Genomic DNA, 144,179 nt, shown 5'->3' on the forward strand with positions numbered 1-144,179 from the left:
AAGGAGGGGAAGGTTTGGCTCCCACTGGACAGGGCCTCCCGGCTCCAGTCGCTCTTGAAGGATCTCTTACGCAGAGACTGAGCTCTGGTCAGGGAACTTTTGTGTCTCCATGGTCACATGGCTTCCTGTGTCTTTGTGGTCCCCTGGGCACGGACGCATTTCAGACAGTTGGTGCATCACTTGCTGTCCAATTAGCGCCCATCGTCCCTTCAGTGCGACTCTTTGATCCTGGTCACCTCTCCCCTCTAGGAGTCCCTTCACTGGTGGTTAGTCAGGTCCCATCTCCGCAGGGGTGAGCCCTTGTCCCCGACCTTGCTGGTCATTCTTATCAATGATGCCAGCGGAATGGGCTGGGGGGAAACTCTCCAGGACATGTCTCATCAGGTGAGGTGGTCTGTTCAAGATGAGGGGAGGTCTCGAGTTGGCTGCTGTACTGAGGGCTCTGGTTGTCTTCTGGCCTTCGATCGTGGAAAAGGATGTTCTGGTTCAGATGGACAATACTGCTGATCTGGTTTATATTAAACATCCGGGGGGCACAGGGTCCAGCTCCCTGGAGGATCTGGCATTGTCAATCGGGGCCTGGGCCAAGGCTCACCTGGTCCCTGTGCGGGCAGTCCACCTCTGGTGGGGTGGATAATGTGACTGCGGACTGGCTCAGCAGGATGTGTCTGGTCTCAGGAAAGCTGTCCCTTTGCCCGCAGGTTTTTCAGGCAGTGTGTCGGTGGTTCGTGCATCCCTGGTGGGACCTCTTTGCCTCCCCCTGCAATGCTCAGCTTGCGCGGTTTTGTTCACAGACTCCGTCCCCAGGGGCCTGAGGGGTGGATGCTCTTTCCTTAGCTTCTTTATTCCTTTCCACCAGTCCCCTGATTCCAAGGGTTATCAGCAGGATCTGTGTGTCTCCAGGGGTATTTCTCCTGATGGTCCCTTACTGGCGTCGGAAGGTGTGGTTCCCGAGTCTTCTGGAGATGCAGTTGGCTCCTACATGGGTGTTGCCCAGTTGGCCGTCTCCATTGTGGGGGCAGTCCCCCCTTCTCCTCTCTCATCCATTGGGGGGTCTGGAAACTAAGAGGATGGGGTCTGCAAACGTTAGGCCTTTCGGCCGCCGTGGCTGGGACAGTCCTATGGGCGCTGTGAAGGGCTTGGCAGTCTCTACTCTCCATTCTCAGTGGGTGTCAATTCAGGCCTTTTGGGTTTCCTGGTCCTCTCCTGTGGGGGAGGAGGAAAACTCTGGTCTCGAGGTTGCTGAAAGGGGTGTCGGATTCTCATCCTTTGGGCCCAGTTGGGGATTCCCCTTGGGACCTTCTTTTGGTCCTGTCTATGAAGCAGAGGCCTCCCTTTGAGCCCCTGGAAGGTGTGGTGCTAAAGTGGTTGACGACGAAGACTACCTTTTTGATTGTGTTTACTTCAGCTCCGCGTTTGGGGGAAATCGGGGCCTTCCTGTGTCGGCCTCCATTTCTGGTGGTCCGGGAGGAGGCTCTGGTCCTGCCCTGTGACCCTTCCTTTGTACCTTATGTCTCCTCTCAGTTCCATCGATCTCAGGAGGAGGTTCTTCCGCCTTTCTTTCCTGCTCCGTCCTCTCCTGAGGAGGAGGCTTGGCATTGACCAGTCTTCCTCCCCAGCCCTATCTACCGGCAATTGCCCTCAGGCACCCTTCCCTGACTAGCCTTCTGAGGCTGGTCCACCCCTGTCCTCGCACTATTTACCACCATTACCCTTGGTTTCCCCTTGCACTTGCCCTCCTGGGCACCACGTAGCACTTGCCCAGAGTCTTGGGCCCCCTCCCTCCAGCACTTCTCCCTCCTCACCCTCTCCCTGCCTCATGATCCAAATATAACAAGGCCTAGTAGGACCATTATTGTTGTTTTTTCCCCTGCCCGCGCCCCCTTTTGTCTTGTGGCACCTGTAACACTTTTTGATGTATAGACTCCATACAAAGGTTCAATAAATAAATACAAATAAAATTGTCTGGATGTCAAGCGGGTGGTCTTACAGTAGCTTTTCCTTCCGTCTCACTGATCATCTCTTGGTCACCTTTAGGGCGGGGGCTGTGGCTGCCGGGCCTCCACTCCTACTATCAGTCGGTGGATTAGGTCTTTGATTCTGCAGGCTTATGAGTCTGCGGGCGGGTTCAGAGTTGGTCCACTAGAAGGGTGGCCGCCTCCTGGGCTAGCTTGGGGAGGGTGGGGTTGCCTTCGCTGGTGTCATGCCCTCGGAGACTCACCCGATCACGATCACACGGTGTGCAGGAGGCGGAGCGAAGTGCAGACCCTTCCCGCGGCCACCTCCGCTCGGCTTTCGGGAAGACGCTGTGCTCCGGGACATCCCTGGTGCCGCTTTCCGCTCCTGCCTTGGGGCTTGCCCTGGAGATTGCAGGCGCGGAGGGGGTGCCATTCCACATTGCGGTCCTCCGCTCGGCACGGCATGTCACGAAGGAGGGTCACGTGACATGATCGGATGCCTCCAGGAAGCTGGCGTCAGATGAACCAGGAGGTCACGTGATCAAGGGAACGATCACGTGACCAGAAAATCGTCTGCAATTGGCCAGCAGACCAGGAAGACTGCAATAAAAGGGGATTAGCCCTTTCATGCATTGCTTCTCAACTGGTTAGACAGCGTTTAGCGATTCCTGCACTCTGTACTTCATGGTTTTCGACCCTTTGGATTTTGAACCTCGTTTTTTTCCTTCTGGATTGCTCTTGGTTTTTGACACCTGAATTATTACTGGACTGCCTACCTGTTTACTTGGACTTTGGACTGATTCTTGGATTGCTTATGGATTAACCTTTGGACTTGGTGTATGGTAAACCTCTCAGTGTATTGTTCAAGACTCTTGGAACTGTTTCAAGTACTGCCTACCTTCTATCAAGACCCACTCCTCTCCACATAGATTACATGGTCCCATCCTTCCTTCTGCATCACCCACCTGACCCCAGGGGGAAGCATTTAGGTGCAAAGCATTCATCAGTCATCCCAAGGGTAGGTGCCTTTACCTTATACTTGTTGATGCTTGTTGTGAATACCTTGTAGCCACTGGCTAACCTGGTATTTTTTTTGCAGCCACCTGGGACCTGGTGTTTCCTGTTTACCCCCACCAGTGGCTCCAATAACCAGTCAGCGAGTATTTCATGCTCCTCTCTGACTGGTGCTTGGGGACGGAGGTATACTAATCCACGTGGACCTCAGAGCTTGATAGACTGAGAAGCCTTCTCACCACTGGGTTATGGATACCTCCGCCGGGGACCCGGTGGCTGCCCTTGTACAAGCAATCACAGTCTTAAGGGCTGATATGACGGCCACTACTACGGCTATTCATCAGCGGTTAGATGCCATACAAAGTGAAAGACACGCCTTGCCACCAGATGAGGAGTTTGGAAATGTGCCCGAACAGGCTCAACCTCCTGCAGGGGCCATGGCACCAGCCCCAGTCTATGTCCCCACTCCGTTTCCCTAGGCAGCCCCCGAGAAATTCCAGTGTGACCCACGCAAATTCCGCACTTTCCTGAATCAGTGTAAACTACACTTCTTATGTCGGCCACAGGCATTCCCTGATTCTACCACTAAGGCGTCCTTCACTCTATCTCATTTAAGCGGCATTGCTGCTACGTGGGCTAATCCCTTGTTGGAAAACGATAGCCCCGTTTTGTACGATTTTGATAGGTTGGTGGCAAAAATGACCAAGGTTTTTGACACACGACATAAAGCACAAACAAGGGACCTAGAATTTCTAGACTTCACCCAAGGGAAAACCACCTTGATAGACTACATAACCCGCTTCAACCAATTGTCTGTCGAAACTGCCTGGCCAGAAGAGAAAAAAGCAGTTGTATTCTATAAAGGTCTCAGCGAATGTATGAAGCATGCCCTGTCCGTTGTACCTACATTGCCTACCCAATACCCTGAATTGGTTGACTTGGCCCTTCAAGTCGATGCCTGATATAATGAGAGAAACACTGAACCTAAAAGAACAAACCCGGTATTTTCCTTGGGCTCGTCCTCCACAGAGCAAACTAGCGAACCCATGCAAATAGGGGGGATACGTAGTCCTATATCGCCCACAGAAAGAGAACGACGCAGACAGGCCAATGCTTGTTTTTACTGCGGAATCTCAGGTCATTTTGTCAAGGAATGCCCCCGAAGACCCAAACAATGACCAACAGGTTTTCCGAAGGCTCGTCCCTAGATCAGGGGGCACGGACGAGCCTTTCAGTACAACCGTACGTACCCCCTTCATTACTGGATCCAACCCGGCCCTTGTTCCTTCCGGCTCTTTTGTTCTCCGCTGACAAGGTCAAACGCCAGGTACACTTAGTCATCGATTCAGGGGCGACAGGCAACTACGTCGACAGTACTTTGGCTGCTTCCCTGAACCTCCCATTACAGAATAAGAAACACCCAGAGCCTGTACAAGCGGTAGATGGTTCTCCACTGATTTCGGGTCCTATCAGACAACAGACAGCCCCAGTAACTCTCGTAGTACAGGACACACACCAGGAAATCCTTAGCTTTCAATTGATAACTACTCCTCAATATGGTATTATCCTTGGCATCCCCTGGCTACGCACACATAACCCGGTCATCAATTGGTCCTTGGGTTCCATCTCCTTCGAATCTTTGTTCTGTCAGGAACATTGTTTGGTACCCCCAGAACAGGTGACGACACCGGCACAAGCTTTTGGGGCATTAGCTTGCTTGTCGATACATGAACCTCAGCAAATGGAGGTTGACACCCCTAGGCATGTGGTCGGCCTTGTTTCAGCCCAGATACCCTCGCAATATCATGACTTTTTGGAAGTATTTGACAAAAAATCCTCTGAACACTTACCCCTGCATCGTCCATATGATTGTCCCATAGATCTGGAACCAGGGTCTCTCGTACCCCGCGGGCGTATCTATTCTCTTTCAGCATCTGAAGATCTGATTTTTAAAGAGTACATACAACATTCCTTACATTTAGGCCACATTAGACCTTCACAGTCCCCTGCAGCCAGTCCTATCTTCTTTGTACCCAAGAGGGAAGGCGATCTTCGCCCCTGTATTGACTACCGTCGTCTCAACAATATTACGATCAAGAATCGATACCCCATACCGCTTATCACACCGCTGCTAGATCGTCTCACACATGCTACTATCTTCACCAAGCTCGTTTTACGAGGGGCGTACAATCTTATACGCATCCGAAAAGGGGATGAATGGAAGACAGCTTTTTGTACTAAATACGGCCTCTTCGGATATACCGTCATGCCCTTTTGGGCTCTGTAATGCACCCGCAACCTTTCAAAGATTCATGAACGAAATTTTCCATGATATCATAGATAATTACGTGGTGGTATATTTGGATGATATTTTGGTGTTTTCTCAATCACAACAAGAACACGTCACTCATGTACGAGAAGTCTTGAGCCGGCTGCGCACTCACTCCCTTTACGCTAAACCTGAAAAATGCTTGTTTCACGCCAAGTAGACTTCCTGGGTTTCCACATCACCCCCGGCGGTCTGGCTATGATTTCAACCAAGGTCCGTACAGTCGCAGACTGGCCTGTTCCACAAACTGTCAAGGAAGTGCAGTCGTTCCTTGGCTTCGCTAATTTCTACAGGCGTTTTATTGCGGGGTTTTCGGCCCTGGCTGCCCCATTAACTCAACTCACAAGTCCTCGTATCCCGTTTGTTTGGTCCTCTTCTCAACAAAATGCTTTCTCAGCTCTTAAGACAGCTTTCACCACAGCCCCTATCCTACAGCATCCTAATCCAGACTTCCCCTTTATTCTTGAAACCGATGCCTCCTCCTATGCTTTGGGAGCTGTCTTATCTCAATCATGTCCATCCACGGGCCTCTTACATCCGGTTGCCTTTCATTCCCGGAAGTTCACACCAGCTGAAACCCATTACACGGTCACAGAGAAAGAACTCCTCTCAATTAAAGATGCCTTCCAGGTTTGGTGTCACCATCTACTTGGGAAATAGGTGCAAAACATTCATCAGTCATCCCAAGGGTAGGTGCCTTTACCTCATACCTGTTGATGCTTGTTGTGAATACCTTGTAGCCACTAGCTAACCTGGTATTTTCTTTGCAGCCACCTGGGACCTGGTGTTTCCTGTTTACCCCCACCTGTAGCTCCAATAACCGGTCAACGAGTATTTCATGCTCCTCTCTGACTGGTGCTTGGGGACGGAGGTATACTAATCCAAGTGGACCTCAGAGCTTGACAGCTGGACATTTGCCAGGCTGCCACCTGTGCTATTCTTAACACCTTCATTAGACATTATAGCTCAACGTGGAGGGGCCCCGGTCCACTTCTTTTGGCATGGAAGTTTTGGGGGCTGTGTCTGGTTGAGTTGTTGGCAGGGGTCTTGGACTGCCTGCCTCCTTTCTTCTGCACCTTGAATAAATTGGTGTTGGGTTGGTTTTGCATTAACCTTTGTGTCTGTGTCTTTTATGGTGGGCATGGGCCTCCTTCCTGTTTCTGCTTTGGTACAACTCAAACGTAAGTACTGGGGCAAGGAAAAGGGATGTGGAGGTAATGCTCAGATTACTTACCGTTAATCTTAATTACTTTGAGCCCTTCTCTTACTCGTCCCAGTATGGACATCCCTTCCCTCCTGCCTGTGGGCAGAGACGAATGCCCATGAATTGGCTTTAGATTTACTGCTGTGTGTTGGGTATCTGGGAGGTTATACCTCCTGGAAGGGTGGGGGGCCGTAGGAAGAAAACTATACCGTTAACTGATTCATAACAGACAGACGATGTAAATCCTGGAGCAAACCTGACTTCCATCTTCACTCACCCCTCCCAACCCGCCTGCCATCAAAACCTAGTGTAACAACACGTAACCCGACTCCTTGGTGACGTTCTGTGCAGATCAACGCCTAATTCGTGTTACATTCATGAGCGTTAAAATGTACAACCTCTCCTCACGGTACACCCCGGTCTGACGCATGACGATTCGGTGTAGCCAGTTCGGCGCTGGGGTGTTTTGGCGCTGGGATGTTTTGGCGCACCGTGGGATTCTCTGTTTTTGTGCTAATCGGATGGTGTAATGAATACTGTTAAAAAACATTAACAACCCTTCCAAACGTGTTGCCGATGCACGAAGAGCGCTTAGATACTTAGATACTGGTCTCGGCAATTGCCGTGAAATTGACCAGTAGTCAAACAATGTACTAAAATAAATACATTCACTTTAAAAAATGCAATGAATATAGGTCAAGGCAGAGTTCATTCCCTGTGGGCTAGCTCAGGGCATTAAAGGGCCAGCTGCGGAGATAGCCGTTAGCCCTGCAGGTCACAATTTCCCATCTAAGTAGCTGACGAAGTAAATGCACCTGCTGCAGTTATCCCTATATCTACATCAGAAGAACCTTGGAAATATGGAACAGGGAAGTGAAGAGAGGGCGCCGCTGCCGTCTGTTGTACATATGCAGAGGTCCTCAACATGCACAAGAATGGTTTCCAAGCTCAGCAATAACCGAACAGACACTATTTCCGAATGGCCACACGTATATTGTATGTGATACTGGCTTCGAAAATTAAGGCTACTGTTTAATTTCTAAACTAGAATGCACGCTAAGCCACTGCAACCAGAGGACCCCAGCCTACAACATGGGCAAAGTGCCCCCTTGCTAGCTGCTCTCGCCGAGGTCTCCATTTCGGAGCAGAACATGACTGTGCGGACCGGCCGCGCCGAAATGTCCTGCTTCGTCTCCTCAGACCCATCTCACAAAAGCCATTCCTCCAATTACTATGATTTTTTTTGTAGTCCGAAACCTAGCACAGGAGCAGCGGAGCACTGTACAGAGAAAAACAATGGTAGCAAGAATGTAACAGGTCATCAAGCAAACCTTGCTAAATATTCCAGGGCAACATGGGGCCGTGGGGGTGGGGGGAGGTGTGCCAAAGATAGCCAGAATCTAGAATGCATCAATGATTTACCTAACTAGGAAGATCCCTTCAAAATAAACATTCATGGGAGGGTGAGCGTGAGCCATCCCCTGGCAAATAGAATACTCTGCGCCAGCAAGGTCTCTATGCCCTCCTCCCTTTCCTCCTTTCCCCATGTCATACTTACAAGCAGGTGCACCTGACGCCAACTGCATCCTTTCCACGTTTTTGGTGGGGAAAGGGGTTGCAAATGGTGGTTCTTTGCAGGCTTTGCCACTTCCCCCACGGGTCCCCCTTTTGATCTGGCAGGGTAGTGTTAGAAAGCCAGACTTTCGAGGAGCACACACTATACATTTTCTCTTTTTCACAGGCATACGCCCAGTCGCCTGTCTTTTACATCTTTTGCTACATTACAATATTCCTGCCTTAAGCCAAAGATCACAATAGGCGCAAGGTTTCGACCAGGCACAATACCTAGAGATATCAGCTGGGTGGACACAGTGACAAACACATGTTCTTATCATGCAGATACCTTTGATTCCAGGTTTCTGCCCGCCCACGACTGCGCGAGCTTTTGTGCTTATAGTTCACTGATGTGCTGTGGGCAGACCTTCTGTAACATGGTGCTCTGTTTCCTGGCATGGGTCGCTAGGTAACCAGCTGCTAACAATTACATCCTGGGGAACAGATGCAATTGGTATCATGTGTTCCATTGTTAACTTTATCACCTGGCTCTTCACTGTTTGTCCATGTTCTCCTTTCGACATTAAATATAAAATTGCAGTAAGTAATGGCTGAAAATCATTCAGTAGGCCTAGGAGGGCACTCCTGAAGGTGAAGGGGCAAGTGCATAAAATGTAGGGAATGAATGACTGAGTGGGCACATGTATATAGCACATGGAGTTATTCACTGACATCTTCTAGGGCTCTAGGCATTACGATTATGTGTAGAGATACGAATTAAAAAGGGGCCGCACAAACCCACAAGGTGTGTCCATGCACGGCTGGAGAACCCCTAATCTAGCAGGAACTGTCCAACATTGGCAGGATCTGAACCCCAGCCGAAGTGTCAGCCCTCAAGAGCACCCCCCAGTCAATTAGGTGCCACTGCAGCCTGCAAGGAGCTGTGCCCGCTGGTCAGGAATGGCACCATCACAGAGGATACAATGCCACCTGCAAGGAGATGCGCCAGCCTACGGGTATGTCCCCAGCCTGCAAGGAACAACATCCAGCCTCGCAAGAGCCAAACCACTGAAGTATAGACCATCCTACATTATAAGGACTTTGCTACAGCCTGTCACGAAACCGCCCCCCCCCCGGCCCCCACCACCACCACCACCTCAACAGAGCAGTGGTTCCTCGTTCCACTTTCCAATATCTAAACAAGAACAGCCTGGTATCAGGGTGCTCACCTCCCCTTACTGTCAGTATTATTTAGGTTACTGCTCATCCTCTTCATAGACTGCAAAGTTTCACCCCAGCTCAGGAGGCGTAGTGTGCAGAGAGTTCATGTCAATCCTACACCGGCAGTGCACAACCCTCTATGGAGAAACATCTACATACAGTCCTCACTGTCAAAGGTGCTATAGAGTATTCTCACAGACACGTTTTTAATTTCAGTACCTGGGATTTATGTTATCTTGGATTAAAAATGTGTTACCTCTGCCACATTAGGTCTATTTACAGAGAGCTGAACCCTCACCTGTGTGGTAGGTGAGCATTAGTCACCACAGGCATGTGCTCAGCATTGAAGCTACGGCAAGAGATGTATTTCTGGGGATTCTTGCTTGCAAGGTGGGCATGAGGGTGTTTGACAGTCATTAAAATCGGGGCTAAAGTCGACGCGGGTGGGCGGAGTCTCCCCACTTATTTTCAGAGGGTGGACTCAGTCTGTCCCCCTTAGCTGAAATGAGAAACATTGAGTTCTTCCTTGAAGCCGACCTCGGGGATCAAACTTCAGTCGTCTGGTTTTCCGACTGGACACGTCACCACTGTACTATATAACCTGGTGGAGAATAATGAACAACAAAAGGTGAAATGTACCATTTCGGTATTGTATGTTCCAGGAAAAACATTTGGTTCTTGGAATTTAAAATATGCACATCTTCTAAGGCTTTCAAAAACATTATTAGAAGGAAAAATCATCTCTCAGTTTTGTGTGTGTGGGTTGATTTTATGAAAGGCAAATTACATTCTTTCTTTGCAATTTAGGTGGTTATGCAAAGTCAATTTAACGAAATGTGCATATATCACCGTGATATGCTAATTTCTGGCGACGTCACATCCCATTACGTTTATTGATGAGTTCCTCCACTTTTATTTTTAGGACTTGACCCCTAATTCATCATAAAACAACAAAGATGGCCGGCAGACAGCGAGGGAACCGTCATGACATGAACCACGAATACATACTCACTGGGAAAGCATCCGACTGTGCCAAGGAAAAAGATAGAACAGATTTACTGGGCCTGCGAGAAACCACTCACATTTCGAGTAGTTTGACGTCTTGAAAAGTTCTGAACTTCCCTGGAAATTCGTGTGGAAACGTGCGTATTTCATCCATTGGCCCACAATTCGAACCCTGGGAGTGTAGGCATGCAGCTACCACCAACCACAGGCCCCCTCTGCATGGCCCCACTGGGATCTGACAGGCCTGCACAGAAACGTCCGGCATGTTAAAGCTGTTTCGATTTCAGTTCTTTTGCGGTAGAAATTAAACGCCAGACGTTTCAATTCTTGGAGTGCTGTGTGCAGTGAAGTAAGCCAAGGGGTCCAGAGAGGGAAGAGGGCAGAATAATGGTGCAGAGGGTTGGTGGCTGTTCCGTCCCCCTAAAAGTGACCCGTGATATTCACAGGTCACCGAATCTTTGAAGTGGTGACGGGCGAATATTTCATTGGTTACTTTCTTGGGTGTTCGCTCAAGCCTTGTATTTACTGAGCATGGCTTCTTGTATGGACACTATTGACCCTGTATGTCACTACTAAGGTATGGAGCATTTAAGGCAAGCACCACAGAAGAGTTGTGCCCTCCAACATGAATAGCTCTGGAAGTCCTTTTCAACCACAAAAAAGATTTCGACGTGTACCCCCTGAACATAACGTCACGCTACCCCCGCACCCTCCCCCCTGTGAGTTCTTCTATGTTGCATGCCAGCAGTGGTCTCTTCAGATCAATGCTGTACTTACATGACTCCCCACCCTTCCATGGTATGGACCCTTTCCTGGCAATCCCCATTCTCTCAGCCATCACCCATCCCGCAGGAATGGCCTTTATTCTCTAATTCGTTCAGGGTCACTGATAACGCTGTTCTGGGCAACAACAATGTCCAGGAGTGTTGCCCGCCTGCCTGCCTGCCTACCATTGATGCTTCCGCTAACTTTATGGTCCTCGCTGCCATGAAGACGCCTTCAGCTGCATGGGCAGTGGTGGCTGCGCTGGGAACTGTGATTCAGCAGACATCTGAGTAAGCTCTTAAAGGTAGCACAGTGTGTGCTTTGAGGGATGGGGCATCATGACAGCATCGTGAGCAGGCGCAGGCAACGGTTGAACGTGCCCAGGGGCAATTAGCTGCTGAATCGGCAGCAGGGACAGCATGGTGGGTTGGGTCCATAACAGAAGACTGAGGTGTGTCAGCTTGGCGAGCAGGTGCACCATGAGGAGGCAGGGCAGTGTGGGGTGCCCCCCTAAAGTCAAACATTAAACAAAGAAAATGTAATCCGATGCAAGACTCTGAGGTACAGCCCGTATAAGCCTATTGGGGAAGGAGCTCTGTTACCACATGCCAATATCAGAAGGAAAGTGGGGTTTTAAAGACTCCCCATGTCTGATCCACACTGTCAAGCTGGAGAGAGCACTGGCGCATGCCTGATCTCAAGGTCTGTTTACGGGGTTCCGCCACGATGTTCTTTGATACCAGAACCGTAGAGGGGTAGCGTGGAAGCTCCACTCTGTAACTACCTACCCAGACAAATACCTAGGTGGCAGGATACATGACACGTCTTCTTGCACCACAGAATGGAGTCCCCAATATTAATGTGGTGCAAAAATAGTGCAAAGCACTGAAACAGGGAATCCAGATATAAATCCACAAGGTGCTGGCCAAAATACCAATAGAGGTAACCAAGGAGGCAGCAAGATCAGGGCAAGATGAGGAAAGAAGGCAATGCAAACCAAACTAGGCAAGGATAGAGCAGACAAGGAACAGAGGACAAGAACTGGTAGCAAGCAAGGAAACACCCAGAACGGATGCATGAAGAAAATGAATGCAGAAAAACAGGAGCCGGACAACAAGGCTGTTGAGACACACTGGGTTGAATTTCACTTCCTGCTTTTATGCCCGTGGAAACAAGGTTGTTAGTAGTTGCTTAGCAACACAGTGCACAACGTATGCATGCATGTGCCTGACTTGTCCATGACGTGTTGACGACGTCCAGGCAAACATGGCTGCAGCCATTCTCTCCCAAGGATCGGGTGGTCCGTGGCACCAGCAAGAAACAGGAAGAAATAGCTGCAGCACGAACAGGAGCCAACCCGCAGTGATCCAGGTAAGAGTCGCGATACCTGGAAAACTGACAGTGCATGCGCCAGCAGGGATATAACCACTAGGCTCCTGCGCCTCGACCGAGGACCTGGGAATTACGTGGAGGCATAACACACATGCAGCCAAAGGGCAGGAAACTAATTACCAAACGATATATGCCACAAAGGTTTGGCCATTTGAAGTAGATGGAAAGTTTCACACATATCTAAAACCTCCTACTAGTTTTGGTTACACCAGGCAGCATGTTTCTTGCTTCTTACACCGAATTTGTGCTCCAAATCCAGTGAGACGCCACTATGTAAAGAGACAAAAGAACAATTAACTACCCACTAAAGAACAATAACCCATTTGCCCAAAAGATGCACTTTGTCAAGAAGGGTTCCTGAGAAGATTAATTCTAAACCTTCCAGCCATAACCCATTTTATTTTGCTATAGTCACCCCTTGTGGGAAGGGAATGCCCAGGCGTGGGTCCCCTGCCTGCTGGGCCTAGAGGCTCAAGCTAATACTCACTGATGAGGTCCAAAGAGTCTGAAACATGTTTGGGGATGCTTGCACTCTCGTGCAGAAGGGTGGTGACCAAGCAGTTCAGGCTGATCCCCCCCTTTTGGGGAGGGACTAAAACGGATCTACATATGATATAATATGATATGATTGTTTATTTATATAGCGCCTATACACAATGTGTTTCAAAGTGCTTCAAGGCAAGGGAGGGAACAAGGGAAAATACAATGACTTTCTTACAGGCCATGAAGCGTAAGGATGTGAAATTAACATTTGCATCCTCGGCCTGACTACATTTCAGAGAGTGCAAGAGCTAAGACATAGATAAGGAAGGGAGGGGGAGAGTGGGAAGGAAATTGAAACAGACAGCCGTACTAGGCCTGACTCTAGTAGAGCCGGAGAAAAACAAAAGGTGTGGGAGAGGAGTGCAGAAAGGGAGGGGAGGAACAAAACAAGCGACTATCGTACTAGGCCTGACGACATTTTAGATAGTGCTGGGGGAGGGAGGAGGAAAAAAACCAAGTAAGGGGAGGGGGGAGGAGACAGGCGAAGTTGCTATCATACTAGGTCCAGGGACAATTCTGATAGAGTAAGTGCATAGAACAAAGTAAGGGGAGGAGGGGAGGAGATAGGAAAAGGGAGAAAGGGAGAGGAGGAGAGAACAGAGAGTAAGCAGTCAAAAAGAGTGGAGAAGCAAGAGAGGAGAGCGAATACAATTGCAGAAGTCAGTAGTAAAACATAATGTTGCAAGCCTGGATACAAGAAGAAGATGGGAACAGCATGATTCAGGGCCACCATGAGAAAGGGTGATGCACCGTGAATCAATGAAGTCCATAAAAGTCAAATCCAGCATTGGCCAAAAGACGGTGATGTTGACACCAGAATGTATCAGGACAGACTTCTGTCGAAGTAGGCTGGAGGGAAGGGAGTGGGGGGGAGCAGGCTAAAAGAATCCATTCCTAAATATTAAAAAATACAATCCCCGAGTTGTTGTTTATTTCACAGAACTTCAACCTCAAAAGGGAAGCACTTACAAATATATCATATGCAGATGCCAACCTTGAAGCTGTTTTTCTGTGAGGTTCCAATACATCTGAAATTCAAAATTACAAAGTTCAGCCAGTGGGTCAGCATCACTGTTCTCATCTGACCATTAAGTAGCTCCTCCCACATTTTCCCCGCTCTTTTCTGAGGTTGTCCAATGAAGATTTTGAAAGATAGTTTTCTGTCATTGAGTTATTGCAACATTTGCTGACCTAACATGAAAACAGTTACTAACCAAAGAAAAATAGAAAGAACTCCTGTTAGGTGAACACCTGATGCTCAACTGCAATAAATCCCTAAATATGGTCTTTCCCCTTTTGTAATGGCTTGGCAGGCGAAGAGCAATGGTCTGGAGGGTTGACCAGAGCAATGCCAGATTTTAAGATTAATTCTAAACCTTCCAGCCATCACCCCTTTTGTTTTGCTAGAGTTCCTGAGAAGGGATGGGGATCCCATTACATCTAATGCCCCAATATCATGTGGATTTCAAATACTAAAGGGTTGTAGCTTAGTAATGACTCTAATACCTCCCCTAAAATAACATGGTATATTGTATCACTCACAGCCAGAGCATCTCTATAGTTCAAAGTTCAGGCATAGTAGGGCAATTTTTAAAGTGTGATCTCTGTTCAGCAATTTGACAATATAGCAACAGTGTGACACTCTCAAGAGAGCCATGTCAGCAAAAAAAGATGCAGCAGGCACATAAGTGAAATTACATTATAAGGCAATCTCATTGTAAAAGAGAGGGGTTGGTGCCCTTATTACTTAAAAGTTCAAAGTGACCAGTGCCTAGCTCTCAAGTCCAGCTGCTCATAGTCTTCAGAAGACACACTCTGTATGCAGGGGGTGGGTGGGTAACTCTAGACAAGAGCGAAATATGTACTTGTGCAGGGTAGATGTTCCTTAACTCATTCATACATCAAACCACACAGAATAGAGCTAATTAAAAAGCTAAAAGTTCAATAGACAGGCACAGCTGGACACGATAGCTGCATTTGCAGAAAAATGCCTCAAGAAAACAGGAAGGCTACCAAAAAAGGGACTTTATTAGTCCACCCTCTGTGTAAAGTGCAATACAAAAAACGGACATTTCACTGTTTCTATAGCTTGTTCTTGGTCACGACAAACAAGGTAGGACTACTTAATATAGCCCAGCTACACAGAACTACACCTCCATATTTCCAAGCATAGAATTGTAGCACAACTAGAATAAGGAAAACAGACTAACAATACAAAGTGACAATGTAAAAAAAGTGCAGTGAAATAAAGTGCATAGTTATAATTACATGCACTTTAGATAGATGTAAAGTGCATAGCGCATTTAAAATGAACAAATTAAAAAGCTAATTACAAAAAAGTAGCCATAAGCAGATAATTCAGATTCTAAAACGACATTACAGTGATGAGTAGTTAATAAAACAGATTGTCAAAGCATGATACTTACATGCAGACTACCACACAAAATAGCGAGCACTAATTATTATTTCATAATTTGAAATAAATAAAGCAATAATTCTAAATAGTCTTCTAAGTAGCCAGCTGAGGGAATTATAGGTGTGTAAAAAGCACTATAACGAAGCTCACATCATACAAATACTCAGATGGAATGCACTGGGGGTTCTCCCAGCTCTTTAAGATGGGTTATCAATACCTTAGAGATGAACGGTGGATGCAGCGTTTACCCAGACATCAATAATAGAGACAACTCAGGTAGTTGGCAAAAGATACTGTTTTAATATCAATTATCTAACACAGGGAGAACAACGGACATCAACAGACATCCCGCCAGACTTCTCAAAGCATTTCATTAAAAAATTACATTCTTATAATAAAAAAATCGTCATAGGTGACGTTTAACCTGCGTATTACTAACATCATCCTATGTGGCAAACTACAAAAACCTAATGGTGAGTGTGATAAGCTCTACAAGGATCGTCCAAGTATTCGATCCATACTCGTTTAGGGCAGTGGAAAAATGTGATAGGCTTCTTAACATCAGGTGGGGCAACTAAGCCCTTCCCCAAAAATGTGTCACTATGAATGTCACTAAATATACGACGTCTAATTGGCCACACAACTATAGGACCCTTGATCATGTGGTCCTCTATCATTGGTTACTTTCTAACCTCCATCAGTACCTTCCCAACCTACGTTAGCAGCACGCAGGCTGAGAGTCCAGATGCAGATGAGCTAGTCTTAACGAAAGCTTCCCACAAATTAACATATCCATCCATCATCACCTCAGTGGTCCACTGTCAATTAGGTCTTTGAACTCGGCCTGGAAAATGTTCTTTGCTCTGGGGAATTCAGGGGAGTGAAGGCACGCTCTGCCCTCATGCGTGACTAAAGACCACGAAATTGAGCTTTCAGTGTATTAAAATACTATTCTTTACTAGACCTTGGATGTATTCTTGTTTTCGTCCATGTCTTCTGAACAGGAGCTTTGTTCTTTCACATGATTTATATCCAATGTCAGCTCACCCCAGTCTGATAAGACCATTGCTTCTTGGCTCATCCAACCTCGTCTTTCTGAGTTTTCGTCTGTAATTCACTTGTTTTCCAACTGCGCCACACTTGCAACTGGAAAAAACAGCCTTTCTTCTTTTGCTCAGCACTGCTATTGTACGTAGTGGGAACATCCATCCTTTACTGACTTTAATATATATATATGTATATGTATATGTTCATGTTGGCGCATGCAGATCTCTATTCACTATAAAGCTAGCCTTTATGAATGCTTCATCTGATAGCATTTCTTTGCATGTATACACGTGTGAAATAGCTTAATATCTTAATCACTTCTGTAGCATAAGTTTCTTCATCTTGATCCCAAGATGTCATTTATCTCGATACTTTCTTGATGCCTTATAGAATTTTCTGTATTCTCTCGGCCCTGCATCTCTTCTCTACACATCAACTTTCTTCTGTATGATGTCACCATTCTCTTCACCATTTATTTGTTCTGTTTCTTCCGGGATTTCATTCAGACAACCATCATATTGTCTCATATGCAAGTATGGTTTCCTCAATGGGAACCTTGCCTCCTAGATTCTCCTAGGTATCCGTATTTTCACTGGTACTGCACGTGTCTCACACTCTGGCATCCAACATACAGGTGTTGTGGGTGAGATGACTGAGGTGGGGGTACTTTGCTCCTTCTCTACACTCCCCCCTCTGGGCGATTCATCACCACTCTCCCCTCAGTCTTCCTATCTAGAGATCCTTTTCTGAAGAACTGTTTCTTTGGGACCCATATGTTCAGGTCTCCTTTCAGGCATCCAGCTGATTTCACATGCTCATCTTTGTTCCAATTCATCAGCATGCACTGTCCACTTGGACTGCAATAGATCCATCTTCCTCCATACTTCTTATGGTTCTTGGGATACAGGAACTTCGTTCCGTCAGGTGCATGGATACTGGCTTTCACAAAGTCTCTGATCTCATCATCTGTTAGATCTTTGTCCTTCCATCCTGATTCAACATCGAACATGATCTTCACCCCTATGGCTTTCTTTGCTGTCTTCTTGCATTGTGTGATTATTATCCTGATCGTACAGAATCCTAGCAACACTAACATGATCAGGGCTCCAAGGAACTTGAACATGACTGCCATCCATTGTGGAACCCAAGAAAAAAGTGCTCCAAACCAATTATCATCAGCACTGTCTTCTCGACCGTCTATCATCTGGACGTGTAGCTTCGTTAACATCCTTAAGGCCCCAGTCAAGGTGCCATTCTCGTCATCATGAGAAGGTATGAATGTGCAACATGATTCTCTGATTTTTGCACAAACACCTCCATCCATAGCTGTGATTGTGTCCAAGACGTTTCTTTTCTGAAGAATCACCAGTCTTATGGCTCTCAGCTCCTCCTTGATAGCATTGAATCCGTTTATGGTAGTTTTGATCGTCTCCAGCAATTCCCATCTTGTTAACTGTACCCATTTAGTATTTGCTCTAACCTGGATACTCAGCATGAAAATTATCGTGAACACCAATGAAGTCTGGCTGAACAGTCTCTGTTCATACGGAATAGAGTCGAAAGCTTCTATGGACTTGGCAGAGAAATAATTCTCTCTCTTCATTCGATAAATCAGCTCTACAGATCTCTTCTTCCTCAGATGAGCATCTGCTTTCGGGAAACTGTCAATGTTCAGGTCACGTTTAGAAATCACCAACACTGGAACATGAACATTCACCAAGGTGCATATTCCTCCCCAATCTTTAGGCAGCTTCATATATGCTCTGGATCCGCAAGCCCAGTAGTGATCCATGATCGCTGCTGGTCCAAGTTTTATTCCTGGTACATCAAAAATTCGCCCACAGTTATAGTTTTTTCAGACTTTGCTTGTGCCATTGTTTTTGAAACATGTCTTTGAACTTTCCAAAGGCACATCTTCATCTTGTATCCTGGCTTGCAACATTATGTGTTACTACTGACTTCTGCAATTGCATTCGCTCTCCCCTCTTGCTTCTCCAGTCTTTTTGACTGCTTACTCTCTGTTCTCTCCTCCTCTCCCTTTCTTCCTTTTCCTGTTTCCTCTTCTTACTTTCCTCTATGCACTTACTCTATCAGAATTGTCCCTGGACCTAGTATGATAGCAACCTCGTCTGTCTCCCCCCAACCCCTTGCTGTTTTTTTCCTCCCCACCGCCCCCACCATCAGGCCCAGTATGATAGTCGCTCGTTTTGTTCCTCGCCTACCTTTCTGCACCCCTCTCCCTCACCTCTTGTTTTTCTCCGGCTCTACCAGAAATGTCATCAGGCCTAGTACGGTAGTTGCCTGTCTGTTTCCATTTCCTTCCCACTCTCCCCCTCCCTTCCTTATCTATGTCTTAGCTCTTGCACTATCTGAAATGTCGTCAGGCCGAGTACGATAGTTAATTTCACATCCTTACTGTTCATGGCCAGTAAGAATGTCATTGTATTTTCCTTTGTTCCCTCCCTTGCCTTGAAGCGCTTTGAAACACATTGTGTATAGGCGCGATATAAATAAACTATCATATCAAACTATCATATCACTATCTGCAAGGGTCTTTAGCAACTCTTGGCCATAGTGGCTTGCAGCCATTCTGCACTATGTCAATAGTTGGTTGATAACGACAAATGACCAGCCAGGCTCTGCAGATAACCACTCCTTCTTCCCATCCATCTGTTGATAGCACTGATGCCCAAATCTGCATTTTGCCTCTGTTCTTCCATTTATGCATTTCTTCTGCAGATTTCCCTGTAACCTCAAGTTTTCTGTTTGCTTCTCGTCTGATTTCTGCTCCTTTCACTCCAGATTTTCCATATCTGATCACAAGGGTCTTCGTCTGTGCCTTAATTCTTGTCTTCGTATCTTGTACATAGTCATCTTCATCTGGATCTGTCTTTTTAGTTGCCCATTTGAGATATGCATCTCGGCCCATGAACTGGCCTTTTGTTCTGCAGAGTGCTATGTGTGATAAACAATGGGCTGTCTGGACATCAATTTCAATAGCTATATAGATCTAGACTTCCCCATGTTATAAGGCAGGAGAGCACATACAAATCATTCCTCATTCGAGGTCCTCCTTCCCACTTCTTGCATATGCTGATACCATAGATTATTTCCCAAATGTGCTGTATGGTTCAGGTAATCATTTAGCTCATGGTCATTCTCTCTGGTATTTCTTTTGTGCCTCATTTTCCTTTTATGAGCCTCTGTAATCATGCCATGGATTATGTCAGCATAGGGTCTTCTTACTGAACCAATCATAGGACTATTCATCAGTGGACTAGGCATATTCACAGCCTTTGTGTACTTCGATGCCATTTCTTAGCAGCAGCATGTGAGGGCCATAGAGAGTCTCCTAAAACCTCCATATGTGACCTCTCTTCAAAAGGTAACTCAGGTTTATCTATTACAGGGACAGGTGCTTTCATATGTACCTTTAAAGTAGGGATAATAACCTTAGGTCTCGGCTGCCTAGTAGTTGTCACATTTGTACCCTTCTCTTGCACAAGAGGATACACGGGAATCTTTACTTCATGCGTCTATACAAAAATTGCAGTGCATATTGTAAGTGAAAGCAATACCCCTATGAATATAATGCAGGTATAGATAGCACACATGTACGAAAACATGCACCGTGAACTTCGTGCACAACGTGGGCATCTCTCGTGATCCGTCATGATGAAGTTTCTACTGGTCCTGCCCATGTTACGTTTAAGGAAGTAAAAAGTAGCTTTAATGCAATCATGCAATATTCTGGTAATATCTTAATCTTCTCATTACATTCTTCAAGCAGCTGGCTGATCTCAGGACGATTAACAGGGTTCCTGATGTATAGAAAAAAGTTGTCCTTTCGCCAGACGAAATGTGGATGCCTCTCCAACAAGAAGATGAATAGTACAGCAAGTAGGCTCTGGATATCTTCCTCAAAAAGTCTCATTCAGGATGGCCTCAGTCTACTTCAGCTGGCAGGATTATTTCAATGACATACACCAATTACCAATCAATGCCACAAATCTGCTTTAGACCAGATGGCATGAAGATTTTTCTTTCAGCATGAAACAAAAAGTTTCTCAATTAGTGAACCTTTTAATCTTCTTCCGCAACAGTCTCATTCATTCCTTAAGGTTGCCTCGGAACACTCATTCACTTGGTGTATGATGTCTCTCAATATTCGATTGAGCTCTGCATTCTTTCTCGGGTCTCTATGGAAGGTTCTGACATCAGTTTGTCTCCCTACAAGATGTGGCAATTCTTCAATCAAGTAATAGAAAGCTAGGCTGATCAGTCTATGTGCATTATTGTCACGACCCGTGACCCAGAACCCCACTGGCATGGTCACATGCCAGGTAGGGTTAGGTCTCGGGGTTCATTTGGGGCCTCAAGGGCCTTGCATTGTCACCGGAGACTCTTCTGGAGTCAGTCCTGGCGCCTTTGGCGCCAGGCTCATATTTGGAATGGGACTCGAAGGGACTATTTTACAGGGTAGGCTATATATACCACACCCAAGCTAAAGAACGTGCTTCACGTTATTCTGCAGCCAGCAGCGTAACGCTCACCGTGTTCAGAGACCAGCACCCGGCGTTCCTGGAATCGCTGACCTGCAGAGGAGACAAAAGAACATTATTAGCAGTTCCAGCTTACCTGCAGTTTTCCATCCTTCGATCCCAGCTGCTCGCGGTTTTCTTTCCCGTTGGCAGCATCTTCAGGACATCACTCTTGCACCTGAACAAAGCACCTGGGGAGGAGAGAAAAAGGGACAACGTTAAACAGGTTACTCACGGCAAGCTCAGCAGTAACCAAAATCTCCTCACCTGGCTGGGCATATCTTGGTTGGTTCCACTCCGGAAAACACTGCACGCCCAGAAAGACCATCGTAACCTGAAAAGGAATAAAGAATACAGGTTAGCCCAAAACGACATTAGCGCGCCGCACTTCGCGCTGAACTTACCTTTCTTCATACGCTCCGTGTCCATAAATCCCGGCGGGAGCCGAACCCAAGCAGCGCACCCAGGGAACCTCTGCATTCCTAAGGGGGAAACAATCAGGGAAAGACATTAATAGCCCGCAAGAAAGCAAAGGCCCTCAAAGACTACTATAATCGAACTTACCTCTTTAAAGACACTTGAATGGGTTGGCATCAGTGAAGTTAACTCGTTCGCTTCAACCTGCAGAAACTACGCGCCCCTGCGCAGAAAGCAAGACGGAGAGTACGCCAGACATCATAACAGGGCCCACCTGCCATAGAAGACATCATCCCGAATTGAGTGCACCTGGGGGAAATCCGGCAACCAGGGCATACAGGTGTCCCCGTGGATATCAGGTGAGCGTAACAGAACGTGAAGCCTCATAACAAAATCCACCTGGGCGCCATGGAGACCTCTGAAATGGACCAACTTGCTCAGTTATTAGGGCAATTACGCGCCGAAGTGCATTCGGCTAGGCAAGAGACTAATGCCCTGCGAAGGGATCTTGTCATCACCAAGGATCGCACTGAAGAACTCAGCAGGCAAATACTGCAATCACAGGCTGGGCAAGCTCCATTACCAGAAACAACTACACCGGCACAGGCAACCACGTTGTCTACCGCTCCAGTACAAATAAATTTACCCAGAACAATACCCTTAGCACCGCCAGAAAAGTTTTCAGGAGATCCAAGAAAATATGCAGCTTTCATGAATCAATGTCGCCTTCATTTCCTCTGCAGACCGGCTGCATTCCCTAACGATCAAGCACGTGTAGCATTTATTTTATCATATCTAAGTGGTAGTGCAGCAGACTGGTCAGTGCCGCTTGTAAGCTAAGATGATCCGTTACTACGTGACTTTGGGGGCTTCCAAAGGGAAATGGAAAAACTCTTTGCCTGACACACCCATGAACAAACTGTAGACAATGAACACTTGTCACTCCAGCAGGGGAATCAGGACTTGCTAACATACATAGCAACCTTCAATAGGTTGGTGGCCGAAACCAGGTGGCCTGAAGACAAGAGAACCACATTGTTTCACCGAGGCCTTCGAGGGGAATTAAAGGACGTCTTGGCTCAGGTAGTTGATCCACCTAGAGACTGTGGTGAATTCATCAATCTGGTGGTGCAATTAGATCATCGATTACAAGATCGGAAAGCGGATCGGTCCAAATCCGACACATGGGCTGTGTATCTACGAACCAAAGATGCTACTCCACGCGCGTCAGAGAATACCACAGAGCCAATGCAAATTGGAGGCATACGACAACCGTGAACAAAAGCCGAAAGAGACAAGAGAAGGCAACAGCAGTTATGTTTGTACTGCGGACAATCGGGGCACTTCTTAAAAGACTGTCCAATAAAACCTCCCAAGCGAATTGTAGGAGCTACAGAAAAGGATGAGAGTAAGGAATCGGAAAACTGCCTAGCTCGACAAAAGTAGAGGTCAGTTTGTCGAGTGAGAAGAATGAGCAACGAACCTCACATTTTGCAATACCAGTAATCCTAATCAATCACCAACAACCTTCAAAGATGCATTCCGTTGAAGCTTACATAGACAGCGGGGAAATTGGGAATTATATTGATCAAGATCTGGCCGCACGGATGGGGCTTCCCTTAAGTTTTAAGCCAAACACAGCAAAGGTGACCACAGTAGATGGGACTGAAATTGCTTCTGGACCAGTAACCCGATGTACGGCAGGAATAACCCTGCTGTGCCAGGATGGACACCGGGAATCGATTTTCTTCGATCTCATCAAGGCGCCTCAGTTTCAGATAATTTTAGGGATGCCATGGTTAGTTGCTCATAACCCTCGGATAGATTGGCGTGCAAGAAAACTGACTTTTCCTCATGATTGCGCCTCGACCTGCTATCTCCAAGAAAACAAGTCCAGTTTCAAGGTTTCTATGAGTCCAAGAGTCGGTATAGTTACACTTGGCGCAACCAGTACTCTCCCTGAAGAATATCAAGATTTACAGGATGTCCTCCAGAAGGAACAAGCTAATACGCTACCACCGCACAGGTCCTACGACTGTCAAATTGACCTCATTCCTGGTGCGGTAGAATCTGCGAGCTCACCAAATCAGAAAACCAGCATCTAAAGTCCTATCTGTACCAGTACTTGGCAAATGGGTTCATTCGCCCATCCAAATCTCCGGCAGCCAGTCCCCTGTTCTTCGTACCAAAAAAGGAAGGGGACTTAAGAACCTGTATTGACTATCGCGCCCTGATCTAGATCACCATGAAAAACGGTTACCCATTCCCCCTTTTTCCCGAGATGCTAGATCACAGATTTATACGAAGTTAGACCTCAGAGGAGCGTACCACCTGGCCCGAGTCAAAAAGGGAGATGAATGGAAAATGGCCTTTCGTACTAAATATGGGTTGTTTGAGTACCAGGTAATGCCTTTCGGGCTGTGCAATGCCCCGGCGGCGTCCTAGTGTATTCAACCTCAGAACAAGACCATGTTAAGCATGTCCGTGCTGTCCTTGCTAAACTGTGCCAACATCGACTATATGCAAAACTTGAAAAATGTTCTTTCCATGTAACCGAAGTTGAATTTCCTGGTTTCATTCTTACTCCGAAGGGCATTCGAATGGATGCACACAAGGTGGATGCACCTCAGTAAAAGGGATCCAGAGTATGCTGGATTGCAAATTTCTACCGTCGATTCATCCCAGACTTTTCTCAGATTGTGCATCCAATCACGTTACTTCTACGAAAAAACAATAAAAAATTCATATGGTCAGAAGATGCTGAAAAGGCCTTCCAAAAACTAAAGGAAAAATTCACCTCAGCCCCGATCCTACGACATCCTCGTCCAGATTTACCTTACATCGTGGAAACAGATGCTTCCAGTATGGCGATGGGCCGGTTATTTCTCAAAAAGACCCTGAAACTGGCCAGTTGCACCCTGTGGCCTTCTGGTCACGAAAATGTACACCTCCTGAACTCAATTATGCCATTACCGATAAGGAACTGCTTGCTATAAAATCTGCCTTCAGGGCATGGCACATTATCTCTTAGGGGCCAGGCATAGGGTCACTGTAATTACGGACCATCGGAACTTACAATATTTAAAAACAGCAAAGGCGCAATCCTCGTGCCAATTACGATGGGCCCTTTTCTTCGCGGAATATGTCTATATAATCACTTAACGGCCAGGCATAAGAAATGGGAAAGCTGATGCACTATCTCGCATGGGCATCGATGAAAAAGAATATGCAACTCCAGATCCAGTGGCCATTATACCTGAGGACAAGCTTTTAGGCCTCATCACAGCTTTGACACATACTGAACTTAGAAATGCGATCCAACAGGAAATAACCCCAAGGGACTTACTGGAATGGCATACCAAAGTAAAACAATATGTTGTCGAAAATCAACTGCCATATTTTGGTGAACGCCTGTACGTGCCTAAGGCCGAGCTACAACAACAAATCATTTCAAAATATCACAACTCTTTGATGGAAGGTCATCCCGGAATCGCCAAAACCTTAGCCAAAGTAAAATGCAATTATTGGTGACCCACTTGGCGTCAAGACGTCATCCAATACGTTCAGCCACGTGGAGTGTGTGCACAAAACAAGTCATTGAAGCAAAGACCAGCTGGCCTCCTGCAACCAAAAGAAATACCTCTGGCACCATGGCACACACTCTCTCTCGATTTCATGACTGATTTACCTCCCAGCCAAGGGTTCAATACCATTTTAGTTGTAGTGGACCTTTTTTCTAAAATGGCACACTTTATCCCTTTCAAAGGCCTTCCAGATGCTTCCCAGCTAGCAAAGGTGTTTTTAGAAAACATTATCAAACTGCATGGATTCCCTTCAGTCCTGGTCTCTGATCGAGGGAGCCAATTTGTATCAAACTTCTGGGAAAAAAATGCTACGCTATAGCTCACATCGACATACGGCTATCCACTAGCCATCACCCCCAAACGGATGGTCAAACAGAGAGGACCAACCAGACTCTCGAACAAAACCTGTGATGCATGCTGCATCAAGTTGAGGGAACCTGGAGAGATCTATTATGGATAGCCGACTATGCTTATAACAATTCTGTACATTCCAGTACTGGGCAAACACCCTTTTTCACCCTCTACGGCAGACATCCACATACTTCCGAACTTGACAGCCCTCCCAGCCTTGAAATGCCAGCTGTAAAGACGCTTCATGCAAACATCACTCAGGCCTTTAAAAGGGCAACAGAACAATTAATCCAAGCCAAAAGTAAGCAAAAAAGGTTTGCAGACCAACATCGAAAAAAGGCTCCTGACTATCAGATAGGAGACAAAGTTTGGCTAGCAACAAAGTACATACCACTAAAGGGAACCCAAACTTTTTGTCCTCGCTATTTGGGGCCACATCCTGTTCAAGCCATCATCAACCCGGCAGCAGTTAAACTAACATTGCCAGCTAACATGCAAATTCATCCAGTGTTCCACGTCTCACTCCTAAAACCAGTACAACCCGGAACATGAGGTAAACCACCACCTGAACCCATCATGATCGATGGAGAACCCGAATACGAAATGAAAGAAATCCTAGACTCCAAATATACCAGATCCAAACTATACTATCTAGTTGATTGGAAAGGTTATGGCCCTCAAGACAGATCATGGGAACCTAGTAAGAACATTCATGCACCACGTCTAATTACAACGTTTCATCGGAACTTTCCAGACAAGCCTGGACCAGGCAGGAGAAACACCTTAGGAAGGGCCTTGGTGGGGAGTGCTGTCACGACCCGTGACCCAGAACCCCACTCGAATGGTCACATGTCAGGTAGGGTTAGAGCTTGGGGGTCATTTGGGGCCCCAAGGGCCTTGCATTGTCACCGGAGACTCTCCTGGAGTCAGTCCTGGCGCCTTAGGCGCCAGGCTCATATTTGGAATGGGACTTGGAGGGACTACTTTACAGGGTAGGCTATATAAACCACACCCAAGATAAAGAACGTGCTTCGCGTTATTCTGCTGCCAGCAGCGTAATGCTCACCGTGTTCAGAGACAAGCACCCGGCGTTCCTGGAATCGCAGACCTGCAGAGGAGACAAAAGAACATTATTAGCAGTTCCAGCTTACCTGCAGTCTTCCATCCTTCGATCCCAGCTGCTCACGGTCTTCCATCCCGTTGGCAGCATCTTCAGGACATCGCGCTCGCACCGGAACGAAGCACCTGGGGAGGAGAGAAAAAGGGACAACGTTAAACAGGTTACTCATGGCAAGCTCAGCAGTAACCAAAATCTCCTCACCTGGCTGGGCATATCTTGGCCGGTTCCGCTCCGGAAAACACTGCACGCCCAGAAAGACCATCGTAACCTGAAAAGGAATAAAGAATACAGGTTAGCCCAAAAAGACATTAGCGCGCCGCAGTTCGCGCTGAACCTACCTTTCTTCATATGATCCGCGTCCATAAATCCCAGCAGGAGCCGAACCCAAGCAGCGCACCCAGCGAACCTCTGTATACCGAAGGGGGAAACAATCAGGGAAAGACATTAATAGCCCGCAAGAAAGCAAAGGCCCTCAAAGACTACTATAATCGAACTTACCTCTTTAAAGACACTTGAATGGGTTGGCATCAGTGAAGTTAACTCGGTCGCTTCAACCCGCAGAAACTACGCGCCCCTGCGCAGAAAGCAGGCGTAGAGCACGCCAGACATCATAACAAGGCCCACCTGCCACAGAAGACATCATCCCGAATTGAGTACATCTGGCGGAATCCGGCAACCAGGGCATACAGGCGTCCCCGTGGATATCAGGTGAGCGTAACAATTACCCGGTGACAGGGACATCTGTATTTCCCCCACTGTACTCAGGAAGCTGAAGGATTTGTTCAGTGATAACTGTAAGCAATCTTCTCACAATTGGGTTATTCTTAGGATCTTGCAAGAAAATAGGAATGCTAGTAGTTCTCCCCACCAGCGCCGGATATGCACGCAGTACAAACTCGAAAAATGCAAGAACGATCTGTGAAACGTTGTCATTGGGCACTACCATAGGCACCTTCAAAGAGAAAGTCAGTAAGACAAAAATTGGGATACTGCTCTCTTTTCCAATCGCTGAACAAGAATTCCAATTCTGGCATACTTTTCTGTTTTCTCAAGGCTTAAGTGTGCCTCAGTACAATGTCAACAAGCTCCTGTGGCTCATGAACCAATATCTTCCCTTCACGCACTTATTTTCAGTAACTAAAAGCCACAGTTCAATTAACTCTTTGCCTTTACTTAACTGCTTCTGCATCCTTCTTCCTCACCATAGATTTAGCCTGCATGTGCTGTGGTTCTTCCCCAATGCTTGCTTCAGATGCTTGCTTCCGAAGGGTGTGGGTGTGCTGTGGATTCTTCAGCCTGGATCTTTACATTTATCAAGGAATGTTCCAAGCACATCTGCCTTACACCATGACTGCAGACGGTATAATGTCTTTAACTATAAAGGGGCTACTGGAACGATCATGCCACCTTTTCAACAAAGTTTGTGAGTCTATGATCTGATTTCCATGAAAAAGTTTGGAAACACAAAGTTCTGCTTCTCTGGTTGTTGTAACATCTCCTTCTGTGTTCTGCGCTGCCCCACACCCTTGTCGCTTGAGTGGAGCTGAAATGACAAATATACTTGAATTAATACACATAAAAGACACACGTAGCTCCTTTCCTAACAATTCTACTGTTCGCTAGGCATCACTCCTAGTTCTATATGGAGGTGTGAGAAGTATCCTCATTCACATCCTTGTCACTCTTATTTGAACCAAGATGGTTTTTCTAAATCTGTCAAATTTCTTAAAGCATGTATTGCCAGAGATAGGCAATGCAACCATCCTTTCATCAGGGTCTGTTTAATTTCTCTTTTCTCTTCTTTAAGCAAGCTACTAAGTCTTCTTACAGACCTTATTCGCCCACTGGTGACCTGTCCATGAAAACGTGTGTCTTTTCTTAAGTATCGATCTTACATATCCGCAGACTTTTTTCTTTAAATATGATCATAAGGGCCATACTTCAATCTTAATAATTCCCATATTCTCCATCTAGGAAACACCTTTTGTGCTACGATTCTTGACTATGATAACTTAATCTACCTTAAAAGGAAAGGGACATACCTTTGTGATCATATATCTGAGTCTATATACAAATACCAAAAGAATCATTAAGTCGCGATATAACTCTTTAAATGTGCATAACATGTGCTCAATAGTAATCTTTTTACTCACGAAACATTTTACTATACAAAATGCAACGTATTCTACTATATGCAAAACCAAACCAATCCTTTGCACTCGTTGTGTTGAGGTTCTCTCTAATAACGTGCGCAGGGTAGTGTAGCTATTCCAATACCACCCTTAATAAGGCTACAGACATCACTGGTTTACCAATACTGTCTTGTCGCCACAATGCCTTAGAGGGGTTTAAAGAACACCTCTCCGCGTCCACAAGTCTTTCCTATCTTGAGGCACTTCTCCTTAAGTCCTTAAAATCTAAACATTTATCACAATAATTCAACATACTCATGATCATCATACGTTCATCTACTTTTAAATATTTCAACTACCATATATACTTCTATACATACAACACATTCCATTTTCTTCTCTATTTATTTAATTTTCATGTGAACTAAAATCTACCCTTTTTTATACAAGCTGCGCACTTTACAACTGTGATGGCTGCTGGGAGTTTTAGTGCTCCTATAAGTTTGTCCAATAAGACTGCGTACCGAACCGGAGAACCGTCCTCTTAGAAGTAGCCCCTCCCTTTTTCCGACGTGCTATCCCTGAGTGCACCATTGACTTCACAAAGACAGAGTCATTGTACACCGTTACTTCCTGGTCTGCATAATTCTCAAGCGCGACAATCAGCGCCACTAATTCTGCAGCCTATGCCAAAAAGTGAGACGACAGTTATACACTTGACACTACTTCAAAACTCTCCATTGGCCATGTCTGCCACCACAGCGGATCCCCTATATCCTTGCCCTTTTATTGATTCTAAAAAACCCTTCAAAAAGAAGTTCCTTGTCGATCAATACATTTCCCTTCACCCTTGAGATAAAGCTCCCAACTCAATTATATGTGTGCTCACCCTTTGCCAGTGATTTCAATACAAATATGGCAGGGTTCATTACTCTTCACCAGATCCTATTAATCACTATATTCAATATGACAAGCCCATAAGCAAAAAGCCTTCTGAGACGTCAACGTGCTTTTAGGCTCTTCCTACGTAGCAAACAATACATATTCAATAAAAAACGTCAGAACATTCCATTACTATACTAACATCCCCGTCAATGGCGAAGGCGGTGGTCGTCAAAGATTGTTCATGCCAAACATGACCCCATACACTGAATCTAAACTCCTTTTTAAAATATACAAAAAACAATATACACTCTTTATAATAAACCTTTTTAATTCTATTAATACATCCCTGTTATACATGCCATAATACATTCATTCTCATTAAAACAATGCATTCTTAATACAAAACATTCTATCCTATTATCTAATAACAAATACAAATTATCATACTTAATTTTGTCATTTAATCTTACCCCAATATATGAACCTGTGTCTGTTTGAAATACAACAAAAATGACCCAAACATGTCTTTTCTCATATACATGGGCATATTAAACCCGCGTTTATGCTCTTTCATGTCTACATAAGTGACTACTGCATATGAAAGATTTGCTGCACTCTCGGCGCTTGTCTGCTGCACCGTCTGATTCTGGGCAAACCCATCTTTTTTTATACTGCTAATATGCTGGCAGGTTTTCAGTCACTCTTTCTAAAGCTGGTTATTCTGTATGAATCCTTAACCTCGTCATCTACCAAAGAAGTGTTCTGTCATACCACGTGTCCACCCTAAAGGTGGAAATCTTTTCATTTGCCTTTTCTTCATACCTCGAGTACTCCATAAGTTTCCTTAATCATTTTGGTAGTTCCTACCTTGAAAGTTTCCTTTGTCCCATGTTATACATCCAATTTTTACCTCTATTTAGTCACCCGTGACATGTTCATTAATTGCTATAGACCTGACCCCTTATCCTTTCTTAACAAAAGATCTGTGAAATCCCAAAAGCTCACATTCATCACCTATCATTTGCCTGATCGTGGCAGGGACAATGGTCCCTATTTGCCTTCTGTCTGGCAATGACATTAACCTGCTCATATATAATGGCGAATCCCCCCTCTGACCGTGGGACTGCTATTTTAAGATCGATTTAGCCGCTTCACTAAGTTTTGACACCCAAGATATTGGGAGGTCTAAATACGACTGCCTTACTTTCTTACTCCTTGAAAACTTTCTTCAAGGCTTCATGTATTACCTTTCTCCTCATAAATATGTTCTCTCTTCCCTCTTGAGTAGCTGAAAGGCGCAAGGAAACCCTACGCTCTGGACCAGGGTATTACCGTACCAGAGAATACTGAAAAGTTGTCCAGAGGACGTTATTTCTTAATAAAGTATCAAAATGTATTTAACATGATACATAATTTATAAGAAATGAATTAATCATATATTAATTAACATTTGTTAAACATCACAATGATTGTAAAACATGTGGTCCACAAATGGGGTGGATCGAATCAATGTAGTCCAAATAATCTCATCCCCAACTTTCTTCGACCGGTTTCGATGTTAAGTCAATGGGCCTCATTACACGGTAGGCGGTAACCATGGCGCTATTAGCGCTATGGTTGCCGCCGGTATTTTACCGTGTCCGCCTTGGTGGATGGCGGAATTATCGCCCTAGTCCAAGGTGAGCGTGGGCGGTAATTCCCCATTCACCAAGGCCCTTCCCCATTCCCATTTTTGCCCCCTGCTAAAAGCAGGCGTTAAAGTACCAACCCGCAAAGGGACCGCGTAATAAGGTGGTAAGGGTTGACGGTCACCGGTACCCTTACCAGTGACCGTTAACCTTTACCGCCTACCGTGTAATGAGGCCCAATGTCTTCATCAGGAACACCATATTCTTTACTTGCATCTATGGTCATGTATTTACATGGCACGGAACAAAAGCATACTGGCTGGAGCCAAAAGGTGGCATCAAGATCTCATTAATTTTTTTCTTGCATATGCAGCATGCAAATATGTCATCATACACTGCAGAACTGCATTCACTGGCGATCCCTCTTGTGGTTATAAGTTACATTTTTTGTCTGCGGTTCCTTTACCCCATTCCTCATTGTATTCTCTAAGCTTAGCTGTGTGTTTTCAGCAATGTATAATCAGAGTAATATCCTCCATTATTGACACGTCACTCTTTGACCGTCAATACTCACCATTTACTCTTTGCAAAATTCAACATTACTTATTCAATGAAAAACAACATAATATGAGCATGCACCAACAGTCGCAGGCTTCAAACCCTCTATTTATCACATTTTTTATTTTAATCTGCTAAAAAAATCATCAGGCCAAGCAATTAAGAAATATCGTGAGGAGGAGCCATGATAAAGAGTATGCCCATTACCTGTGTTTTAAAGAACATAACAGAAGGAACACCACCTAAAATCCCATAGCGGAAGACGTAGGAGACAGGTTAGATTAAAGGCAAACCTAAGGAGAGCTGTTCACACTCCGTACAAAGTATTTGTAGGGGCAGATTGAGTCTTATGAGAGAAGACAAAGTATATGTGGCTGGCCGAGTATGTCTGTTTGTCTGTTATTTGATTGTGTCATGATGACAAAATAGCAGATGAAGTCGATAACTATAAAGAGGAGAAACACAAGAGTTTGAGGAACTAAGCGTGTATTTAACATGACTGTATTGATTGCAGCCCACACACACGCAGGGGATTCCCATGCTCCCACTTGTGAGATCTGCACCAAATCAGTGAGATTGTGCTCCATGGTAGGAGGCACACACACAGTCTTTGCTCTGAGGATTGACACACTCACAGGATGGACTGACATTTCGTTCTCCCATCCTAGTTGTGTTGCTCTGCCTTTTGAGGGCTACTACAACCTGCATGATTATAGAGGGGTGGGGTGGGTGCAGTGATGGCCTACTGGAATGCAACTGAAAGGCTTAAACCTCCTTCTTACTTGACTTGAGTATTGTCATGATGCCTACCTCCAAGGAGCCAAGTCCGACCCAGCAACCCCAGAGGCAGGCATCATTCCCCCCAGGGAAGTGCCAGCGGGCCCAAGCTGGGGCCCTTTGGACACAGTCCTGGCGCCTTAGGCGCCAGGCTCATGTTGGACCCCTGTCCTGGCGCCTTAGGCGCCAGGCTCATAAAGCTAGCCATGTGTTCAAGTGTTTTAATGTGCACTTACCAGATGCAGACCATGCTGCTACATCCAGGCCCTCTTGAGGCCTGAATGGAACTACTTTAGCTGTGGGACAACTTTCCACCTGGGTGTGGTCGGGGAAGGATACATACCTGATCGTTGGAAGGATACATGCCTGGAACTTCTCCCAAAGCTATTTAAACCACGCCCGATCAGCAACTCACGCTTCGCGTTGTTCTGCTCCTCGCAGCTGGACGCTCACCGTGTCAGCTCCTGCATCTGGACTTCAGCCACGCCTGTCAGCATCCTGGGTTGCCTGCAAAGGGAAATAAGAGAGAATTGGAGAGAAAGAAGACCTTACCTGCTAAAGCTGCGTCAGAGGGACATCACACCGACGATCCTGAAAGGGAAGACATCATTTTAAAAGCATTTCGCTTCGATCGCTGCAGCGCTGCATTTCACTCACCTTTCCTGGGCACCTCCATCTTCAGCAGCGATCATCCGGATCCGCACCCACTTTCCAGAGCCTAGAGAGAAAAGACAAGAAAAACAAGGTGAGAGAAGGAAGGGAAATAGGAAAAGCTCAGTTTCCTTCTAAGACTTACCTGTTGGGTCATTCCCATTTCATTTCGGGTCCTGCCGCTTCATGGCATTCCGGACCCCGGCCCCAATGGGGAAAAAAGACAAAGACATTGAATGAGCAAATGCAAAGACATTACCTGAACGCTCATCCAGAACTTACACTTCGGGTCGGCGCCATATCTCCGGCATTCCGAACCCTGACCCCTAAGGGGAAAAAGACATAAGCATTAGCGCTTGCTGCAATAAGACAATGAACATTATTATTAAGCTTGAACTTTTGAACTTGCAACAGAACTCTTACAGCGCCTCACCTGAATAGTCAAGCTTATTTTGAACTCCCATCAAACCTCAATCCAGTGAAGTAACTGGGTTTCAACGCGCCCCTGCATCAGAAGCAGGATGGAGAACTCATCCTTCCAGACCCTAAGGTGAGACTTCACGGGGAATCGTGGAAGGGTATTGAGGAGGGTTGGAAGGGAGTGGGAGGCTTGAGCATTATTCCTTCAGTAGGTAATACTCCCTTTTCACGCACAGGGGAATATTCCTGCGAGCCAGAAAAGCCAGAGTAGAGGGGCCCTTCCTGTCCATCATCAGAGTCCTGCGCTTCATCATTGAAGAAGCATCAGCACTCGAAGCCAGACCTGCGCCTCCGTGGGAATCAGGTGAGCGTGACAAGTATATGCAGTACATGCTAGCCAATGTTTCCACTGTTCTGCGCCCTCCCACCCCCGTTGCACCAAGTTGGCGACTACGCGCAAACGTAGTCAAATAACTGCCGGTGACGTCACTTCCTATATTTGGGCATCCCCCGGGAAATTCATAAGTTGGCTCCCCTGGCTTACCCAAGCTTTTTACGTCACTTCCTATATTTGGGCATCCCCCGGGAAATTCATAAGTTGGCTCACCTGCCTTACCCAAGCTTTTTACACTTCAGATCTCCCTTCAGTCAGGGTCAGTCAGGGTCAGACCGCTTTTCAGATGTCAAAGACTTTCGAATGTGCGTGACTGCTTTACAGACCACTGCAGGACCACTTCGACTGAGAATTCAATGTTCAGCTTTTCCTCTCACCCTTTGCTCGGGGTTAACTTTGTTCATTCTTACTTTACAGTTCATTCCCTTCTATCGCCTCAAACAATGCACCTTTCACAGAGACTTTCAAGTGGGCTATTCCTTTTTGCTGGACCACTCCGCTACTCAGAATCGCTGATTCCACAGGTGTCTTTATCTTAAAGTTCATTCACAGGTCTGCCATTCTGCGTATCTCATCCACATGCGTGCAGCCTTCACTTGTGATATATTGTTGCAAACTTCAATCTTTCTTAGCACACACCAGTCTCTTGGATCGCTTGCCAACTCACCGGCTGTGTGCGTCTTCCTTCTTGTTTCTGCAGTTTTCCTCGAGTCAAGGTTAACACCACAGGCTTGGCCTCGCCTCCCCAACTCTGCTGTTCACTCGGGAGGGTCGCTGGCATCCTTGAACCCCAAATTCAGTTTCCTTGTTTTCTCCAGGGATATCCTTCAATCGGGCTCAGACCCCTTTAAAAGTTTGCAGATGGCTCTCCCTCAGCCGGGTCTCGGACCCCTCTTAAAGTTCCCAAAATAAATGTCCTTGGACTCCCCTATGAGAATCCTTCATTCTGATTTTGCTCCCACTTCGATAGCTCCCTGTTTCGGCACTCTGGCGATTTTGGGAGCTGTTGGAGTTTATGAGGATTCTTGTTGAGGTCAGGGTCTCGCCACCTGCCCCTCAAAGGCCTGGGCTTACCTGTTTATTCCCAGGGGAGGAGACCTGGTGTGGGCACCGCCAGGTAACTCCAGCTTATCCTGGTTTGGCTCCCTGGAGGTGCAGTTCCCTTTCCACACTATGGCCTCTCCTGAACTCATAGGCCCAACAATTAGGTAGTCCTTCTTCTTCCAGGTCTTCCAGGGTCTCTCCAGCTTGAGTTTTCTCCCTCTGTCTTCCGTGCAGCATCCACAGCTCGCTCTGAGTGTGCCTGTGTGCTCTGCCTTTTCTAATGTGGGGAGGCTTAATAGGTCTCAGGTGAGACTGATTGTCAAGGGAGGCCTGACCTTGCCTGTCCTTGTTAAGGGGACAGTCTGTTGTTAAAAGGGAAGAGTCTTTCTTCTGTGTCTGAGTTTGTTTCTTCTCAGTGGTCTTCATTCTCTCAATCCCTCTCCTCTTCGTCTCAGTGTTTGGATAGGAAAGGGGAGGGGGGTTGGGAAGTCATAGTGTTTTCTGGTAATTATGGGAAAATTGGGTTTAACATATCCCATCTATACTGAGGGGGTATCAGGTAGGGGGGTGTCAGAATGGGGGAATACAGTATTTATTACGAGGGCATTCCTCCTGCAGTCCCCAAACGCCCGCTGTTCAGGTGATCCTCCCGCGCTAGTCTACTCCCAAGGTCTGGTTCCAAAGGTGATGGCTGTGCCCTAGCCACCTGAACAAAAGATCCTCTGGGTCTATCCGTGAGAACACCCTTGGGTTTCTGCCAGCTGTCGTTTTAGAATTCTATCATGTGACCATGTATTTGTGTAATTGCAATTGTGCATAATTCAACCTATGTTTTTATCTTAACTGTAGAGAAGGAGCTAAGGTGGGTGGGAGGTACCCCCGCCTCAACCATCTTGCACAGCACTTGTATGTTGGATGCCAGAGTGTGAGACACGTGCAGTACCAGTGAAAATACTGACACTTAGCAGAATCTGGGAGGCAAGATCACAGTTGAGGAAACCATACTTGCATATGAGACAATACTACGGTTGTCTGAATGAAATCCCGGAAGAAACAGGACAAATAAATGGCAAAGATGAATGGTGACCTCATACAGAGCAAAGTTGACGTGTAGAGAGGAGATGCAGATACGAGGGAATGCAGACAATTCTATAAAACATCAAGAAAGTATCGAGATAAGTGACATTTTGGGATTAAGATGAAGAAACTTATGCTACAGAAGTGATGAAGATATTAAGCTATTTCATACATTTATACATGCAAAGAAACACAAGCAGATGAGGTATTCTTAAAGGCTAGCTTTATAGTGATTAGAATGCGGCATGCGCCAGCATGAACATATACATATATTGAAGCCAGTAAAGGATGGATGTTCCCACTACGTACAATAGCAGTGCTGAGCAAAAGAAGAAAGGCTGCTTTTTTCAGTTTCAAGTGTGGCGCAGTTAGAAACAAGTGAATTACAGGCGAAAACTCAGAAAGACGAGGTTGGATGAGCCAAGAAGCCAAGGTCTTATCAGATTGGATACAAATCGGGTGAAAGAACGAAGCTCCTGTTCAGAAGGCATGGACGAAAACAATAAGAAGTAAGAGCTCTATTAAAGAATAGTATTTTAATACACTGTAAGCTCAATTTCGTGGTCTTTAGTCACATGGAGAGAAGAAGTTGGACGAGCATGATGGTCACACCTACGCACGAGGGCAGAGCGTGCCTTCACTCCTCTGAATTCCCCGGAGCAAAGAATATGTTCAAAGCCGAGTTCAAAGACCTAATTGACAGTGGACCACTGAGGTGATGATGGATGGATAGGCTAATTGGTGGGAAGCTGTGGTTAAGACTAGCTCATCTGTACTCAGACTCTCAGCCTGCTTGCTGCTAACGTAGGTTGGGACGGTAATGATGGAGCTTATAAAGTAACCAATGATAGAGGAACACATGATCAAGGGTCCTATAGTTGTGTAGCCAATTAGACGTTGTATATTTAGTGACATTCTTAGTAACACATTTTTGGGGAAGGGCTTAGTTGCCCCACCTGATGTTTAGAGGCCTATCACATTGTTCCATGGCCCTAAACAAGTATGGATCGTATACCTAGATGATCCTAGTAGATCCTATCACACTCACCATTAGGTTTTTGTAGTTTGCCACGTAGGATGACGTTAGTAATATGGAGGTTAAACGTCACCTATGACGATTTCTTATTATAAGAATGTAATTTTTGATGAAATGCTTTGAGAAGTCTTGAGAGAGATCATTATGAGGGATGTTTGTTGATGTCCGTTGTACTCCCTGTTTTAGATAATTGAAATTAAAACAGTATCTTTTGCCAACTACCTGAGTTGTCTCTATTATTGATGTCTGAGTAAACTCTGCATCCACCATCCATCTCTAAGGTATTGATAACCCATCTTAAAGAGCTGGGAGAATTCCCATCCAGTTCATGTGGCAGCAGAGATAGGATGGTTGGATATACCCATCGAGACAAGTAAGCTTTGGGGTCCCGGCAATATCACACGACCCCTGCCATTCGGCTGAAAGGACGTGAAGCTCCCTGTAGATAGTGGGTTTTAGAGTAAAGTAAGACCTGTACAAGCTAGTCTAAGACAGGTTCCCCGGTTTACACGGAAAAACCCTCCCGGCATCTAAAGGAAGCTGAACGAACAGAAGGTTGAAAGAGTCCACTGAAAAGGCATGTAATTCCGAGAGTCGGAAGTTGAAAAAGCACGAATGGTGTGAAAAAATTGAAAGAGGTGGAAAAAGAGTGAATGGGCAGTGGGTAAAGAGAATGATAAGGGGAAAATATGTAACGGAGGGAGGTAGGGATGATGTAATTTGAGAAATGATGAGCGTTAAATATGAGTAAGAATTGACTTTAGGAGATCGTATGCTCACTTCTTCAGTGTGAGACTCTGGCCAAGGAGTTTTGAGCAAGCATTCAGGATGGGTCTCACACCTTTAAACAGTGTGATATATTGAGTGGGCACCTCACTCCTTGGAGCATAGTATCACCTGTTGCTGGTAATCTCACAATTGGACGTACAGTTTCACTCTTGGTCATCTCAGTGTCCACATGTATATTAATGAAGTCAGTCTCCCACCTGGGAAGACAATTATATTTCTGTTAAAACACTCTGAATTCTCACTCCAGTTTTCTTGATCTATAGATCCATACCATATTCATTCAATGTGTGTGCAGGGGTGATAACTTGTGTCTGAGAGAGCTCATTCTTTCATTCAGGAGAGATAAAGGGGTAACAGCCCCCTCTATGTGGGATCAGGCTCATTTTGCCCCATGGCCCTTCACGCCAGAATGAGTGAGCAGGTTTTAAGACCCTGCTGATTCTGATATCTTACAGGCTCGAGCCTTCTACCCCTTGCCCCATGACGGCTTCCAACATCCTGAGTGGCAGCCTATGGACAGCAGGTAGATCGGGACATGCTTATTGCCAATTGAATGTAGCCAGATCTACTATTTAGACACTGGGAGAGTGCCATGAATCCACATTGGTGGTGAAGAAGCACTCAACATACAGAACACAATGGTATAGTGTTGCAGTCCTGCTGAGAAATGACAATTCGGTCTGTTTAAATGTATAGCAGAGTGGATGGGAAGCACACAAAAATAAAGCAGCTGTGGTGGGTGGAAGTGCTGCTTCGGTGGCATCAAGAGTATGCAATACCATGCGGGGTAGTGTTGGTCATTTCCTATTGAAGTATAGCAGCCCTATTGAGAAGTGCCATTAAAAGTGAAGCTGTCCAGTAGGCTGGATCAGTGCTGCCCCATAAAAGGTGTAGAAGCCTCTGTGAGAAGTGGCAGTACTGTCCCAATGCTGATGAGTGTAGTATTTTCACATTTACTATGCTTAAGCGCTTTGGGTTATTGAATAGTGCTGTTACATTCTGAGTAATTCCATCCCTTTAAATATATTAGCTCCTGTATAACCACAATGGTGTTGAGTTATTCTGATGATGATGAAGAGGATATCAGACTTGCTCAATAGTTCTGGTTATGTATCATTAAATGTACTTCAGATCTTCAGAGTCTCGGGAGGACAGTTCAGGGGCAACATGCTCACCTTGGAAGCAAGACGACAAAGAGCAACACAGGTTCGATCACTCAGTTCACGCAACACAGATTCGATCTCTTGGTATGTGCAACACAGGTTCGATCCCTTGGTCTGCGCAACACGGGTTCGATCTCTCGGTCTGCGCTTAGAAACCTATGGGTATTACGTGCATTATAAATAACCAATAAAAATAAAAATAAATAAATCTGCTGAGAAGTGCTGGGCCTTGTCAATAACAGTATAGCGGCTCAACTGAGAAGTGCTGATGTTGTTCCATCAAAAGTATAGCAGCCCCACTAAGATGAACTAGCATTGCCTCAACAAAAGCATAGTATTATCACTGAGAAGATTCAACAATTATAGAAGCCCTGTTGGGAAACAGCAGAACTACTCCATCAAGAGTATAGCGAGCTAACTGAGGAGTACCAGCATTGCCCCATTCCAAATATGGCAGCTCTACTAGAAAGTGCCGGCCCTTTATAGATTACACAGCTCTGCTGAGAAGTGCTGTTACTGTCTCTTTAAGAATAGAGAAGCCCAATAGCTCTGCACCATTGAGTTACAGCAGCCCTGCAAGTATTGTCCCATTGAATGGTATTACACTGAACAAGGTCAACAGTATGTCATGGTCCAGACTGGGTTTTCTGTGATAATCCCACATTTTGAAGAACAAATACAAAAAAGACCGATTTATTTAGGCCAATTTGTGTGGTCTTCAAACTGCCCAATTATCACATTCTACTGCCCCCCACCCCTGATGAACCCCCAAGAAAGTGATCCCACCTCACCCTCCCCCCCTCCCGTGCTGTTTCTTTCCTTAGAACTCAGGGGAGTTCCCTCCCTCAACGTCTCCGTTCCCCGCCCATAGCATTCACCCTCACCATGTGTACACTCAGAGACATGCAAACAGTCTCATTTGCCCTCTCCTTGCCCCCTCCCACGGCAGATGCAATGGATGCAATGCAAGAGGGGTGCACAGATGTAGCGGTACACCCAATACAAAACGATTTTTAGAAATTGAGGGACAGACTTGCTTTGCATCAATTTCTAAACATCGTTTTTTACCCAGATTTTACCCGGGCCAGAGAGAGACACAGTATGGATGGAACAAAGGGCCATCCATACTGCGTCTTTTCTCTCCGGCCCGGGGGTGGGGGCCTCTGCCCTGACTTCATGCTGCCAGCAGGTGCCCGGGCCCCACAACACCTGCGTACTCAGCGCCCCTTGCACCGGCAAGTGTTGTTGAACTGTGATAGGCCTGAGCCCGGCAGAGTGGGGCCAATGTTGAACGTTTGGTTTTGCAGGGTCCTGAGCCTGACAGAGGGGGACCTACATGAAGTCTGAGCCCAAAAGAGGAGGATCCACGTGAACTCTGAATGGTCCGAGCCCGACTGAGGGAGACCTACCTGAACTTTATGTTTTGGAAACGGTCCGAGTCTGACTGAGGTAGACCAGCGTGAACTTTGTGTTTTGGAAATGGTCCGAGCCTGACTGAGGGAGACCGATGGGAACCTTTTGTGGATCTATATATTGAAGCCGTAAAAAGAGAGACTTTAGCGTAGAAGGCCAGGCGGGCCTCAATCCACGTTATGAACTGCCTTTAATTTTGAAGAACCTGAGCCAGAGTGTGTCGTCCTGTCTATGGGGGCCACCTTTCCCTGTGCTGTCCAAAGTATGGAGGAGAGCTGACACAGCCACAACGATTCTTTATAGTTTTGCACATTATTCCTTTTGCATACACATTTTTTTCCCACACACATTTTGTTACATTAGAGTAAGGCATTAGGTTTTGGTAGCATAGGCCATCTTGTTTTGACCGACTCCACTAGGACCGTGTTATTTATTATTTGATGGTCAAGCGTGCTCCCATTCTAGAGGTAGGGCAAGACAGGCATTCTTCCAACCCATTTTTCAAGAACAATCATGTTTTTCCAATCGTATCTTTTGTGTCTGTCTTGCTTTTGATACAATGCTTCCCTTAAACAGTGCAGAAATCAAAATTTCAAAGTTTGCAACAATACATCACTGCTTCTCACTGAAAGTGAGGTCCTGTTTCCACCCTCCTGGCCATCTGTTTTTCTCCTGCACATGTGGAGTTTGTGCCTGGCTGCTGACCATTCCATTAGATAGGTGCACTTTCTGTGCATTACTGCACCTCCAGGGGAATTATTGAACCTGAAAAATCGAAATTGGAAGAAAAAAGAAGAAAAAGAAAAAAAAAGAAATGTGCATATAATTGCTGCACTCCCATTGGTTGCTGAGTGTGTTCTTCCATCCAACTAGGGACCGGCAGGCAAGCTTCAGCCGGCCCTCGCAGCAAAGGCCCACTTCTGAGGCCCCTGTCTGCTCCATGTCCACTTCCAGAACGCTAATTGGGGTCCTCCCTGCACCTTAACTACAATGATGCTGCCACCTCACTCCTGGACTGCCTTGACTTTGCCTCCTCCAGAACTATGGGTTAGTTCCCTCCTTATGCACTCACTCCTACCGCCCTTGACTATCACTGTTCTTTCTGCTTGTTACTCCCATGTTGTCATCCTGATGTGCAGTGCTTCCTAAAACCCTTTGCTAACATCTGATTCCAAGATTGAAAAGTCAAATCTTGCTGTTTTTGCTTTGTTCCAAAAAGCCAATCTTGCTGTTTTTGCTTTGCTCTAAATATTCAAATCTTGCTGCCCATTCCGAATTTCTCTGTATTTTCCTTGTATACTGTTTCTTTGCAACTTGCCAGCCCAATGACCTCACCACTCTCTTCTGTCCCACACCTACCTGCCTTAGCCCCCCCAGTATCTCCATCCTCTCCTTGCTTCCACCCCAATGGCGCTTTCTGTTTCTCCTATCTTTTCCAACTGCTTCTCCATTGACTACCCTTTCCTTCTCACTAAGTCTGGTAGGAAGAAGTTCAAAAAGGATATCTTGGCCTCTAACCCTGGTCTTCCTATTGCCGACACCTACTCCAATGCTTCTGCCAGACAGACCCTCGCCGACACCCTCTTTGTCGTTCCTTCGCCAGATCTATGGACTCCTCATATGGTCTCTGTGCTCTGCCCTATCTCCTCCTCTCCCATTAATGGTGGCACTCGCTGGGAAGTTCTCATGGCATCCTTTGACTCCTCTAAAGTCATCATGAATGTCTACTTAAATGGCACTGTCATGGTCCAAGGCCCTCAGGCCAATCTCCTCCTCTTTGATAGGCGCTTTCCTCGCCTCATCAATTTCCTCTCATCTCCTGCTGTCCCCTCCTCTCCCCCCTTGGCTACCTTGCCCTCTCTCTCTCCTCCTCCTCCTCTGCCCCTCCTAGGGCTCTTTCTCCTCCGCAGGGCGTACCTCTGATCTGTACCCCTCCCCGGAAGGTCTTTAAGGCTGGCAACCTTCTTCATATTGCCACTCTCAATTCTTGCTCTGCTGTCAAACACTCCTCTAACATCTGCCACCTCCTTTAAGAACTAGACCTTGATGTCCTTGGTGTTATTGAGACATGGGTCACGGCCAGCTTTCTCACAAGCTTTGGCACTCTCCTCCCTGATGGCTACAAGATCCTCTCAGCACCCAGATCCTCCCGGTCCGGTGAGGAGGTAGCCCTGATCTTTCCTGAGTGGATTCCTGCCTCTATCATTCCCACTCAGACCTACTCCTCTTTTGAATGCCTTGTCTGTAGGCTTTCTCTCTCGCCTACCTATTCTCTTACTGTGGTTACCATCTACCGGCCTCCTGGTCAAATCACCTAATTTCTCTCTGAATGGGCAGACCTCTCCTCCTCCCTCCTGGCCTCTACCACTCAACTCCTCCTCCTCGGTGACCTCAATATACATTTAGACTCTCCTTGCTCCTCCTCTGTACTCTTCCGTGACCTCTGCGACTCCCTCTCCCTGTCCATCCTCCCCTCTGGCCTGACTCACTCTGCAGGGCACACACTCGATGTCTTGATCTCCTCTGACCTCCCCCTCTCCATCCCTCTGACCACTCCTCTCTCCTGGTGATCACTCCCTCCTCTCCTCTCATCTCTCCCTCTCTTCCCCCCAAGCCAAGCCTACCCCAACACTGCCACCTACCTTCTCGGACTTCCGGCCCATGAAGCGTGTGTCAGTTGAGGCTTTTGCCGCCACTTTCTCTCCCCCCCTTCACCTTTGGCTGTCTCACATCCTGACACAGCCCTGTCTCTGCTCTACTCTTCAATTTCTAATACGCTTGATGCTCTTGCCCCTGTCATGAGGATCCGTTTGAAGTCCAAAGCCAAGTGCAATTCCTGGTATAACTCTGACCTAGATACACTTAAACGTGAGTGTAGGGCGGCTGAGAGGAAATGGAGGACTTCCTGTTCATCTTCTGACAAACTGGCCTGTCGCCTGCTACAAAGGCAATACCGACTCTCTGTCCTCACCAAGAGGAGAGTCCACATTCAAGCTCGTGTCTCTGCGGCATCTAACAACTCGGCCGAACTCTTTAAAATCTGCAAGGAGCTGGCCAACCCTGCTACCCTGCTGCGGTATCTACCCCTCCTGTTGCCTCCCAGGCTCTTTGCAATGCCCTTGCCTCTCACTTCATTTAAAAAACCCAGGACCTCCTGTCCACGCTCTCCAACCACACCCCTTCTTTCCCCTCTCCATCTGTGCTTGCTGACCCTCCTTTAGCCATCCCCCCACCATCCTTCTCGTCCTTTCCTCTTTTCTCCCCTGACAAGGTTGCTATACAAGTCAGATCTATGAAAGCCTCATCAAAACAGGTTCATCCCTGTTCCTCTAAAACCATCAAGGACAACATTGACACCCTCGCTCCGGCCCTTGCTGATTTTGCATCCACTCCTTTGCCTCGGGATCCTTCCCCTCCACTCTGAAGCACTCCTTTGTGCATCCTCTTCTCAAGAAACCCACAGCTGATCCTTCTGGTCCAGCTAACTATCGCCCAATTTCCATTACTCCCTTTCTGGACAAAATCCTGTAAAAGTTGGCCATCTCTCAGCTTAACCTTCATTCCAATTCTGTTGGCTGTCTCCATGACCACCAGTCTGGCTTCAGAGCTGCCAGAAGCACAGAAACTGCTCTCCTGAACATATGTGAAGATCTGCTCTCCAACATTGACTCTAACATTCCCTCTGTCCCCATCCTCCTCGATCTCTCTTCTGCCTTCGACACGGTCAACCATACCATCCTGCTCAACCGTCTCTGTGAAAACCTTGGTATCACTGATCAGGCTCTGGACTGGCTGACCCCTTTCCTCTCAGATCGACCCTCCCAGGTCCAACTTGGTTCCTTCCTTTCATCCATCTTCCTCTCTACCTGTGGTGTTCGCCAGAGGTCTAACCTCTCGCCCTGGCTTTTCAACCAATACCTGGCAACTCTCGCCCACTTCATTGCCACTTTCTGCTCAGATTTCCAGTGCTATGCTGATGACATTCAACTCATTTTCAGGCTGCCCTCTGCCACCCCCTATCACTCTCTCATCTCTGATTGCCTAACTGCCATTCAAGATTGGTGTGCTGCCAATGATCTTTGTCTGAATGCCAGCAAGACGGATATCCTCCTCATCGGCACACCTTCACCATCCTTTCCCCTCACTCTCTGGCCAGCCTCCCTTGGCCCTCCTCCTACCCCCACCTGCGAGGCTAAGAACATCGGGTTACCTTTGACTCCACCCTTTCCTTCTCTGCCCACATCTCCGAGGTCTCTAAAAAGTCAAATTTCCTACTGCACCTCCTCAGAGGTACTCTGCCTTTCCCCCAGAAGCTCATGGTATCCCAAGCTCAGGTTCTCTCTAGCTTGGACTATTGTAACAGCCTCTTTCTAAATCTACCTGCCTCTACACTCCACCCTCTGCAACTAATCCAGAACAGGACTGCAAGACTTGTCCTTGGCCTCAAGCTCTGGGATCGTATCTCTCCAGCTCTGAAATCTCTCCATTGGCTCCCAGTGGATGCAAGGATTAAATCCAAAACCCTCTGCATTGTCCACAAGGATTTCTGGGGCCTGGGTACAAAATACCTTCAGCTATCCCTCCGCAAATACCTCCCCTCTCAAGCTCTTTGCTCCTCTACCTCCAACTCCCTCAGGGTCAGTCGTTTTTCAAAGAAACGAGCTGGGGGTAGATCTCTGTCTTTGGCTGGGGCCTCCCTCTGGAACAGCCTCCCTGCCACTTTAAAACTTGAGGAGAACCATCTCCGGTTCCGGAAGCACCTCAAGACCTTTCTCTTTTCTTCTGCCCTCGCTCCCCCTCTCCCATGCTGATCTGTTCTTTCTTGGCACCGTGCACCTGGCCACCCTCTGTCCTCCGGGCTTAGGTACCTGCTCACCCTGCCACCCTCCCGCACTGCCTCCAGGCCACCCCTTGCACTGGGGTCTGTATCTGTACCCATACAGCCCCCCCTTTTTCTTCCTGCACTTATCAGACCTACCCTGTCTGCTGCCTTAAACCTAGCACTTGCAAATTGCTGGCTGCACTACCACTGTTTGTTGCCTTTATTATTTATTTATTGTTATTTATCTGTTTCTCCTCTGCTTCACACTTTCCACTTCTCCCCCCTTCCATGCACTTTTCCCCTGCCCCTCTCCCATGCACTTGCGCATTCTCAATGTCACTGGGCCTAGTAAGATCGCTGAGTGTTCTCCCCTGTTCCCCTCCCTTGCCTTGTCGCGCTCTGAAACACTTGTGTACGAGCGCGATAGAAATAAAAGATCAATATCAATATCAAAGACCAAATTTCAGTACATAGTGTAAATTGTGCAAAATAGCGCAACCCCAAAGAAATTTGTAATATTCTCACCAGTTTTCATTCATAAATTAAATGTGTTGCCACACATACAGGGCCCTACAATATCCATCAGCAAGCAACGAGGATGCTTTACTTGTAAACAGAAAAAGGGTGGCATTCCAAATAAATTTGCGTTGGGCACATTTTACCATAGACAACAACTTTGCATCAACAAAGCAACTCACATTATTCAAATCTCTTATTAATTCTTCTGTGTGACCATCTGCTTGTTGACAAACTCTAAAGTTAATATCAAATAACTCTAAAGCTAATATCAAAAAACTAGGTCAGGCATTTTCCTCATTCAACATAGACGGGAATATCATCCAAGTGTCCAAGGGCGTAAAAACCCTGGGATTCTATCTTGATTCTACCCTATCCCTTGATAAACAGCTAAAATCCCTTGCCTCCTCCACGGCTTACACGTGCAAATTGATAAGAGCCAGTAAACCGTTTCTTTCCAATAAGAGCTGCTTAATCCTGGCTAGAGCCTTAATACTCTCTAGAATTGACTACTGCAACGCTCTTTACTCCGGAGCGAATAAAACTATAACTCAAACACTGCAAATATTAAAAAATAATGCCCTGAGAGCAACACTAGGCATAAACAAAAGATCCCATATCTCTGCCTCCAGACGCTATCACAACTGGTTGACCACTGAGAACAAAATAACACTCAAGATGTTATCCCTGACCCTCAAAGTCCTTAATAGTTCCGCCCCCAGATATCTGATTGACAAATTCCACAGGAGAACATCCCTCAGACCGACCAGAGCTGTCAATTCTAATTGCCTGACAATACTGAACTTTAGACTCAAAACGATCGGAGGAAATAGCTTTCCGGTAAAGGCCGCAAAAATCTGGAACTCACTACCACAAGACATGAGAGTGGACCTGCCCTACCCTCGCTTTAGAAAAAATGTCATCCAATTCCTCACCTCGACTGACCTCAACTGACCTTAGTTGAACAATGTCACCTACAACCATGATTGTCCTCACTTTGAACTCTGTATATTTTGTAATTATCTGTGTTCCATGACCTTACGGTTTTTTCTACTGTACATTTTGCCATGATGTAACCTGTAAGTTGATTTACCTTTCTTGAATTTTGTATATTTTGAAATTCTCTGTTTTCCAGGGAACTTATTGTACTTTATAATGTATGTTATGCTATGATGTAACCTGTAAGCTTTGCATTCTCTTGCCACTGCGCCCTGCTACCCTTGGGTCTGGCGCGCATAAAAAAATTAATAAACAAACAAACAAACAAACAAACAAAGTACAGGGGGTACATTTTGTCCCATGAATATTCATGAATACTTTAGGTAATTACATGGTTGATGAAATCTCACAAAAGAAGCAGGTTGGAAAGGTTAAGGCGACTCTGGGGGGCAGCAGGAGCTGCATGTTCTACAATGTGATTGCTTGAGGCGGTACATGGCGGATGCCCCAGAGTGTGACTTTCCCCCCAACATTTTATATGTCAGGTAATGCCGCAAACACTTAGGCATCAAGAACAGGGACAACATGAGAATGTTAGACTCTGCTGAGGCCCAAACATGAGCAGCAGAGGCAGGGGTGCAAGGTGGACAGAGTGCGTGCAGCAGATGAAATTATCGGTTCCCTAGCTCGCTCAGAATCAAAAACCAATGCTTACCAACAGTGCAGGATCATTCTGATGCCCGGGGACTCATGAACCACTCCCATAACAGGTGTCTGCAAATCATCAGAGAAGGGGGGCGAGGTGCAGTCATACAGTTGCCAGATGGTTCCGCCTGACTGTAGGATGATGTAGATGCTATTGAAGTACTCAGCCTATGTCCTGATAGATAATCAAGCAATTAGGATGCGCTGAGAGGTGAGTCCTTAAACACATGGAGGTTATAAATAGAAAAGGTGAAACACCAGTTGGGAGGTGGGGCAAAGTAACTCCAGCCAATCCTGAGACCTACATGTGATGGAGGAATGGCCTTACCAATCCAGTATATTATCCAGGCCATTAAGACAAGTTGAAGCATATAAAAGAGCACAGAACAAACTAAAGGGTGAGAGGGTTGGTATGATGGTCCAGAGAGATGGGCAATTTGGACCGGAAGTGAAGCTGGAAGCAGGGAGGCAGAGCTTACTAAGAGCAATAACTCAGCCCTTGACAGAAAATTCAGAAGCATGCTGCAAAGAGTCTCATGGAGACTGTAGCCTAGCTCCTGCCAGAGCCATAGACCATCAACAAAAAGGGTATTTTACCACCAACCTGCTATGGGCTATTGTCCACAACTGGCCTTAGGCCTGTGATTGCCAGGAGAAGGAAAGAGTTGTTGATAGCCAGCTGTGGACACTAACTATTACCCTGGCAGGAGCCAAGGATTCAGAGAAAAACAAAGAAAACAACCATGCCAGTAACGGGTTCCAGCACTAGAAGGCGACCTTCGGCAGTTGATTTCACACCCGGGCGATGGAGAAAGATTCCTGCTGGCAATAGTCTTGGGTATGCACTAAGGTAAGGTGGAATAATAAACTCCTGCTGATAAGCATGAGACAGGACAACATTGAGAGCCTGGGAAGGTGACCTCCAATTAGAAGGTCAAGAAGCAACCGAAAGGAATCACAAAGGAGTGCAAGAATCTCAGTGCAAAGTTCTTTTGAGACTGAGATGTGGGAGATAGACACATTGGGGCATGAACCTTAGAGAAGTAGAACTTGAACACTAGGTCCTGTGGCAAAAACCCTTGTTTTTGCATGTTACGTTATGCCTCCATCCTGGCACTATTTTGGCTAGTGATCCTTGAATGTGTTTATCCCTGCTCAGTAGGCTTTCCTCCCACCTCTTCTTGGGCGTATTCCATAGGTTAGACAAGTGTGATGCTGGAAATGCATCGGAGGGACAGGGCCTCCGTATTCTTGTCCTTTACTGTTTTTTATCATGTGTTCTGTTGTGATTCACGCGCAGGAGTTCATGTGGGACTCCTGGCAGTGCTGCTCTCTTTCCTTCGGTTTGGTGAACGCACCCGTGGAATACCCTTATGGCACCCATGGGTAGGGGCACAACCATGTGCCCCTAGGGTATGTTTTTCGGGCACCTGTGTGTGACCCACAGAGCAGGGTACGGGCTGGTGCCAGCTCCGTGCTGAAATGACTGGTGCCCTGAGCGTCCTCCATTTTGGGATGCACAGGCCCTGTCATTGGAATCAGTAGATTCCTGATGGAGACAAAATGGCCCCAATGGCCTCTTGCCTTCCATCACCTGTTACCCTGATCTTCCCGAAGTCCCGGGAAGCCCTGCCTCTGTCCCTTCCCCCTGACTGGCTGTTGGGTGAAGTTCCGTATATGGTAGTGTGGGGAAGTGCCGACCAGACTGGCTGGAGCCTTCTCAACGACCGTATGTTGTGGGTACGCCTGTGGGTGGGACCTGGGTGAATGGAGTGTGTGACAAATATACATTCTATGTTGTGGCTGTCTAGTATCTGGTGTTTGACACAATGGTTGAGACAGCCCTGCCCGTAACCGGTATGAATGCGGCTCATAGTGTTGAATGGCTCGGTACTTGTCCCAATACACATAACTTGTTGTTAGTGTCTGGAGAGAAGTGAATGGCCTGAATACCTTGTGTGCCTGATTGGCTGCCTGCCTGCATGAATGCCCGTAGTCATGATTGAATGCTTGAGTATGACCCAGCGGAATGAATGGGAGATCAACGGTATATCTGGGGACCTCTCACTGCTAGGAATCGTGTTCAGAAGCTGATGTCCACTATGACGAGTAACTGGAGTGAAGCTTAACCTTGAGCCCTGCTGGACGAGAAGAATTGCTGTTGCTCTCCTTTGCAATCGGAAATCTGCTGTGCTTCAAGAACTGACCCAGAGAGGACCTGGTAAGGCGCCCTCTTCCCGAGCTACGAGGGACCATTGTGCACAGCTGATCTTTGCCTAAACTCCCCGGTAGACAGACCTTCGACATGCTGCCGACCCGATACGGGGACTGCTGCGGAACTCCAAGGAGAAGCGCCCGAACTGTTGTCCGCCACTGTCGACGACCGCCGTCACCAACTGGAGACGCCGTGCCTCCATTGCCTAAGAACTTAATTGATCCAAGGACGCTCTCATCCGCATCATCGCTGCCGTATCCTGCTGGAGAAGGCCTGACCGTCGACGCACGGAGGAGCATCAACCGGTGGGTTACCTGCCACCGAAAGACCACAGAGACGCCGACGATTCGACGCTCTTGCTGGGCCACAGTTCTTCAACTCTTTGGGGTCCAGAACTATTGACACTGAGGTGCCCCACACACCTCGTCCTTGCAGGACGTTTACGCTTCCCCGTCAACGACCACCACTAGGAACGACGTGGCCACTTCACCATCGTAGCTCGGCCTGTTCTCCGTCGGGCGTTCAACAACCCGTGACTCCTGCCTGAAAGGGAGAACACTCCAGAAGGGTTGTCGATTTCCCCGACGAGGAACGCTACAACGCTAAGGTACTTTAGGGTTGCTGAACTCTTGGACAGTCTAGTGGGAAGAATATATGGACTGGGCTTGTATCTTTCTTCCACAGGTTGCCCAGGTTGGGGGATCTCCACACAGAGCTGTGTTTAACGGTATTTACCAGAATTCTGCCTATTGCTCAACCATCTTGCTTTCCTTCTTCTCTCTACTGCTGGTTTTCCTCTTTATTTTGATCGGTGTGTCATTCTGACCGTATGCACTTTAATAAGATCTAATAACGTTAGTGGTATGACTTTAGAATGATTTTCGGAGCACAATGTGAGTTATCGTGATTGTGTATATGATTTTGAATATTAATTATATAAAGACTGTGTTTTAACCGATACAGTGTGTGGACATTCCTTCGTGGGTGCTCGGGGACTACACTGTACTTAAGAACCAACTCGCATCACCTCCCGAGAAGCTAGGCCTTGATTGCTGGACTACGTTACCATAATAGAGAATCTTGGCAGGGGTCTCTGTGCCTGCCCTCTACCATATAGAGAGCGGAAGTGCAGACCCACCTCCAGTCTTTACAGCTGGTGGCAGCGGTGGGATGCTTATGGTTTTAAGACTCAGTGTATAACCGTGCCACTTACGCAGGATATATGCACTTTGTTAAATTAAGGTTTAGTTGTGTACAAGATAACTGCATTACAAGCAATGGAATCTATTGCGAATGGTAAATTGACTCGGATGAGCTTAGAGGCTCTCCAGAGTGCATGTGAAGCCAGGGAATTAGACTTTGTGGATAAGTCTACGGCTGAGCTCATAGCTGCCCTGGTGGACTACCAGATCGATTGTGAAACTCTTGAAGGGGGGGGGGTGCAACCAATGAGGACTCTACCCCGGGGGTTGTCACCGAAACTGATTCTGGGAATGCCACCATTCCTGCTGCCTCTATTCTGAACCCCAGCAATTCTTTAGAGTTTGAGTTATTGAGGATGAAGTTAGCCTTTGAATATCGCAAGTTGGAACTAGATGCTGAGCATAAGAAAGAGGAGTTGGCAGAAGTAGAGCTCAAGAACCGGGATCTTAAGTTAAAAGATAGGGATCTTGAACTCAAAGATAAGGACCTTGAACTCAAGAACCGGGACACTGAATGTCAGCGAATCCAGCTAGAGAAAGCTCGAGTGGAGACTTCAGCGAAACCAGTTGAGAGTGTCAGGTCCCCAGCAACCAAGTTTATGAAAAGATTTGGTTGGTGTGTATGCAGAGGGTTCTGATATCCTCCAATGGATTGAAGCGTTTGAAATGGCTTGTGCAATTCACAATGTTGATCGGAGAGATTGGGCTAAGTGTTTGTTAAGCAGAGTGCCCCAAACTGGATATGACTGTATTCTGAAACTGAGTGTGGACGAAAGGGGTCAGTATGAGTGCATGAAGTCTGTCTTAATCGCCAAGTTTGGCAAAATGCCTATCCAATATCTTAAACGGTTCAGGGATTTTAAGAAACGAGAGAATGTGTCTTGGGTTGACTGGGTGAGTGCTGTGCACATGAACATGATGGGGTGGATTGATGGTTACAAAGTGAAAACGTTTGTTGAATTGTCTCACCTCCTGTTTTTTTAGCATTTTTCAGAAGCCTGTTCACCAGAGCTGTGTCAGTATGTTGCATTTTGGACCCCTTTAATCTGGCTAGGTTGGCTGACAAGTGGGTCTCCCACCGGGTTTCTCCTAAGGACTCCAGTGGGAAGCACAAGGACAAAGAAAAGGGGGCCTCTCAGAAAGCTGAGGAGTCTCAAAAGCAATCATAGTCAGGTAAACCAAAACCTTACTCTCCGAAGACCCAAAAACCTAGTGGGGATAAGTCTGTTGTGGGTGGGAGTAAGAGTAGTGGTCTGCCTGCTACAAAGCAGGGTCCCAGTGGTTCCAGTACCGTACCCCGCACACCTGGCACATGCTGGGATTGTGGGGCTCTGGATCACCGAAGGGGTGACCCCAAGTGTAAGGGTAAGGCACTTGGAGACCTGGCTGTCAGCCTGACGTATCCCTACTCCGTACCTGAGGTGGAGGCCACCGTCCTCCCCTCCTTTACTGGGATCACCTTCGGGGCTCCGGTAGAGATTTCCTTGGTGTCCCTTGGGGCCTGGGACCAGTACGCAGAGGTACTGGCGACTATCCCGCAAAACACTCGTAGGTTTTTTGAGAAGTGTCCTCTTGAATGGCCAGCCTTCTACTGGTTTGAGAGACACTGGGGCAAGCATGACAGTGGTGGACAGGACCCTGCTCAAGCCAGAGGACTATGTAGGTGCTCCTCTGAGAACCACCAGGTTAGCTGGTGGGCCTCCCAAATTATCGCCTGTAGCCTTAGTCAACATTTCGATTGGAGACAAGACAGCAAAGCTTCCGGTCCTGGTTCAGGACAACGTGCCTGCGAATATTTTGTTGGGAAACGATTTGGTCGAATTGGGGATGATCAAGGATGGTCTACCCATGGCTGCTGTGGAAGTCACCCGATCGCAGGTCACCCAGGGTCCGGCTGCGAGCCCGGTATCCTTTCCGACGGGGAAACCCAAGGCACGAAAGAAACGGAGGAGTAAGAAGGCCGCCTCTGTGGAGGGAGCCCCTACTCCTCCCGCTGTTCCGACAGCACCCATTGGGATCCATGCTCCGGACGGGCTGGGTCCAGTGGTAAATCCCGTCTCAACTCCTGTGGGAGACGAGCCAGAAGACTTTCATGTGGGAGAGGCTCTTAACCCGGAGGATCATCCAGACCTTCAATGCTTGTTGGCTGAAGGGGGACCCTGCCGGGCGGACTTCTGTAAGGGACAGAGAGAGTGCCACTCTCTCCAGGGTCTGAGGACACAGGCCCTGTTCCAGGCACAGGGAGAAGTGCCTAGGACATTTCGGATTTATTGGGAGGGTGAGCTCCTTGTTAGTGAGCCCACTAAGCCTGAACCTGGTGCCCTCAAGAGGTTGGTGGTACCCCAGGTTTACCGGCCCTTCCTGCAGCAGTTGGTGCATGAGGTTCCCTTGGCTGGTCATCTTGGTTCCAAGAAGCATAAGTAGAGCCTCTCTGCCCATTTCTACTGGCCACAGATGGGAGTAGAAGTGGAGTCCCACTGCAGGACCTGCCCCACTTGTCATTTGTCTGGCAAGACTGGAGGCAGAGTCATCGCCCCACTGCAACCGTTGCCAGTGGTAGACACACTGTTTGAGAGGGTTGGCATCGACATCGTCGGTCCCCTTGACCCTCCCACGTCGGGTGGACATCGGTTCATCCTAGTTCTGGTAGATCATGCCGCCAGGTACCCTGAGGCTATACCCCTTCGGACGGTTACGGCCAAGGTGGTTGCCAGGGCTCTCCTGGGCATTTTCACCCGTGTTGGATTCCCTAAGGAGGTTGCCTCTGATAGAGGATCCAACTTCATGTCAAGTTACATGAAAACCATGTGGAAAGAATGCGGAGTAACTTACAAATTCTCCACCTCTTACCACCCCCAGACCAATGGTTTGGTGGAGAGATTTAACAAAACTCTCAAGGGCATGTTAGGCGCTTTGGAAGAGCCCCTCAGGAAGAAGTGGGATCTTCTCCTGCCATGCCTGCTGTTTGCTTACAGAGAGGTACCTCAAGAGGGTGTTGGTTTCAGCCCCTTTGAGTTACTCTTTGGACATCCCTGTCATGATGCCTACCCCCGGAGCACCAGGCCAGGCCCAGCACCCCCGGAAGCAGGCATCATGCCCTCGGGTAAAAGCCCAGCGTCCCCTTATAGGGGCTCTTGGACTCAGTCCTGGCGCCTTTGGCACCAGGCTCATGTTGGATATCAGTCCTGGCGCCATAGGCACCAGGCTCATAAAGGGAGGTGTTTTGTGCACTTACCTGATGCAGACCATGCTGCACGCTTCAGGCCTCCCTGAGACCTGAAAGGGACTATTTTTTCATAGGGACTATTTTTTCACTCGGGCGTGGCCAGGGAAGGATACATACCTAGTTGGGGAAGGATACATACCTGGGACTTCTTTGAAGGCTATTTAAGCCACGCCCAGACAGCAGCTCATGCTTCGCGTTGTTCTGCTTCCTGCAGCTTAACGCTCACCGTTTCTGCTCCTGGACTCCAGCCACGCCCGCCTCGAACCTGGAAGACCTGCAAGGAAGGAAGAGAAGAGAAAGGTGAAAACCAAGGACTATTTCAAACTTCTTACCTGCATCCGGAATCTTCTCGCCAGCATCCCTGAAGAAAGACTTCCATTTAAAAGCATTGCGTTGCTCGCTGCAGCGCCACGCTTCACTCACCTGTCCTCGAGACATCTCCCGGCTCCATCGCGGCTGTCAGCATCGGACGCCACATCTCTGCACCTAGGGGAGAGAGGAAGAAACAAAAGGTGAGCAGAAGGAACACAGAAGGAAAGCCTGATTAACAGCCATAATACTTACCGGCTTTTCTTCCACATTTCGGGTCGGCGCCGCACCGTTGGCAGGTACCGTACCCCGGCCCCTATGGGGAAAGGACAAGAGACATTTCTGGGGAATGATAAGGACAATTAGAGAGATCGCCCTCATCACTACTCACCTCGGCAGTTTAACCCCTCGACGCATCGCCTTCATTCTGCACCTGAAATAAAGGACAGATCACAGGTTAGAAAGACAATATAAAGGGGGCCTCACTTGAACTTTGAACTTTCATACTTACGGCGCATCACTCAGGAAAGTCAAGTGGATTTTGCCAGCGCCATTCTGAAAACCAGTGAAGTAACTGGACGAACGCGCGCCCCTGCACCAGAAGCAGGATGGAGAGTTCATCCTTCCAAACCATAAGGTGAGCTTAAACTGGGGTTTGGAGGAAGTTAGAGAGGAACGAAGGGGGAAAGGAGGGAGCTAGCACACTATTCTGCAGACTGTTAATCCCCTTTCTCATCTGCAGAAGGATATTCCTACGGGCCAGGCAAGCACGATTTGGAGGTCCTGTCCAATTGGTGTTCCGGGTCCTGCGCATCACGCTAGAAGAGGCCACAGCAATCCAGACTAGACCAGCGCCCCCGTGGGAACCAGGTGAGCGTTACAGAACGCGAAGCCTTCCTACAAATTCCCACCCAGGCCCTATGGAAACTTCCGAAACTGACCAGTTGGCCCAATTACTGGGGGAACCCCGCTCCTGTGGTTTCCAGTAACCCGGTGCAGATTAATCTACCTGGAAACATGCCGCTGGCCCCACCTGAACGCTTTGCTGGGGACCCCAAACGATTCGCCGTATTCATGAATCAGTGTCGTTTGCACTTCCTATGCAGACATGGGGCCTTCTCTAATGATCAGACCAAGGTAGCCTTTGTATTGTCATATCTCAGCGGCTGTGCTGCCGATTGGTCAGTCCCACTGGTAACTCAAGATGACCCGATTCTTCGTGATTTTCAAGGATTTCAAACAAGCATGGAAAGGTTATTTGCTCGACACTCCCAGGGACAGGCTCTGGATGACGAAGTTCTATCTCTGCGACAGGGAAATCAAGACCTTCTATCCTACATTGCAACCTTCAATAGACTAATTGTGGAAACTGGTTGGCCAGAGGATAAAAGAATCACGTTATTCTATCGAGGTCTACGCGGAGAATTTAAAGATGTCCTGGCACAAGTTGTAAATCCGTCCCAAGAATGCACTGAATATATAGACTTAGTGGTCCAATTGGATCACAGGCTGCAAAACAGAAAAGCAGATCGGTCGAAGTTTGAAACCCGGGTGTTGGCCAAGACCCACGCTAACCCCAAGGGGGCTGATGGCTCGGAGCCTATGCAAATCGGAGGGGTTAAAGGACCCCTAACTCAAAAAGAACAGGAAAGAAGACGACAGATGCAATTATGCCTTTATTGTGGGTCCTCTGGACACTTTCTACGAGATTGCCCGGTTAAGCCGCCCAAAAAGGTGGTAGGAGCCGCTGATAAAATCCATGGAAACTCTGTATCGGGAAACAATCACGCCCGGCAAGCGTAGGGGTCCGCTTGCCGAGCTTGAAAACTAACTCTCAGACCTCGCATTTCATTGTGCCAATGGTCCTCGTAGATCCGGAACAGCCTAAACGGTTGCATGCTATAAAGGCATACATCGATAGCGGGGCTATAGGAAACTATGTGGATCGAGAAATGGTCTCTAGGATAAACCTCCCTCTGCGTCCTAAAACCAACAAAGATGTCATCACCACAGTAGATGGAACCGAAATTGCCTCTGGACCGGTAACACATTCCACAGCTGAGGTGACACTTGTAGGTCCGGATGGCCATCGGGAGGCAGTTGTGTTTGATGTAATCAAGGCTCCACAGTTTCAGCTTATTCTCGGAATCCCTTGGTTAGAGACACATAATCCTCAAATTGATTGGCGAGCGAAGAGAATAACCTTCCCGATTGTGCACAAACCTGCTACCCAGAAAATCCAAAGATTAATCTAGCATCAGTAACCTATGTCCCCGTGCAACTACCTCCAGATTACCAAGACTTTCAGGACGTCTTCCAAAAGGAACAGGCCAACACGTTACCTCCCCACAGATCGTACGATTGCCAAATCGATCTGGTGCCCGGTGCACAACCCTCTTGTAGCAGGATTTACGCCCTTACTGAACCAGAGAATCTGCATTTGAGACAATATTTAGATCAATACCTCGGCAATGGTTTCATTCGCCCGTCAAAGTCCCCAGCATCCTCAGCTTTGTTCTTCGTGCCTAAAAAAGAAGGCGACCTTAGAACTTGTATCGATTACCGCGCATTGAACCAGATAACTGTTAAAAATCGTTACCCTCTGCCTCTGATCCCTGAACTCCTTGACCAGGTGAAGGACGCTTGCGTATACACCAAGTTAGATCTCCGGGGGGCTTATCATCTGGTACGAGTAAAAGAAGGCGACGAATGGAAAACGGCCTTCCGTACAAAATATGGACTATTCGAATACCAGGTGATGCCTTTCGGGTTGTGCAACGTGCCTGCAGCCTTCCAATTCTTCATGAACGATGTCCTTCGGGAACTCATCGATGTCTGTGTTGTCGTGTATATCGATGACATTCTTGTGTACTCCTCTTCGGAATCTGATCACAGAAAGCATGTCAGGGCCGTCCTAGAGAAACTGCGCCAGCACAAACTGTTTGCCAAGCTGGAAAAATGTGTTTTCCATACCATCGAGGTTGAGTTTCTTGGATTCATCCTGACACGTAAAGGGGTCCGAATGGATTCACGGAAAGTGGATGCCATCCTCAAATGGCCATCACCTAGTTCGGTGAAATGTGTCCAAAGCATGCTTGATTTTGCCAACTTTTATCGCAGGTTTATCCCGGAGTTTTCACGTGTGGTGCAACCCATCACTGCACTCTTGCGAAAAAATAAACATTTTGAATGGACCGAGGAAGCTGAACAGGCCTTTCAGGAGTTGAAAGCTAAGTTCACGTCCGCACCTATTTTGAAGCACCCGCGTCCCGATCTCCCATATATAGTCGAAACCGACGCGTCCAGCTTAACCATGGGAGCTGTCCTGTCTCAGAGAGACCCTGAAACCAACCAACTGCACCCCGTAGCATTTTGGTCCAGAAAGTTCTCGCCGCCGGAGATAAATTATGCGATCACCGATAAGGAACTATTAGCCATTAAGTCCGCCTTTAAGGCTTGGCGGCATTATCTCCTCGGCACCCGGCATACCATCACTGTGATCACTGATCACCGAAATTTACAATATTTAAAAACTGCCAAGGCTCAATCGTCTCGACAGCTCCGATGGGCTTTGTTCTTTGATGAGTTCGATTTTGTAATCACCTACCGCCCCGGCTATAAGAATGGTAAGGCGGACGCTCTATCCCGAATTGGAATGGAAGAAATAGACACAAACTCAGAACCTGTGCCGATAATTCCCGAACAAAGAATTTTGGGGATAACCACTTTACAAACCCTTGAAGACATTCAAGCACGAGTGAAACAATTCCTGGACTCTTCAGCCTTGCAGGATTGGATCAAAAGAGGGTCTAACTTTTCAGTCAAGGATGGCTTAGCTTACTTCCAAGGACGCTTATTTTTGCCAGAAAAGGAATTGCAAGAACTGGTTATTTCCCGTCATCATGATACCCTGATGGAAGGACATCCTGGCATTGCCAAAACAGAGGAAAAGGTTAAACGACAATTCTGGTGGCCTTCCTGGCAAAAAGATATTAAATCTTTCGTGATGTCCTGTGGAGTTTGTGCCCAAAACAAAGGTCAAAAGACAAGACCCGCCGGTCTTCTTCAGCCCTTAGACATTCCACCAGCACCTTGGCACACCCTGTCACTAGATTTTATCAAGGACCTGCCCTCTTGTAATGGTTACAATACTATTCTGGTCGTGGTGGATTTATTTTCCAAAATGGCCCATTTTATTCCGTTGAAAGGATTACCTTCAGCCTTTGTTCTTGCCAAGGAATTCCTCGAAAATATCATCCGTTTGCATGGATTCCCGTCCATTCTAGTCTCCGATCGGGGAAGCCAGTTTATTTCTGATTTTTGGAAAAAGTGTTGTCAACTGGCACAAATCGACGTAAGACTCTCGACCAGCCACCACCCACAGACCGATGGTCAGACGGAGAGAACGAACCAGACCCTTGAACAATATCTACGATGTATGTTGCACCAATGGGAGGGTAATTGGAAGGACATTTTATAGGTGGCTGAATATGCATACAATAACTCGATACACTCTGGAACTGGTCAGAGCCCCTTTTATACCCTATATGGACATCACCCTCGTACTTCAGACTTGGACTCACCTCTGAGCCTTGAAATGCCCGCAGTGGACCATTTGCATTCTACGATTACTCAAGCCTTCAAGGATGCAACTGCACATTTGCAACATGCGAAAGGGAAATACAAAAAGAATGCGGATCTGCATCGAAGAGAGGCTCCTCCATACCAAATAGGGGATCAAGTATGGTTGGCTACCAAACACCTATCACTCAAGGGGCCTCGAACTTTTAATCCAAGGTATTTAGGCCCTTACTCGATCAAAGCTATAATCAACCCAGTGGCAGTCAAGCTCGATCTACCAGCTAACATGCGGATTCACCCCGTTTTTCATGTGTCACTTTTGAAATCAGTGCACCCAGGAACCAGATTAACAAAGCCAACAGAACCGATTCAGATAGATGGGGAGCCTGAATTCGAGGTGAAGAACATTTTGGATTCTAAGATCTCAAAATCAAAACTTTTCTATCTAATTGATTGGAAAGGGTACGGGCCTCAGGAAAGGTCTTGGGAACCCAGTGATCACGTACATGCACCTCGGCTGGTAAAAAGGTTCCATCGTAATTTCCCAAACAAACCGAAACCTCCAGAAGGAACGACCTTGGGAGGGGCCTTGGGGGGGAGTGCTGTCATGATGCCTACCCCCGGAGCACCAGGCCAGGCCCAGCACCCCCGGAAGCAGGCATCATGCCCTCGGGTAAAAGCCCAGCGGCCCCTTATAGGGGCTCTTTGGACTCAGTCCTTGCGCCTTTGGCGCCAGGCTCATGTTGGACATCAGGCCTGGCGCCATAGGCGCCAGCCTCATAAAGGGAGGTGTTTTATGCACTTACCTGATGCAGACCATGCTGCACGCTTCAGGCCTCCCTGAGACCTGAAAGGGACTATTTTTTCATAGGGACTATTTTTTCACTCGGGCGCGGCCAGGGAAGGATACATACCTAGTTGGGGAAGGATACATACCTGGGACTTATTTGGAGGCTATTTAAGCCACGCCCAGACAGCAGCTCATGCTTCGCGTTGTTCTGCTTCCTGCAGCTTAACGCTCACCGTGTCTGCTCCTGCTCCTGGACTCCAGCCACGCCCGCCTCGAACCTGGAAGACCTGCAAGGAAGGAAGAGAAGAGAAAGGTGAAAACCAAGGACTATTTCAAACTTCTTACCTGCATCCGGGATCTTCTCGCCAGCATCCCTGAAGAAAGACTTCCATTTAAAAGCATCGCGTTTCTCGCTGCAGCGCCACGCTTCACTCACCTGTCCTCGAGACATCTCCCGGCTCCATCGCGGCTGTCAGCATCGGACGCCACATCTCTGCACCTAGGGGAGAGAGGAAGAAATAAAAGGTGAGCAGAAGGAACACAGAAGGAAAGCCTGATTAACAGCCATGATACTTACTGGCTTTTCTTCCACATTTGGCGCCGCCACGTTGGCAGGTACCGTACCCCGGCCCCTATGGGGAAAGGACAAGAGACATTTCTGGGGAATGATAAGGACAATTAGAGAGATCGCCCTCATCACTACTCACCTCGGCAGTTTAACCCCTCGACGCATCGCCTTCATTCTGCACCTGAAATAAAGGACAGATCACAGGTTAGAAAGATAACATAAAGGGGGCCTCACTTGAACTTTGAACTTTCATACTTACGGCGCAACGCTCAGGAAAGTCAAGTGGATTTTGCCAGCGCCATTCTGAAAACCAGTGAAGTAACTGGACGAACGCGCGCCCCTGCACCAGAAGCAGGATGGAGAGTTCATCCTTCCAAACCATAAGGTGAGCTTAAACCGGGGTTTGGAGGAAGTTAGAGAGGAACAATGGGGGAAAGGGGGAGCTAGCACACTATTCTGCAGACTGTTAATCCCCTTTCTCATCTGCAGAAGGATATTCCTACGGGCCAGGCAAGCACGATTTGGAGGTCCTGTCCAATCGGTGTTCCGGGTCCTGCGCATCACGCTAGAAGAGGCCACAGCAATCCAGACTAGACCAGCGCCCCCGTGGGAACCAGGTGAGCGTTACAATCCCGTGAAGGGGCCCCTCGCCTTGATCCGAGAAGATTGGGAGGCCACCCCTCCAGGTCCCGCCAAGCAAGTGGAGGACTATGTGTTAGGCCTCGGAAGGAGGATGACACAAATGATGGGTCAGGCAACAGCGAATCTTAAGGTCAGCCAGGAATTGAATAAGTACTGGCATGACCTTAAAGCATCGCAAGTGGATTGGACTCCGGGACAGGAGGTCCTCGTGATGGAGCCTACCAAGCCTCGGGCTTTGGCGGATAAATAGACTGGACCCTTCAGGATAATCTCCAAGATGGGCGAGGTCAATTATCTGGTTGACATGGGAGCCTCTGGGGTAGCCCCTCAGATATTCCATGTTAACAGGCTCAAGTCTTTCCATAGGCGGGCCAAAGTCTCATGCCTATCGCAATTTCATGGCAGACTATAGAACCATAGCTGCACCCCTGACAGCGTTGACTTCGCCCAAACACCCTAGGAGGGTTAATTGGACTGAAGACTGTCAGAGGGCTTTTGATGGCTTGAAAGGAAGTCTGTGTCGGGCACCCGTGCTGTGTGCAAGCCCTTTATCGTTCAAACTGACGCCTGCGACACCGGAATTGAAGCTGTCTTGTCCCAGTTAGATGACAAAGGAAGAGAACATCCGATCATATTCATCAGTAGACAACTTAAGGGTAGGGAACTTAGGTGGGCTACTGTTGAAAAGGAATGTTTTAGTATTGTTTGGCGCCTTAGGCGTTTTATCCCCTACCTTACCGGGTCTACCTTCAAGGTCCAAACCGATCATAAGCCCCTGAAGTGGCTTATGCAGATGAAGGGTGAAAACCCAAAACTGCTCAGGTGGTCCATTAGTCTGCGAGGACTAGACTTTACCATTGAGCACAGACCAGGGAAGAGTCACGATAATGCAGATGGCCTTTCCAGAAGGTATGTTGACCGTTTGGATGAGGTTGCCTATCCCGTGGGAGATTAGGCACCCTCCAACTCAGTCGGGGGGGCGACTGTGATGCTGGAAATGCATCGGAGGGACAGGGCCTCAGTATCCTTGTCCTTTACTGTTTTTTATCATGTGTTCTGTCGTGTTTCCCGCGCAGGAGTTCATGTGGGACTCCTGGCGGTGCTGCTCTCTTTCCTTTGGTTTGGTGAATGCACCCGTGGGATACCCTTATGGCACCCATGGGTAGGGGCACAACCCTGTGCCCCTAGTGTATGTTTTTTGGGCACCTGTGTGTGGCCCACAGAGCAGGGTACGGGCTGGTGGCAGCTCTGTGCTGAAATGACTGGTGTCCTGAGCGTCCTCCATTTTGGGATGCCCAGGCCCTGTCATTGGAATCGGTAGATTCCTGATGGAGACAAAATGGCCCCCATGGCCTCTTACCTTCCATCACCCGTTACCCTGATCTTCCCGAAGTCCCGGGAAGCCCTGCCTCTGTCCCTTCCCCCTGACTGGCTGTTGGGTGGAAGATCTGTATATGGTAGTGTGGGGAAGTGCCGACCAGACTGGCTGGAGCCTTCTCAATGACCGTATGTTGTGGGTACGCCTGTGGGTGGGACCTGGGTGAATGGAATGTGTGACGAATATACATTCTATGTTGTGGCTGTCTAGTATCTGGTGTTTGACACAATGGTTGAGACAGCCCTGCCCGAAACCGGTATGAATGCAGCTTGGAGTGTTGAATGGCTCGGTACTTGTCCCAATACACATAACTTGTTGTGAGTGTGTGGAGAGAAGTGAATGTCCTCAATACCTTGTGTGCATGATTGGCTGCCTGCCTGCATGAATGCCCGTAGTCGTGATTGGATGCTTGAGTATCACCCAGCGGAATTAATGGGAGATCAACGGTATACCTGGGGACCTCTCACTGCTAGGAATCGTGTTCAGAAGCTGAAGTGCACTACGACGAGTAACTGGAGTGAAGCTTAACCTTGAGCCCTTCTGGACGAGAAGAATTGCTGTTGCTCTCCTTTGCAATCGGAAAGCCTCTGTGCTTCAAGAACTGACCCAGAGAAGACCTGATAAGGCGCCCTCTCCCCGAGCTACGAGGGACCATCGTGTACAGCTGATCTTTGCCTAAGCTCCCTGGTAGACAGACCTTCGACAGGCTGCCAACCCGATACGGGGACTGCTGCGGAACTCGTAGCACCCAGACTGTTGTCCGCCACTGTCGACGACCGCCAACGCCAACTGGAGCTGCCGTGCCTAAGAACTTAATTGATCCAATGACGTTCTCGTCCGCATCTTCTCTGCCGTATCCTGCTGGAGAAGGCCTGACCGTCGACGTGCCGAGGAGCATCCACCGGTGGGTTTCCCGCCACCCAAAGACCACAGAGACGCCGACAACTCGATGCCCTTGCTTGGTCACAGTTCTTCAACTCTTTGGGGTCCAGAACTATCGACACTGAGGTGCCCCGCACGCCTCGTCCTTGCAGGACGTTTACGCTTCCCCGTCAACAAGCACCGCTAGGAACGACGCGGCTGTTAGGAAAGCTTTCTTAATTGTGGGTAATTTTCCTTCCATGTGGCAACCCCTAAAAGTTTTGCTGTTGTTTTCACCATGATCTAGACTTTGCCAGAGAAGTGCAGCCTTCTGCCGCACTCCTCTGGGCTTTCGCTCCATTCTTACGGGGAAACTGACATGCCCTTAAGACAGTCAGTACGGGGGAACGTTGTTTTCCGTAGTTTCTTTATCATGTTGCAGCTTTCGTGCAACATGACACAAGAGGGCACTGTAAGCTAAGTTACTGCTCTCTTGGGTCTCTAGTCTTCTACAGGCCCTAGATACTCTTTTTGGATTGTAAATGATCGGTGCAAGTGAATCACGGACGGGACTGATGGCAGCGATCGTTTCTTGTGTTTTTGAGCTCCTTTTGGCATTTTAAGCGCGTTCCTCGCGCTTAGCCCAAAATGGTGGCCTGGCTCCCAAAATGGCCAGACCACAAGGCTCTTTGTCCTGTCCACTGACCGGCTTGCCCCCTTCACCTTCCCCAGGTCGAGCCGACCCGGGGCCTTCCTTATTTGGGCATGTACTTTCCCGCGAAACACAGATGCTTTCGCGGGCTTCTACAGGCCTTGTGTGTGCCTCCAGGATGTGGGCTGGGATGTCTGGTCCCAATACACATCCTGGGTGCCAGAGAGTCTAGTGTGGTATGAATGCCTGGGACCACCGTGGTCCGTGATAGGTCCACGTATGGTGTGAGTGTTTTGTGAGCAGATCTCCCATTGGGTCCTCTCGGTTTTGGCGCGAAGGGAACCGTGGATAAGAGGAGGCTGGAAACACCACTACCAGGTCGATCTCCTAAGTTCTCACGAACAAAGGAATACAGGAGCCAAGTATCCTGCAACCACGAGGCTGAACCGAGGAATCGCTGGTGACCCGCTGAAGGACTGCACCTTTGCACTGCTGTCGCTCTGTGAAACCCTTTCTACCTCGGATCGGACAAGAAGGGCTGTACTGGTACTTCGACCCTTGGAATAGCGGGGACAGCTATTCTCGGCGCCTTCACCATCTCCTGCACGTAAGCCTTCGGAAGTGTCTCTGGGCCATCCAGGAGACTGACCAGCCTACCCAGGAGTCTTGCTCTATAAACGCCGTCAGGTTGTGTTGTATTCCGAGTCCTTGTCACTCTCACACGATTCGTACACTTGGCATTCCCAGGTCTGAAGTGAGGAGTGTACATTTGGGTGGAATACACACGGCCGCTCCGTTGCCCTGCTGTGGTAACAAACTGTGTGGGTTCACTGCGTTTGGGACGCCCTCAACTCAACTCTGCTGCTGCGGAATCTACACGATGACGAGATGTCCCCTGCTCCTATCTGAACCTGCCAGCACTGAAACTGACGCGGAGAAGCCTGGGTCTGCCTGCATCAGGGACCGGTGAGTAGCATAGCTAGGAACTGGTCGCCCTCCTGCAGTAGCCCATAGCTTTTCCCCGCTGTGTCAAACAGCACGCCTTTCCGTACACGCGCTCTGCTTCTGCCCCCAGTGGAGGCTGCGCTTGAGTCGCGGAGCTCTGTTCATCTTCATTTGTTCACCAAACTGAACTGCCCGATTCCCTCGAAGAGACTCCCCTTTTTGCCCGCTGGCACCAGCATGTGCAGGTACTTTTGAGCACAAGGCTCCACTCTTGGTACGGCTTGGACTTCCTTTTAGTTAGGTGCCTCTGAAGGCGGACTGGGTCTGATTATTATTCGCACTGCCTGTTTTCCTCCCCCTCTAGGTGGTCTACACATTTCGTGCGTCTAACACGTTAGACTCTTTTGTATTTGTATATATATTGAATTGGTGTGGTACGTGTTGGTTTACTTGAGTTTTATTGTGATTTCTCGCTACGGTCATTGTTGCAAAGGCCTTGGAATAAATGTATTTATATTTTTAATATAACACCTGTTTGGAGTAATTTGTAAGTGTCCTTGCTTTGTGTGCTCATTGCGGGCTTTCAGTCACCCTCACCCCTCTTGAGACCTAGTCTTGACCGCCGCGATCTCTACCCTGATTGGTCTGGCTTGTCCAGAGGTTACCCTGTTCCAAGAAACTAGGCTGGCCTTCTGAACCTCTGCGCCTCCCGGACAGAGTTCAGAAATCTGTCTTAACAGCGGCCACTTCACCGTCGTAGCTCGACCTGTTCTCTGTCGGGCGTTCGATGACCCATGACCCCTGCCTGAAAGGGAGGACACTCCAGAAGGGTTGTCGATTTCCCCGACGAGGAACGCTACAACGCCAAGGTACTTTGGGGTTGCTGAACTATTGGAAAGTCTAGTGGGAACAATATATGGACTGGGCTTGTATCTTTCTTCTACAGGTTGCCCAGGTGGGGGGATCTCCACACAGAGCTGTGTTTAACGGTAGCTACCAGAATTCTATTGCTCAACCATCTTGCTTTCCTTCTTCTCTCTACTGCTGGGTTTCCTCTTTAATTTGATCGGTGTGTCATTCTGACCGTATGCACTTTAACAAGATCTAATAATGTTAGTGGTACCACTTTTACCATATTACCATTATTAATTTACAGGGCACAAAGTGTGTTATCGTGATCGTGTATATGACTTTGAATATTAATTATATAAAGACTGTGTTTTAACCGATACAGTGGCCCTCATTACGACCCTGGCGGAATTCGGAAAACGATGGCGGAAATGCAATACCGCCATCGAATAGCGCTCGGTGCGACTATGACCCGTCACCGCAAAGTACGAAGCCACTAGCGACACCGTAGTGAACGCCAACGCCAACTGCACCAAGCACGCGCGCGCGCGCCATGCCAAACCGTAAACACCACCATGGCGCAAGGGTACGCCAATTCCGACCCTAGCGGACATGTACCTAACGCCATCAAGCATGGCGGAATGTACCATTCCGCCATGGTGAGAAGTACGGCATCGCGAATCAACCGTAAACGGCCCCACTGAGTGCCTGTACACCGCTCCCTGCCCACAAAGTACAACTCCCCGTAGGTGCAATGAAGCCACAATGCAACCAGTGAAATGTACAAGTCACCCATGCATGCCAACGAACAAAAAAACACAACAGGGGCCAATGGGAGCTGCAGGGCACAGATGGCACGAATACAGAAGCCATCCCAATGGACATGACCACAGTCCCCCACCAAGAAACGCACGCAAACACAGGCACCTGTGACCAGCAATATTCCGAAAATCACATCATTCCACCAGTCCACCTGGCTGACCGGCATCTGTCACACAAAACCCAATCCCCCGCCCCTGAGCATGACAACATTCAAACAGTCATATTGGCAGCCCCCATCCCTGACCTCACGGGCTTCGTAGGCAAACGCGCCCAGTACAGTACCACACAACTAAACTCCGAAGCTGGAACCCAATGCAGATCTCCTCACAATACATCGCTCCCCAAATAGGCATATGCCACATCACTTGCAAAGAAGAACGCTACACGGGCCAAATCAGAATAGAAATTTAATGCACAACAAAATCACCAAGCCCATACAGCCATCAGGCCATGAACTCCAAAACACATTTCACCATTGTGGGCTGCATCCGCAAGAAATGACCAGCCACTACTTGTGTGACGCCCTGTTCCATCATGGTACACAGAGCCACATTCACGTACGAAAAGGCAACATGGAAGCGCACAGAACCGCAGGGCCGTCCCAATGGGGAGGCACTAGTCCAGCTGAAAGGCCGAAATGTTGCTCCGAGCCACCAGTACTGCGTAAGGGCATGTGGCCCATTGGCGATCGTCCCATAAGATCGTAATGCTGCTCCACTGATTAACACGAAGCAGCAGGTGTCGGGAGTAAAACCCATCTGCAGGAGTGGCATACAGATGGCAGTGGCAAAAGGGGAGGAGATACCTGTCAACCAAAAGAAAAGAAAAAGAACAGAATGGCCATCAGAACTACATTCCAACAACTCACTTCAATGATCACACTAAATCCACAGCCATATGCATGCTAGCCCACTCCAAAGGTCCATCACCACCCAAAAACCACTTGCGACTCATAACTATCTATATCGAGGTGTAAACACCATCACAAACGAGTGTACCTGTGCATGCGTCTGTCAAAACAGAATCCATCAGATGGGATTGGTAACGTGCATGGACACAAGTGTCTGAGGGCGCGTCGAGACAGGGAGGGCTCAACAAGGCCAGATAGACGATGGTCCCACTATGGCAGCCCTGCATCACATAGCGTAGGGGAGGCGGATAGATCCCAAGAAGCCCTGTACATGGCAAACTCTGTATCAAATCACCTGCCCATGCATCCATTCATCATTCCCTCATCCCGGGATCAAAACGCCTGAATATTTACTCACATAACATTAGAAATATCCATTGAGTCTGTGCGTTATGCAGCCTGCAAAATCCACAGTGCCCCAGCCCGTAATTCCAGTGTAGTGAAGTAACATGTATTTGGGAACGTCCGGCCTCATCGCCCACGTCGCTATTGCGCATCCCATACTATTCATATCAATCATTGCATCCTCGCCATGGCCCCTGTCCCAAGGACATTGAACAATAGTACGTTATATTTGCAGTCAGACCTGTGGGCATTTCCTCGCCGCCAGCTGAAAACCGAAAGCGCCGCCCTTCGAATTCCTCATTTGCAACATCACGTCGAAGAGGCATCTGTGGCCGTTTGAAATCACTAATTAATCCATCGAGTGCGGCTGTGTGTGAAAATGGCAACTGCCTTCACCCACAAATGGGACGCCCCGCCCGTCGTTGCAACTCGGTACAGTGATGCATGAGGGCCCACCGTTACTCGAGTACTACGTTCCACTGACCCTTCACAAGTCTGTTCGCGACTGCACAGATAGTATGTGAAACAATGGGACCACAGCAGAATGAACATATCAACCAATGTTACACGGCCATCGGGTACAAATACATGATTGCAATAGCAAGATGCCATTCCCCGATTTGCAGCGTTGTGCGCGGGACGTGCTCGGCCAAAGGGGAGAGCAGTTTGCACAGGTGGAATGAATCACCACAGGTGGAGGCCATACAGCCTGATAACACATAAATTGCACAGCCAGTCTCCTCCCACAACCACACCGAAATGCTACCGGCAGGACTCGCGATGTTGGCCCTGGGGGACATGATAGCACTGCAAGTACTCCAACTCCAAGAAGAAGACGAACACCAACTACAACCGGCCGCACGGAGGAGACGCAGGAGGAGGAGGAGGGCAAGGCAGGGCCAGCAAGGGCCGCCAGCACAGCCACTACCACCACGCAGGCAGCCCGCAATCCCACGCCTCCGAGCACATCCGTTCAACCTCACTGATGAGCAGATCCACACCCTCTACCGTCTGGACCGGGACACCATAGCCGCCATTGTGGACATGACACAGGCTGACCTTGTCAGCATGATAGATAGCCCAACCGCCATCCCACCCCTACTGAAGGTGGTGTCTGTACTACACTTCCTGGCCACAGGCACCTACCAGCACACAGTCGGACAGTTGCATGGCATTTCTCAGCCACTGTTCTCACGGACACTATTGCAAGTGCTCGATGCCCTCCTGCAGCACGCAGACGACTACATCTCCCTACCACGCTCGGAGCAGGAAATTACCTACACAAAAGTGGGATTCCATGCACTTGGCGGCATACCGGGTTGCATTGGTGCCATCGACTGCACCCATGTGGAATTGGTCGTCCCACATGCCATGGAGGCCCAGTACCGCAACCGAAAACAATTTCATTCTCTGAATGTACAAATGGTGTGTGACTCCAACAGGATCATTACACATTGTTGTGCCCGATTCCCTGGATCAACCCATGATTCTATGGTCTTGAGGAACTCTACAATACCACGCTACATGGAGCGACACGCAGGGAACAGATCCTGGCTACTCGGTGAGTCTCATTACATGCATGATAATGTGGGGTATGTGATTCGGCAATGACCTGGCAGGAAGGGGGGGGGGTGTGCGTACGTAGCAATGGCATTCCACATCATACGTTTGTCGTCCACATACAGGTGATGCTGGATATCCACTGAAGAGATGGCTCCTCACACCAGTCCGGAACCCACGGGACCAGCATGAGGAGGACTACAACCATGCCCACTCACGTACCCGTGTAGTCATTGAACAGGCATTCGGCCTACTGAAGGGTCGTTTCCGCTGCCTCAGCAGGTCTGGCGGGGCACTCCTGTACCGCCATGAGAAGGTTGCAAAGATGGTGATGGCATGTGTCATGCTCCACAACATGTGCGTACGTAGAAATGTGCCCATGCCCCTTGACGCAGAACTGCAAGCACCTGATGATGGTCATGATGAGGGTGGGGATGTGGCAGCACCTCAAGGAGTCTGCGAGGCACCGGAGGGCCGTGACATTCGTCAGCATCTCATTGATGTATGCTTCTAGCACTCACGCCTGGTGGCTGATACATGGACACGGGACTCGTGGCACTGTGTGTGTCTGGGACATGCACAATATGGACTGTACGCCTATGATGGCCTAGTACACAAAGATCAATGTCCACACATCTCATTGGTTGATCGTGCACTGTTTATGGCATATGTGATATCATGTAGTACACCCTATCGACCCGCCACCCAAGTGAGCCCAACACACCCCCTCCACCCTCCTACCTCCCCCCCGAACACCAGTGTCCAAAGATGCTCATTGTCAGTGGGCTGTCGCTATTGCAAGCCCCCTCTGCGGGTATCAGGGGCACCCCTGCCTGTGGAGCGCAGGTTCCTCCCAGATCTACGTTGGGGGCTGCCCTGGACGGAACTTGCAACGGATGATGTCTCTGCCTGCTCACGTCCATGCATGTCCCTAAGGGTTTGCGAGAGCTCAGTGAGCACACGGCGCACTGCGGCAAGTTCGGCACATACGTCCTTGGACGTCGCATGCAGTTCCCCCCTCAGGCTCTCGGTGCTACTCTCCATTTGTGCCCTTAGTGTCTCTGTACCTCTCTCCATTTCTGCCCTAAGTGTCTCAGTTGATGTTTCTATGTCTGCCTTAGTGCCCCCACATTCATCGGCATGGTCCTTGAGGAGCGTGGCCAGTTACTGCTGTTGCACGATTAACTGGTCGAGGGACTGTTGCCTCTGCTGGGCCATGGCCATTTGCGGGGGTGTCACAGAGGGGCTGTTGTCCTCATGTTGCCTTGCCACAGGGCTTGTGGGGGATGGCCAGTCGTCGTCTTGTGGGTGCCCCTGCGTGGTATCCTCATGTTGTACGGGATGGGACAGACAGGGGGATTGGGACAGGTCATGGATGGATCTGACTTCGACATCCCCGTCTTCTGTGTCGGAGCATGCTGCCATCAATGGGGTGTCACCTATGGTGCTGCTGCCACCAGAGGCAGTGCCTTCTGTGGCATCCGTTGGGGGGACCTGTGGTGGTGGTGTTGTGGGCATGCTGGCTGCTGGGGTGCCTGTTTATGTTCCCTCCTCTGTGCTGCCACCTGATTTGTGCTGCTGCCGTGTCTTGATGCATGCAGCTGAGGTGGAGGGTCTTTGGCCGTTGGTCTTGGCCCTCTTTGCAGGTGTGCTGGTAGGGGTGTCCTGATGCTCGTCGTTTGGATCGGACCCTGTGGTGGAGTAAAGGAGGGCGAGGGTTATTAATGGGTCTGTGGGTATTGGAATGGCATTGTATCACATGCATTGGGGTGGTACCTGAGGGTGATTTGGGTCGGGGCCTTGGAGGTGCTTTCATTTGTGTGTGGGGTGAGGGTGCAGTTGTTTGGCAGCCTGCAGTTAGGGTGTGCCTGCTGCACGTGTAGTGCGTGTTTTAGGGGTTTTTAATTATTTATGTATTTATTGTGGGTTTTAACGTGCGCTATCAGGCCGATGTGTGTGGACGATCTCCTGGACATGTGTTTCTGTTGCACTATGTGGACACATGGTACTTCACATGGATGGACTTTGTGGATTTGGCATTGTTTTATTTGGCCCACCTACCTGACTCTTCGGATGTCTGCACTCCTTTCTCCATCCCTCCGACTCCCTCTATGCTCTCCATTCCGATGGTGGAGGCACAGATTTCTTCCCAGGGGGTCAACTTGATGGGTGATTCAGGACCTCCCCCGGTGGCTGTGGCAATGTTGCGGTTGGCAGAGAGTATGCTGCGGACGCGTATCCGCAGGTCGTCCCATCGCTTTCGGCATTGCTGTGGGTTGCGGGGTGCGGTCCCCACCGCACTTACCCGCTGTGCCACCAGAGCCCATATGGCCTTCTTGTTTGCAAGTGCCGTCCTGGTCATTTGCGTGCAGAAGACGACGGCAGCATTCTCCTGGAGGGTCTCTGTAAGCACGGTGAGTTCCTCACGGGAGAAGTGGACCTGCCGCTTGCGGTCGCACGCTTTCTTCGCTACTTTTCCCATTTTTCTTGGTTTCGCTAGGGTGGATGTCGGGTTGGGGTGTGTCTCAGGGTAGTGTTTTTAGTGGTTGTGTGGTTTTAGTGGTTTTATAGGTGTACGGCGGGATGTTTCCCGTTCCGGGCCCATGTTTTAACTTCCGTTTCCGTATATTTCCGGTCACCGTACTTTCCGGTAGGCGCACACTGCGGTGTCCGCTGTGATGGGTGGCGGTATTGCACCTAGGGCGCCGTACGGCTGCGGTGTGGGCCGTTTTGGGGTCATTTCCGCCATCGCGGACTTTGCACTTCCGCCATGCCGTGGTGCTCGTGCCCGATGGGTCGGAATGGGCCGCACTTTGCTCCTTCGTGCAATGGCGGAAACGCTATTTACGCTGTGGCGGTCCGGTCAGTCACTTTCCGCAAGGGTCGTAATGAGGGCCAGTGTGTGGACATTCCTTCGTGGGTGCTCGGGGACTACACTGTACTTAAGAACCAGCTCGCATCACCTCCCGAGAAGCCAGGCCTTGATTGCTCGACTACGTTACCATAATAGAGAATCTTGGCAGGGGTCTCTGTTTTTCCCCTCTACCATATAGAGAGTGGAAGTGCAGACCCCCCCCTCCAGTCTTTACAACAAGGGTCCCCCACTAAGAGCTGTGTGGTGTGCCGGCATGACCCACCCTAGCGACTAGCTAACACTTGTGTCATTACATAATTAATCAAATGACACACAGTCAGTAAATATTCAGCACAGACTGGGATGGTTTATGCAAAACATTCCATTCTCTTCGCAGTACTAACATTGCATATCTATGCTAATCTTAAGCATATTGTACTTTAAATCCATCAGACCATCTAAAAGGCACTCTGTTTACAGACATGACCTTATCATTTAGCCTTATACTAGCTGAGCATCATATGAGGCATTGTTGGGCAACCCACCCAAATGTACATGAGTTTTCCTTGCGATAGGAAATAAGGTCGAGTTAAATATTTATCACATCTGTCATCAGTGCCCGGGCCCGGCATGGAAGATATGCAGTTGGTGGAGGAGCCACCATTGAAAATGCTGCCACGCTTTTCCACATCACAGTCTAGTCTTTACCTTCTAGCAGCCTTCTCTGTCTCCTAGCTACGCCGCCCTGTGCGTTGCAACTTTAGTTCCATTGCCTTTCACTTGCCGGTTCGCTTCACGTACCTCGCTACCTTACTTCAGGTTCGTTCCTGTCTTCCGGTGTTTCCTCATCGGACCATGCCTGTTCGGGTTTCATTTCCTAGCATTCCCTTATCTTGTGCTGTCTCCCGGCGTTCGCCACCTCCCTTTCCTATTTTTGTCATCTCCTCTCATTGACTTCTGTGCTATGACACATCAGTCATCTCCTTTGTATACAATAAGGAGTGTTATCCATACCATCCATCTGACCTTCGATCACAACTGGGTTTTTTTTCCGCCATTGGCTTTTTCCCCAGACCCTGGACTGCCCAAGGGGGATGTCACTGTTGTCGTTGTGTACTTGATCAGACGACAGTGGCGAGTTCCCAGAACAGAGCCTACCTCCTCAAGAAGAGGGGAACTCCGGCAGAAATCATTGCTGAATTCTCTGCCTCAGACACCACTACTAGTGAAAGCGATTCAGAGACTCAGGTGAGATCTGCCCAAATTTACAACACCTCTCTATTGAAAACAAGTTATTGTTTATTAACCTGATCACTGTGGGAGATCTTTAATAGCCCTAGATGCACCTGTTCCTGTTTTGTTAATTATTTTCAGTTGCCAGTCTGTATTAGTTATTGTCCCCTGACACCTCCCAGAGCAAGATTCCCTCCAGAGACTCTGAAGGCTCCAATGCCTACCATGTCTCTCATGTGAAACTCTGCAGACTGCATCCAAAGCCATGCTATCTGGTGCCAGGTCCTGCATTAAAGGGGACTCGTCCCTGCCATAGAGTGTCACGCTGAGCACTCTTAATCAGAGAGACTTAGTCAATGGCTGCAGAGCATTGTCCTCACGGTACAATGAACCTGAAGGTCAGAAACTCTGGGAAATGAGAAAGAGGAACCCCCAAGCCTCTCTGGGGTTGTCTTACATAAACTCCCTTCCTGCACAAAATAAGTTATCCACTGTTTAAAATACCTTATTGAGATCAACGTTTCCAGACACAGGGTAGTGTGAGGAACCTGAGGGCGTCCCCACTTCTTTTCCCACAGTATCCTCCTCTCAGGTGGTCAGGGAAAGGACATCGCTTTTGGATCCTGATCCTGGGAGTGCATATGTCAGGGAGGATCACCTGTGGGGAGGGAACTTGGGGAGTGGGCAGAGGGCATCCTTGGGTGAAAGAAAGAACCCTCTGTCAGAAAGAACCCTCTGCCACTCAAGCCTTTGCAGGCTACTGTCATCCCGTCCCTCCAAAATGTTCCCCAGACGAGGAGGAGGCAACACAAAGTAATAAACACTCCCCTTCCAGACCTCCCAAAACACCACTATGGTATTGAGACGAAGAAGAGGGCTATGGAGGTATACAGGTGGAACAGCCAAACAAAAGGATACCATGAAGGGTTTGAGATGAGAAACCAAGTATTGACCAAAGCTAAACGAGTTCAAGGAACTGCAGGTTAAGAGGAAACCTGTATTGGCAAGGGCCAGAAGAATACAGGAAGGTGTAACAAAGTGCATGGTGGCCAACCAAGCCACAGGAAATTGTTTGAAGAGTGTGATACTAATGAAAGTACCAAGCTTCACTGTCAAAGAAAAGCAGTGGCCAATTGTTGATGGAAAGCAGTCAAGAAGGGGTACCGGGGGCATGAACTTTAAGGGGTGGACCGTGTGGTCCGATAACTGCACCTAGACTGAGTGCCCCCCTTCATGGAAATGTCAATGAAAGTATCCATACAGAAGCTTGTGGTTCGTAACAACCCTGCATGAGATTTCGAAGTCAAGAAACAGAACTATATATGTGAACCAGTGAAAAGCATGATGTCAAAAGAACTGGGAAGGGTCCCAAGGAATTGTGTTGTTTTGAAAAGCTGGAAGATTTGAACTCTTGGGGAAGGGAACCCTGATCTTTTGTGATCTGTTCTGAACTTGGGGAAGGGGAAGCTGATTGTAAGCCAAGAGCTGGTTGAAGCTCAGCAATTTATTTTGGAACACTATTCACTTTGATGGTGACATATCTACACATTGTATACAGTTAGTTGTGAGGGCAAGTATAGGTTTTGGACTCAGTCATTTGATTTGAACTTCCTGACACATACTATCCTTAGTTTTCTTTAGGTAGAGAAATCCCACCTTAGCATAGGGCAGGTTAGGCCTTCCTCCATCCTGCCTTTTAAATTAATAAAACTATTTGAGAACCAATCATGAACCTGTTGTCTGTGTCTGCTTCATGATGCCTTCACAGTAAACTGAACTAAACACTTTAGCCTGTTGGAATGGAGGAGTATGTTCTGACCACAGAGTTCTAATAAAGAACAAGAGGGCCAACATTCCACCAGGAACTGTGTCAGCCCTGGACGTCATGCTGGTGGAAAAACATGTGACTTTCCATTGTTTCCTAGGGCGGCTTTTCCGCCAGCATGCGGTCCATGGCTGCTATTGAATGGAAAATGGCCTCACTTTCTGCTCTCATAAAGTATGGAATGAGACCCTCTAGTTCTTTATTAGAACTTTGCAGTTCTGACAGTGTGACCTGTCTGACCCTTGGGGCGATGGTTAGGGTGGACAAGGGGGCTGGGTGTCACCACTCATGCTGTGATGCTTGGCCTGGGGCCACATATGGAAGGATCTGGTGGCCAACCCATTGTAGTGACCTGTATGTTTATGTTTGGTGAGCTGAAAGGCTGCATGGAATGTATGGAATGGTATAATGCATGTGGAACGTAGTGTGCTGAGAGTTCTGGAAGTGAGAGAGTTTTTGAAGTGACTGTTGGTACAATGGGAGAGAGACAGAGGAACCTGAAGGATGCTTACTTACCACTCACCTACACCTGAGCTATACCTGTAACCAAGACTTAATAAAGAAGCATTCCTTGTGTACTGTCCTGGTCTGGAGGGGTTCCTGTTTCATCTATTGCTTACCTTAAAACCAGGAGGATAGTTCACCCATTATACCTGGAGCAGGAGGCAGGAACTCAACACAGAGTGCTACGATGTGGTGATGTCCCGTTAAGGGACTCAGTTATAGCTGAGTCTCTCATTGACACCTTATCCCACAGAGGGACACCTACATGCTAACCCCATTACAGAGAACTATTACATAGTGGCTTTAACATATAACAGGGAACATTAAGATAGTCCCCAAAATCTCAGAGAAGGCTGGGAAGGGGAAGTGTGAAGACATCATGAAGCAAGACACAGACAAAAGATTCAGAATTCAAAACAAACATGTTTATTAACTTAAAAGTCAGGATGGAAAAAGGCCTAACTTGCCCTATGCTACAGTGGCATTTCCCAACCTAAATGAAACTAAGGAAAGTCTGAGTCAAAAAGTCCAATTTAAGAATCTGTCTGTGTCCAAAACCTATACTTGCCCACACAACTAATCTATACAATTTTTAGGGATGTCAGCAACCAAAAGAAACAATGTCCAACATAACGTTCTGAGCTTCTTCCAGCTCACAGCTTCCTTTCAGCTCCCTTCCCCAAGTATAAAACAGTTCCAGCAAAAAGTCTCACAATTACCTCTCTTGAGTTCAGGGTGATACAGTTTTAACCAATACTCGGGGTTCCCTTCCCCAAGTTCCAAGTAACATAGTTCCAAGCACAAAAGAACCTTGAGACTCCGGTCTCAAGTCAATAAATGTTTCAAGTCTCAGGGTTCCCTTCCCCAAGACTTCATTTCAGCAGCACAAACATATCATTTGTCCTCTTTAAAGTTCTTTGTCACTCTTGTGCTTTCTTTTTATAGTTATGTTTTCATGTACAAATTGTAACTCTGTTGGAATAACCATCAAAGTTTTAATTAATACTGCTTCCAATGTAATTTTCTGTTATATGCAGTTTTCATGTGATTTGGTTTCCAATATGCCTTTCTTTGTGTCACTGTTAACGTTCTGTTCACTTTAAAATTCAGCATGCAAGGGTTTTTCTTGGATTTAAAGTTCCATTAATTTTAGAATACAGCATACACTGGTTTCACTTGGATTTAAAGGTCCGTTTTACTTCTGAACTTAATAGGAAACAGCTGTTTTGTAAGGTTTTCACACAGTTCGGCATTCAATAGACATTGATTTATTTTCAACAACTTTACAGTAATATCTGTCCATTTGAATAAGATAACATCTAATTTAAAAAGAAAAAAAAAGTTACATTTTCTATTTGTCAATTGTTCGTGAGAACTTACATTTTTTACATTCAGTCTGTGTTTGCTTATAGCTAATTTCATTCCAGTGTTGAATAACTCGGAAAATCAGTCTGTTGTGATTTCCCTCTTGAATTGTTTCCCAACGTTGCTCCCGGGAACAGTTGGTATTTTCCTGTGGGAGCATCGCTGCAAATTTTTCTCTTTGCGTGTTCGAGAATTCACATTCCATGAGTATGTGATAAGATGTTTCGATGTGTGTGTTGTGATGACAATATCAACAATGTTTCTGGTCTATTGGGATTTGTTTTGTTTTTGCCAGTACTTCCCGCGTTGGTAACAAGTTCAACCGCAGTCTGAGAAATGTGTCTCTCGTTTTTCGACATGGAAAGTGCTCTAAATACTTTAGAAGTTAGTTCAATTTCTGACAATCTAACGAGCAGTAAATTGAGAGATGATATCCAGCTTTTTTCTCTATGGTGTTAATCCAGTCTGCTCGCTGGATTTTTTTTTTTAAACTTCCATTGGTCTGCATATCAATATTTCTTCTGTAATGCTATTATGTATCATCACTTGCTTGCAAGCTTCTTACCATGTATTTAATATTGCATTATTAATGGCCATGGGCTGGATTCGTAATAACCGCACCGCTGGTATGTCTTCTTCCGTCACTGTTTTTCTGTATAAGTCTACCGTTTTCCATGTTATGATGGATTGTAATGATTGGGGTACTAGCTCAAATCGAATTCGTTGAACTGGGTAAGATGGTGGAAGTGCTAGTACTATTCTCCAGAATCTTCCTTCGAGTGCATCCCAGATTTTCCATGTTACATTTAGGAGGGTTTCACTTCCATATGTTATTATTGCGGTTACCTTTTGACGGTAAAACATTGTCAGTGGTTTGCAGGAGAAAGTACCATATTTCCTGTGCAACCACGCACCTTGATGAGCCAGCGAGTCAATTTTTATCAGAATACGTTCTTTTGACAAACTTCCATTGATGGTTTGGTCAATCCACACTCCTAAATATTTAGTAGACGTCACAGTCTCGAGTTTAGTCTTCTGGAGGAAAAGACATTGATTATACTTGTTACGGTTTTCATTCAGTTTGTTATTCAATAGGCACGGGTTGTGCTCAGTACACACTTTCCATTCAACCCACTGGTAATATTTCTTTAATTCACTTCAAACGGAGTGCCCAGCATTCAGAGACTTTCACGAACATGCTTCCTCAAACACACCACCACTCTTGATACAAAGTATTCCTCGAACAGAAAAGGTAAAACGCTTGCACACCGGATTTCTCAATTGCAACACAGTCAACCATGCCATTCGTGCTCAAATGTCTGCGTGATAACCTGGAGATCACTGGTCAGGCCCTAGCATGGCTGACTTCTTTCCTCTCTGATTGACCCTCCCAGCTTCAACGTGTGTCCTTCCTCTCCTCTAACTCTATCTCAACCTGTGGTGTTCCCCAGGGGTCCAACCTCTCTCCCTGGCTGCTCAACCAATACCTGGCACTTCTTGCCCACTGCATTGCCATGGTCTGCCCCAACTTCCAGTGCTATGCGCAAGGCACTCAGCTCATTTTCAGGCTACCCTCAGCCACCTCTTCCCCCTCTCTCATCTCTGATTGTTTGTCCGCCATCCAGGAGTGGTGTGCCACTGTAATGAAGGTCCCGACCTATATATATATATTGAATCAACAGCTGAATGAAGTGGAGCCCCCCCCACTTAAACCTAACCAGAGAAATTCAAAGGGACTTATGTGGTGTTGCAATTATGCGAAAATGTTTTTTTTATAATGTTACAACATACTAGTATTCAAAGGCATTGTGTTTATAAAGTCAAAAATGGCATTACCGTGATGTAGTATGGTGGCAAAGCACAGAATGGACAATGAGATATTCTATACACAGACAGAAAATCATTCTGGCTAAAATGCCTTTAATGGAAATACATGTGACCAAAATGTGGCTTGAACAAGAAGAAACTGAGGAGTGCTAAAAGTGTGTAATGATGAGATCATTTTTAAAGTTGAAACGTTCGAGGACACCATGCCTTCAGAAATTTGACTAATGGACAAACACCTAGATTTTTAATGAGGCTGTGTCTGAAGCTTTAACTGAAAGAGTCCAGCTGCATCAACTATAAATTGAATAGCACACCGGAGGACAAATCAGACATGCATGCTAGAGCATATTTCATTCTGAAGGGTTAGACCAATTAAATTTAATTGCCCAATGAGCTAATGTTTAACGGGGTAGTTGCTTAAGACTGTGCAGGCAGAGGTGGGGACATTTTGCTCCCTCCCATTTCGCTATAAATGAGCTCTGGGTAATGCTGGGAGGGGGTTCTTTTCAAGGCAGGGAACTTGACCACAGCAGACAGGGCTGCGCTGTGTCAGCTATGATGAAATAAACCCTTATGAATATAACAGTCTCTGTGCTGATCCATTTGAGTGGTCCTTATTGAATTGTGTTGGAATATTTGAATCCGGCACCCCAAACTCCTCGAGGTGCAGCTACTTTGTCTTAAGGTATTCGAGGGTGAGCTCTGATTCTATGGGCCCGTCAGAGGTCACTCGGTCCTCGTTTACGCTGCCAATGATCTCTGCCTTAATACCAGTAAGAGTGGGATTCTCCTCATCAGCACACCCATACCCTTCTTTCCTGTCACTCTCTGGCCGGCCTCCCTTGGCCCTCTTCCTGCTCCCACCTGTGAAGCTAAAAACCCCTGGGTCATCTTCGACTCCACACTCTCCTTCTCTCCTCACATCTCTGATGTTTCTAGGAAGTCGCACTACCAGTTAGACCTCCTCAGAGGTATTCTTCCTTTCCTCTCCTTCCCCCGAAGCTCACTGTCTCCAGAGCTCTGGTTCTCTCTAGGCTGGACTATTGCAACAGCCTCTTTTTAAATCTGCCTGCTTCTACTCTCTGCAACTCATCCAGAACAGGACTGCGAGACTTGTCCTTGGCCTCAAGCCCAGGGATCGTATCTCTCTAGGACTGAAATCTCTGCTCTGGCTCCCAGTGGCTGCGAGGATTAAGTACACAACTTTCTGCATTGTCCACCAAGCCTTCTGGGGCTTGGGGCCTCAATACTTTCAAGTCTCTCTTCCTAAATACCTTTCTTCTCGAGCTCTTCGCTCATCTGCCTCCAACTCCCTCAGGGTCAGTCGCTTCTCGAAGCAGCGAGTTGGTGGTAGATCTCTGTCTTCAGCTGGGGCCTCCCTCTGGAACAGCCTCCCTGCCTCTCTGAAACTTAAGGAGAACCATCTCTGGTTCCGGAAGCACCTCAAAAGCTTTCTCTTAGCTCCAGCCTTTTCTCCTCTCCCCTGCTGACTTCCTGGCTCAAACTGAAACTGCACTGATTACCTGGCCACCGTCTGATCTCGGGCACAGGTACCCTCCCTGCCAGGCGCACACCTGCACTGCCTTCCTGGCAACCCCCCGCACTTGGGGACTGTTTTCTGTATCCCTACAGTCCCACTACCAGCTCTTGACACCCGATGCCTGCACTTACCCTTGCACTTGCCACCTGCTGGCCTTACTTTTATTTACTGTTATTTATTCTATTTTTCCCATGTACTGCACTGTCCCCTCCCCCTTCCCCTGCACTTGCGCGATCTGAATGACACCTGGCCTAGTAGAATCGTTGACTGTCTTCGCTCTGTTCACCCTCTCTTGACTAGTCGCGCCTTGAAACACTTGTGTATAGGTGCGTGATAAATGCCATATCATATCATAACCCATGAACACCCTAAACCACTTGGGACCGAAAGGGTAGCAGTACCCACTCTTCCCCAGAGAACTTACCTTGGAGAAATCTGGAACAGGTTCCCAGAACAGAAACTAACATTTGCTTTCCCAGGCTGCCATCTCCATTACGAGGACAAGCCCGCTTGCAAAATGTGAAAGGGCTAAGCCCGCTACTTATGACTTAACTTTACACGCACACCCCTGGTGGGGAAGACAGAACTAGACTGGCCAGGGAGAGTGATCCAATCCAAGAAGAGAGAGGGGGACATAGATATAAGTCATAAGTCTGGGATATTTGGTTGAGGTCAGAGGTCGAGGACAGCCAAGAGACAAGCAGGAGGGAGGAACGAGTGGCGGACAGTGGATGCAATTTCTGGAGCAGGTGAGGTACTTGCTAGAGAGTCAAAGGGGTACTGCTGAGTGAGTATGCACATTTGTGTGGTGAGTGCTTTTAGAAGGACAGCGTAAGGAAAGGCTGAACCTTATGGTACAGAGTGTAAGGAGGGTGTTTGAGTAGTTTTGATTTGGAGTGAGGAGTAGAGGTTTCGGAGTGTGGAATAGTAAAGTAGAGGAGGGCGTAGTAGCATGGAGGCGAGAGTAGTCTGGAGGAGGGAGTAGAGTAGTAGTATGGAGATGGGCGTAAAGTAGTCTGGAGGAAGGAGTAATAGTTTGGAGGAGGGAGTAGTAGTGTGGAGGAGGGAATAGTAGTGTTGAAGAGGTGAGTAGGAGCATAGAAAATTGAATCGTAGAGTACTGGAAGGAGGTGTAACAATCAAAAGGGGAAGTTAAATCCTAGGAGGAATTGAATTTCGAAGGAAAAGGGATATTGGTGGAGAAATAAGACAAAAAGTAGAAATGGGAGAGATGCGAGTGAGCCTAAATCTAACAGGGTTTTTGTAAGGCACAGTCCCTAAAGCCTGGTAGAATACCACAGCTTAGTATAGGGAAAGTTAGACAGTCCCTGATGGAGTTTAGCGAGTTAAGGCATTCGGCATTTAGGTCCTCACCACTAGCAGAAGAAAGAACTAGTAAGGGCTTGAGGCCAAGGACACGTCTCGCAGTCCTGTTCTGGATGAGTTGCAGAGGGCAGAGAGTAGAAGCAGGCAGATTTAGAAAGAGTCTGTTGCACTAGTCCAGACTAGAGAGAACCAGAGCTCTGGAGACAGTGAGCTTCTGGGGGAAGGAGAGGAAAGGAAGAATACCTCTGGGGAGGTGAAGCTGGTAGTGTGACTTCTTAGAGACGTCGGAGATGTGAGGAGAGAAGGAGAGTGTGGAGTCGAAGATGACCACAAGGTTTTATCCTCACAGATGGGAGCAGGAGAGGAGGCCAGCCAGAGATTGACAGGAAAGGAGGGAGCGGGTGTGCCGATGAGGAGAATCTCAGGCTTACTGGCATTAAGGCAGAGATCATTGGCAGGCTTGCCTGTGCTGCACAGCAGCTCCATAATGTTCTCTCATCTTCCATGTAGGAAGATGGCCGCTCCCTGTGACCTCTTCTCTCCCGGTTACAGTTCTCTGCAGTGTATGGTGCATGTCTGCAGCTAGGTCGTAGTTTCCTTTCTTCGTGGTGGATTTTCTTCTTTCTGCGTCCCATCACTGCTGTGGTCTGTTTGCAAATCAACACTCTGCTCTGGGTGCACATCTTGATGGGTTTCTTGTCTTCTTGCTCAGGTGTTTTGTTTCTGAAAGCAATAGAAAGACACTGCCAAAGCTTGAAATGACAGCGATCTACAAAGTGTAAAGAGTCGAAAGCAAGAGTCTGACACAAAGATGCTATGTTTTTGGGAAACGACTTTTAGCCCCTATGTCTAAGAGAGATTTCCCTACATCAGAAGAAACTAATAGAGTTGTCAGGCAGTCTGAAACTATAAAGTCAGTCAATGTAGTGTCCGCAACCCTACTTCTGGCCCTACAACTAGTATTCTAAGATAAATGCGCAAGGAGTGTCTTTTCTCAAAATCTAAAGTGTCCATAGTATTTTCACAAAAACAGAAATGTTCTCTGCTTCGCTGGTGTTTAAGTCATAAAGAAAATAGTGTTCCAAAATACAAAGTTTCAAGGCTAGGCTCCTTTCCACTAGACTTCTTATTCTCCTTATGCACGGTATAGTATATGAATACGTATCTCTTGAGCCCTCTCCTGGCATCCTGTCACTTTAAGGTCTTCTAAATGTGGGGATTCTCTTAATCAGCTTAGAGTCATATATGTCCTGCTTTTGGTCTCTTTGTATGGGCAGAGCCCCTACCTCCAAAACGGTGCTTTGATTCTTCCTCTTGCCTATCTAGGGTTTTTCTTATATTAATGTTCTGCTTTTCCTTCTTATGTGGGTGCGGGTTCCAGACTCACACTACTGTGTTATCAATGTTCAGCTTAGTTTCTCATATTTATAGACAGTCTTTCTGGTTGGTTTGGGGTTCTAGATTTCCCTATTTTGGGGTACAAGTCCTCGACTCATACTTCGGTGTGGTATCTCCTTGGCTCACTCTTCTTCCAAGTACCCAACTCCTCCCAACTTTGCTTTAGGATCCTAGGCCCCCTTTTGAGGTGTGGGTTCTCAACTCGCACAGTAGTGTTGTCTGCCCTTGATTCACTTGTCTGCCAAATAGACACTTCTCTCAGACTTTTTTCTGGGTCCTAGACACTCTATCTGAGATGCAGGTTCTTGACTCGCACAATGGCTCAGGGTCCCAGACCCTCTCTCTCAGGTGCGGGTCCTCAACTCACACAATGCCGCTGTCTCCCTTTAGTTCATTCTCCTGCCAAGTAGACAATGCTCTCTGGCTTTTCTCAGGGTCCCATACCCTCTCTTTGCGGTTCACTTGCTCAGCCCTGTGCCTCCCCAGTTCTCGTGCAGATCACCGATGACCTGGGTACCTGTTCGTTCTCTCCAGGTCAGTACAGGTATTCTCTGAGCTTCTGCTGCTTCTCTGGAGACTCTAGTCTTGATCAGGTCTATGTCGCGGTCTGCAGTGGTTTGTTTGGTGTCTGGTCTTTCCCGGCCGGGTTTCCTTTCCCCATGATCGCTCACCGGTGCAATGGAAGCCTAGAGGTCTCTCACAGCAGTAACATGAGAAGTCCTGGCATCGGGGACCTTTCTCACGTTCTTCACCCTCCATGCTTGGCTTCCCAGGGGCTAGCCCTCATCTTACTCTCCGCTTCCCATCTTGCCAGTACAGCTGAGCCTGAACACCTTTGGAAATCCAGCAAAGGATAAATATACTTCTTTGGGCCAATCAGCGGTTTCAGAAGACTAGACCGCTCGTCCTGCTTCTCAGACATGGGCCCTCATTAGAGTTTACCGGAAAAACAGACTTACTGTTTCTGCCGCCCGATATACCGGTATTACCAGGATAATAAGGGCAGCGGAGATGCCGGTAAATTCCCCATCCCATTGGACACCAGGGATGGGGATTTATTTGCCAGTAGGGGCTTGAACTCCTGACAGGTGAGGCCTGCCGGTAGTATACTGCCCCACCGGTAAACTTGTGTTTTCCCAGTCTGGAAAAAATCCCAGTGCAAGAATTTCTGGCATTTATTTCACCATTTATTAAGGACCGGAAAATGTATATTGAGCCCGTAAGTCTTTGAACTTGTGGTCCTCTTCTTAATCCCAGTATTAGTCTTAAAGCTGTGTGTCTGAAATCTGGAAGTATTTGGATTCTCATGTTTGTTTGTTAATCTAGATGGAATAAATTGGCAATAAAACATGTTAATTATATCTCAGCCGGTACAAGAATGATTTAAAGAGTGGGAAGAAGTGGGATCTATCACATTGGTTAGATACTGCGTTCTCTGATGGTCTTGGTCCCCAATCTCAGTGTGGAGTTCTTCTACCGCATACTCTTTCCTTTGTGTGTTACCAACAAGAGCAGCAGTGTATTGTGGACGCACTGCCCTAGCTCCCAGAAAAAGCTCTACATCTAGGGGGAAAAAGAGACCACGTCCTCACATTCCACACAACAAATTGTGTCCCTCTCAACAGATTGTGCCCTAAGGGTGGGAGCTGGCTCTGGGTTTATCCCTGTACCTCTAACCTGCTGTGGGGAGGTTATTTTAATCCTCTGAGATAGTCACAGTATTGGCATTGTCCCCCCCATGCATAGCAAAAAAGGTTGCAGCTGTTGCTGCTCAGCCACGCACAGAGGAAGAAACACACAAGCACTGGAATGACCTGCACTCCTGGGTCTGGTCCCTCATCTCAAGGCACTGCACCGTGGCAATGGCAACATGTGGAGGTACTGTGGAGCCACAGATCCTGAGACTATCACAAGAGAAGGCAGCCTCCATTCTGGGTCCAACATCAACCTGTGGAATGTGACAGATGGCTTAAAGAATGCCCCAACTTGAAGAGACTGTTTAAGGGTTTTAATAGAAGAGTTTGCGATTTCACAAAAGGATTTGCTAAGCACCTACCCTGGGTAGTTCCCTCACTAACCCAAGTGTCTATAAACCCCAGGATTGTCAGAGCTTGGTAAACCCCATCTATCTAATTTGTTATCTGGTTGTGATGACTAAAGGCAAACACCTTCTCTCTGTCTCCCTCTATGAATTCTTAGGTGTACCCGAACCAGGGATCCGACAAGAATCTCAATGGATTTTCAATTGGGTTAAGTCCCTTTCAAGATTCCACGGCTCTACTTGCCCTTTCCTTTCACATCCTTCTACTGCTCTCCCTGAACTTCTCTGGTACTCCACCTACGACTCTGCCCTCACACTCCTTTTTCTGTCCCTCCAATGTGCGTCTCTCCATCCTGTCTACCTTCACCCTACGCTCTTACTATCAACTACTCACTTCCTCTGTACTACTCCATACTACTATCTACTACACTCTCCTCCCCACTACCTTCATACTCATACTAACACAAACCTCCACTACATTCTCCTCTCACCACACTTCACCATTACTACACTCCCCTCTCACTGTGCTCCACTCCACATTACTATACTCCCCTCTCACTATACTGCACTCCACCTACCCCTTCTCCGCAGTCACCTGCCTTTCTCGCTCTGTCATCCCTCTCAACCACTCTCAATCACCGTCCCTATATTTTCTCTGTATTTCATTTACTCACTTTGCATGCACTCTCATGCCCAAGTACCACTTTCTCTTGGCAACCAATATCTCAGTTTGCACACACTCTTGAAACTTCTCCTCCACACTTCACTACACAGTCCTTCCTTTACAATTCTCCTCCACACTTCACTACACAGTCCTTCCTCTGGTCTCTCGTTCCTCCTACTCCTCCCTTGGCCTCAGCTGAACAACTCACACTGCTTTGATTTCCATTGGTTCTATTCCTGAGTTGGTTCCCCATGGCCGGCCTCTTGCTTCCTTCTCCTCATGGGCTGGGGTACAGGTACACAAGCACATATAATGGGATTAAACAGTCACCCCCTTTTTGTATGTGGTCTGCCCACATTTGGTAATGGCGGGCCACACAATGTATAGTCAATTTCACAGTCTGTCTGTCTGCCAGGGTTTTCTACTAGTGGCTTCCGACAGATGTAGTTAAAGCCCGAGTTTGTATCAGGCATGAGCGGGGTGTCTGGTTTGCTGGTTTGATATGTGCACTCTTCTGTGGTCCGGCTAAAATTACATTTAACTTTACAGCTCTTGTCCGTGTCACGTAGAGCGTTTGAATTGCCAATGTGATGGGCGGATCACTCTGTGGTTCTGCGTTCTTCGCCAGTTCTCTCACAGTTGGGTTGCTCACTCTTTCCTTAACCCTCAGGTCTTCTGGATAGTGTGGTCCTATGGGACAAAAAGTCAAAGTCTGGCCAACCTTGTGCATAGCAGGTATGGGGCAAGAAAGGTTGGTAGTTAGCTCACTCAGCCAGGCACAAGTTGAAGGATACATACTTGGGCCCTCCTAAATCCCACATTCCGCTCTGGGATGCCCTGTGGCATCTCTCCTGTCGTCGCATGTGGTGTCATACATCAGTGGGGGTACAATGAAGGGGTAAAGAGAAAGAAACCCATAGTTATGGAAAGAGCCAAGAAACCCCAGAGCGGGGGGATACACAGCAAGAAACCCCAGAGTGGGGAACAGAGACTGGGAGATGCCAGTGTGAGGGAAAGAACTAAGAGGCCCAGATTGGATAAAGAGACTGAGACAAGCCCCAGTGTAGGGGCAGCACAGAGAAACCCCAGAGTAGGGAGAGAGAAGGAGACCAACACCAGAGTGGGGAGAGAGAAAGAAGATAGCCCCAAAGGTGGGAGTGAGAAGAGCCCCGGTGCTGGGAGAAGTGGAAGGTACACCAAAGTGGAGAGAGAGAATGAAGGGGACCACAGAGTGGGCAGTGAGAAATAGAAAAACCCCAGAGTAAAGAGAGACTGGGAGAAGCCTGAGAATATTCCCTGAGGGTAGAAAGACAGAGAGAATCTCAGAAGGGGAAAAGAATAGAGACCAACTCAGAGTGGGGAGTGAGAAGAAGCAGAGCCCCAAAGTGGAAGTGACTGAAAGAATCCCTGAGTGGTAAGAGCCGCAGAGAGACCTGGAAAACCTTGATAACAATCCATCACTCCAAGATCTGTATATCCTGAACTAGAAATATGAGCAAAGGCCTTTTTCACAGAGGGATAGGGTTGGGAAGGGAGCATAGTCTTCCCGCACCCCCAAGCGCTTTAAAATAAGGCAAAGACCGTCATCGGTAATTTAAGAGACCAAGGGGGTGCCCTTACAGGCATCTAAACAATCATAATATTGTACATTTTGTAGGTGTAGTATGAATACGGGAATAGGAACAATCTTAGCTACTAGCAGCTATATTGTGGCACGAAGCTTAAACGTGGTTCGGCAGTCAAAACCCCAGGCAAGACGCGAAAACATAAGCAAAGGAATAGGTTGTGTCCCAGACACTGATGAGAAAGGCAAGAACCATACAGACCCATAAAACCCTTAATTGTCCTAAAATATTGCCAATCTTTGCACCCTGGGAAGAATGTGCCCTGCAAGGCCACATGAGGAGAGCTGAGTGTCTGCAAACAGTGCAATCCCATGAGAAGGAGGGGGTGAGCCTCCAACCCCCACCAGCCCTAATCCTAAATGATAGCCCCCAAATGCCTTGACTTTAGGACCCCTGAATTCCAATGTATTAGATAACCCCAGACCAATGACCATAAACATGCTGGACCCCCGATCGACAAAAGATCAGAAAGCAGGGCTTTCCTGCCTTCATTCCTACGTCACGTGATTTGTGCTGCGAGGTGCTGGGGGGACGAAGTTATAGCCAAGAATGAGGATGGGACACCTTGGAGAGATGCCGGCCTGTCTGGGAGTCAGTGAAGTGAGTTAGGGCCTCATCACGAGTCTGGCGGTAACCCTTAAATTCGGCAGTAGTGCTGTTACCGCTGCATTTAAGGGTCTGCCAGATCATGGCTTTGGCGGATTGCCAATTTTCGGCACGATTAACACCGGCGGGAAATCCACCAGTGGTAATAGCTCAAATTTTCCCCATTGGGCCCAATGAGGAATGAGGAATTTCTGAATGGGCCCAATGGGGAATGGGCAATAACCCTTCCGCCAAACCCATGATCCGGCGCTAATAGCGCCGGGGGGTTTGGTGGTAGGGCTATTAGCGCCAGCGCTAATAGCGCCAGCGTTACCGCCCAACTCGTGATGAGGCCCTTAGTATGACCTCAGCTTTCCCCCCGGTCCCCTGTCTGTTCGTACCAGGTGCACTATGTTACATAGAGATATAGATGTGTTTTTTTTCTTATTTGGCAATATAAATGTTATATGGCCGTCTGATGACCAATGACGACTGCAACATCGCCCACGTGGATGAAGATGCACGGACGGGGCTGCGACCAATGGCCTGGCATCCTCTATGGAGCAGGTGACCTATGTGTAAGGTCTCACCAACCAGCAGTGGACGTTTTTACTGTATGTGATGATGTCACTGATGATGCGGTGTACCTTCTTAATGTGCTGCTCATGCAGATTTTGGCAGAACTGTCTGTGGCAGCAGAGTTCTTTGTTGGCGGTTGTTTCTTTTGTATGGAACTAAAACTTGAGGTCTAAAATACACAAATGCATTTTTCTACAGTGACCTTTCACATTCCTTCTGTGTCTCCAACAGATGATCCACAGAACAATTTGTCTGAGGAGTGGACATAATGATAAGCCTTCCAATGGCGGCACAGTGCCCCTGTCAGGCAGTCATCAATGAAAGCCTCAAACCCAACCACTCAGTGATAGGTACAGCCGCTGCCTCAAGCACCACAAATGCGGGCCCTTCTATCACCAGCTGCCACCACCCACACTGGCAGAGGCACCACCATCCCATCACCTTCTAGCTGTTAAGGATTCCAATTGGGCGTCACACACCTGACCAGGACACTTGGATTTAGCCCGGGATGTAGTGCTCAATAGAAATGCTTTTTCTTTAATGTCAACTAATTCAAATTGAGCCGGTACCCGACCCGTTTCACACCCCCTTTTACAAATACCCCGGGTCACAATGGACCATGAACCAGGCCGGTTGGTGAAAATGCAATATTTCTTTATTTTTAAAATTCAAAGAAAATCACATACATTTTTAATACTGGGCAACAATCACCAATGGGGTGATAAGTACAATAAAAGCCACTGATATATACTTGCGTAACCTTCTACAAGAACATATCCAAAGCACAATTGAATAGGAGCACTTTTTGAGTTAGGAGAGATAGCAGCCAAGTTAAGCTTTCCCTCTGCAATGTTCCCTCAACCCACAATTAATATTCTGAGTGGATGGAAAGAAGCAGCAGGTAGTCAGGAATATTGTGCAGCAAACAAAATCAAAATTCGACCTTCCCTCATAAAATAAGAGGAACGGCATAAAATGACACTTGTAAATTGATAAATAAATAATTAATGTGCTGTAAAATCTACGAGGCAATTATGATTTCTCACACTAGCATGAATGTATAAACACTAACAATCACAAGGCAAGCTCTCAACACAAGGCATACAGTTCACAAAGAAGTTGAAAGTAGGAACACAGTGCAGCAAAATTACACGTTGGAAAGTTGCATTATTTTCTCAATTGCAGTTTAAATGTCAGGCGGTTTTTATGAAAAACGGGTGAAATACTCTGATGTATGTCACAGGGACAATATGGAAGTGAAAGAATGCCTCTAGCTACAAAACTGGATGAGATTTGCAAGATAGAAGAAGGTTCGGTTTATGTAAAATGAAGCCGTGAAAAGAACAGGTTTGACTTAAACTAGATTATTAAGACTATATTGTTAAAGAGGGACACAGTAAGATCCAAGGGTGAATCGCGACATCAACCTTGTCACCCCAGCGTTCAACTTTATGTGGAAATTAGTTTGATTACTCAAAATATGACTAAGGGTTTATAATCTACACAAGACAGAATGAATCGAGAGATGGCACTAGCACGTAGAAAGTCAAGGACAGGGGCACGGAGAATTCTAACAGTTTTAACAAGTTGCCAGGGTATGGATAGGATTGCTTAGAGAGTGGAACAAAGACAAAAGGATCAAGATGGAGAGACTATGTGTTTCTCTGGGATGGGGATATACTCACAGTCCACGCTTGAGTTTTGGGATTTTGGAACAGTCAGGGTTCTGGTCACCAAAGATTCTGGTCACCAGATAGTGGACTCTCCTGGCAAAAGACAGCTGGGCAAAGGTCTGGTCACCGGACTGCAAGTACAGCTGGATGCAGGTAGTGGACAAGCTGGTCTGGTCTCAGGATACTAAAGTTACCACAGCTTTTCCCCTTTTTAATGGGATTTTAGTGGGATTTCTGGGTCCAGGCCTTTGCTGAGACGGTTCAGCTATTCTTTGGCCTAGCTGGAGTAGGGCCTGCTATGCTTTGGCCTTTCAGTGGGATCTGGAGTCTGGCAGGATGAATGTGGAAGATCAAGAATGCAAGCACAGGAAATTCAGGAAAGAGATTGTCCAAAGATCGAGAGCTACCCTTTATATAGAGCATGGTGACATCACAGAAGTATTGGTGGGCAGAACTGAGCTAGGCCTACCTCCAAGACTTGGATAGGTCAGCCTAAGTTAACCGCCTCCTCGAGGAGGAGTCTCAGTTTATGAGGTTGCATTTTATGAGGTGAAAAGTCTTCCCACAGTCCTTTTTGCCAAAAATCTGTCATAACATAGTCCAATCCTCATGGTTGTAGGACCTTGTTTCCCCCTTCTACCAGTTTTTCGCACTTTTCAGTGAGAATTATATCACTTAAAATTCCATAACTTTACACATGTGTATAGATTATTATTAGGCATATCAGTATTACATTTTGCAGTGGTATCCTGTACATTTTCTTCAGAATATCCACTTCTTTGCCATTTCTGTTCCCAATATGGCAGTGAAGTCCCCAACGTCTTAAATTAAAGCCCATAAAATCCCATTTAAACTGTTGACTTTTCACATTTTTGCGAAGTCCTGTTGCAAAGATAAAAGTGTCATTAATAACATAGTCTTTGGAAGCAAATGGGCTGGCCTTTGTCCTTCACTGGACCATTTTTTTCTCTTCAGCTACCACCAACTGTCATCTCCCCCAGAGGGAGGATGGGGGTTTCCCAGCTTGATTGAATGTTTATTGCCCCTTATCCACTTCGCACATCCGTGTCCCAGAAATCCTATTGTAAGAGACTGGAGCACAGACCCAAGTCTGTAAAGGTAGCAATTATCACTTGTGTTCTAGGAATGTACTGTGAGGGGCCTTCTGTCGCTAGCATCCTCCAAGCAGAAACCAGTTCTAAGCTGATTTTCCCCCATCTAGCCACTACCTTATAATTCCTTATCTTATTTATTTTTGTCCTGAATCAGAAGAAATCCTGCTAAATAAAACCTCCTATCTATATATTTCACAGCACAATTCTCTTTCACATTGCTAGGCAAGGATAAGATTTTATTCAACATTGTACTTTTAAACAAGCATTTTTTTTCTTTTTTTCTTTGGTTTGTCCTTTTTAACGCGTGGTGAAAGCTGGCATTTTCCTTTCAAATTCGGTTTTTCCATCTGACTTCCCAATATTGCTTTGCAGCCATAGTTAGTTTCTTGTAGGCAGCAATTTGTTTGAACACAGATGCACTGAAATTGACATAGCCCATAGATCTGGAGTTTCTTTGAATTATTGATCCTTGACACTGTGTAATTCAAAAAGTAAAGCGTTTCCCGTGTGGCTGAAAATGAAGTTTCTTTTATTTCCCCAGGTTTGGCTTGACAGAGCCTGTTATTCAGGGGTCATGCTTCCTTCTGCTGAAGCACAATGTAGATATGGATGGGCATGACAAGGCCTTATTAATAAAAGTAGTTTGGTGAAAAACAGATGAAAATATCATCCGAACAACATCTTTTAAATTTGAAATATTCTCTTTTTCAATGGGAACCTTTTGTTTTTGCAAGCAGCAGAGCAGCGCTGCTTTGATTCGCTTCTTTTGGGTGCACGCCAGGACACCCCTGCACCTTTCTCTGTGTGCTCCCTGTTCCAACCTGCCCATTTTGTGTTTGGCAAGATGGTGCAGCCATCCTTTTGTCGCTGCAAGGTGCAGTTTTGACGCAATAGTGCCCCAAGGAGCCAGCGCAGCCATTTTGCTGTTGATTGCAGAAGCACAGCTTGGTTATGGAGAAGAATTCTGTTGAGTGGGTCAATGTAGCCCATATAGCCTAGTGACAAAGCAGAAATCCAGCGCTAAGCCTGGCAGATCTGGTGTACAAAAGGGCACTCACACCATCCACCCTGCCAACATCTGAACCGGCTGCTGCAAGCAGACCCATCACAGTGAGTGATGACGAGCTGGAGCTCCTGTAGCGGGGTGAGATCACTGTGGTAGAGAAAGAGGAGAGGGTGACCAATAACCTTGAGTCGGTTGCCGGTAATCCTTCTGAATCTCAACCTGTACTGCACATGTTGATCCCGACACTTCAAATGATGTTGAGGGTGTCCCACAAATGGCTCTCCCATCACGATTCTTCAATATCCACGATCAACACGCTCCTGACACCAGAACTGTCCCACAATAGGATCCATTGACCCAACTCACAAGAGAATTCCAATGGGGTTCACAGGATCCAGAGGACCTATGCCTGGAAGAACATAAACAAATAATCATAGGGTTACATGGACTAGAGAAGCACCAGGACACCCAGGACGCCATTGCCTCACGTCAAGTTAAGGTACTTTCTAGCCTCCAGCAGACTCTGGTGGGGAAGGGCTTCAAAGATGGGCATGGTGGAACAATCTGTGCAGGGCCAGTGGATGCAGGAATCCACTGAAGTGGTGGAAAGAGGAGTTGGCCTCCACTCAGCCATCTTTGAGATCACGTAGCACACTTTGGCCCTGTGCAAGTACAGACCCAGAGAAAGACGCTAACCTCCACTCTGGACAGTAGACCCCACTTATATGTCCCAGAGTCCAATGTGAAACTCCGCCAGGTCTGCAAAACTGGTGCTACCTTGTGCTAACAAGCAAATAATGAGAGGGCAGAGGAAATGAGGCACTGAATTGAGTAGTGGTTAAATGGTTATGGGGTGTTCTGGGCTAAGGAGTGGGTGGCACAGGTGACTATGCATTGGGGTCTCTGTTTGGGTGTTTGGGATAAGGATGGGATAGGACAGGCCAATAGTGTCGGAGCAGAGAGTCCTGTGCGAACTTGCTCTACCGGCCACGCAGTAGATTTCTACAAACACATGATGTCTGCGCTATCCCATTAGCAATGTTACACAATTATTCACAAATGCCTCTTGATGTTCGAGCGGGCTCTGCACAGGACGCTGATTCACTGCTGGGAGTGTCCACGGAAATATAGAGTGCCTGGATTCCCAATCTCTTAAAGAGACACTGCAGCTAGGATGGAAAGTCATACAAAGGGGGTTTGCAGGGTACCAAGGTAACAAGGCTGCTGAAAAGGGAATAGTTGTTGACTCTTGTGCCAAGGTACCACTTGAGATGGTTTGAGTGCCAATGTCATTGTCGCCTGCTTTGCAGCTGTCACCTACCCCATGACAAGGGCTAGGTTGGGATGAACAGGTGATCCTTCCCGTTCTATTGTAAGGCAATTCGTCCTGTAGCTTAGGGACATATCAGTCCCCTTCGTTATCACATTAGAAGTCTCCAAAATCAGGCTGAGGACTTTACCACAGTGCCCTTAAGTACTGTTTGACAGTGCAACATATGTGTACTCACTGGCCATGCACCACCCCCTTGGCTTGCAAGACCTAAGAACACATATCCCTGAGTTATGAGGAGGTTTCCCTCCCTTTAACCATCTATCTATACAGCAATACACCTGGAGGGCCACCTACAAAACAATGGAGGCTACCTGCGCCACATCATTTCATTAGTTATAATTGCATGTAACCTAGCCAAATACCTGTGAACCTCTCGAAGAAGAGCTTGAGGGAAAGGGAGTAGGAGATGAGAAAAAGTCCCCTTCCTTTCTCTTGTGGTGATGGTTAGTATAACAAAAGGGACGAGGTGACAACCACTTGTGCACAGGACCAGCGTGAAGATGGCTTTGCCAACTCCACCATGCTCAGTGAGGGGAGCAGAGGCTCTCCAAAGAATGTCACATTAGGGTGTTAACACTTTAAGGGGCTTAGTGATGGCTGAGTGCCTTGTGTACCCATCATCCCACCTCGACACACTCACATGCCAACCCCACCAGAGAGAATTATTATATAGCAGCTTTCATATACCAGAGGTTGCAGACCACCTGCAAAGACTAGAAAGATGTTCCTGTGATCCAGCTCCACCCTGTTGGGCCTTGATACCCTCCTAACCGGCACTAACCTGTCACCTATCCCTCTGAAGAGGGCACCACAGCCTTCTGATAGTTGCTATGGTAATCATGTCATGATCCTGATTCGAGGCAGAGAGCACATGCAAAACACTCTTTACCTTGTACAAACAGGCAATCCTGGCCCTGCTTTTCTGTCACCGACTGTGGCAGGCACAAACTATGTTTGCAGCACATAGAAGACTCAGTAGGTGAGCTAAGTGACCCAGAGAGGATGGTTACACTTAAGGCTGAGGATAATGAGGGTAATAAGTGAGAAGGTGCTCATCATCTGCCAACACATATTGTTACTCTCACCTGGCTCCCACAGGGGCGTTGATCGGAACTGGACAGCTGCGGTCTCACCCAACGTGACGCGTAGTGCAGAGATGACGGGCTGGACTGGCCCACCTAATTTCGTCTGCTTGACCCGTAGAAGTATTCTCCTGAAAGTGGAGAAAGGGAATTCGCCACCCGTGGATTTGAGTGATAACAGCCCACTGTTCTTCCCACTAATCACCTCCGATATCTCCTTTCATTGTCTCACCTTATGTTTATAAAAGGTGAGCTCTCCATCCTGCGTGGAATGCAGGGGCGTGTAGATAACCAGCTACTTCACTGGTCCGAAGGAATTGGGAGAGTTCCAGACCAATATTGACTCTGAGGTCCCTGGCGAGGAACTGTAATTATATAGTTCGTAAGAGTTCAAAATGTCTGATATTCACTCTTGTCCGATTCCTTTTGTCTTGCAGCTTGACCCAAGAGAAGATTGCCTCGTGGCAGCTGGTAGCGTTCAGGTAAGAGTCTGTATTACCCAACACTGTCCGGTAAATGATACCTGGGTTTAATCTGTTGCTTTCCCTCTTATTACAGGTGCGGTGTGAGAAATTATGACGTCTTGATGAATAATGTCTCTGGCGGTAAAATCAGGTAAGTCTATGGTGGTAAAAGAGATTGCCTTTGTTTATTCTCCCCGTTCACCTTGCTGTTCTATTGTTCCCCTTAGGTGCCGGAGTTTGGCGAAGATGAGATGGAGGCTGTGCCGGACCGTGGAGATGAAAAATGTCTCCGGTGGTAAAATCAGGTAAGTCTATGGTGGTAACAGAGATTGCCTTTGTTTATTCTCTCGGCTCACCCTGCTGCTCTTTTGTCCCCCTTAGGTGCCAGAGTTCGGCGAAGATGTGATGGAGACTGCGGCGGATCGTGGAGGTGCTGCGAGGGCTGATGAGTATAGCGCGGCGCTACAGTGGGCGATGCGACATGTATCAAATTAACGTCTCTTTCCTTGTTTGAAGGCGCGATGGATCCGGAATCAGGTGAGGAATAGAAGCAATGTTCTTGTTCTAACCTTTCCTCCTTCTTCCCCTTTTCTCTAGGAGCTCCAGACTCGAGGCGGGCGTGGCAGAAGGCTGGATGCTGACTTGCAGGCACGGTGGGCGTTACGCTGCTGGATGCAGAATAACGTGAAGAGTGTGCTACTCTTCGGGCGTGGTTTAAATAGCCTTCAAAGTAGTCCCAGGTAAGAAGTTCCCCCAAGACCACACCCGAGTAAGAAAATAGTCCCTGAAGTAAAGTAGTCCCCTTCAGGCTTCACATTGGCTTGGATTCTTAGCAGCATGGTCTGCATGAGGTAGGTGCAAGCAAATGAGCCTGGCGCCTATGGCGCCAGGACTGACCCCTTCTATGAGCCTGGTGCCTACGGCGCCAGGACTGTACCCAGATAGCCCCTAGCCGGGGCTGCTGGGCTTTTTCTAAGCATCTGGATGCCTGCTCCGGGGACTGATGGGCCTGGTCCGGATGCCCGGGGGTAGGCATCATGACAGAATTCCCCCCCAAGGCCCCTCCTAAGGTCGTTCTTCCTCTTGGCCCTGGTTTGTCTGGGAAGTTCCGATGGAATTTTTTCACCAATCGAGGTGCATGAACGTGGTCAGTAGGCTCCCATGACCTTTCTTCTGGTCCGTAACCTTTCCAGTCAATTAAATAAAAAAGTCTTGAGTTCACTATCTTAGAGTCCAGGATATTTTGAACTTCAAATTCGGGTTCCCCATCTATTAGGATGGGGTCAAGTGGTTTGGTTAATCTTGTCCCGGGTTGAACTGGTTTCAGAGGTGATACGTGAAAGACGGGATGGATTCGCATGTTAGAAGGTAATTCCAATTTGACGGCCACCGGGTTGACAATGGCCTTAATAGTGTAAGGTCCCAAATATCTAGGGTTAAAGGTCCGAGTTCCTTTTAGGGGTATTTGTTTTGTAGCCAGTCAAACTTGATCCCCAATCTGGTATTGTGGAGCATCACTCCTATGTTGGCCAGCATTTTTGTTTGTATTTTTCTTTTGCTTGTCTTAAATGTTCTGTTGCCTCCTTGAAGGCTTGGGTAATAGTAGAGTGCAGATGATTCACCGCGGGCATTTCTAGCTGTTGGGGTGAATCGAGTTCTGAGGTTCGAGGATGATGCCCATATATGGTATAAAAAGGACTTTGTCCAGTTCCTGAATGTACAGAGTTGTTGTATGCGTATTTGGAAATCCACAAAATATCCTTCCAATTGCCTTCGGTTTGGTGTAGCATGCAACGTAGGTATTGCTCAAGAGTCTTCTTGGTTCTCTCCGTCTGACCATCTGGGGATGGTGACTGGTAGATAACCTCACGTCGATTTGCGCCAATTGACAGCATTTCCTCCAAAATTGCGAAATGAATTGACTACCTCGGTCTGAGACCAATATGGAAGGGAATCCATGTAGTCGAACAATATTTTCAAGAAATTCCTTGGCCAAAATCGAAGCGGAAGGTAATCCCTTCAAAGGAATAAAGTGGGCCATCTTGGAAAAAAGATCCACTAAAACTAGAATGGTGTTAAATTCACTACATGGAGGCAGATCAGTAATGAAGTCTAGGGACAAAGTATGCCATGGTGTAGGTGGAATATCCAAAGGTTGTAAAAGACCGGCTGGTCTTTTCTTCAGACTTTTGTTTTGGGCACAGATCCCACAAGATAGCACAAATGACTTTACGTCTTTTCACCAGGTGGGCCAGCAAAATTGTCTCTTAATTTTAGCTTCAGTTTTTGTGACTCCTGGATGTCCTTCAATCAGCGCATTGTGATAATTGGAGATAACCAATTCTTGTAGTTCCTTGTGTGGTATGAATAGACGACCTTGATAGTAAGGTAGGTCATGGGTGACTGAATAATCTTGGCCTTTCTTTACCCAGTCCTGTGGGGCTGCTGGTTCGAAAAGTTGCTTTATTTTTAGATGAATATCTTCTAGAGTCTGTAGAGTAGTTATGCCAAGAATTCTTTCTTCTGAAATTATAGGTACCGGTTCTGGGTTCGAGTATGCTTCTCCCATTCCTATTCGGGATAAGGCATCTGCCTTGCCATTTTTACAACCTGGTCGATAAGTGATCACGTAATCGAATTCTGCAAAGAATAATGCCCGCCTAAGTTGACGTGATGATTGGGCCTTGGCTGTCTTCAAATATTGCAAATTCCTGTGATCGGTGATTACAGTGATGGTATGCCCTGTGCCGAGAAGATAATGCCGCCAAGCCTTGAAGGCAGATTTGATGGCCAATAACTCTATATCAGTAACTGCATAGTTTAATTAGGGTGCCGAGAATTTTCTGGACCAGAATGCTACTGGATAAAGTCGGCCAGTTTCAGGATCCTTCTGAGACAGGACAGCTCCCATGGCTAAACTGGATGCATCCGTTTCAACTACGTATGGAAGCTCGGGGCGTGGGTGCTTTAAGACAGGTGCAGACGTGAATTTCAATTTTAGATCTTGGAAGGCTCTTTCAGCTTCTTCGGTCCATAAGAAGCGCTTGTTCTTTTGCAAGAGTGCTATGATGGGAAGTACAATATGTGAGAATTCAGGGATAAATCTTCGGTAGGAATTAGCAAAGCCAAGCATGCTTTGTACTCCTTTGACTGAACTGGGTGATGGCCATTTGAAAATGGCGTCCACCTTCCGAGAGTCCATTCGGACTCCTTTTGGGGTCAGGATAAATCCAAGAAATTCGACTTCTGTAGAGTGAAAGACACATTTTTCCAATTTTGCATATAACCTGTGCTGGTGTAATTTCTCAAGGACTGCATGAATGTGCTTAACATGGTCTGATTTTGAGGAGGAGTACACTAGAATATCGTCTATGTATACGACAACACAGACGTCAATGAGTTCATGAAAGACATCGTTCATAAAATACTGGAAGGCTGCAGGTGCATTGCACAACCTGAAAGGCATCACCTGATATTCGAATAATCCGTATTTGGTGAGAAAGGCAGTCTTCCATTCATCGCCTTTCTTCACACGTACCAGATGATATGCCCCTCAGAGATCTAACTTAGTGTAGATACAAGCATCCTTGACTTGATCCAGTAATTCGGGGATCAGAGGCAATGGGTATCAGTTTTTTACCGTAATTTGGTTTAATGCGTAGTAATCTATACACGTTCTAAGGTCGCCTTCCTTTTTAGGCACGAAGAATAGAGCTGAGGATGCAGGAGACTTGGATGGGCGAATGAAGCCATTAGCAAGGTATTGGTCCAAGTATTGTCGTAGGTGAAGGTTTTCGGGCTCCGTAAGGGCGTAGATCCTGCTGCATGGGGGTTGTGCACTGGTAAACACCTTACCACCTCACAGATCATACGATTGTCAAATCGATCTCTTACCCGGTGCACAACCCCCATGCAGCAGGATCTACGCCCTTACGGAGCCCGAAAACCTTCACCTACGACAATACTTGGACCAATACCTTGCTAATGGCTTCATTCGCCCATCCAAGTCTCCTGCATCCTCAGCTCTATTCTTCGTGCCTTAAAAGGAAGGTGACCTTAGAATGTGTATAGATTACCACGCATTAAACCAAATTACGGTAAAAAACTGATACCCATTGCCTGTGAGGTAACTGCACGACTGGATTAGTGACTGTGGCCAGGCCTTTATTCAAGGTTTTTTCCGGGTAACAGGTGTGTGCACAATCTGGGAAGGTCATTCTCTTCTCTCGCCATTCGATAAAAGGATTATTATGTGTTTCCAACCACGGCATTCCCAGAATTATTTGGAATTGCAGAGCCTTGATTAGGTCAAACACAATGCTTTCTCGATGCCCATCTTGACCCAACAGTGTCATCTCTGTATTGGAATGAGTTACTGGCCCAGAGGCAATTTCAGTTCCATCGACGGTAGTGATGACATCTGTAGTGGTCCTTTTGCAAAGAGATAGGTTCATCCTTGAAGCCAGTTCGTGGTCCATGTAGTTTCCTATGGCCCCACTATCAATGTACGCTCTTACTGCGTGCATACCTGATGGTTGCCTTTGATCAATAAGGACCATTGTTATGATTAGGTGCAAGGTCTGAGTGTCCTTCTTTAAGCTCGACAAGCGGACCTCTACACTTGTCGGGCTTGGTCGTTCCTGAATCAGACTCTGTATGGCTTTTGTTCGCAACTCCTACCAGCTTTTTGGGTGGTTTTACTGGGCAATCCCATAGAAAATGTCCCGAGGTTCCACAGTACAGACGCAAGTGCAATTGCCGTCTCTTTTCTCTTTCCTTCTGAGTTAAAGGTCCTTTAACCCCCCCCCGATATGCATGGGTTCTGGTGCATCTGTTCCTTTGGGGGTAACGTTGGGTTTAACCAACACTCGATTCTCGAACCTAGCTCGATCAGCCTTTCTTTTCTGAAGTCGGTGATCTATCTGTACCACTAAGTCTATATATTCAGTGCAATCCTGAGCCAAAACATCTTTGAGTTCTCCTCGCAGCCCACAATGGAATAATGTAATTCGTTTTACCTCGGGCCATCCGGTTTCCACCACCAACCTATTGAAGGTAGTGATATAGGTTAACAGATCCTCGTTACCCTGTTGCAGGGACAAAAGTTTGTTATCCAGGGCCTGTCTCTGTGAATGTCGGGCGAATAGTCTTTCCATGCTCATTTGAAAACCCTGAAAATCCCGAAGAAAGGGTCATCCTGGTTGACTAGTGGAATTGACCAATCAGCTGCGCTGCCACTGAGGTATGATAGTACAAAGGTTACTTTGGCTTGATCGTTTGGAAAGGTTCCAGGTCTGCATAAAAAGTGCAGGCGGCATTGGTTCATAAACACAGCGAACCTTTTGGGGTCCCCAGCAAAGCGTTCGGGTGGAGCTAAAGGAATAGTTCCTGGTAGAATTACTTGCACAGGGTTGCTTGATGAAACAGGAGTTGGGTTTCCCCCGAGTCCAGGTGGGGCTGTTTGCTCAGCCTGGCTTTGCAGTAGTTGTCTAGCAAGGTCATCAGTGTGCTCCCTTGATATAATCAGTTCTCTCCTGAGGGCATTAGTTTCTTGGTGGCCGGAATGTACTTCAGCCCTAAGTTCCATTAATAATTGGGCCAGTTGGTCAGTTTCTGAGGTCTCCATAACGCCCGGGTGGGAATTTGTAGGGAGGCTTTGCGTTCTGTTACGCTCACCTGGCTCCCACAGGGGCGTTGATCGGAACTGGACAGCTGTGGTCTCACCCAACGTGACGCGTAGTGCAGAGATGAAAGACTGGACTGGCCCGCCTAATTTCGTCTGCTTGACCCGTAGAAGTATTCTCCTGAAAGTGGAGAAAGGGAATTAGCCACCCGTGGATTTGAGTGATAACAGCCCACTGTTCTTCCCACTAATCACCTCCGATATCTCCTTTCATAGTCTCACCTTATGTTTATAAAAGATGAGCTCTCCATCCTGCGTGGAATGCAGGGGCGCGTAGATAACCAGTTACTTCACTGGTCCGAAGGAATTGGGAGAGTTCCAGACCAATATTGACTCTGAGGTCCCTGGCGAGGAACCACAAGTATATAGTTCGTAAGAGTTCAAAATGTCTGATATTCACTCTTGTCCGATTCCTTTTGTCTTGCAGCTTGACCCAAGAGAAGATTGCCTCGTGGCAGCTGGTAGCCTTCAGGTAAGAGTCTGTATTACCCAACACAGTCCGGTAAATGATACCTGTGTTTAATCTGTTGCTTTCCCTCTTATTACAGGTGCGGCATGAGAAATTATGACGTCTTGATGAATAATGTCTCCGGCGGTAAAATCAGGTAAGTCTATGGTGGTAAAAGAGATTGCCTTTGTTTATTCTCTCGGCTCACCTTGCTGTTCTTTTGTCCCCCTTAGGTGCCGGAGTTCGGCGAAGATGTGATGGAGATTGCGGCAGATCGTGGAGGTGCTGCGAAGGCTGGTGAGTATAGCGCGGCGCTACAGCGGGCGATGCGACGTGTATCAAATTAACGTTTCTTTCCTTGTTTGAAGGCGCGATGGATCCGAAATCAAGTGAGGAATATAAGTAATGTTCTTGTTCTAACCTTTCCTCCTTCTTCCCCTTTTCTCTAGAGCTCCAAACTCGAGGCGGGCGTGGCAGAAGGCTGGATGCTGACTTGCAGGCACGGTAAGCGTTACGCTGCTGGATGCAGAATAACGCGAAGCGTGTGCTGCTCTTCGGGCGTGGTTTAAATAGCCTTCAAAGTAGTCCCAGGTAAGAAGTTCCCCCCAAGACCACACCCGAGTAAGAAAATGTCCGTATCATGTCCTCCGCGTCCCCCCACGCGCACCCTTGGGAGAGGCGGCGTAGGCGGCCGTAAAACGTGTCCAAGGTCTCATCATCTTTCTGCTTGGCCGACAGCATCACGAATCTCTCGAAGTCCACGTTGGCAAGTGGAAGGAAGTGCGCAAGGAGAGCCGCTTTCGCCGCACCATAGGTCTGGTCCACCGGAGTCAGCGACTCGAAGATCTCCTGAACCGCGGCTCCTGCCGAATACAGCATGGTGGCTACCATGCTGTCCTCATCATCCACTTGAGCAGCCCTGAAGTACATGTCCAGGCGGGCCACCCACCTCCTCCATCGGGGCCCCAAACTGGATGGAGGGCCCGTAGGATCGAATTCTGGTATCGGTTGCAGGGCTGCCTGGGCTCTAGCTTGAGCCATGATGGGGGGCCCTTGTGGGCCGACAGGCTGTGCTCCTAGTGGTGCCTGTGGTGCAGGCCCCTGATTCCCGGGTGGCAGCGGCTGCAGAGCTGCCGGCTGGGCCGCCTGACCTTCGTCCTGAGATCCCTCCCCAGGATCCGCGGTGTCACCGTCCTGGTCACTGTCGGACATGGGACTGAGCGCACAGGCACCCCACTATCAGACCTGAGGCCGCAACTCAGATTACCACCATCACCATACGGAAGGATGCAGATGCTGAAAGATGCAGGAGACCTCTGAAAACAGCCACCACCTTGTGATGATGAAGAGGATCAAAAGAGTGTCCTGATGATGAAGGGGGCGAAGAAGTGCTTTGTTGCCACCTTGCAGCAAAGCACTGCTGTGTAGAGGTCCCAAAAATTGAGCCACGTGGATGGCCTAGGCTAAGCAGGCCCTGCCATTTTAGCCCTTGTCCTGGCTAACACTCGACGTAACAATCCCAAAATTTAATGAAAACTCACAAAATGGGCATGGGCGTGTGGATCGTGCCCTCAGCACCCACAAGATCCAAAAATTAGACCCGGATCACCTTCTCAGTCCGAACCGGAGCTCCGAGAAGTTCCGCGGCCTCGTCTGCAAAATGGCCGCCAGCCGCGTGTGTGGTCCGCAGCCACGGCATGAAACGAAACGTCCGTGAACGTTCTGATCGTTTCAGAAAAATTCTGGACGCCTTTCACCGCCGGGCCCGGGCATCCAACATCACTCGTTGCCACTGTTGGGGGTCTGTCCTTGTGCCCCCAGGCGTGCCCGTGAGCCCCCAACCCAACAGAGCTCAGACTCACACGTCCGTTAGGTTCGGGCTCCCCGGTCGCTCTGCGATTCCGGGAACGCCCCGTTTATTTAAGCCGCACGCGGCGACGTGCAACGTCACGCCGCCGCGTGCGTAGCCCTTACGGGGCAACGCCACACTGAAGTAAAGTAGTCTCCTTCAGGCATCACGTTGGCTTGGATTCTTAGCAGCATGGTCTGCATGAGGTAAGTGTAAGCATATGAGCCTGGCGCCTATGGCGCCAGGACTGACTCCTTCTATGAGCCTGGTGCCTACGGCGTCAGGACTGTACCCAGATAGCCCCTAGCCGGGGCTGCAGGGCTTTTTCTAAGCATCTGGATGCCTGCTCCCGGGACTGATGGGCCTGGTCCGGATGCCCGGGGGTAGGCATCATGACACATATGACTGCTATTGGTTGAGGCGCTGTGAAGCATTATCTTCTATATCTTATTATGGGAAAATCCAGGTCCAATCAGGTCTAATGTCTACAAAATTCAGCACCCATTAGTATCTTTGTCAGGAAGTCGACTTGAGAGAAGGATAGGATGAGTACTTTGAGGGCAACCTTGGTGTTGTTGCTCCTCAAGAGAAAGGCCTCTGGGTATCTGGCAGTCTAATCCAGGATGAGTCAAATGTACTTGTTCCCTGCCCTGGAGGGCTCGAAGGGCTCCATGATGTCCACGCCCATCCTGTAGAAAGGAAGTTCTAGAAGAAAGAGGGAAGAGAAGGATCAGTATTGGGGAAGAAAGAATCCTGTGTCAACACCCACAGGCTCGGATTTTGCTTGTCTTATACTTTTCTAACTCGAGCAGCATAACAATAACAAAAACATTCCATGAAAATCAAGTCTTTAGTAGTCCTCTTGTTATTGGTCCTTAAACACATGACCTTATTCTACCAATAGTCCATTATCACATCCATAAAACTGTCCCCCATCTTAACAACCTTCTCTTTCTTTCCTGCTTGGGCAGCCAGTTAAGTGCCATTGCTTATATATATTCAGTGAACAGTTGATGTGGGTATGCAGTGATTATATTGAATACAAAACAACTAATGAAAAAATTACGAATGAAAAAACAACTAATGCCAAAATACCTAATTTTGAAAAAAACTAAAAATGGGGTTGTGAGAGGGAATAGTGGTTTTGGGGGTGGGGTAAAAGTATTATTAAAAAGGGGGGGCTTTGGGGACAGGGAAGCCCCCAAAAACAACAAAAAATGAATTCATTATTTTGTATTTGTAATTTTTTCATTAGTTATTAATTAATTAGTTATCATTGCATGTAACCGTTTAAAAGCAACGCAACCGTATAGGAATATTCGCGCAAGCGCATCGATTTAAGTTATTAAGGCGGAGCATATCTGCAGAGTGTTTTGGTGCGAATCATTTTGATCTGCCGGTCGAGACCCTCTGAGGAAGGAGACGGAACCAGCATTAGGGGACATAGTAGACACAACAACGGAGAGGTGCGTCGGTAAGACATATTTCCACTGCACCACCGCTCTCTGTCAAGCCGGGTCTACATTTTAGCCCTCAGCGACAAGAGTGGCAATCTCTCATATCAAGGAATTATTTTCACTCAGCCCGACAGCGTTTCGTTGCAGGCAATGACGGGATTAGAGCACAGTATGCGCATCGACATTTGAAGTGGTGAGCTCCTGCTTTGTGAATCACTCGACGGAGTGGAACATCGCCACCTGGTGGCAAAGTGAAATAAGTTGCATAAAAGCAAAGAATTGACGGTCACAGTCCCAAGTAAAACCTGGTTGGCAAGATAAGCCATATTTTGGACCACTGCGCACACTGTTGTGTATTGATTGTGACAGGTACAGGCCCAAGTAACCTGCATGTATATATTAATATATATTTATTGAATCTGTGGCAAATCCCTTTGAGGTGAAGGTTACAATGTCCAGCTTCAGTGAAGAGGGTAGAGCACAAGTGAGCCAGAAAAGGTACCACTCAGGTATGGGTCAGATTATTGACCATTATGGAGGATTGATTAAAATTCATTCAAGGTATATAGGAGCTCAGAGGGGCTAGTGGACATGGGACAGAGAAAGGGGAAAGAAAGAGAGCCTGTAACATTAAACATGCCCAGCCCCCCCCTCAGCATGCCACAGAAAAAAGAGAAAAAAGCAGTGAAGTCCAAGAGGAGAGTGAACAGGTGGCAAGACACATCCTCAGAGAGCACAGAAGAGGCTGACAGGTGGCAAGAGCAATCCTCAGAGGAGGTGGAAGTGATAGCTTTTTCTTGTGAAGAGGGAGCTTCTAAGAAAAAGAAAACCGAGCTAGAGGAAGATGCCAGGGAGGATTCTGACCCGGATACACCAATGCAGAAGCATTCTGCAGAGTGGGCTCCACCAGCGAAAAAAGCCTTATATCTAAGGAAACGGCTGAGAACGCATTTAACAAAAGAGGCCAGGAATAAACTTAGAGCAGAATCCCCAAGACCACATCTTTCAGAGGGTATAACAGAAACCCCGGAAAAAGATGAAAGCATTGTAACATAATGCAGCATACAGGGAACTACTAGACACAGAAATGAAGGCCTTGGTCTAGAAAGTGGCCATAAGACAGGTTCCGATCAAACAGAAGGTGTGGGGAGCAATATGTTTTAGTCAACGGGAAGTATAAGCCTAGACCAGTTATACATTTAAGGGAACTGAACAGCTGTGTGCTATGCAGACACTTCAAGATGGAGAGTATTCATCTCCTGAGAGACATATTGCAGCGAGACGATAGACTAGTAAGGATAGATCTCAGAGATGCATACCTGACGGTTCCGACTGCTGCAGAGCAAAGATCATTTCTAAGATTCCGATAGATGGGGCAGATATGGGAATTCACATGTTTACCCTTCAGGCTGGTGTCAGCCCCATGCTATTCCACAAAAGTGATGAAACCAGTAGTAACGTATCTAAGAGAACAGGGGATACGTATGATTATCTATTTAGACAACATTTGCATAATGTGTCAAGACAGAGAGGCGATCAAGTGACAGGTAGACACCACTCTGGAGCTGCTGGGACATCTGGGTTTCCTGGTAAACTGGGAAAAATCAATACTGAAACCAGAACAGTCTATGGATTTTCTGGGATTCCGGCTAAACACCCCTTGGGGTACACTGAGTCTACTGGTTCACAAGGTAAATTACATCAAAAAGGAGATCAAGAACGCTCTAGCCAGAGAAGCAATATCGCTTTGAGAGATAGCCAGGCTAATGGGACAATTAGCGTCATCAATACAGGTGATTTTCTCAGGTCTGCTCCATTACAGAGCCCTAAAGGGATTCAAAATACAACATGCCAGGAAGGGCGGATCTTACAAACAGAAAGTACCTCTGTCTCAGGAGGTCAGAAAGGAGATGGACTGGTGGCTCATCCCTGAATCTAATACTAGAATCTGATGCCAGCAGATGGGGCTGGGGAGCCCGGTACAGAAATCTGACGACTGAAGGGAGATGGTCAGAGAAAGAATTGGATCTACATATCAACTGCCTGGAGCTTTTGCCAGGCGCGTTTGCAGTGCAATGTTGGACACAGGCGAAAGCACAATGTTGCATTCTCCTCAAGATGGACGTGTCCGCAGTGAGATACATAAACAAGTTAGACGGCACATGGTCCAAAATGCTAGTGGATCTAGCAAAGGAGTTCTGGCACTTATATCTCCAGAGAAGGATATTGTTGATGGCAGAATACCTGCCGGGCAGTCTGAACGAGGTAGCGGACTGGAACTCCAGGTTCTTAAGAGATGCTAGCGATCGGAAGCTGGACGAGACAGTGTCCCAAAGACTATTGTCGAGGTGGGGCTCGTTTCAGAGGGACCTTTTTGCATCGAGGTTGAACAGACAATTACAGCGGTTTTTCAGCTGGATACCAGACCAGAGGCCGAGGCAACTGATGCATTTCTGCAATTAATGGGCCCAATTTTTGAATATGCCCTCCCGCCGTTCTCAATGATAGCGAGAACTCTGGCTCAGGTGAGGAGACAACGTGTATCCATACCTGCTGGAAAAGGCGTACGACAACCTGATTGTAGTGCCGATCATCGGATCCATCATTCGGGACCTGGCGCAGGGGCAACCATCCTCTAGTGAGATCAGGCAGCCTCAGCCTTATTGCATGGATGATCTCAGTGGAGCCTGGGCTAGGCCAGGACTATCGAGTGAGGCTGAATACATTATTGAGGTATCGTGGGATCCAGGGATCAGAAAGGCATACAGGTCACCATGGTCGAAATGGCATACCTGGTGTATGGAGAGGAACGTTCATCCAGCTAGTACAGATGTAGTGCATGTAGCACATTTTTTGGTGCAGATGGCAGCACAGGGCAGGGCATACAGAACCATTAATATTGCCCGCTCAACGATTTCAGCCATACACATATAGTTAGGAGGTTAAGCAGTACTGATATGTAGACTACGGAAATTTGTGTCAGACTGATTAGACCTCCCAAGGTAAAATACGACCAGTTGTGGGATGTAGATAGAGTATTAAAGTTGTTCACGACATGGCCGGAGAACAATGAGCTATCCAGGAAGGAGTTATCGGCTAAAGTGATAATGCCATTATGTTTACTGTCATACAAACCAGTATCTGATGTAAGGGCATTAGAGGTTGATAGGAAAACATTTACACTCGCAGGAGTGATGTTTTATATATCTAGGAGAACTAAAACAAATCTAAGAACAATAGATTATGCATCATTCACACGTTATGGTCAACCAAAGTTATGTTGGTACAGTGTTTACAAGCATATATAAACAGGACACAAGACAATCGGCCCGCAGGGGTATCTCAGCTGCTCATTGCTCTGAGGAGACCTTTTGGGGCAGTGGCATCAGTCACTCTGGCAAGATGGATGAGATGGGTAATGAGCCAGGCAGGCATTGACATTACACTATATGGCACTCACTCAGCGAGAGGAGCAATGGCATCCAAGGCAATTAGTGTGGGCTCCCGACTGGAGGATATATTAAAGGCAACGGATTGGACAAATGAGTCCACATTCAAGACATTTTACTTCAAACCAGTGGAAAAGGTGACAACGTTGATGGTAAGTACGTTTTAAACAAGCATAATCCGAGCATATGCGTCTTGACATAGAATTCTGAATTTCAACACATTCGTTAAAGAAAGTCATAATTCTATTAAAGACACAGAGGCAAAGGATTATCGCACCCTTTTTAATTGTGAAAATATATAATATGATGTCATAATTTATTATGCAATTATGTGATGTCTTTCTGTCATGCAACACGATTACCCACCCTAGGAGACCAGAGATCTAAAATGTTGCTTATTTTCAGGTTTCATGGGAGATAACAAACAGACGGGAACATGAGCGTCAGTGTGAAGTTCGATAAAAGTCAAGCGTTTACCGGTTGGGATCCAAAATGGATGACCAGCGAAAGAAAGAAAAGGTTGTTAAGATGGTGGACAGATTTATGGATGTGATAATGGACTATTAGTGGAATAAGGTCACGTGTTTGTTTAAGGACCAATAACAAGTGAACTACAAAAGACTATTTTCATGGAACATATAGTTTTTTCTCGCTTTATTGTTCAAATGGTTTTGTTATTGTTATGCTGCTCAAGTTAGTAAAGTATAAGAGAAGCATAATCCTTTTCCTCTGTGTCTTTAATAGAATTATGACTGTCTTTAATGAATATATTGAAAATCTGAATTCTAGAGGACTGGGCTGTGGGAAGAGCCAAGGGAACCCCCCATGTGCAAGCTCAGTTTCAGAGATTTGGCAAAGTCCTAAGAACAGAGACACTGTTATCAGGGTCCTGCACATGTGTCATTAGTTCTCAATATGCTCTATTACCAGTGTTTAATGTAACTCCTTACCTTCACGTTCCTCTTCTTCATCATCCCAGTACTTACTGTTGAGGTGGGGTCCACCCCCCCAAGAAACCTTTTTTCAACATTGAGTTGCCTTTCCCCAGTTCCCTAAGTACAACTGACAGCCCCTGCAGAATACCTTAGAGTGCCAAAGCTGTGCATGCTCCCTCTGTCCTTAAATCACAATCGCTGTATGGAAGCCCTTTGTCACTCCAAGCACGGATTACATGGAATTTCCTGGGGCACCCGGCTCCTGATTTTACGGGACTCTAAGCGATTCTCCATCCAAGACTGCTGGGCCATCACCATGGCCCACAGGAAGGCATGCAAATTGGGGACTATCATTCCATTCAAGTGAACCTTTCCCCTTACGTCTTCTAGATGGCTGCTCTACCCTTCGGCAGACCCCTCTAACCCCCAAAACGTTTGCAACGGAGAAGAGCCTCAAATAGTGTTGCTTTCCATACCATAGAAAGATAAAGAAGACAAAGCCCACTTCTTATTTCGTTTATCCTGACACAAACCGAAGAATTAAGGACAGTCGGAGATTAGAGGCATTATAAGCCTCTCAGAGGGGAGAAGGAGTACGGCAATTCACCCTGGAAAAAGGTTCCCACATCAATAGCGAGTAAATGTAAAATGGGAGTAATGTAGATTACAGGCGTAATTGGGCATTCTGCCCAGCATCTGCTTCCATTTCATCTTATGTTCAGTGTTTTGTTTTAAAACACCTTCTGCTGTCACATAAAATACAAAAATAACTGCAAATTCAAATTCAATTCAACATTATTTAATGTCTGCCTTTGCTTCATATTCACAGATTTGTAAACCTGCTATATTTCATAGGAACCCACTCGTGATCAGGCCATATACAAAGTAATAAACTGCATACTTTGTTGTGCTAGTTACTTTTATTTATGGTATGGTATGGTAATGTTTATTTGCAAAGCGCCTTTACACAAGGCAAGTGGTTCAAAGCACTCAAGGAGGGAGGGAACAGGGGAGAAAAAACAACAGTAATTCAATGTGTTTCTGAAGGATAACCAGTCTGCCCAGGCAGAGTAAGTGCATATAATACAATTATCAGTGTAGATAACCACAAATAGGTCTGACAACGATTCTGCAGTTTTTCCAAGAGCATAGAGGTGCCACCATGCAAGGAGGGGAGACCGGGGAGAAAAGATAGATGATCTTCAAGGCATGGTACATTCAGATCGTGCAAGTGCACAGACGGTACTGGAGAGGGGAGCGGGAGGAGGACAAGTGCGGGGACATATTGGCTCCAGATGCACCCAGTTGGTCAGAAACTGGGTAAGTGCTGAGTGCTGCCATTTTCAATGGGTAATTGACCGAGTGCAGTGGCAATTTCGAGGGTGATATTGAAGGGGCCCCTGAGGGACCCTTGTTTGTAGAAACAAGGCACAATCACCACACACAAACTGATACGCCAGACACGAGGTTGTATTCCCAAAATCTAGGGTTTATTGCAAAGCAAATAGTCTCAGTTGGCCAACTGGTCCCACGCCCCATACCTTGGGGGACGCAAGAGGGCAAAATCCGTATAACAGTTACAGATGTACAAAACAAGCATCTATTAACCAGTAGTGTCACAATTTATACCGCCCCTATTGCATTTCCTTTGAACTAGGCACGATGATTGACAATGGTGACGAGTTGTAACAGTTTGCAATTCTGTAAGCCCACAGGCATTGTCTGTGTTTTAAAGAACACAATGCTTCTGTTTCTACAAGCAAGCTGTGCGTAGGGAGAGACACATTCCAGGCCTTGCTATCTCCTCGTTTCCATTTGTGTAACGGGGGGTCAACTTGCTCTCCAGGGCTCTACCGGGCTCAGGGAAGGGGGGCCGCAAAGAAGAGCATAATTCAAGTCATTTAATGTTTGCTCTAGAGTTTCTACTGTGCTTTCCCAGACTAGCTGGCACCTGCTGTTCTGATTAAAATGCCTCACTGCTCATCCTTCAAGGATATACGCAGGAGGGACCGGGCATTTTTGTCTGGTTTACTGCGTTATGTTTCAACATGCAGATCGCGGCCTTTCATTGTGCGCCAGTGAAGCAGAATAATATTTCAGCAAAGCAGTTTTACATGAGGCAAAAATGCAACGTTAGAGAAGACAGAAAGAAAACAAAATGGCAATTTCAGTCACCTTTAAAATGGCCGCACTATGGTTGAGCTTTTTCTACACCTTCCTGTTACTAAACACATGAGGCGGTTGGTCTACGGCCAACAAAGTATATTGCCTTCCGATCGAGAATTTCTGGACTGACAAAACCCTCCTTTTGGCCGTATGCCAAACGTCTCATCCGTACATTGCATCCTTATCTGACCAAGTATCTGATTCAGATTCTGATTCTGAATATTGTGCATTTTTAGTTTCCACCTCATTGTCATCTACATTGATGGACATGAATTCTTTCCCTGCCTTTGTTTCCTCATTTCCATGGGTATTCAATTTAATAGTGCTCTTTTTTTCTATCATCTGCACACACCCTTTACTAAGTTCGGTGCATATCAAAGGTAATCAGTGTCTGCAACAACAACATGTCATGGATATTCCTAGTACTGCTACTAGGATCACAAATAGTTTCCATCCCCATGAATATAATAACCACCAGAACCTTGAGCCCATATCCCAACCTCCTTCTTGGGTATGGAGTTCAGAGCTTAAGACATGTAACTTTTTTATCGCTTCAAAGGTTGTGGGAGAGGAGTCATTTACAAATACACAGCACGCTGATCCCACGATTTTGCACACACCGCCACGATCAATCAGGATTACATCAAGAGCCATTCTGTTATGAAGTGTCATTAATCTAATCCCTTTCTTCTCTAATGTCATGTTGTATAATATATCTGGATGACAGATAGATTCTGGATGGTTGTCGTATATTATAGGAGTTTATTGCTTGGGCCAGAAATGGTACAAATGATTTTGCTACGTCTTCTACTATTAATCCATCCTCATTACTCCTTCGTGGCCTAGATCTAGATAGTTTGGCTATATCCGTTGTTTTTAAAAGAAACACTCCTGGGAACAAAAGTCCTAAATAACAAGTACCTCCCCAGTTTCTAGGCAACCAAGGATACGCTTTTTCTCCACATATAAAATATACAGGGTCACCTACATATACTGGTTCTACTTCCCTCGTAAGAATCGCTGTATTCATACATCTAGTGAATGTCCCTACTGAATAAGAGCCCTTGTTCTTTAAACAAAAAGGAACAGAACATGGCTGTAGTTTACTGTATAGGAGGGAGGCACTGCATCTTTATTTCCCTCTGATCTCACATGAAATATGATTACTGATGATTTTTCCGGCACAAACAATCTGTCTTGTGGCATTGGTTTAGGCGTAGCTTTTGGCATTATCATTCGTGCTCTATGAAATATGGAGCAACCTATGGGTCTCATAATTATCTCCTCAAATTCATTCATGTTTGTGCTATCTAATTGACCAGTTTCACTTTTATTCCATTTTCCATAATATAATGTACTCAGAGATGCACTGCATGCAGAACTTAATGTTAGTGGCTGCACGTACCAACCTATTCCTTTGCCACCATGCTGTGGCAAATGAGCACACACCTAGCAGTTATTCTTTTTCAAAATTGAATGTTTCATATTCATTATTTGCAGTAATGTGTTATTCCCATAACCTTCTCTATGTCTTTCTTCCATTGGGGACAGAGTGTAAGTAATTACATGAACAGGGCTTTCAGTGGTGGAGTTGCTTATTATGGGCAAGAGAATTCCTAAGGGGTGCATTTCTTCCAGGTAACATAATACCAGTGCTGTCATTACTGGGGCTATTATGCTCATTACAAACATTATTATTGTTAGAATTAGCATACAATTGTTTCGATAACTCTTTTTGTGTAATCATTCAGTTTCTATGTTTAATTCATTATCAGCAGTGGTGCAGGAGGAGGCAAAAGCTGGTTCCGGCATTTTCTCTCGCGGTCCTTTCTCCTCTGCAGTGTTTGTCGTGAATGTCTTTCGTTGTTGCATTCGTTCCAATGTCAATACATTCGATAATGTCAATAGTCTTTTCTGCCAGTTCTTAGCAGCCTGGATTGCTACACGTTGGGCAAGATCTCTGTGGGTCTGCACATTTGCTCAAAAGAACTCCAGAGCAGTTATCAATTGCCTTCATACCATGTGCGCCCCGTTTGTCTGTACGGGTTCAGGACACATGGATTTTGTGTTAGCACTGAGGAGTCTCGATTATTGGGCTGTCCGATTTGCACAACCCTCACAACGCTCTCCTCTAGGCCTCCGGTTCCTACTTCATCCGAGAATAGGAAACAGAGGCAACAAAAAAGAAAATCGAGAGGAATGCAGGTTTGATCACTCCTCTTTCCTGCACCGCAAATTGTATCGCCTTGCTCCTGGTATTGTGTGATCAATGAATAGTGCGGATGCACTTCCAGACTCAAACTCGGAGTCTGCCTGTGGCACTCTGACAGATGATGGCGGGCGCCCACGTGATGATGCAAATTTCGTTTCAGGCTGTGGTGCGGCAATAGATGGTGGGCGCCAAAGTGGTACACGCTTGGTGTCGGCCAGCAGTGATGCAGGATATGCTGGACAATGTTGGGGCGCTATTTGTCCTTCCTCTTTCACAGCAATCTCTTCAGGCTTTGTTTCAGGATCAGGCAGTTTTTGTGGCAAAGAACTGGCAATCGTCTCTTTCGTTTCTGGGACCGCTGTCTCTTTCTGGTCGTCCCGATCAGTCAGTTTTTCAAGCGGTGGTGGGACCTTCTTGACATGTGTCGCGTGTATCCATGCCTTCCTCCCATCCACCCGAATTTCCGTCTGCGTAGTTAGGAGGATCAGATAGGGCCCACGCCATCTGGTTGCTAATGATGTCCTTTGCTCAAAATTTTTGATTAGCACCCAGTTTCCTGGCTCCAGTGCGTGTCCTGGGCCAGTGTATCTTATTGGCAACGTCTCCTGCACCTGCTGATGAATCAAATGCAATTTTTGGATTAAAAGATTACAGTAAATGATGAGCACAGGGTATTCGAATCCCCTCAGCCATTTTGGCTGAGGTGCACACCAAACATTTGCGGGCCTCCCCATAATGATTTCGTAAGGGGAGAGCGCAGTTCTTGCCTGCACAGACGTGCGCATGCACAGTAGCGCTAGCGTTAATGCATCTACCCAGATTAACTTGTTGCCTGCACATATCTTACTTATCTTAGATTTTAAGATGCCGTTGTGGTGTTCAATAAGACCGGCAGACATGGGGTGCCTAGAACAATGGAATCGCTTTTCAATCTGCAGACCTGCACAAATCTGTAGTATTACTGCGCCCACAAAATGTGGACCGTTATCTGACCATATGACACGGGGCAAGCCAAAACGGGAGAAGTATTCTTTCAACATTACTTTCGCCGTGCTCATAGCAGTGCAGTCTTTCAATCGATATGCTTCCACCCATTTGCTAAATGCACATATGACCACTAGGACATACTTCAAGTTTTGGCATCTCTCCATTTCTATGAAATCAAAATGAATTACCTCAAACGGCATAGAGGGAGGACAAAAACTGCCTGTTGGAGTCACCGTTCCCTTCCCCACATTGTGTTGTAGACACGTGATACCATTTTGCAACAACCTCTCAGCATTTTTCTTTATGTGCGCATTCTCCCATACTGTGGCTAAGTGTTGAACTATCTTGTTGGCACAAATATGAGTAGGGCTCTGAGCCATTGTGACCATTGCAATTACATAGGAGTTGGGCAGCATCCAATTTCTATTCTTCTTGTCTACCCAGCAACCCTTTAGATCTAATTCAGCAGAGCCCTCAGCCCACCCTTGTGTTTCATCTGCAGTGGCTTCCGCCTGCATTTCTTTGACAGTGTCAATTCCATTCTCTAACATGCAGGGCACTTCCTATGACTGTACTGTTAACATTTTGGTATTGAAGTCAGTGGCAGTTTGTTTCGCAATTCTGTCTGCAAATGCGTTTCCCTCTCCCACTTTGCATTTTACTTTTTTATGCGCCTTGCATTTCACTATTGCCAGGTGCTTTGGACACGTAAGTGCAGACAATAATCGCACAATCAAAGGGCCATGTTGTATTCTAGCCACATGTGATGTTAAGAACCCTCTCTCAGCCCAAAGTCGGCCAAAGTTATGAACCACGCCAAAGGCGTATTGGCTGTCAGTATATATGTTTACACTCAAATTCTCTGAAATCTCACAAGCTCTGGTCAAGGGGATTCTTTTACTTTCCACAATACTTTTTAACATGGTGATAGCATAAGCGGCAGTTGATGTGCCATCCGGCAATTTAAAACAGGAGCCGTCACAAAACAACTCCCCATCTGGCTCTTTTTGTGGGGTGTCTGTCAAATCAATTCTCCCCTTCGTTTCTTCCTCAATAACCATTAAACAATCATGGGGAGGTGATTCATTTCCATCAAGTTTTTCCATGGGCAGTGGCATTAATTCAGCAGGATTCAAAGCGCTACACCTCACAATTTGGATGTGTGGTGCAAACAGGACAATTTCATATCTAGTCAATCTAGCAGAGGTGAGGTGTTGCGTCTGCGTTCTATTGAGTAGAACATCTATGGCATGTGGCACCATCAAAATTAAAGTGTGCCCCAGTACCATCCCTTCTGTTTGTTTCACTGACACAGGAGCCGCTGCTACAGCTCGCAAACATCGTGGTAATGTGCACGCTACAGGGTCCAGCGCAGAAGAAAAATAGCTGCACGGCCTATTTCTTCCACCTTGTTCCTGTGTTAGAACAGCCAGCGCGCAGCCGTCATTCTCATGCACAAAAATTCTAAAAAAGGCTTTCATAATTTGGTGTGCCCAAAACTTGAGCGGAACACAACGCAGTTTTGAGCAACCCAAATGCTCTCTGACATTCTTCACTCCACTGCAAAGGCATCACAGCATCCTTCTTTGTCAACTCCACCATTGGCTTTACAATTAGAGCGAAATTCGCTATCCACTGCCGACAATAAGAAGCCATGCCTATTGTAGCTCTGACTCCTTTTTGTGTTTTTGGAATAGGCATACCAGAAATACTCTCTATTCACTCTGGCGTTAGTCTTCTCCCTTCTCTTGAAAGTAGGTAAACCAAATAAGCCACCTCCTTTCGACAATACTGAAACTTCTTTAAGCTTGTTTTGTGGCCATGCGCTGCCAAATGTGTTAACAACAAAACAGTACTCTCTTTACAAATCTCTTCTGTATTTGCAGCGATCAACAAGTCGTCTATATATTGTAACAATACACAACCTGTTGGTAACTCTAACATGTCTAGTTGTTCTTTCAATGCTCTGCTGTAAATACTCGCCTCTCTGTGTAGCCTTCTGGAATGCGCGTAAATGTGAATGATCGTCCTCCTAATGTGAAGGCGAACAAATATCTACTTTCTTGGTGCACTGGAATACTGAAGAAAGCCTTCTTCAAATCAATAACGCTAAAGTATTCTGCTGAAGCAGGAATCGTTGTCAAAATTGTGGTAACATCTGGGACCAATGGAAATTGAGGATCTACTACCTTGTTTAATGCACGCAGATCAATTATAAAACGGTATGGTACCTCATTACCTCCTTTCTTATACACCGGAACAATGGGACTATTACATGTACTGCCTGTAATTTTACCAAATCAGACACAATGCTTTTCAATCCTTTTTATCCTTCCGTTGAGATTTTGTACTGCGGAATACGTTGTAACGTTACTCCTTCTTTCAGTGTAATTTTCACTGGTTCTATCTTCAAACATCCAACATCATTGTCATTTATAGCCCAAATACAAGTTGGCACGTCACTTAATTCCCCAGGCAAAGGTTTAGACACAAATTCAGATACTGACACATCCTGTGGAGAAATGGTCAAAAATACTCCATCTGGCATACAGTGGATAACTGCACTTAGTTTTTTCAATAAATTCAATCCCAACAGATTCTCCCCACAGTTCTCTGTTAAAAGGAATGGACAGTATTCAGTGAATGGGCCTAATGTTACTGCTACTGGTTGGGACACTGGATTAATCACTGGGGTACCTGCGAACCCTACTGAAATATTTCCTTGCCCTGACAGCGGTATCTCTGGAACCAAGTGATGGTCTATCGAACACTTTTGTGCCCCTGTATCCACGAGGAATCTGTGCTCACTATCCCCGACTTTCATTTCTACGTAGGGTCCTTTCTGATTCATGGGAATAGTCACCGGTTCCAACCCCTGTCTTGGGCTGTCCTATTGGGGAAACAACACATCATCCGATGTGTAATCGCTGCTGTTATTATAATATTCATTCGCATGTGTATCAAAAATATTTCCGCCCCTTCCTCTATTCCCATTTTGCATAATCCGCTGGCTCTGATTCAGAGTAGTGGTTTGATTCTGGTTTTGGGCACCATTCCCTTGACTATTTTGGTGTTGCTGCATGTTATTCCTGTTATGCCCATTTGCTCCTGGATGCCCTCTATGCTGTCTTCTCTGGACATACCCATTCCTATTTTGCAAATGTGGGCATTGTGCATGCTAGTGACCTTCCTCTCTGCAATACGCACACTGATTCAATCCCAGGGACCCTCCATATATGTTCGAATTACCTCTGCCCTGGGCGTTTCCTCTACCTCGATTGTGTCCCGCTACTTGTTGGAGTAGCACCCCAACCATTGTTCGTAATGCTTCTATTCTCATCGGCAAGGGGTGCTCATTACATATCTCATTTATCTCCCTTGCAGGAATACTAGGATCTGAAATCCATTTCAATGCCTCGCGTATACACACTCTTAGTCGGTCGCCTGTCTGTCTTGATGACGATAAATATCACCGCTGTATATATGGCTCTTCCGCTTCAGTTTTATCTCTCCTAATATGTCTATTCCTATACCCAGGTGTGGCAAACATTTCAGCATATTCATTTTCAAGTTCATTCTTCAGTTCAAAAAGCCGATCTACATGTTCCCTCATCTCTTCATCTCTCCCTCTACAACGTGCCAATGCATTAAAATCTAACAATCATTGTGGCGGTAACCTCCCAATTAACTGTTTCCATCTATTCACTAAATATTCACCCATGCATTCCAACACTACCTGTCTTTCGTTGCTCCGCCTGAAGTTAAATATTGAAGCCATCGCTGCCGTTTCATCATTCCCATCTATATACATTTCGGCCTGTTCTTGCAACTCTCGCTTCCTCACCTTGCTAATCGCACTACGAGTCACTCTCGCACATCCACTCTGTCCGGCCCCTTCTTTTTCAACAAATTCAAGTTCAATTACAGGAGGGGCAGATGGGACAGAAACGATCTCTAGAGAGGGAGGTGCGGATGGGACCATGGGAACAAGCTGTATCTTATGCGATGCTGATTGGCTAACAAGAGGCGCTGTATGTGCAGTCTGTGGCTGTGCTAGGATCTGAACAGATGGGAGGGGCTGAGCAACAGGAGGGGGTTGAGCAATAGCCACTGACGCGGTCTTTTGAGTCTCTCGCCTTGGGCCTTGTTTCGTATCAGTCAATATTTTTTCTATCAATTCATCTGATGAATGCAATTCTCGTTGTGGATATATTTTTTCTGTACTCAACTGGTCGCATCTATTTGATCTTCTCAAACTATTACTCCACTCTTCCTCCTCTTTTCCTTCCGCTCTTTCTGACTTCGATTTATGCCTGCGCGCATGTTTCCCTCTACTTCTGAAACGAAGCATAGCTTCCCTCCTCCAGTCCCTAAGGATATCAAATGCTGCAGATCGTGTTTTCTTTTTTATTAAAACCTTCTCCAAATTATCTAACCTCGTCATCTCAAAACTCCCATGATTCGGCCACTGAAGATCTTCCCGCTTTCTGGTTTGCTTATGCCAAATGTCACAAAACATTATCGCTCCCACACCATATTTCACATACATCTCATATGCCGGCGTTCCCAGCGGTGGTGCGACCTGGCCAGTTTCCAAAGATTGTCCGTCGCAGCGGAAAAACCACGCTAGGGTGGACAATACACCAGGCATGTTTTAACCTTACCCTTGGCTAATCAAACTTACACTGGGTGTTTGATTTTGCAAAATCAACTGTCAACCAATATCAGGATTACTTATGAATCGGGGCACGACTCACCTGATCAATCAATTTGCTTTTTCAAGACACAATTCGTCCGTATACTGATGCAACCAATAACGTTGTGTCTGCGTATCTTGGCTCACTCTGCCTCGTTTCGAGACCCTTGCCTCCTTGTTCTCTGGCCGGGCACGTCGATCAGGGATCAGATGTGTGCAGATCTGCTTAGGAGTCTCATCGCTTACGCAGGGGCGCCCCGAACACCTCTTGATCCCGGCTCGATCGTCCTGTCCTCGCCGTTCTTTCTGCCTTCCTTATTTTAAAACGTGCACGATGGAACAAGTGGGGGAGGGACCCTATTCGGGCGCCATCTTGAAGGGGCCCCTGAGGGACCCTCGTTTGTGGAAACAAGGCACAATCACCACACACAAACTGATAGGTCAGACACAAGGTTGCATTCCCAAAATCTAGGGTTTATTGCAAAGAAAATAGTCTCAGTTGGCCAACTGTTCCCACGTCCTGCGACGTGTGTCTACCAGACCTCAGGGGACGCAAGAGAGCGAAATTCGTACAACAGTTACATATATACAAAACAAGCATCTAGTAATCAGTAGTGTCACAACTTATACCGCCCCTATTGCATTTCCTTTGAACTAGGCACAATGATTGACAATGGTGATGAGTTTGACACTTTCAAACATTCATTGTGTAACTGTTTGCAATTTTGTAAGCCCACAGACATTAAGTCTGTGTTTTAAAGAACACAATGCTTCTGTTTCTACAAGCAAGCTGTGCGTAGGGAGAGACACATTCCAGGCCTTGCTATCTCCTCATTTCTATTTGTGTACTGGGGGGTCAACTTGCTCTCCAGGGCTCTACCGGGCTCAGAGAAGGGGGGCCGCAAAGAAGAGCATAATTCAAGTCATTTAATGTTTGCTCTAGATTTTCTACTGTACTTTCCCAGACTAACTGGCACCTGCTGTTCTAATTAAAATGCCTCACTGCTCATCCTTCAAGGATATACGCAGGAGGGACCGGGCATTTTTGTCTGGTTTACTGCGTTATGTTTCAACATGCAGCTCGCGGCCTTTCATTGTGCGCCAGTGAAGCAGAATAATATTTCAGCAAAGCAGTTTTACATGAGGCAAAAATGCAACGTTAGAGAAGACAGAAAGAAAACAAAATGGCAATTTCAGTCACCTTTAAAATGGCCGCACTATGGTTGAGCTTTTTCTACACCTTCCTGTTACTAAACACATGAGGCGGTTGGTCTACGGCCAACAAAGTATATTGCCTTCCGATCAAGAATTTCTGGACTGACAATTTAATACTTTAATTAATGATCCAAGTCTACTAAAATGCAACCCATTATCTGAAAAATCTCAGGTAAGTAAAAGTTCAAAATCTCCCAGGTATGGTGGTATTATAAATTACTCAACTAGAGGAATCGCATTATCCGGAGGAAAACACAGGGACACTGCATCTACGCCCTCTAGTGGTGTATTTAGTGGGAGTATTCATAAAGCTCACATTACCTTTGCCACCAAACACATAAGCAGGACGTTTTTCGTGCTTGGCTCCACTCAGCCATGAGTGACTGTGTTAAAGAGAGGACTGTTGTCTTAAGAATCTTCAATAAAAAACAGGCCTGGGGGTCAGCTTGTCTTGAGTGGGGAAGGGTTCACGTTTTTTGTCTCGGCTATGTGGTCTTTGGGAATATTTTCCATGATATGGGGAGTCTACCTGAGAAGAAGAGAGAAGAAGTGGAAATGCTGCATGAATTGAAAACGCTGTGGGGAGAAGGGCTCTCGACCTCCTGGAGACTCGGGGCCCCATTCTGAGGTGCATGGAAAAACAGAAAAGTGTCCTTCCTTGAAGGAGATACACTTTTCTGCATTGCACCCAATTCATTTGGAATACAAAAGTGGCGCATTGCAACATAATCTGCCACTTTTGTTCTCCAAGCCAGGTCCTCACTTCATGGCTTGGCAACGGTTTTAGTGAGCACAGCAAATGCTGAACAGCGAGAGCATTCTTATTCTGCTCACCTAACACTAGTTTTGCAAAGGTAGCCTTTTCACAGATGGGAAATATTCATTTGCATATCAGTCTTTGTCCTGCCCAGGGGCAGTCCAGCAATGGCAATTCCAACCTGAACGAGAGTACCACCAGCAACCCCATACAACCCCATACACGTGTTCACCCTTGTTGGGGATCACCTAACACCAGATTTGCACCAAGAAATATAGGTGCTAAAGTACGGCACCAATGAGGTGCCGTTGGGATACAATAGAGGCAGCATTGCTTGGAAAGTATTAGTTAAAAACGACTTTTTTATTCGATGACTACTTAAAAAAGATATTACACTAAAGGGCCACAAGATGGCAGACTATGTGCATAGTAAGCTGGCAATCTAACTGCAAGGACTGTGTAAAATATGGTTGCAATTTAATCAGTCAGCGCCACATTTCTACATTACGGAACGCGTTGTGCAGATCTGTGGCACTTTCTGCACTGTAGAAATGTGTCTCTGAAGTCTGCAATCGGGTCATCGGTGCTCTGCGTACATTAACTCTGCAACGCTTCATCTACATATATTTTACATGTCTTTTCTTGTCTGCTGCACGGCAGGCCTGATTCATAGCCCATGCTGAATATGGCGAGGAAAGCCGACATTCTCCCCTCCAGTTTCCAGCACCATCATTCTGAGATGGTGGAAATATTGGAGGGGAAATGTGCTTTCCAGCAGCAAACGCTGATAAAATCTCTCTTTGTGGGGGCAGCATGTGCTCCAGTGGCTAAGCGAGCCTTTCTCAAAAGACTGCCACCTTTCTAATTCAAGAAACTTTTCTTAAACTTTCATTGATCTAGAAAAGTGGTGCTGCAGTCTGAGATATGTTATGTTCATAATGGGAGAAAGTGTGCTGTGGATTTTAACGGCACCTCCCAGGGTACCGTTAATGTACGCCTCTTTTGGATGGTGTAAGAAGGGTGTTCTGGCCTCTGAATACAGTCCTTGACAGTCCCTTGCATATGAGGTGGTTGGCAAGGCTGTTACCATTCCGACTTTGCAGGAGTGGCAGGCTTCGTTTATTGCCGCCACTTCCGTTATACATCGGAATACATGTCTTCATGGAAAAGTGTCTCACGGCATTTTCCATTATTACACGCACCTCTAAATCGGACCTGACATCTCTCCTCCACTCCTCCCATCCCCCTCAGAATGCAGGTGGGAGTATTTGGAGGAGGGAATGTTGTATTACTACGTGGCATTTAGCACAAGCTCAGAATTGGGCCTTAGGTCCGTACTTGCGGAATTCCTGTGGACGTGTTCACTCAGGGCAATGCAGTACTGCCTTCCATTCAGACAGGATTGCACACCTTTTTCAGGGGGTTTAGGACCTGCTGGCAGGAAGTATCACTGTTGCAAGAACAAGCAGTCGTGTTCTTTTCTCCTTTCTTACCCACTGTATTCACAAATCACATAGTGCTGTGCAGATCACGTGGTTAGAGGAACGGGCCTCCTAACGTGGACACCCACGGTATTCTCAACGCAGATCAATGAAGGGACCTACACGTTGGTCCGTCCCTGTCTGCGTATTTGTCCGGACCCATGGACTTAAGCGAAGCCAGCCTCCACGGCCTTCTAAAGGCCGTCAGGAACAGCCTCACAAGGTAAATCCTGGTCCGATACGGGCAGAGGGGCCTGTATCCTAACAGGCATGCATTTTCATGCCGGCGCAAATGCAAGGGTATTCCTATGGCGCCCACCGCCTTTATGCACCAGCATAAAGCAGGAGGGCTCTATAGGGATCCATTGTAAATGCTGCCTACCATGCATACATGGTAGGCAGCATTTGCAATTAAATGCATGCAAGCATGGTAGGCAGTGTTTACTCATTTGCAGGTTGGAGTGCAAATGTGCAGGGCTAACTGTGGCCTACATGCATGTATGCCGCCTTTTGCCCTGCATCTATGCACTCCGCTGTGCAAATGACAAAAAATCAGTGACAGGGACCAGTGCATGCCAAAGTGCATGCATACAGGTCCCCGTCGCAGAATCACGTGGAGAATTGTTGGGAAGGAACTAGGGTCTTCCCGCAACCCCAAGCGCTTTAGAATTATGCAAGGCTTCTTTTAGGTGCTATAATGGGGGAGGAGGAGCACTGGGAAGGCTTTTACATGCAAATATATCACCTACACAGACATGGGCAGGCAATGAAGAAGGACATGGGCAGAGACTGAAGAAGGCAGTTATTGTTTAAACATAAGGCGCAATCATCTATTAGCTGAATACATTTGTAATGACAGATCCTAGGCAAATGTAAAATCTTAAGTGCTATAGAGGAGTCGAGTTCCGTCCCAGGAGGAATGGGGCCTGTGCTAAAAATGGATCGCAGGGCTCATGCAGTGTTGCTTCACTAAGGATAGCACTGGTAGAGCTCTCGAAGTAACTCACCAACTGTCGACTGTCCCTCAAGAGCCAATGCAGGCTAAGAATAGTGATGTGCATGCTCGGTGCGACAAAATGCAAAAATAACGACATATTATAAATGTAAGGTGTAAAGGAGATTACAGGATCAGATTCAAACATTAGTAGAATGAGTGAAATATGGAGAGAATGACTGGAAAATGTTTTTATATATAAAATGATCATAGGTAGCAAAATGAAGGAAAGCATGAACTACAGTGTATTCTTGCATAAGATGTAGAGCAGCATGTTCTGACAGAAACCGCTGACAATGAAGAATGGAAGACTTTGGAGCATCCCTTGTATGGAAGCAGGATGGTTTGGGATGGAGCCATGGCCCGTATCCAGTGACACAGCTGTAGCAAGCCAGGAGTATATACACGCCTGCCTGGCATCACTGTGGCAGGAGAAATGAATTAATGAGGGACAGAAGACCATTCAGGCAGCAGAGTTATTTGCTAACATCCTCATTGTTCAATAAGATTAAACTTGTTATCCTTACAAGATACACTATTGCCCTTATTTTCCTAGAGGGGTGTATTTTGTCTGGTGTGAGAGTAAATAGGGACACCCTTACAATTAGGGACACCCTTACAAGTGGTGACATTCCCAACGTGATCTCAGTCTTTCCCCCGTACTTTACGAAGACCCAGGCCTAGTCGCCTGGAAGGAGTCATGCCCATATATAGTGACCGGTCCCCTAAATCAAAAAACAGGTGTTTCCTGAAACAGTTTTAGTAGGAGCCATTTTAATAGAAATCCTCTCTGCTCACTAAAGTGGGGCGTGGCTCCAGAAAGAAAGACAGGCCAGTATTTGGACTTCGTAACTGAATAAAACTCGAGTGAGCACGCACATGTGAGTATACTTTTGTTAGAGATAACAACAAGGGGACCTGTATGTATGACATTATGTTGGTTTGGATGAAGCACGAGGTCAATGACATAGATTGAATAGGACTTTTGGTGATGTGTTAAGGAATAGATTGAATAGGATCTTTGGTGATGTGTTATGGTATAGATTGGATAGGATTTCAGGTGATGTGTTAAGGTATAGATTGGATAGGAGGTGGGTTATGTAGTGAAATTGTCGCATATTTTTGTTTTTCTACTTTTTATAATGGAAAAAGGGAGCCTCAGCGTACAAAGACTGGGAAGTAAGGGATCCTCAGCCATAATAGGTTGAGAAGGTGGTAGCATGCATTATTCTTTTATCATGATAAAAGCAATGGGATACTCAGCATATTAAAAAAGCTAGGAAGGTGGTACTACATGGGCATAAGGAAAATAAGTAGTGGCTCGGTATAAGGAATGGGCCTGGATTGTAGTCAATTATTTTTGTATATTTTCTCTTGCTCTCTTTTGTGGTAAACAAGGAAGGGAGGTGGATGAGTAGTGGTGTGTGTGTGTGCATGAAAACAAAGTTGAAAAGAATGCGGGTGGGGAAAAAGTGAGTTGATCTGTATTTTTGTGTAACAAGCAGTAGCGTGCGCAGCATAGCAGCAAGTTCTAAGTGAAGCATTAGAGACACGCGCAACATTATGGGGGAAGAAACCCCAATAAAACACATGCATAGGGTCCTGCCACTGTATTGTGACAGGATAGATAAATATCATAAACAATGGGTTTTGGAAACAAAGGAAGGGAGGGATGTCCTGCTCCTGGCCAGAGCAGGGCTCCCATAACAGAAACATGCTAGAAAACATGTCCATTGTTTTAGCAGCAAAGTATAAGGGGAAAAAGCTTACAAAAAAGAAGAGATTCTAGATTTCTAGTGATTATTCAAGGATATGGAAGATCAGGTAGATGAAAAAGAGATCCAATGTAAGGGGATATACCCTGTAACGCCTAAACCTGCAGTAGGGTATACAAATCCAATCTATAAGCCTCCAGTGGTAGAGTCTCAACAACACGATTATCAGGATTACCAACTAGGGGGGGGGACTCAAGAGCTTTTGCACCTCCACCTCCATATAACCCATCCACAAGCGCTGATATGCCCATAACATCGGTTTACTCGGGGTGTTCACAAACAGATATAAATAACGAGTTAAGAGCATTGCGGGAAAGTTAAGTCAGGTTACAAGAACCTGAAGCAATGCCACCAGAAATAAGGGTACCAGTGCAGAAAATAGGGGAGTGGAAGTCAAGAGATTTTTTGGTTAGACTCAACCCTTGGGCAATAAGAAATGTTTGTGTCAAAAAAGATGATGGGGAGAAGGTGTGGACGGTCCTGGGACAAGAAATAGAACAAAGAAGGGAAAATGAATGGGAAGATCAAGAAGGCAGGGCAGGAAAGAGATTAAGGATAGGAGGTGGCGATAAACCGTCCCCGCCACAAGAGGCAGTGAGAAGGATAGACCAAGAAATAGACCAGATTTAACAGTGGTAGTACAAGAGCAGAAGAATACTAAAAAATGGGCAGAAAACAAAATACACAAGCAGATGCCTCTTATACATAAAGGAGTAGGGATAACGCAGTACGTGCCATGGCCTTAAATGGCCAAAAATAATGTGATGAAAGCTGTCCCCCAGCTTAGAGCCAGAGCCAGTAAATGAATCTATGGACTTGGAAAACAAACAGCAGAGGTAGCCTTAGCACTAGGAGACCTTGAGTTTACTGGTCGCCATATTTGGGGACCAGGCAGGGGACATATGGACAAGGGATGGGCACCCTGGGGTAAGTCTTGCGAATAATGAACATGATAGAGCAGCCTTCAATGAAGTAAGGGCAAGGGTATGGGATGCCCTACAAAAGATGACCCAGATACCTCTGATTTACATTTTTTAATGCAGTGCACGATGGGTGATGATGAGAACCCAGTTAGGTGTATTCTTAAGTTACAAGAAATGTGGAGAGTTGAGACAGGGGGGTAATGGGACTACTCAGTACAATTTTTCTATTTTATCGTAAAGAGGGGACTACCAAAAGAGGTCCAGAAGGCACTAGGTAGAATTGTGGGAGTTAAAGCCAAAGGGTGGGTGGAGATACAAAATTATAATAGTCCACCGTTGTAATAGAATCAAGGAGCGGGACAGGGAGACAGCCCAGAAGTGGCAAGCAGATGAGGCAAAACTAGTGGAAAAGAAACTAAATAAGGTTGTCGTCCAAGCACCAGTGATGGCACCAGCTCAGGGGGAAAGGACAAGAGACACTCAACACATTGTGAATGCCACAATTGTGGCACTATGGGGCGAAGGAGGACAGGGACAATGGGCTCGAGGGGGGCAGTAACCTAACCCACAGTGGCAGTATGAAGGAGCACTAAGGGGAAGAGGAGGATTTTGAGGAGCAAGAGCAGGAGGCTTTGGGGGGATAGGGCCCCGGGAGGAAGATTGGGAACATCACAGTGCTGGCATTGTGGGAGATGGGGGCATTTCGCAAGAGATACAGGAACAGGCCTGCAATGGGATTTAATTATGGGCCATCACCTTCAGGCTAGGGATTCCAAGGGCCTGAAGGAATGGGACAGCAGCAATTTGGGTGAGGGGGTCAAAATCAGTTCCCTTATGGGGCTGACCAGCAAGGGCAACAAGGGCAACAACCACAGCAGGGTGATGGAACACAGTTTAACAGGATGACAGGGGGAACAGGCACCCCGTTCCAAGGAGTTACAATGACGTACGGCTGCCCTTTTTCATTCCTCGGGACAAATACATATACGTATTAAGACAGCCCACAGAGAGCACTCATGGTCCAATCCTATTGACAACTGCACACCCTGAAGAGGAGCCCTTGGTCGAGGTGGAAATAGGAAACAAGCAATATAAATATATATGGTAGATTCAGGTGCAATTAAAACATGCATTATGTAGGGGAACTTTCCATTATCAGATAAAACTCTTGACATGCAGGGATTCCCTGGGGCTATTTCTACGGTCCATATACTGAGGAGTTGGATATAAAAGTGGGAGGGAAGGTAGTACAAGCCCCCTTGTTATATTCAGAGAGTTTCCCTGTTAACTTTTGGGTAGGGATCTGCTCAGTAAACTAAATGTAACTGTATAATTCACAGATCAAGGAGCAGTGTGTTCCACTCCAGGGATGTGTATAGCTCAAGCAATGATAATAATTAATGCAATGGCAAGGGAATCAGTAGTCCATGGGGTTCCTGTGGTCTGGACATATTTGTCTATGGTATCATGGTACTAGCAAAAGCAGTGCCTCAAATTTCAACAAAATGTTGGCGAGTGCCCACAGATTTTATTTTCCGACCCATGGTGCCACCCGAGATGGCAGGGACAATTTTGTCATTCGATTTGCAAGTAATAGTAGTGTCAGACAAAAGAGTAGCACTAATTGGAACAGACCAGGACGGGTGAGAGTGGCTCACAGTACTATTTGTAGACCCGACAGTACAATTGAAGGAAGTTACTGATGAGGAGTTATTTGAGGACAGTGAGCAAAATGGGGAGAACATTTTGGAAATCTGCATCCCCTGTGATATCATGGTGCAGTATCGGAAGGTACAGTGCCCCCTGATGGCAGTGGTGACCCCGTCTTTGTGTTTTGAGGAGGACATGCAATATGTGCCAGCACAATTATGGACTGTTAATCCACATGATGTTGGGTTACTAAGAGATGTGACCGCAGTACAGATTACATTGAATTCAGGAGCAGTACTCCCGAGGTTGCAGCAGTACCCGTTGTCAAGGGAAGCAGAAGAAGGGATAAAAGGTACTTTTCAGACTCTATTAGAGCAAGGAATCAATGTGCCATCCACGTCCCTGTGTAATATGGCCATATACCCAGTCAAGAAAGCCACAGGGGGTAGTTGGAGGATGAGTCAAGATCTACGTCCTCTTAATGACGTGATGCAGAAGGAGTTTCTGGTAGTTTCAAATCCGGCGACAATCCTACGTAGCATTCCCAAGACAGCAACATACTTCAAAGTGGTGGATCTGAAGGATGTGTTCTTCTCAATCCTCCTTCACCCTGATTCATGGTATCTCACTGCATTTACCCATGGTCAATGGCGCTTTGAGCACACGCAATTGTCGCAAGGGTACTGTGAAAACCCAGGTATTTTCAATAGAGCACTGCATGGTGACTTGGGAAATTTTCAGGTGCCTAGCACAATCATCCAGTATGTGAAAATGTAGTGAAAATGAACAACAGTGTTATGCTCACCTGGTTCCCACGGGGCGTCGACCGGAACTGGGCCACTATTATTTCCACCAGCGTGACGTGTAGCGCCGAGATGACTGACTGGACTGGCCCGCTCAGCCTAGTTTGTCTGGCTCGCAAGAATATTCTTCTGCAAAGGAGAAGAGGAATTAACCACCCGTGGAATTGAGTGTCAACCCACCTTCCCCACTCCCGTTGTCTTCCCACAGATCACTCTTGATGTCCCCTCCTTAGTCTCACCTGATGGTTTCGAAGGATGAGCTCTCCATCCTGCGTCGACCGCAGGGGCACGTTGATGACCAGTTACTTCACTGGCGTAGAGGAATTGGTGAGTTCCAGTACTGACTCTAAAGTCCAATTGTTCATAAGAGTTCAAATGTCTGATCTTCACTCTGTCCGATTCCTTGCAGGTTGCCGATTAATCCACTCGAAGATTTCCAAATGGCACTCGGTAAGATTCAGGTAAGTCTATTGTGTTTTTCCCCTTAGGGGCCAGGGTACGGCGATGAAGCAGAGTTGACTGTGCCGACCCGAGATGAGGTGAGACCCCCGTGGTAAATCAGGTAAGTTTTGTGGGGGGTAACTGGTATTGTCTTTGCTTTCTCCCCTTAGGGGCCGGGGTACGGCGATGAAGCAGAGTTGACTGCGCCGACCCGAGATGAGGTGAGTACCTCCCGTGGTAAATCAGGTAAGTCCTGGGGGTAGCTTGTATAGCCTTAGAGAGTCCCCTTGCTCACCTTGCTGTCTTTGTCTCCTTAGGAGTCGGAGGGCGGCCGCGAGATGGAGAGACCGTGATGGAATGCTGAAGTACCGCCAAGCAGGTGAGTTCAGCGCGGCGCCGTAGGAATGCGAAGCGATGCTTCAAAGACTTCTGTCTTTCAGTTCGGTGGCGAAATGGATCAGGATTCAGGTAAGGATTAAAGTTAAAACTCCTGTTCTAACCTTTATCCTTCTTATCTTCTTGTTTCAGGAGTCCCAGGACTGAAGCGGGTGTAGCTGAAGACTGGAGCTGCTGAAAACACGGTGAGCGTTACGCTGCAGCAAGCAGAATAACGCGAAGCACGTGTGGCTGTCCGGGCGTGGTTTAAATAGCCTTGGAAGAAGATCCAGGTAAGTATTCTTCCACAGCCCCACCCAAGTAACAAATAGTCCCTTCAGTAAAATAGTCCCTCCAAGCCTCATTTGGCTTGAGTCTTCATGCAGCATGGTCTGCCTCAGGTGAGTATGCAGCATTCAGGTAAGGTAAGCTTCAGGTAAGTTATCAATAATGAGCCTGGCGCCCATGGCGCCAGGACTGACTTTATCTTTATGAGCCTGGCGCCATAGGCGCCAGGACTGTACCCAAACAGCCCCTAACTGGGGCTTTTGGGCATGCTCCAAGTGGCATGATGCCTGCTCCGGGGCTGCTGGGCCTGGTCTGGTCTTCCGGGGGCAGGCATCATGACAGCACTCCCCCTCAAGGCCCCTCCTAAAGTCGTTCTCCCCCTTGGCCGTGGTTTGTCTGGAAATTCCCGATGGAACCTCTTCACTAAACGAGGTGCATGCACCTGGTCACTAGGTTCCCAAGACCTTTCCTGCGGACCATAACCTTTCCAGTCAATTAGGTAAAAGAGTTTTGATCTCACTCTTTTTGAGTCCAAAATATTCTTGACTTCGAACTCAGGCTCCCCGTCTATGAGGATAGGTTCAGGTGGAGTGGTTAGCCTAGTTCCTGGTTGCACTGGCTTCAAAAGAGACACATGGAAGACGGGATGGATTCGCATATGAGCAGGTAGGTCCAACTTGATGGCCACTGGGTTAATAATTGCCTTGACAGAAAAAGGTCCCAAATACCTGGGGTTAAAGGTCCGAGTCCACTTGAGTGGTAAGTGCTTAGTGGCTAACCATACTTGGTCCCCTATTTGGTATTGAGGAGCTTCACTTCTGTGCTGATCCGCATCCTTTTTGTATTTTTCCGTAGCCTTTTGCAAATTGATGGTTGCTTCTTTAAAGGCTTGTGTAATAACAGCGTGGAGATGGTCCACTGCGGGCATCTCTAAATGCTGGGGTGAGTCCAAATCCAAGGTTCGAGGATGGTGCCCATAAATGGTAAAAAAAGGACTTTGTCCAGTTCCTGAGTGTACAGAATTATTGTACGCATACTCTGCGATCCACAGAATGTCTTTCCAATTCCCCTCAGACTGATGTAGCATACAACGGAGGTACTGTTCAAGAGTCTGGTTGGTCCTCTCCGTTTGACCGTCGGTCTGAGGGTGGTGAATGGTCGAAAGCCTAACATCAATTTGTGCCAGTTGGCAGCCTTTCCTCCAAAAATGTGAAATGAATTGACTGCCCCGATCTGAAATTAACACTGAAGGAAAGCCATGCAGGCGGACAACATTTTCAAGGAATTCCTTGGCCAGGATTGAAGCTGAAGGTATCCCTTTTAAAGGAATGAAGTGGGCCATTTTAGAAAAAAAGATCTACAATAACTAGAATGGTATTGTAACCTTGGTATGGGGGTAAATCCGTGATGAAGTCTAATGACAAGGTATGCCAAGGGGTAGGTGGTATGTCTAATGGTTGCAATAATCCAGCAGGTTTTTTTCTTTTGCCCTTTATTTTGTGCGCAAATGCCACAAGACATGACAAATTACTTGACAGCCTTTCGCCAGGTGGGCCACCAAAATTGCTTCCCAATTTTAGCTTCGGTTTTTGCAACACCCGGATGCCCTTCTATTAAGGTGTCATAGTAATGGGAAATAACAAGTTCCTGTAGTTCCTTTTGCGGTAAAAATAGCCGACCTTGGTAATAAGGTAAATCATCGATGACAGAGTATTCTGGACCTTTCTTTGCCCAGTCCTGTAGGGCAACGGAATCAAAGAGTTGGTGGATCTTGTTTTGAATGTCCTCCAGTGTCTGTATGGATGTCAGGCCAAGGATTCTCTGTTCCGGAATTATGGGTACGGGTTCTAAAGTTATTTCTGCTTCTCCCATTCCAATCCGGGACAAGGCGTCTGCTTTACCATTCTTACAACCTGGTCGATAGGTTATTACAAAATCAAACTCGGCGAAGAACAATGCCCAACAGAGTTGGCCCGAAGATTGGGCTTTGGCTGTCTTTAGGTACTGTAAGTTGCGGTGATCAGTGATGACCGTGATGGTATGTCTGGCACCCAGTAGATAATGCCGCCAAGCCTTGAAGGCGGACTTGATGGCCAGCAGCTCCTTGTCGGTTATGGCATAGTTTAATTCGGGGGCTGAAAATTTTCTTGACCAAAACGCCACTGGGTGAAGCTGGTTAGTTTCGGGATCCTTTTGGGAAAGGACTGCTCCCATGGCTGAACTGGATGCATCTGTTTCCACTATGTAGGGAAGCTCGGGGCGCGGGTGTCTTAATATGGGAGCAGATGTGAATTTAGCTTTTAACTCTGGGAAGGCGTTCTCGGCTTCCTCTGTCCACACAAAGCGTTTGTTTTTTCACAATAGCGTTGTAATGGGATGTACAATGTGTGAGAAGTCCGGGATAAACCTGCGGTAGAAATTGGCAAAGCCAAGCATGCTTTGAACTCCTTTGATTGAACTTGGCGAAGGCCAATTAAGAATGGCATCCACTTTTCATGTATCCATCCGGATTCCTCTCGGGGTCAGAATAAATCCAAGGAATTCCACTTCCGTAGTGTGGAAGATGCATTTTTCCAGTTTAGCATATAATTTATGCTGGCGTAACTTCTCTAGGACTGCTCGGACGTGTTTTACATGCTCAGATTCGGATAAAGAGTATACTAAGATGTTGTCGATGTAAACGACCACACAAATGTCGATAAGCTCTCGGAGGACATCCTTCATGAAGAACTGGAAGGCTGCTGGTGCATTGCATAGTCCGAAGGGCATCACCTGGTACTCAAATAGTCCGTACTTGGTGCGAAAAGCAGTCTTCCATTTGTCACCCTCTTTGACACGTACCAGATGATATGCCCCCCGAAGGTCTAGTTTCGTGTATATACAAGCGTCCTTCACCTGGTCTAGTAGTTCTGGGATCAAAGGCAGTGGGTATCGATTCTTGATGGTTATCTGATTCAGTGCGCGGTAGTCTATACATGTTCTAAGGTCGCCTTCCTTTTTCGGTACGAAGAACAAAGCTGAAGATGCAGGGGATTTGGACGGGCGAATGAAGCCATTAGCAAGGTACTGGTCTAGGTACTGGCGCAAATGAAGATTTTCGGGTTCCGTAAGGGCATAGATTCTGCTGCAAGGTGGTTGTGCTCCAGGTACAAGATCTATTTGACAATCATACGATCTGTGAGGTGGTAAGGTGTTTGCCTGTTCCTTTTGGAAGACATCCTGAAAGTCTTGGTATTTCAGGTAATTGTATGGCTACTGGAATTACTGGGGCCAGGACTGAGTTTTGAGTTTTCCCCGAAGTCCTCGATGGAATAATGTGATTCGCTTGGCTTCAGGCCATTCGGTTTTCACTACTAATCTATTGAAAGTTGCAATGTAAGATAAAAGATCCTGGTTACCTTGACGTAGGGATAAAAGTTCGTTGTCCAAAGCCTGTCCTCGGGAGTGTCGGGCAAATAGTCTTTCCATGCTTTTTCGAAAACCCTGGAAATCTCGAGGAATCGGGTCATCCTGGTTAACTAGTGGAATGGACCAATCCGCCGCACTGCCGCTGAGATATGACAGTACAAAGGCTACCTTGGACTGATCGTTTGGGAAAGCTCCAGGTCTACATAAAAAGTGCAAGCGGCATTGATTCATGAATGTTGCAAACCCTTTTGGGTCTCTGGCAAAGCGTTCAGGCGGCTCCAGGTAAATTTATCTGCACCGGGTTACTCGATGGTACAGGAGCTGGACTTGCCCCAAGTCCTGGTAGAGGTGTTTGTCCAGCCTGGCTCTGTAATAGTTGTCTGGCCAACTCATCAGTTCGTTCTTTTGACACTATCAGTTCCCTAATGAGGGCATTGGTTTCTTGTCGGGCGGAATGCACTTCGGCACTTAATTCCCCTAATAATTGGGCCAACTGATCAGTTTCCGAGGTCTCCATGACGCCCAGGTGGGTATTTGTGGGTGGGCTTTGCGTTCTGTTACGCTCACCTGGTTCCCACGGGGGTGTCGACCGGAACTGGGCCGCTGTTATTTCCACCAGCGTGATGTGTAGCGCCGAGATGACTGACTGGACTGGCCCGCTCAGCCTAGTTTGTCTGGCTCGCAAGAATATTCTTCTGCAAAGGAGAAGAGGAATTAACCACCCGTGGAATTGAGTGTCAACCCACCTTCCCCACTCCCGTTGTCTTCCCACAGATCACTCTTGATGTCCCCTCCTTAGTCTCACCTGATGGTTTGGAAGGATGAGCTCTCCATCTTGCATCGACCGCAGGGGCGCGTTGAGACCAGTTACTTCACTGGCGTAGAGGAATTGGTGAGTTCCAGTACTGACTCTAAAGTCCAATTGTTCATAAGAGTTCAAATGTCTGATCTTCACTCTGTCCGATTCCTTGCAGGTTGCCGATTAATCCACTCGAAGATTTCCAAATGGCACTCGGTAAGATTCAGGTAAGTCTATTGTGTTTTTCCTCTTAGGGGCCGGGGTACGGCGATGAAGCAGAGTTGACTGTGCCGACCCGAGATGAGGTGAGACCCCCGTGGTAAATCAGGTAAGTTTTGTTGGGGGTAACTGGTATTGTCTTTGCTTTCTCCCCATAGGGGCCGGGGTACGGCGATGAAGCAGAGTTGACTGCGCCGACCCGAGATGAGGTGAGTACCTCCCGTGGTAAATCAGGTAAGTCCTGGGGGTAGCTTGTATAGCCTTAGAGAGTCCCCTTGCTCACCTTGCTGTCTTTGTCTCCTTAGGTGTCGGAGGGCGGCCGCGAGATGGAGAGAGCGTGATGGAATGCTGAAGTACCGCCAAGCAGGTGAGTTCAGCACGGCGCCGTAGGAATGCGAAGCGATGCTTCAAAGACTTCTGTCTTTCAGTTCCGTGGCGAAATGGATCAGGATTCAGGTAAGGATTAAAGTTAAAACTCCTGTTCTAACCTTTATCCTTCTTATCTTCTTATTTCAGGAGTCCCAGGACTGAAGCGGGTGTGGCTGAAGACTGGAGCTGCTGAAAACACAGTGAGCGTTACGCTGCAGCAAGCAGAATAACGCGAAGCACGTGTGGCTGTCCGGGCGTGGTTTAAATAGCCTTGGAAGAAGATCCAGGTAAGTATTCTTCCACAGCCCCACCCAAGTAACAAATAGTCCCTTCAGTAAAATAGTCCCTCCACGCCTCATTTGGCTTGAGTCTTCATGCAGCATGGTCTGCCTCAGGTGAGTATGCAGCATGGTCTGCTTCAGGTAAGTTATCAATAATGAGCCTGGCGCCCATGGCGCCAGGACTGACTTTATCTTTATGAGCCTGGCGCCATAGACGCCAGGACTGTACCCAAACAGCCCCTAACTGGGGCTTTTGGGCATGCTCCAAGTGGCATGATGCCTGCTTCCGGGGCTGCTGGGCCTGGTCTGGTCTTCAGGGGGCAGGCATCATGACAAACAGTGCAAGAGGGATTCTGTTGCATTATTGCAATTGCTGGCTCACAAAGGGTACGAGGCAGATAAAAAGAAGCTACAATACTGCCAACAGGACGTACTATACTTGTGGCAACTTATTTCTGCAAATGGGAAAGCAATATTTCCAGATAGGGTGGCGGCAGTACTGTCAAGGAAATGCAGCAGTTTTTGGGTTTATGTAATTATTGTAGGGCAAGTTTCCTAGACTATGCAGCCTACACAAGGCCGTTGTTACAAAGTCCCAGAGAAGGACAGAAGACAAAAAATGGTCAATTGGAATAGACTGAAGAAATTAATAGACAAATTGAGGATTTAAAAGAAGCTATTCGCACAGCCCCTGTTTTAGCAACTCCAGATTATACACAAGAGTTTTATTTATTTTCCCACTCTGATGGACGGCTCATGAAAGCAGTATGGACCCAAAAGAGCACAATGGGCCACAAGCCATTGACTTATTATAGTGGGACACTCGACTCAGTCATGCAGGGACAGTTTGCGTGCAAACAAGCACTCGTATCGGCTGCATTTGCGATAGAGAAAAGTTCCATGATTGTCATGGGGTGCTCTGTTACCATGTTTCTGGAACATTCACTATTTGCCATTTTGGAAAATTCTAAATCAACCTTGACAACTCAGCAATCTTCTGCATATGAGATTATAATATTCAAACCTCATATTCATATAACGGGGTAGAAGGTGGGTTCTAGTATTTAGCTATTGCAAGTGGTAGTATCTTTGCAGGGTCACAGGTATGAAGAGGTAAACCCAATATCTCTAGCAGACAAATTGTAGAAAGAGGCCTGGTTACCTTGCAATGAGAGATTGTTTGAACGACCCTTTAGTAAAGGTTCTAATGCTTGGTGCTGTGTTGAAAAAGTGTATATTTTTATTTGGAGTGTAGACTTTTTTGTCTAGATAGAGTGGTCAGTCGACACATGTTTCAACCCATGCAGGTCTTTCTCAAGGCTGATATTGTTTACAATGGTATGCAATGAGGGTCACATCATGCAGTTATGTTACATGTAGAGATGCCATTACATTTGCAGCCATTTGGGAGACATTGTGGCAAAGTAACAAGGTGTGCATGTTTCAGTGAGAAAATCACATTGATCAGACTCGGCCTATGTCATGATAACAGTGCATGTGGGTCTGTCTCGAAGGAGGAGGAGAGGCTTTCAGATTGCAGATGGCTCTCCAGTGCAGCATGCAAGGCTGTTGGAATTTGTATTTGTATTTGTTTTATTTGTATAGCGCAAACCAGGCCCGGAGGCTACCGGGCGCATATCTTGAAAGCAATGGTTACATAAATTGCATGCAGTGATTACATGACAATCAATAAATATAGCAAGAAGGCATAGGTAGGTAGTACAACGATACATGATTTGTCGATTACAACCAGACAAAGGTTATCACGTCACGTTTCAGAGTGTAGCTCGGGCAGTGGAAGAGACTAGCCAACATTTGGCTCTGTGTTTGAATAGGTTGAGGGAGGGGAGGTTTCTGATAGTCAAGGGGACAGTGTTCCACACTTTAGCTGCCAGGACTGGGAAGCTCGATTCACCAGCTGTTTGGAGCTTGTATCTCGGTATCAGTAAGCTCTGGTTCAGAGTAGATCTAAGTGAGCAAGCTGGGGTGTACAGCGAGAATCGAGAGGAGAGATAAGTGGGGGCCAGGTTATTCATACATTTGTATGTTAGGGCGAGCAATTTTAGTGAGATCCTTTGGGTGACTGACAACCAATGAAGGCTCTTCCTGGTATCTGAAATGTGTGCGGATCTGGGGATGTTGAGGGCTGCCCTGATGGCGTTATTTTGTATGATCTGGAGCTTGTCTAGGTTACACTGATTAGTGCCCTGGTACAGTGCATTACAGTAGTCCAGTTTGGACATGACCAGGGTCCTAGCAAGGGTAGTACAGTTGTGCGTGGAAAGAAAAGGGCGACATGCTGTGATCAACTTGCAGGTATAAGCGGCGGCGGCCGCAACTGCATTGGTTTGTCTGTGAAGGGAGAGGGTGGAATCGAGGTAGATTCCAAGCGTTTTGGTATCTTTGGAGACTTTTATTAGGTTTCCATCAATGTTGAAGGAACTGAACATAGGGTTCAACTTGTTTAGTCTTTGCTGAGTACCTAGGATGAGGAGCTCTGTCTTGTCATCATTGAGACAAAGCTCATGTTGGGCCATCCATGTTTGAATGATGGGGATGAGTATCTGGGTGTCATCAGCATAATGCGTGTAGGTAACAACCAGATAGTGAAACACATCAAATGAGGGTTTAGTAAATACATTGTAGAGGGTAGGGGATACACACGATCCTTGGGGGACGCCGCAGGGGACTGGTGCAGGGTCAGCAGCGGAGGTGGGCGAGAACTGATTGAAGCCATATCATGGCCCTCCGCTGTGGCAGTGGTCAAATCTTCTGCCCATACTAATGCCACAGATGAAATCTCTAAGGGCAACATGACTGCAGACCAGGCGGCCAAGTTGGCAGCCTATCTCCCAGATATAATGTTAACAGAGTGTACATTGACTACCCAAGTAGAGGGTGAGACCACAGTTGCATACACAGCTTTGTCCATATCACAGATTATAGAGTTGCAAGGGAAAGCACCTGAGGAGGAAAAGGAGCTATGGTTGCGGAGGGGATGCAAACAGTCTCCCACTGATTTATTGTGGAGGCAGGAGACTTCTGGGAAGGTGGTGATGTCCCAAGAAGTACTCTCTGTGGCATTTGAGCAACTACATTTCCCCTTCCACAGCTCCAAACAACATATTGTGGCAGATATTCCGGGGGACTGGTTTATACCAAACCTCCAGGAGAGCATTTTGAAAAAAGCGATAAACTGTCTGACATGCCAAAGTTTCAGCACAGGGATGACATTACGGACATTAGGAGGTACATTATCTCACCCTATGGGGCCTTTCCGTGAACTGCATATGATTATGCAGATATGGGGGCAATGTGCAATGGATATAGGTACCTTATTTTGGTGGTTTGCCCCTTTTTCAAGGTGGGTGGAGGCATGACCATGTCCACACCCAGTTCCAAAGTGTGCAGCATGGTTCCTTGTCAGAGAGGTGTTTCCACGATGGGGCGTGTGCGAAGTTTTGAGATCAGATAATGGCACACATTTCTTTAATGCGCTATTTCAGCATGTTGCAGCGCTATTGAGCATGAAACATTAAAGGTGCTCAATTTACCACCCTCAGGCTAATTGCGTTGTGGAGAGGATCAATGGGCTTCTGAAGAGTAAACTGTCAAAATTGTGTTCTAATTTAAAGAAAAACTGTGTATACTGTTTGCCCTTGGTCCTCTTCAGTTTACGCACACTGACTAGTAAGGACCACCATTTGACCCCACATGAAATAGTCACAGGCAGGCGCATGCAAACCCCCATATCCCTTGTGAGGAAAGCAACAGTGGTTAGTTTTTCTCACTAATTCATCCGAATTGGGCTTAAATGAACAAGTAGAGTGGAATAACTTTTGCGACATAAGGCACTGATCATAAATTACTTGCTCGGCTGCAACTACATGGTCATTCCACACACTAATCCATGCGAGCCAGTATGTTCATCTAGTCTGAGATATGGCCACTTACCAATACGTCAGCTCGGAGGCCCTCATACATTCAGTTTGAATTATGAAATGTCACCTCGACTGGCAGGTTGAAGCATCTCATCATCAAATGAATAGTACAATATGGAAAATCAGAAATATAACATCATTAACATAGCACCAGTAGAGCTGAGGGCACAAGAAATATTGGGTTTAGCATAGAATGATGACTGGTTTCAGCTAATTCCATTATGCTGGTACACAAGTTGACCCAGGGAGGTAGTTACTTTACCACCTTAACGAGTGGTCCTCGGTCCTTTCAGGTTCAAGAACAGGTTCCTCTGTAACCCTGATGCTGAACGACGGTCGGGGTTGCACCGAAAGATGGATACCGCCAGCTTTGGAATTGTGCTTGTAGAACGAACGGGAGTTGGGCTCACGGCACCCCTGATCTAGCAGAACACAACTCTAAGTTAATTGCACATCTGAACAGTTAGGATTGTAGTCGGATGCGTACTTCGTGTTCTAGCAGATAGTACGAACCGATTCAGAAATGTCAGCATGCATTTAAACTCCAGCTTGTTTTTGAGAGCAGGGTCCCCACCAGAGTAGCTTCTACACGTGTAGAGGGCTGGTTGAGGTCATATCAATACCGTGCTCCGCACCACGGAGGGTAAACCACAAATACAAATATTAGAGGATGCATGTTAGAATTGTTCACACAGGTGAATGTAGGTTTAACAATGTAGCCATGACTGTGAGGTGCACACTTGGAACCCTATCCGACTCACACTTTTGTTTCACATTATCCCTCGGATCTTTTTGGCTAATTTGAAAACGCTCGAATCCTATCGTGTAAAAGGACTTTTGACATACATTGATGACACAGTAAGCCTGATGTGGGTGAATTGCAGTACCCCTTAGGTATGGCAGCTGGCAGTTTGATTTTAAATTCTTACCGCTGCTTTCTCTCTATTCTTTCCTATAGGTTCGGACTCTCTTGTCTCCAGACTGCTTTGTTGTATTCATTGTTGACTATTCCCTGAAAGGTGTAGGTACGACACCTAATTGTGTAGTGTGTGTTATTATAAAGTGCAGTTGGTTCCCCTGAAGAAGTTCACGGTTTAACTCGTTCCTAACCAATAGATGAACGAAACATGTTTGATTTTTTTGCACTGATAAATAGAACAGTGCCTGTAACAACATAGTAAGTTGTCTTTTTTGTCCCTTGTGGCAGTAAAGGGTCATTTGTTTCCATAATAGATCAAACTTAGAGGTGCCGTGAGATAATCTTGATCAGAAGAACTCCTTGGTTCTGCCCATCACCGCTTTGTATGCTCTCAACTGCTGTACTGTATTGTTTGTTTTTTGCACACTGGAATTTAGATTTGTATAGGAAGGGTGTTTTAGGGTTTTGTATTTTATGCACTAGGTTTGTGAGGTTTCGGAGATGTATAATGTACTGTATGGGCCTCATTACGACCCTGGTGCTCCCGTAATGAAGGGTGCCATTACGGGACCGGCTCCCTTCATTATGGGAGCGCCGATTACGAGGTTCCCTTTGCGGGACCCGCTAAGGAGGCCTGGTAAAACGCCTTTCCTAGACTATGCAGTCTACACAAGGCCGTTGTTACAAAGTCCCCAGTAAAACCAGGCGTCCTTAGCAGGTCCCGCGAGGGGAAGAGGGAGTAATAACGGGCCTTTATTAACAGCGCTGTTATTAGCTCCCTCCCCATTCCCATTGAGCCCTATGGGGGCCGAAATGGGAATGGGGATGGGTTCCTGCAAGGAGGAATTACCGGGTCCTCCAATGTCAGAATGACCCGGTAATTCCTCATTGCAGGAACCCAGGATTGGAGCCTGGTATGGAGGCAGCCATGGCGCTAATAGCACCACATGCTCGTAATGAGGCCCTATGTGTTTTAGAATGATGATTTTGTTCTTGTGGTTTTAAAATGCATAGATTGAATCTGTTTTTGTCTAATAAATTCACATGTTGATTATGAAATTACTTTGACTCAGTACCTTTTTGGTCAGTGGACTGAGTCGTCCGGATATAAGGAGGGAAAGTTGAGTAACACTTGGATCCTTTAGTATTTGATTGTCCGTAACTTCTCGTGGGCTGAATCCGGGTGTCTTTAAATGCTCCCCTGGTCTCTTTTTGTATTTGTGTAGGAAAGCATCAGATGCACATCAAGCAACGACAGTACCAGGAGAGGAATTTAGGGAATATTTAACAGCACTAACATGTGCTATCAAATATATCCCTCGACAGATTGCGCCACCCAGGAGCGAAGGACAGGACACACTGGAAGGGACAGCAACTGCAAACATATCTTCCACAACTGGACCATTATTGCCTGGGGAGCTGAGCTAAGTAAATACTTTGCGCGTCGATGGGACAATCCCAGGTTCTAAGGTCCATACGAGGTGGTGTTCTGTATGCCTCTCGCCATCCGCGTGAAGGAGTTAATATATTGGGTGCATCCCTCAGATGTCCGAAGAGCACCTGAGACAAGGCAAATCTCAATCAACAGAGTAAGGACATAGCCAAAGAAGATGAAGTTAGGTAAAGGATCCATGCCAGGGTGGTGTGCAGTGGCACACACCTGATTTTTCCTTTTTCTTTCTTTTCTTTTTTAATTTTGTTAATTTTTTGTCTTTTTTCAATTTTGTGATTTTTCAAATTTTGAAGGTTCAGAACCCGATCAGCTCTTGTGGGAAAAGGGTCTCCCTCTCCCTCACTCTCTCTCCTTCCCTCTGCCCCTCCCTCTCCATTCCTCTACCCCTCCCTTTCACCTCCCTTTCTCTCTCTCTCTCTCTCTCTCTTTCTCTCTCTCTCTCTTTCTTTCTTTCTTTCTCTCTTTCTTGATAACCTTTTTTCTCCTCTCCAGGGATAAGCAAGGATGCCTGACCGACGTGTTCAAACCGCTCTGTTATGTAGGAATAAGGTTAAAATGAATGTAATTTGTTCTAGGAATTATGCATTATGTTTTTTAGTATTATATTGTTTTGTATGACACTGGTCATGGTTGTTGGAGCGTATGAAGCTATGTCTGCTATATGGGTGGCCATATAAAGGGGGGGATGGACAGTTACATATAAAGGAAAATAAGGAAAATAATGCTAATGCTAGAATGAAGATTCAAACAATGGGGCTCATTACAAGTCTGACAGTAACCATGCCGGTACTACCGGCAGGTTGCCGCCGGACTCAATGATTTACCGGCGCCTGACTTGCCGGTAACACTGGGGGATTACAACCGTGGTGTTCCAGAAAGTCGGGCGCTGGTAAATTGTAATTCCCCATTCCCATAGAGTCCAATAGGACAAGAACGGTGCTGGTGCTTCCGTGACGGTCTGCTTACCATGGCGCTGTGTCCGGCAGGGTCCGACCTGTCGGGCACAGAGGCTCCGGCAGGCAGACTGGTAGTATGCCGGTCCGGAAACAGCAGTGCCTGTAGACTTACCGGCACTGTTGTTTCCAGACCGGCACACTTTGAGGCCCAATGTCTCACTTTTTGGCGGCCACCCCAACAGGTTTTCTTAGACGAATAAAATAGGAAGTATGACGTATGATTTATATAAGGGGTTGGACTTTGACGTCATTTCTGACATTGAGTACTCAAAATCATCAAACAGCTGGTACTCGGATATGCATACTACAGGAAGAAATGCGATCAATGAAAGCTGTTACATATGTGCACTTATCCCACATACATCAGGTGCTCCTAAGGTTTTTGTTCCACATCCAGTCCCAATAACAGAGGCACAATGCCTGGTACATCTTGCACTATGTAGGATAAAGCACACATTCCAGGCACACAGCGTGCAGGTGAGGAGCATTGAACTAGACCCAGCGCTGTGCAATGGCAATACGAAATACAGCAAGTGTCAAGTACCATATTTTTCCTTGGGAGGTTACTCACATGTCAACGACAAATGGTAGGGCACCACAGTGACCTGCCCAGCAGATGGACTGATCGAGTACAGCAAAGAAACAATGGCCCAAGTAGAGAATATGGGGGTCATTACAAGTTTGGAGGTAGCCATGCCGCTATTAGGGGCATGGCTACCCCCTTACCCGGTACCGGGTCTGGGTTCCTCGAATGAGGAATTACCGGGCCATTCCGACCTTCGAGGCCCCGGTAATTCCTCATTCGAGGAACAATTCCGCATTCCCATGCAAGCCCCCATAGGGCTCAATGTGAATGGGGAGGGTGCCAACAACGGGCCCGTTATTAGCACCCTGGTCTGCTTGCGGGACCCGCTAAGGGCACCTGGTAAAACCAGGCGTCCTTAGCGGTTTCAAGCAAGCAGACTCATAATGAGGCGGTAAGGGGTTGATGGCTCTGGCACCTTTACCGGCGCAGTTAACCCCTTACCGCCTCACTTGTAATGACCCCCATCTGCGCAAGTATGGTCCCAATACATCACAAGACTGACATGGATTGCAACAATGGAGAAGCCAGTGCAAATACATAGAGACATGAATTATGAAGTTTGTTTTAGCAATGAAGGAATAGTTCCTGTTGGCACAGACACACAGTGCAACCACACTCTTGTGATCCCTGACATGACAAAAGGTACAGCAGCAGTGATGGATTACTACTGGGTTTGTGGCCAAAAAGCCTACTTGCACCTCCCACCATCCTGGAGGGGCAAGTGTTGACTAGCCACCATGCACTCAGTGCTACTAATAATCCCGGAAGAACACCTGAAGGGAGAATAAGTGCCTGTCAAGGTGCCAACAGCCACTCCAGCAGAGCTAGCGGGGCAGCTAATCGCATCACGGCGGCCCAGGAGTTGCTGCAAAACCTACTGGGAGTGCGACATGAACTCTCTGTCTCCCTGGAAGGCATCATATTGAAAGGGCACTGCATCGTCCTACCCCTAGCACTTGAAGAGCGTGCATTGCGTTTGGCCCACAATGGCTATCAAGGTATCACCAAGACCCAAGCCTTCTTTAAGTCACGGGTGTGGATACCCAACAAGCAGCCAAAAGCCATGGCACTAGTGGAAGCGTGTGCGGCCTATCAAGCAACCCAGCGACAAAGTGCCCCAGAACCAATCGCAAGCCCCCCATGAAGTCAGCAAAGATGGGACGCGATCAGTCTAGACTTTTGCTGGGTAGCCAATGAAGCGTACCTACTTGTAGCCATCAATGAATTGAGCAGGTATCCCAAAGTCGAACCAGTCTGGTCCACCGATGCAACCTCAGTCATCACTGCCTTGGAAAAGATGTTTGTCGTTCATGGCGTATTTAACCAAATCAAAAGCGATAACGGCCCCCATTCAAAGGAT

At 47.0% G+C, this 144,179-nt stretch overlaps 1 long non-coding RNA gene across 1 annotated transcript; it reads left to right on the forward strand.

Moving 5' to 3' along the window:
• Window positions 1-12,295: 12,295 nt before the first annotated feature.
• On the forward strand, window positions 12,296-108,909 carry LOC138525092 (uncharacterized). Its single transcript, XR_011283369.1, has 2 exons — window positions 12,296-12,421; window positions 108,596-108,909. It is a non-coding gene; the product is annotated as an uncharacterized lncRNA (long non-coding RNA).
• The last annotated feature ends 35,270 nt before the right edge of the window (window positions 108,910-144,179 follow it).

This window comes from Ambystoma mexicanum, chromosome 1p (genome assembly GCF_040938575.1).
Source record: "Ambystoma mexicanum isolate Mex_15411 chromosome 1p, UKY_AmexF1_1, whole genome shotgun sequence".
Lineage (NCBI taxonomy): Eukaryota > Metazoa > Chordata > Amphibia > Caudata > Ambystomatidae > Ambystoma > Ambystoma mexicanum.